The 124,000-nt window shown below is 38.6% G+C and overlaps 1 protein-coding gene and 2 pseudogenes across 3 annotated transcripts; 2 read left to right on the forward strand and 1 right to left on the reverse strand.

Annotated features, from left to right (window-relative positions):
* Window positions 1–4,922: 4,922 nt before the first annotated feature.
* Window positions 4,923–70,483, reverse strand: KLHL7 (kelch like family member 7). Of its 3 annotated transcripts, none has more exons than XM_053609537.1 (11): window positions 70,123–70,483; window positions 48,319–48,421; window positions 47,354–47,447; window positions 46,969–47,093; window positions 42,608–42,783; window positions 40,168–40,342; window positions 34,298–34,440; window positions 17,043–17,283; window positions 13,587–13,788; window positions 8,379–8,476; window positions 4,923–6,364 (listed from the first exon to the last, which is right to left on the reverse strand). In XM_053609537.1, exons 1-11 carry the CDS (start codon window positions 70,240–70,242, stop codon window positions 6,081–6,083), a joined length of 1,761 nt encoding a protein of 586 aa, XP_053465512.1. In that variant the 5' UTR covers window positions 70,243–70,483; the 3' UTR covers window positions 4,923–6,080. The 3 variants fall into 3 exon arrangements, with proteins under 3 accessions (XP_053465512.1, XP_053465514.1, XP_053465515.1); XM_053609539.1 differs by lacking the exon at window positions 70,123–70,483 and adding an exon at window positions 69,871–70,062; XM_053609540.1 differs by lacking the exon at window positions 70,123–70,483 and adding an exon at window positions 69,492–69,791.
* Window positions 60,115–60,929, forward strand: LOC128598772 (zinc finger CCHC domain-containing protein 9-like; annotated as a pseudogene).
* A 27,168-nt stretch (window positions 70,484–97,651) lies between the features above and the next one.
* Window positions 97,652–98,675, forward strand: LOC128598296 (39S ribosomal protein L1, mitochondrial-like; annotated as a pseudogene).
* The last annotated feature ends 25,325 nt before the right edge of the window (window positions 98,676–124,000 follow it).

Consider the following 124,000-nt stretch of genomic DNA (forward strand, 5'->3'; position numbering starts at 1 on the left):
GCTGTGAGCTTTGACAACGCAGCACTCTACCCAGGACGAGAGATTGAGACTCTGTCTCCAAAAATAAAATAAATAAATAAATAAAAATTCACCTAAGCACCATTCTCACCCTCCCCCAAATATGATACCTTTTATTTCAGATGGTGAGACAACCCACACTTCCTCTGGTGTGCAGTCAGTCTCCTTGGGTTGTGATGAGTCAAATCTGATTTTGTTGCATTACAGATTTGTTGTAGTTTTGGGATGATTGGGCTGGCGGTGAGCCACTGATCTGGCTCACATACTTTGGATTTTGAGAACAGCAGAATCTACAGAAGCACTGGGAACTACTGGTACAAACTGTTTTTCCTAATGCAATTCATTTTCTTTGGAACAATCAAATTTATGGAAGAATTACAAATACAGTACAAAAAACTTTTTGTCCTGAACTACTTTGAGACTATATTGTAGACTTAATGTGCCATCATCCAAATATTTAATGTGTATTTCCTACAAATATGGAATTCTCCTACATAAACACAACACAATCATCAAAATTAGGACTTTAATATGTATGATGCATTACTGTCTAATCCTTAGACTTCATGGTTTGCCATGTCCCAATAATACTCAGAATCATTGTGCCTTAATCATATTTCATGTGTCTTCTTCAATCTCGAAGATTTCTTCCATCTTTCCTTGATTTTCATGATCTTGACGTAATTATATTTTAATTGAGACAGAGTCTCACTTTGTCACCCTTGGAGAGGGCTGTGGAGTCATAGCTCACAGCAACCTCAAACTCTTGGGTTCAAGCGATTCTCTTGTCTTAGCCTCCCTTGTAGCTGGGACTACAGGCACCCATCACAATGCTCGGCTATTTTTTTTTTGTTGTTGTTGTTTAGCAGGCCTGGGCCGGGTTTGAACCCACCGGCCCCAGGGCATGTGGCTGGCACCCTAGCCACTGAGCACCCAAGATCAGGCACCGGACCGATCTTGACGTTATTGAAAATTACAGGCTAGTTGTTTTGTAGAAGCTACTCACTGCAGATCTGTTTGATGTTTTCTCTTGATTAGATTTAGATTACATAGATTTAGATTACACATTTTAGTTTTAGATTGTCTTGGAAGTAACACTGTGGTTTTCGCAATGAACAGTGTGCACAATTTCAATTTGTCCCATTACATGTGATGTTTACTATGATCACTTGATAAAGGTGGTGCTGCCAAGCTGTTCTACCATAAAGTTGCTCTTTTCCTTATTAATAAGAATTTTGTGGGGAGGGTACTTTGGAAACCGAGCTCATACCAATAATTCTGATTCCAGTCCAAGATCACAGGATTCATTTTATTTTCCTCCTATATTTGTAATTCCCTTCTTCGATAGTGAAAAGCTTGCCTTCCATTATACTTTTTAATCTACTTGTATTAAATATTAACCAGTATTTCTTTGTAGTCACTGACTTTTCAGACCTGCAAATCCTAGCATGTGTAAGAACTTTGCTTGGATCAAAGACCTAAAATAATACCAGTGGTAGCTCAAGTGAGGGCAAGCACAGTGCTCCGTGAAAGTGGAGAGGGGCAAGGTCAGAATCTTGGTTTGACGTTATCTAGGTGGAGTGCTGTGTGAGACAAATGAGAGCCTAGGACTGAGGCTGGCATAACTTGATAGTGATAATTTTGGTGAGGAGTATAGGTGGAAATGAGGAAAGTGAGATTGTAGGAGAGTAACTTTTAGTTTCAAAATGCCAGAGTAAAAAAAATACTTCTACCTCCCCTTTCTCTCGAAAATCATCTCAAAAAGAAAGACAAGCAAAAACACCATCTTAGATTATACTCATATATATTCATAATCTCATTATACTCAGATATATTCATAATCTCAATCCACAATTTATGAGCACTGCACCTGGAAGAGTAGATAGATTACTTAGAAAAATCGAAGAAGTGAAATTAAATTTCTATAAGGTGCCTCAGTCCCCAGAGAAAGCCAAAAAGCCTCAGGAATTAAGAGCCACCAAGTACCACAGAAGGGTGGATTGTTTTGAAATCTGTATGAGGTATCATTATTTAGCTCCAAATCCCCACCAAGTCAGGCAACTAACTATCCCAATCTGATAGGAGATAGATTTTTTTTTCCTTGATAAAAAGGAACAAGAGGCTTGATTCCAGAATGATGGGTATAGAGAGAGCTTATGCTTATTGAATGGTGAGTTAGAATTCCCTTTGAGCTCCAGAAATCTTGCAGGCAGGCTCATAGTCCCCCTCTTCTCATTTATCCTTCTCCTTCTAAAAAGCAGGAGATTGGAAGATTATTCTTGTGGAGAATCAAACATCCCAGAAAAATACCTATAGATCTCTCATGGATTCCCAGCAAAAAATAGATTGGCCATTTGTTCATCAATATAATGAAGTTTACCCTTATACCCCCAAATTGTCAATTTTTAAGTATATTATTTTCAGTATAAATGTACAGCCAGGGACCATATATTTGAGGACAGACCAACCCAGAAAGAATGAAGAAAACATAAAATGAAGGTAGAGGAAACAAAAGCATACCACAAAGGTATACAAAATGTCAAAGAAAATATTCTCAGAGATAGTATGAACAAGAACACCAAACTATGGACAAGAACAATCATAAAAAAGAAAATGATCCTGGAAAACATGGATAGTGGGAACAAATTAGAGGGCTGGAAGATAAACGGGGGGATCCTTTATAAGATTCTAGATCTTGAACCCCATTTAACATCTTTGTTATGAGGGCATATGTTCTGGAAAGTGAAAAGCTTTCTAGTTAGTAAGGATAATACATATATTACACAACTTTCCAACACAGAGTATTTTTTTATTTGATTTTTCCTAAAGTAGTTTAAAACATCTTGGAAAGGAGAAAAGTTAGGAAGATGAAAGTAGATTCAAGCTTTTAAAAGTCTTTTGAAGTGACTGTAGAGAAAGGAGGATATTTAAAGGAAAAATATATCAAGTATTTGGATTTTTTGAGAGCTGTTTTAGTGCCTATTGGAATAAACTGGATTTTCTAAAGTTTTGGGTATATGTTAAGAGTATTAACCTTTTTTTTTTTTTTTGAGAGAGAGAGTCTCACTTTATTGCCTTTGGTAGAGTGCAGTGGCATCACAGCTCACAGCAACCTCCAACTCCTGGACTCAAGCGATTCTCTTGCCTCAGCCTCCTGAGTAGCTGGGACTATAGGTGCCTGCTACAACTCCCAGCTATTTTTTGTTGCAGTTTGGCCGGGGTCAGGTTCAAACCCGCCACCCTCAGTATATGGGGCTGGTGTCCTACTCACTGAGCCACAGGCACTGCCCAAGAGTATCAACCTTAAAAAGCAAAATTTCTTTCAAGAATCTCCTTTACTCTGGCTGCAGCAAATTCACAATTTTACGTGGTAACAATATATATGAGACAAAAGGAATATAGGCTGCTTGCTTGAATAATTATTTACTAAATGGCTCATTTTTATTTTGTTAGTAATATAACAAAATAATTCATGACTCAAAATTTTTCATGAGACTGTCAAGTTCTTGAAAGCTAGGCCACAAAGTCACAATTGTAATTACTGTTTTTTTTATAGCAAGTTATTTTTTCCAAAGATGCTAAACTCTCATGTTCAAATTGCAGTTTTTGAAAGTACAAACCGAACTGCTGTCATCACAATAGTGTCATTGCAAAAGATATAACAATAACATATCAAATGTCTACTAAAAAGAAAGTAGAACACTTTATAAGATAGGATTTTGGGGGGAAGGCAGTAGAAAATGTACTTGTCAGTATGGTATACTTTTTCTCATTCTGGTATTAACAGAAAAGGCACTAATTAGGAATTCTAATACAGATTACTATGAGAAGAAAACTTATAACCTACATCAAACTTATCTATATACTTCTTATAGTGTGTTCTAGTTAGTTGACACAGTCTAAAAAGACTAATCTACTTAAAATATCTTAGTGTTGTATATTCTACAAGGCAGATTAATATAACCATATTATAAATATGATAATCTCAAAAAAAACCCACATATTTACAATGAAGTACAAAATTCAAATCCTATCTAAAAATGGTCAGAATAGTCAGAACTAGAGACAGAAAGTAGGTTAGTGGTTGCCTAGGGTTAAGTTGTTTGGAAGGGTTTTCTGGATTGAATACTCTCCCCACAAAATTCATTTCTACCTGGAACCTTAGAATGTAACCTCATTTGGAAATAGGGTGTTTGCAGATGTAGTTAGTCAAGGTCCTACTGAATTGAGGAGGGGATGGGTATGGTGTCCTTATGAGAACACAGTGTGAAGATACAGGGACATGAGGGAAAAAGACCACGTGAAGACAGGCAGAGAATGAAGCATTGCAGCTACAAGCCAAGGAATACGAAGGATTGCCGGGACCGGCCAGAAACTGGCAGAGAGGCACAGGCTGTCTGCCTTAATATTCTTCTGAAAGAACGAATCCTGTTGACATCTGGATGAGGACTTCTGGCCTCCTTGACAGGGAAAGAACAAATTTCTAATGTTTTAAGACACTACATTTGTGGTAATTTTTTACAGCAGCCCTAGGAAACTAATACAGGGGAAAATAGGGAGTCATTTGCTAATGAGCACAGGGTTATCTTCCTGGGGTGATGGAAATGTTCTGAAATTGTGATGACACAACTGTGTGGATATACTAAAAACCACTCCAAGGTACACTTTAAAGAACTGTATAGTATGTGAATTATATCTCAATAAAGCTGTGATATAAATTTAAAAATACCAACCTAAGTATTCCTGTATGTTTTCTAATTCCTTTTTAATTTAAACATTTTTAGGGTTTAAAACTATTATAACTCTCCAAATAAAGAAAACCATGAAAATTAAGACATTGCTTCACAAATTCTAATAACCATTACCTTGCACATTTAAAATGAAGAAGGAATAGAACCAAGCAGTCTGTTTTAAGTTAAAAAATATTTAATATTATCAGATAAAAACATTGATGGTGACAGCTTTACATGGCTCATTCCATTCATATATGAAAGGGCAAAATATTACGAGGACAGAAATGACTAGGGGGGTTTGTAAAAGATTTATTGACCACATAAAAACAATGAATAGGAAATGACATGTATTTAACTCATATTATTAGAAAACTTTAAGAGACAACTGGGTTAAATATCTCTGGTGTGTTCTAAGGAAAAAAATCATTTATCTTTTTGATCCGTAAGAAATTCAAAGTCAGCACTGATAATTGTGGTACAACAATCACTGCTTTTCTAATAATCTAGAAATTTGTTATAAATAGCTTTATCTTTTGCTAGTTAATCATTCTTATGATTGGATTTTACTTAATGGTGAGGACTGAAGAAGCAGAATCCTTTTTTACCATCAAGTAAAAGAGTAACTTAAGTTAATGATGGGTACTAAGCTGACATTTCATGTCAAAAAGATGGAATATATTTAATGGACTGAATATATTTCATGAGGAGCTAGACAGAGTAAGTCCTCAAATCTGTGTGTGAAGTTTTGTGAGAGACTGTATATACCTTGATTCACTCTGGCTTACTTTTAAAATGGAATACATTTGGCACTAAATGGAACAAATGAAGACAAGCAAAACTATGTGAGACTAAGCCATTCTCTCAGAGTTGCCCATTTTGACTTACAATTCATACTATTTCTTAGTTCTTGATTGAACAGAAACAAACAGACCTAACCACATAGCACTTCTGTGATGTATGAAAATAGAATCTAGAGCTAAGATGAGGCTGTTTCACTGATGAGCCAATCTCCTACTCTGCCAAAAACCATAGTTACAAATGTGAAATTCATTCAAGAAATTCATATTTTCACCGAATGTTTATAATTTTTCAAGTTTTCCTGCTAGCTATATTCTTGGTTACGTGGCCAGCTAAAATACAGTCTTTGAATTAAGTAAGGAAATCCACATAAAAGAAATATTTTATAGGGACCTTACTTCACTTGAAACTTTACCACAAAAACCAAACTCTGTAACCAAATTCTTGGAACAATCATACCCAAACTCTCGGAACAGAGCACTGGTGGCCATATTGTTTTGGGTCTAATGAGTCTTGAAGTCTACTCCTTTTTCATGTTTCAAGGGTTTCTTCATTTGCTCCACAAGTGTCAACAACACAAATCAAACAACTTGTGACTGGAAAAGCACGGACTTTGGAATTGGCGACCCATTTGTCTGTTTCAGTATTATATTCGAGAATGTGTCCTAATCGACCCACACCTTGAAAACCAGCCAAGACGTAAACTATAGAGCCAACTGCTGCACACTTCACTGTTACACCCTTCCATGGCATTGGGGAGACCATCTTCCATTCATTCAATTTGATATCGTAATATTCCACGCTGTCCAGACCACCTTCAAAAGAATAAAACATGAACAACATAAAAAACTATGTGAATAATTCTCTTAACATAGTAATTTTTTTTTTTTTTTGCATTTCTCCAACATTTTATTATAAAAGTTTTCAAATACACAGAAAAGCTATAAACATTTTACAATGGCCAGGCACAGTGACTCACATGTGTAAACTCAGCACTCTAGGAGGCTGGGGTGGGAGGATTGCTTGAGCTCACAAATTTGAGATCAACCTGAGCAAGAGCAAGACTCCTAAAAAATCGCTGGGTATTGTGGCAGGCACCTGTAGTCCCAGCTACTTGGGAGGCTAAGGCAAGAGGCTCGCTTGAGCCCAGAGTTTGAGGTTGCTGTGAGCTATGATGCTAGGCCACTCTACCCAGAGTGACAAAGTGAGATTCTGTCTCAAAAAACAAAAACAAAAGAAAAACAAACAAAAAATATTTTACAATGAATGCTCACATATCTACTACCTAAATTCTTATTCCTTCTTTAACACAATAGAAATTTATTTTACTTTTATTTATTTTTTAAAAAACAGTCTTGCTCTGTTGTCCATACTGGAGTGCAGTGGTATAATCACAGCTCACCACAGTCTTGGACTATGGGCCTCACGTGATCCTCCTGACTCCGGCTTCCAAAGTGCTAGGATTATGGGCATGAGCCACTTGTGCCTGGTCTAGAAATTTAATTTTTAGATATCAATATTTTTTCCCACAAAATTAAAAATATTCTATAAGTCTTTATTCTAGAAAAATCAAAAAGTAAACCAGTGATTTCCCTTTTTATTAACTTTGATTATAATTATTCAGATGCCCTTCCTTTTCCTTCTCTCTTTTATCAGTTTATGGAAAATAGCAATGGATGGGGATAGAGAAGGGACAGAAGTCATTTGTTATACTTAAGTAATGCTAAATGTACTGACTAAAATGAAGCTTGTGGATAATCTCTAGATTCAGTTCAGACTCCCTGTTATTGAACACAATTACTTAAGATTATTTTTATTTATTTTGAGACAAGAGTCTCACTTTGTCACCCTTGGTAGAGTACTCTGGTGTCATAGCTCACAGCAACCTCAAATTCTTGGGCTCCAGTGATTCTCTTGCCTCAGCCTCCGGAGTAGCTGGGACTACAGGCGTCCACCATAACGCCCACCTATTTTTAGAGACAGGGTCTCGCTCTTGCTCAGGCTGGTCTCAAACCCACCTCAGCCTCCCAGACTGCTAGGATTTCAGGTGTGAGCCACTGTGCCCAGCCATTAAGACTGTTTTTAGTACATCATTATTTAAGAAAATAAAAAGGCCAAAGTTAGTCATTTAAAAATAATATTGATGTTTTCATGCAATGTTTAAAAATGTTTAGGAAACTAGGCCATTTAGAACCTGGACACAAAGCCTAAAGCTTGTATTTAAATCATTTTTTTTTTTTTTTTTGTGGAGACAGAGTCTCACTGTACCGCCCTCGGGTAGAGTGCCGTGGCATCACATGGCTCACAGCAACCTCTAACTCTTGGGCTTACGTGATTCTCTTGCCTCAGCCTCCCGAGCAGCTGGGACTACAGGCGCCCGCCACAACGCCCGGCTATTTTTCTGTTGCAGTTTGGCCGGGGCTGGGTCCGAACCCGCCACCCTCGGCATATGGGGCCGGAGCCCTACTCACTGAGCCACAGGCGCCGCCCTGTATTTAAAACATTTTTAAAGGTTTTTAAAAGTTCAAATGTTTGTATTTCTCAATAGTTCTCAAACTGAAGTAATACCATTCCCCAGGGAGCAACCAGGAAGGGATGGGAGCCATTCGAGATTGCCACAATGACTAGTGGCCTCTACTAACATTTCATAAACAGGAATGTTTAATGTCCTGCAGTGTTTCATCAAATATGTTCCTGGAAACTATAAAAATAGGTATAATGTTATACATGGTAAATGCTTGTATCTAGATTTTAAGAAATGATTCAATAATTTAAGGAAGTATCAGCATATTCATCAGGAAAATAGGATAGTGAATTAATATTACGTACCCAAACCATTCTGACCACCCACAGCAAATATCTTGTCTTTCACAAACACTAGCCCATGATTCTTCCTGGCCTCAATCATTGGACACAGCTCAGTCCATCTGAAAAACATCAAAGAAAGGTTTTCATGTATTTGTTCACAGGAAGTAAAAGGACTTTTACAATAATAAGAAAGGGCTATTATCCTAATTAAGTACTTATTTACTACTCACATATGTGTACATACACCCAAAATGTTTGGAAGGCCAGAGAACAAAAAGTTTAATAGTGATTATGGGTAATTTATTTATAGGTTGGGTAAATAGGAATTTTATTCTTTTCACTTCTTTTTCTTTTTAAATTTTCAGATTAATATGAAGGTACAAACGATTAGGTTACAGTGTTTGTGTTTGTTAGTAATGTCTCTTTTTTAGTTGTGTCTCGTACCCAGCAGGGGTGCCACATACCCTTACATTGTGCCCATTAGGTGGAAGCACGCCAATCCCCTTCCCCCACAACTTGAATTGAGTTTTTTTCTTGTGTGGGTGTATATTTGTTCGTTTACTAGCTTCATATTAGTATTGATACACTGGATACTTTCTTTTTACTTCTGATAGGATATAAGAAATGTGGGATGTCTGGAGACTATTAACACATCTTTGGAAAAAACCCATTTCCTGTGGTTTACAGTAGCTTGTAAAATGGCAACAAAAAAGAAGGAGAAAATGATTAATAGAATATAAGGCAATAATTCCATCATGTGGTTTTAATTAATATTTACATATGTGTAAGTAAAACACACTTATAATGGGCATCGGGCAATCAGCAATTTATCTTTAAATTTATACTAAAACTTCATACAGCTCTGATAAAAAAAGAACTGTTATTCTGTCAAGTTCAATAATTTATATTATTTTTCTGCGTTCATAATCACTATTATAAATAACAAAATTGAAAATACAAATGTGGACACAAGTGTTAAAGGATATTAATCCACAGGTAGTGGCACCACAAACATATACATAGATAATGATGTAATGATGTTACTTTTTCTGAGATTAAATCTCATATCTCTTCTTCTACATATGGTCCCGTGTCTGACATTTGTGATCATGAAGGTGGTACTGGCATATAGGCTTGTGTTCTTAATGCTCATATACTACATATATATATGTAAAATTATTACTATTTTGAGACACTGTCTGACTCTGTTGCCCACAGTAGAATGCAATGGGGTCATCTTAGCTCACGGCAACCTCAAACTCCTGGGCTCAAGTGATCCTCTTGCTTCAGCCTCCCTGTTTTGTGCTCACCATAACACCTGGCTAATATTTCTATTTTTAATAGAGACAGGGTCACACTCTTGCTCAGGCTGGTCTCAACCTTTTGATCTCAAGCAATCTGCCCGCCTCGGCCACCCACAGTGCTAGGATTACAGGCATAAGCCACGGCGTCCAACCTGTATCTTTTCTTTTTTATTTATTTATTTTTTTATTAAATCATAGCTGTGTACATTAATGTGGTCATGGGGCACCATACACTAGTTTCATAGACCGTTTGACACATTTTCATCATACTGGTTAACATAGCCTTCCTGGCATTTTCTTAGTTATTGTGTTAAGACATTTACATTCCACATTTACTAATTTTCACATATGCCCTTGTACGTAACTTTATAAAACATAACTAGATCATAACGATAAACTCTGAAGTATTAACAACTCTTTTGTTGCCTTACATTTATGTATTGCTTTTAGTTTTAACAGTGGTTTGGCAGTCGCCGCTCATTTGAGTGCACTCTGCAGGGTGAGGTGGGCAGCGCAGCTCATCCAGGTGAGATGAGTAGCACAGAAGTGGGAGAGCTGGGAAGGCCAGGTCTCCACTGCTTTTCCAGGCCATAGTGAGCTCTACAGCATGAGCTGTCATCGTGCATTGATCACAGTATTTGACTTGGAAAAATTCAATTTACATACCTCTTTTCCATATACTGTCAATGACATAAAGGGAGAGCATGTTTTCATGTATCCTCACATCTACTGGAGCTTTAGAAGTTTCCCAAATTCTCCTTCCTCCTATAATTCACATGCACAGTGTGTACTGGGTTTCTGTTCTCTCCAATGTGAAATACACTTTTTTATTTTTTTCAGTGAGGCTTGTCACTTGAAAACAATCTGAGGTCTAATGTTTCGAAGTTTTTCTTAACATTCTGACTACTCAAACTATGTCGTTTTCCTAGCTTTAATTTCTTTTCCTTGCTTCAGATTTTTCCTCTAAAATGGTCCTATTATGAGTTCCTCCTGCTCCTCTCTTAAAAATTGATATTCTTTCTGACTGTACGTCTGTGCCCACTAATGTGCCTCTCCTCACCCTCCGTCTTTCCCAGCCTCTGGTAACTTCCATTCTCCTCTCTACCTCATGAGATCAGCTTTTTTAGGTGCCACGTGTGAGTGAAAATATGTGATATTTGTTTTTCTGTGGTCCATAGGCTTAATTAAACACTTTCTAGTTATAAAACACTTAAGGAAAATGTCAAAATTGGGAAGAAAATTCTCATGAAAAAACAACTATGTTATAGTGTGCTATAATCATGCCACTGCATTATGGCCTGGGCAACAGAATAAGACCCTTTCTGTAAAAAAAAGCTTAGACAGCTAAATCACATTTTATACAAGAAATCATAATAGTATAATAACTTATTTGAGAGTTGGTTAGCTCATTTCATTTATGAAAACTTTTTGAAAAGAACAGAGAATTCAAATTAAGTTCTGAACTTAACATAAGTTCAAAATATTCAAAATAAATGCTAAATCTTATAAGATTTTAAATATTCCTATAACAGAATATTCACTTAGTTCTAAAAAATACAGAGGTTGCAGAATTCCTTTATACTTTTTCTCTGCTACTATGAACAAAAAAAATATTGATTTCCAATGACACTGCCTACATCTTTAGCTTATATAGCTATAGTTTCCACTTTATGAGTTTTTTTTAGAAATGAAAAAATAATTAGGCAGCAGGATAATCAATCTACAATTTTCCAACAAGTATGCTGTAACACCTTTTGAGCATAGGGTTTAAGTAAGGTACAGGTTCATACACAAGGGAGGACCATTGGTATATACCTCTCCGTCTGTGGTTTGGGACAAGATGGGGGCAGATATATAGATGAGTTGATGTATGATAGGATGCAGACAAGGGATAGCCTCAGATTGCCCTGGCAAGTGCAAAGTACATTTTGAAAAATACTAGGAAGCAGTACATTTGATATCTCAAGAGATTTTGTAGTGTCTACACTTTAGCAAAAGATAAATTTCAAGACAAGTTGCTTTCACTTCTTTTCCTTGCATTGGCAATTAGTTGAGCAAAAAATGAGAAAATAACAATTTTTTTTTTTTTACATTTTTGAGATAGAGTCTCCATCACCCCGGGGTTGAGTGCTGTGGTGTCAGAGCTCACAGCAACCTCAAACTCTTGGACTCAAGTGATCCTCTTGCCTCAGCCTCCTGAGTAGCTGGGACTACAGACACCCACCACAATACCTGGCTAGTTTTTAGTAGAAATGGGGTCTTGCTCTTGCTCAAGAGAGGTCTTGTTCTTGCTCAAATGAGGTCTCCAGCTCCCTGAGCTCAAGAGATCTACTTGCCTTGGTCTCTTAGAGTTGCCTGACCCAGAAAAGAACAATCGTAACAGCCTTTTTGTTTGTATTATGTTTCCTTAAATCCTTTTAAAATAAGTGGCAGGTGCAAATAGATAAGTGTACATTTATATGCATAAATGATCACTTCTAATAATTAAGTGCTTATCTCAAAAAGAAAAAAAGCAGTAGCTGGAGTGGAAGACTTCTATGTTTTGTAGTCTGGCCATATTTCCTAAATATTAGAGCTTAATGCACAAGAGTTTTGGTGTAATTTTTTTGGATTAACATTCAAATTGAACATATTTATCCAATAAATTGTTCTGGTAAAGGACAAACAATAGGCAACCAGGCCATATCATCAAGTGACTTTTCTTATCAAAGTTCTTTGGATATATTTACAAATGGTATGACTGGGATATCATCTATTTTATTTTCTCATTAGCTTTAATATGCATTTAACCTCCTCCCCCCCACCCCCAATTATTCAGTGATTTGGCCTCCCTGAATGGGTTTTCCAAGGACAGAAAAACTCGTTACCCATTTATTTCTTCAGGATTTGGCTGTTTTAGAAGTAGTTGTTTCCTAGTTGTTTTAAGAGTAATTTTATTTAATAAATATGAATCCAAACATACTTCCTAAGTAGTTGGGACTACAGATACTTTAGGAGATAGAAACCTCAAAAGACTTTATACCTAGCTGCATGATTTATTAATGCCATGAACCAATATGTAATATTTCTACTTAAGGGAACATTTACTACTAGTCATAAATTCCCCCTCACCCCCACTGCCGCCCATTTGCTCACCTTGGAGACACAAATATTTCCTGACTTTGATGAATCATATCTCATTCATAGATATCTGCTGCACACGGAGGACCAGAAAGAGAGGGGCTCCCATGGGGCATAGGGTCAAGCCATTTCTTAAGGTATAAAGGAAGGGTACAGATTGTAAGTAGCCACTGACACAAACACATTCAAAAGTTTATGCACATTCTTACTCAAGAACTGCTAATATATTCTTGTTGGGCACAGTGGCTTGTCCTGTAATCCCAGTTACTCTGAAGGCTGAGGCAGAAGGATTGCTTGAGGCAAAGAGGTTGAGATTAGTACAGGCAACCTAGCAAGGCCCCCATCTCTAAAAATTAAAAAAAATTTTTTTGGCTGGGCATGGTGGCAGGTATCTGTAGTCCCAACTACTTAGGAAGCAGAGTCAAGAACTCTTGAGCTCAGGAGATGAAGATGAGAATGAGCTATGACTGTGCTACTTCTGCACTCAGCCTGGGCAACAAAACAAGACTGTCTCAAAACAGACAAACAGGCTTGATGCCTGTAGCACAGTGGTTACAGTGCCGGCCACATACTCCGAGGCTGGCGGGTTCCAACCTGGCCTGGGACAGCTAAAGCAACAATGACAAATGTCTACCGAGGGCGACACAGTGAGGCTGTCTCAAACAAACAAACGACAAACAAAAAACCCCAAACAAATAAGAACTGAATTCTTCTCATGGGCTCTTTCTGACTTTTGATGTCTTCTCTTACTGAGCTCACAGAACATAATTCATGGTGAAGTAAGAGTCTTAAAATGGATACATACGTTTCTGTGGCAGGATCATAAACTTCACAGGAATTAAGTACTCTCCCAGAAACGTTATTCCCTAAACTTCCACCACAAACATAGATCAAGCCATTGGCTTCCACCATCCCGTGGCTGCAGCGCTGAGTTAGCATGCTAGGCTTGGTGTGCCAACTTTCAGTTCTGGTATCGTAGCACTCAAATAAATACAGAGCTGAGTTTCCTGTAAAAGAAAAAGGCCCCATCATGCTTGTGTGTTTGGAGTGAACTGATTGTAGAGCTGAGTCATCAGTTATAGGAAAGAATTTAGGGTTGTAAAGACTTTTTAAAAATAGTAACAAAAGGTAGGAATAGTTTAAAAAGAAGCTAATAAATCAGTACAGACTTTGGAAAACATTCAAAAAGCAGTCTATTGGAAACACTTACTTGTTAGTAATTAAAATTTAGAAAAAGACAATGGATTCATTTCAAAAGAAAAATTAAATAAGAAACAGACTTGAGTGTCATTGCTCAGGCCTGTAATCATAGCACTCTGGGAGGCTGAAGTGAGGCAAAAGGATCCCTTGAGTTCAAGAGTTCCAGACCAGCCTGAGCAAGGGGGAGCCCTGTCTTTACTAAAAAGAGAAAAAATTAGCTGGGTATCCTGGCTGGCATCTGTAGTCCCAGCTACTCTGGAGGCTGAGGCAGGAGGATTGCTTGAACCCAGGAGCTTGAGGTTGCTATAAGCTATGCAGACTACGTGGCACTTTAACCTGGGTAACAGAGTGAGACTGCCTCGAAACAAAAACAAAAACAAACAAACAAAAGAAAAATATGTCTTTTGGCCCAGTCGTGCTTGATGGGAATCACCCAAAGTTCAAATGTTTACAGTTGGTAAATCCATATCTTAAAATATAAAAATTATCTGATAATATCCTAAGGCTTATTTAATATTCTATAATAGCTACTACACCATTAATAAAACTATACTTCCTAACTACTTTCAATGATTGTGTGGGTAAGTCCTGAAGTTATACTGGTTCATTCTTCATCAAGGTATCAACATATGTTTCTGGAGTATTTTGACTAGACATTTTTTTTTTAAACAGGGTCTCACTATGTTGCCTTTGGTAGAGTGCTGTGGTGTCATAGCTCACAGCAACCTCAAACTCTTGGGCTTAAGCGATTCTCTTTGCCTCAGCCTCCCAAGAAGCTGGGACTACAGGCTCTTGCCATAATGCCCGGCTATTTTTTGTTGTTGTTGCAGTTGTCATCGTTGTTAAGCAGCCAGCCTCGGTATATGTGGCCGGTACCCTAACCACTGAGCTATGGGCACTGAGCCTTTTGACTAGACATCTTAAAAGTAAAATATATCTATCATCCACATTGTAGGAGCTCAATAAATAATTTAGAAATGATATTACTAAAGATCAAATGCTCTTTCCCTTTCCAAGAAAGAAGAAATTAGAACTTTATCTCATCCTCATCATTCTGGGCCAAATAATTTAAATACAAAACACCACCATCTTTAAAATTCCTCACTGCTAACAAGGTCTATGAAAAGTAAAGATCAAAGAATAACAAATAGAAGCAGCAATGGTCATGACCAAAAATAACTTGTTTAACTTAAAAATATTTCCAATTTGATAGATTCAGTAGGTGGACACTAGGAAAACAACAGTATAAAGCAGACATTTAAAAAAACTGCTATTTCAATATACAACATAGTAAATGCTGAAGAAATGGAATTATCCATTGCACCAAAGAACAGTTACTTTCTGTTATCTTTAAGATTTATAGGCCCGGCACCTGTGGCTCACGTGGCTAAGCCACCAGCCACATATACCTGAGCTGGTGGGTTCAAATCCAGCCTGGGCCTGCCAAACAATGACAGCTGCAACCAAAAAATAGCCAGTTGTTGTGGCGGGCACCTGTGGTCCCGCCACCTGTGGAGGCAGAGGCAAGAGAATCACTTGAGCCCAGGAGTTTGAGGTTGCTGTGAGCTGTGATGCCACACACTCTACCCATGGCAACAGCTTAAAGTTCTATCTCAAAAAAAAAAAAAAAAAAAGAATTATAATTTGAGGCTGGGCGCCTGTAGCTCAAGTGGCTAAGGCGGCAACCACATACACCAGAGCTGGCGGGTTCGAATCTAGCCTGGGCCTGCTAAACAACGACAACTACAACCAAAAAATAGCTTGGCGTTGTGGTAGGTGCCTGTAGTCCCAGCTACTTGGGAGGCTGAGGCAAGAGAATCGCTTAAGCCCAGGAGTTGGAGGTTGCTGTGAGACATGATGCCATGGCACTCTACCCAGGGTGACAGCTTGAGGCTCTGTCTCAAAAAGAAAAAAAAAAAAAAAAACCCAAAGATTTATAATTTGAAAATATGCTGCATTCTTCACGTTCTGAAAAATTCTTTTCTTTTTCTCCCTCCCTCCCTTCATTTTTTGAGACAGAGTCTCACTTTGTCATCTTTGGTAGAGTATTGTGGCATCTTGCTTAGGTTGGCTTTGAACTCCTGAGCTCAAGCAATTCACCCACCTTAGTTCTCCACAGTGTTAGGATTGTAGGCATGAGCCATAGATGCCGGCCTGAAGAAAGCTTTTAAAGAGGGGAAAAAGTTACTTTTCTTTAAAAGTTACTTTTCTTCAATTATGATTTCCTAATCATAATTCTTCTTACATTTATTTAACACATAGAAGGGGTAAAAACTCAAAGCAGATAAATATGCTGAGCCAAAATAAAACATGTTCTGAGTTAATATTAAACTCATTAAAAAAAAAATCAAAAACACTGTTTGAATTCCATACCTTATGTTTCCTTGGTCTTCCTAGTTTTCTTTATAAGCCCTTTATTTAGCTAAACAAATTACTTCAATTAATATAAAAGCTATTGTATATCTAATCTGCACCTAGAATATTCATTTAGATAAAAGACTTCTGGACTCTTAACAAATTATTCAGTGAAAAGGTTTTTATTTTTTTTGAATAAGGTTTTTATACCTACACTGCCTACACCCTGTTTTGCTAAAATACCACTACCAGTCATTAGATTAAAAACTTAAAGAATAAAGCAAAGGAAAAAGATGATTTTTTTCTGATAAAAACAAAGATGATACAGATTTGAAAAGCTTGAATGTAGTATAGCTTTCTTAAAGGATTTATGAGTAAGCTGAACTCTGAAAATTTTAAAACAAATAATACCATGTACGCCAAACAACTAATCTAGAACTAAAATTCAGATGATGTCAACTAATGGTTCATTGTGATAAAAAAAAAAGATGGGTAATTAACATAATGTAGGAAGCTAAAGTATTTATAAGTTAGATAATGATTATAAAGGAATAAGGTAAAACTTCAGAGAGATGGGGTCTAAAATGTGACAGATGCATTTAAATTTGTCTAGACAAATAATACCAATTGTTTATTTAAATATGAAAGCCCAGACACTTTGCTTTCAAGCTCATTCCTCGAACAGAAATACTGATGAAATCCTTACCTACTTCTGAACCTCCAGAAGTATAAATTTTGCCTTCTGCAGCACAAGCAGCAAGGCTGTCTCTAGGTGTTGGAGGGCCCAGTTTGGAATACCAGCTATCCTTCACTACATTATAGCAGTCCATTCGTTTTATAGGGAAAAGCTGAGAGCCACCCAAAATGTACACTACGTTGTCCCAAAAAACACATGCTGCGTCTCTTCGCTTTTCAAAGGGGCAGCGGATGTCTGTCCAGCTATAGTCCTGTAACAGAAAAGGAAGGGAAACTTTCAGTAAGAAACAAATATAATTGAAAAGGACAAAGCAAAGATGTAATCAAGAAAATACAAAATATAAGAATGTGTTAATTTATTAGAATACACATACAAATGTTTGGCTTGAGACTTTTACCAATTTAATCTTGTGTGATTTCTTCAGGATGTTGGTTAGAGGAGGCAGATACAAAAGGAAGGCACATGACTGCTTTGAGTCTTTTCTGACTCTAAAATAAACTCCAGAACATTTGAATATATTATCACCAAGCTTTTTTCCCTTCTGTAACTGAAGATAAAAATACAAGAAAATTCTAAAATATAATGCTTTATTATTTTTAAAAAGCTTCTTTTCCATACTACCTCTCTAGATTTAACCAGGAAGAAAAAGAACTCTTCAAACATGCCAATATCAAGCACTGAAACTGCAACAACAATAAAAAACTTCCAACAATGACAACAAAAAAAAGTTCTGGATCAGACGGTTTTACACCAGAATTCTATCAAACCTTCAAAAAGCTTGGATTATATTACAGAACCTATTCTAAAATATTGAGCAGGAAGGTACTCTTCTCAACTCCTTCTATGAAGCAATTATCATCCTAATACCAAAACCAGGAAAGGAGCCAACAAAAAAAGAAAACTACAGATCGATTTTATCAATGAATATTGATGTAAATATACTCAATAAAATTCTAGCAAATAGAATATAGCTACACTTTGGAAAAAAAAAATTATATATCATGATCAGGTAGGCTTTTATCCCAGGGAAGCAAGTCTGGTTCAAAATATATAAATCCATAAATGTAATTCACCACATAAATAGAAGCAAAAATGAAGACCATGTGATCCTGTCAATAGATGCAGAAAAAGCATTTGAAAAATTCTGCATCCTTTTCTAGTGAGAACACTTAAGAAAATAGGCATAGATGGCATATTTCTTATACTGATAGAGCCATCATGACAAACCCACAGCCATTATCATAGTGACTGAATAGAGTAAAACGGAAAGCATTTCTACTTAGAACTGGAATCGGACAAGCAAGGATGTCTACTATCACCACTACTACTCAACATAATACTGAAAGTCCCAGCCAATGCAATCAGGCAAGAGACGGATATCAAAGGTATCCAAATGGAGAGAGAGGAAGTTGTACTTTCACTCTTTGCTGATGATACAATCCTATACTTCAAAAACCCCAGGGACTCAACCACAAGACTCTTGGAAGTGATGAAGAAATACAGTAACGTCTCAGGATATAAAATCAATGTTCACAAATCAGTAGCCTTCATATACACAAACAACAGTCAATCTGAGAACCAAACCAAAGACAAAATACCCCAATACCTTTTTTTTTTTGCTACTCTTTAAAGTAATCTGAAATACCTTAGAATATACTTAACAAAAGATGTCAAGGATCTCCACAAAGAGAACTACAAAACCCTGAGAAACAACCCAAGTACCCTTCTACCCATGGATAGATTAATGAACTGTCGTATTCATATACATATATATATATGTGGAATATGGTATGTATATATTATGGAATATATATATGTGTGTGTGTATCTATCTATGAATAGATATTCAGCCATAAGAAAAGATGGGATGAAGATTTTGCATCTTTTGTACTAACATGGATAGATAGAACATTCTCCTTAGTAAATATCTCAAGAATGGAAAAGCAAGCGTCCCATGTACTCAATACTAAATTGAAATTAGTAGATTAACAACTACAAGTCCTCATGAGAGAAAAACACAAATTCAAGTAGGAAGGAGGGGAGAAAAGAGAGGGGTCAATAAGCTCCCACCTCTTGGGTGAAGAACACAACTACAATGCAGACACCACCTAACAAATGGAAATAATGTAACCCAATCATAAGTACTCTTATATTAATCCCTTTTCAAATGTAAGTACCTCCATCCATTCCCTGACAAATATACAGGATGATATAAAAAAATTAATGGATAACGTACATCTTAAAATGCCAATTTCCTACTAAGCCAGAAGATATTTTGTGGAATTCTATGAGATATTTCTCTCTCATAGAAGAGATAGAAAATTCAGTGACGTCAATGTAGTCAGCTGTACTCTTAAAACTGCGATCTTATGAGATAGAGTAATCTGTTCTGAGAAGTGTGGATATTCCCCTTTTTTCCCCAATGATTAGAAACAAGCACCTATAAATACCTCACAGTAAGGGCTGTTCATAGCACCACTCTGTTCCCTATAATTAAAGAAGAGCCTGGAAAGATAATATTGAGAATAACTTTTGGTGGCATCCAAGGATGTATATATACGGGGGAATGTTCCCAATGTTATAACATCTTAGACTGTCCCTTTTTTTTGAGAAAAGGAAGCTTCCTGTTTTTGCTGCCTTCTAAAAATAGATGTAAATAATCAGTGTCACACAAGAATGCAAACAATTCTCAATATTACTGAACAAAGCTCTGTATGTTGAGTTCTCTTTGAGAAAATTAGACTGATATCTATCATACTAGCATCCAGGGTTTTATGCATTCACTGAACTAGATCAAAGCATCACTTTGCCTACTGACAAAAACATTCTACATAGGTGACCAGGAAAACAGTCTCGATTGCCTAGGACTTTATTCTTAAATTAGGATCTTTGTCCCCCTGGTTTACTCTGTGGTGTACCTATTGGTCAGCACACAAAACTGTACAAGAAACCTAACATCTCCCTGAAACTCAGTTCTACTCAATGGACACTGAAAAACTGGGGGGAAATAGTTTTACTTGCTCTCTTAGAGAAACTAAATAGCACAGAATCAAAGAAAGAGATAATTACAAATTCTATAGGGAACAATCCGTCAAAGATAAACTAAATGATTGTCTTACATATTCTGCAAGTCTACTAGTAATTCCTATTTGACCAAGTGTATTTAGCAGAGAAATAAAATTTCAGTAACTAACTCAGTGAATCTCAAAAATCCTGTATTCTTCCACCTAATTTATTTGGTATTTATTATGAGAAAGCTATATGGGAACTTCTCCATAATTTCAAAAGATATTCTCAAGAATAGCAGAGAAATAAAATTTCATTAACTAACTCAGTGAATCTCAAAAATCCTGTATTCTTCCACATAATTTATTTGGTATTTATTATGAGAAAGTTATATGGGAACTTCTCCATAATTTCAAAAGATATTCTCAAGAATATTATCTTTCTAGGCACTTCTTTAATTATAGAATGAGAAAGTTCTTTTAAATAATCTCCAAGATTTGCTACCTTTTTTTTGCTACTCTTCAAATTAAAAATAACTACCTTATGTAGGGGTCTGGTATTAAAAAGAAATACATGCACTGCTTTCTTTGAGCTAGATATGCATAAACATTTAGATACTAGGCTATAAGGTTTCAAAGAATGAAATAATTTCAAAGAGTTTAATAACAGAATAATAACTTTCTAAAACTATTCAGAGGTAAGAATAGGGAATAAGGACTTGGTTATGCTTCCTTCAGATTAAAATAAACCGCTCTCTTGGAAATATAAATGCAAAGGAAAAAAATGATAGCTTGCCTGTGAGTATGAGAGGGTAAAGAGAAAATGAAAGAGACAGAGAGGACGTGGAAAGGGAAAGACAGAGAAAGAGAACAAGGTACATACTTCTACCTACTTGCAATTTGGGCTCTAATTTCTCTAGAAATCCTCAAGTTTTTAAATATTTAATAACACTTCTAATAACTGCCAATGGTCATTGTACATGTCAGACACTAAGCTTGATAAATACTATGTACGATATTTTGCTTAATAGTTCCCTTCTAGGCCAGTGATTTTGAACTGGTGTGCCACAAAAATTTTTAAAGACCATTAATTAATTTATTTTTGAAAGAAGTTCAAAGCACAGTAAGTATGTTCTTTATTCACTCTTTTTTTTTTGATCAACATAATTTAAGTGTTCCTCAGAAGTTTAACTACAGGTTCAAGTGTGCTGTGAGATAAAAGAGGTTGAAAAATACTGTTGTAGGCAGATGGGTAAAATGGCCTTTGCAAGAATTTCTACTTAGAATGCAAAATAGACTTTTCATGGGAAAACTGGAAAGCTTGGAAAAAGTTGGGTGGAAGGATTTCTTATGTTTTGATACATCATCCATAAATGTATACACATGTACACATGCAGACACATCCATGTATAAAGACCTGTATTGCCTAGATGTAATCAGCCTTTCTTGCCTTTGCTGTGATGTGCCACATGCTATACTATTTTCAAGCTTAAGACTCCTTTCTGTAGGTTTTCCTGACTTCTTCCTTCTGAAATCCAACTGTTCTGAAGGCTAGACCTGATTCTTTATATCTTGCCCTGTATGATTTTCTAGCTGTAGTGCCAAAGTTCTTTTTTCCTTTTTTGGTTTTTGGCCGGGGCTGGGTTTGAACCCGCCACCTCCGGCATATGGGACCGGCGCCCTACTCCTTGAGCCACAGGCGCCGCCCAGTGCCAAAGTTCTTAAGGCTCTCAGGAGAGGGAAAGCTTCTTAAGGTAAGGAGTTGTAAGTATGTTTTCTTAATGCCTGTATACAAAAACATTAGCCTTTTTCCTTTAAAGTAAAGGCAAATTTTATACAATGTGGTCTGAAAACAGATGGATCCTCAAATAATAACAAACACTGTAGATATTGATTTTAAAAATCAAGGCAACTACAATCCAAAATGAAGAAATATTTTTTAAGACCTGAGAACTTTATTTCTAATCATTTTGAGAGAAAATCAAACTAAATTAGGGAAGGCAGGGTCATAGGAAAAAAGAAAGCAAAATTAACAAACCTTTACGATTCTTGAAGAAACCATGAGGGATCAATCCAACCTGAATTTAAGATGACCAAATTACAAGTACTTTCTTTTAAGCCATTTTGTGATTTACCTTATTTTCGAAGGGATGTTAAAAAAAGAATCCTGTGGCTATTAAATATAGAAGATAGGTTTATGACAGATGGCAGAACGTTCCTAGAAACGTACATAGAAACACTTCCAGATTCATTCATTTTACACGGCCACAGTAATGTAGCTTGAAGGAGCCAGGAAACTTGAGCACTAATCTAGGCTCAGTATGGAAGAGCCATGGGTCCCCATTAGGTCACTTAACTTCTCAGGGACTTTAGTTTCCTTACCTATAAAACAAAAAGACTAGATGACCTAAGCTCTCCTCCCTTTCAGCCCTAACATCTAATGATCTTAGGGCAGCGGCCCCTTTGGTGGTCAAATGACCCTTTCACAGGGGTTGCCTAAATACATTTTGCATATCAAATATTTACATTACAATTCATAACAGTAACAAAATTAGTTATGAAGTAGCATCAAAAATAATTTTATGGTTGGGGGTCACCACAACATGAGGAACTGTATTAAAGGGTCGAAGCATTAGGAAGGTTGAGAACCACTGTCTTGGGGTCTACATGATTCAGAATGTATCACTAACCCAATAGCCACTATTAACTTATTAGTTACTGAATGCTTATGTACCTTGCTAGAAACTATACTGAAATTTTTTTTTTTTTTTTGCAGTTTCTGGCTGGGGCTGGGTTTGAACCTGCCACCTCTGGCATATGGGGCCGGGGCCTTACTCTTTTGAGCCACAGGCGCCGCCCTATGCTGAAATATTTTAAAATGTTAATTTCCTCAACAAGACTGTGAGGTAATATACTCATTTACAGATAAGAAAACCAGGAGATGATAGGTTTGAACCTTATCAAAGTTCACATAGTTAGAAAAGGTGAATCCAAGATTTAAATCTACGTGGACCCCAAAGCTGTGCTGTTAAGAAACCCCTATGCTGTCCTGGTTCTCTAACAATCTTCTTACATGGTCTAATGGAGAGAACACCAGGAGCAAGAGTTCTTGGTACTGTTGTTTTTATAGCAAAGTGACTCTAGGCCCTTGAATTTACATTGCTGGACCTCAATAGCCTCATCTGTAAAATTGAGAGGTTGGCAGGATGGCCACTGAGGACCTGCACAATCTCCATGTCTTATCACTTATAAACATAATGCTTAACCACGGAAAGCACAGCTGCTGTGAAAATAGAGATTTTTTCCATGTGTTTGTATAGTGTTTGACCCAGGGCTCAGCATATTGAGGGAGTATTTTTCTTGGGTGACAGTCCACATTTGTGGAAAAATTATAAGTCATTTTATAGTTAGAGAAGCATCAATTCTAAACAAAACATTTCTAAATAATTCCACTTAATATTGAAAAGGATGATATATCACGGTCATCCAGAAAGGTAATCCAGGAATGAGAAGTTGGTTTATGGTAGAATTCATTATCTCATCCACCTGTACCACCTTCATTTTTGACCTTGCAAAGGTCAGAGGGTACAAATGCTCCCCTTTGCTCTTACTGTAGGGCAGTCCCTCCCTGAAGTATCTTTAAATTATACTGACTCTAGCTGGCGTCTTTTGCTATGGCTCCTGGTTCTGTAGTGGCTATACCACTGAGGACCAGAGGGGTCTGTAACAAACAAACCAATGGTACCTGGGGTCAGGGGCCAGGTTTTCACCTACTTCTTTGGTAAATCTAAATAGTTCCCATTTTTATCCTTTACTAGAGCAATTTTTCTTCTACGAACTTAGCTTACAGAAAAAAATGGACAGTGTGTAAAGCTGGCCTATATAAGGGAGTTTTACTGCAGGGATATTTAAAAAAAGGAAAACTGGAAATAGGCCAGATGTACATGGAGAGGAGAGGATTAAATTATGGTATATCCTTACGATAGAATACTCCTCAGCCCTTCAAAAAGATGATGTGAAAATACTTCCATAATATAATGCTGAGAGTAAAAAAGTTGTATAAAATGGCATCTATGGCATGATCTCATGTTTGTAAAATGTGAGGACTAGAATGATGTTCATTGTCTTTGGATATTGAGAACACTTTGGCTTTTTCCCTTACATTTTGAATTTTCTACAATGACCATGTTATTTTTTTTAAACAGGAAGAGTAAAATACAACAAATGGTACCAAAAGTATGGTACAGGGGGGGAAAAACTGCTTCTCACGGCAGAGGTCTATTAATAGCGACAAATGTTTTAACAGAAATGTGAAATTAAAATTAATTTAATGGCTTTAAGGATTAAAAACAAATAGCTATTAATACTATGAGGTTGGAATTCAACTACAGAATAGCTAAGAGACAGTCTTTGCCTTCTTTCCAAATAGCACTTTTTGGGGGTGGGTGGGCATTCTTCTTTTCTAGAAGTAAACACTTGATAAGGTCAAGTAATTTCACAGGCTGCACCTATGTTTTAAACTGTACCCATTTTCAACAGTCATACAGTCAAATTAACCTTCCAAAACTCTAGAAAGAGACCTAATAATCAGTCATTAGGAAAACACTCTTGTAATTTAAATTTTTCAACAATAGCATTGTAGCTAGATAAAAAGGCTTCCACAGTTGGGGAGGAACATGGTTGTGCTATTGCAGGCTAATAGATAAAATTAGGTTAATTAGCAATGAATAACATATTAATGGGCATTTCTCAGCTGTTGATGATTAGTTAAAATTAGCAAGGAGTCAGAAGTGAGGCCAGAAACCAGTTCAAAGGAAAATAGTAAATAAGAATCACTCTGTTTTATAAAGTCACAAAATGCCCTTACCCTCTCCACTCTCAAACTAAAACCACACCACCCAAAATCAAAACTCAAACCTGAACTACTTAGAAATGCACCTGGGTCTACAAGTGAAACCTGACCCGGATGTTAAGCTTATTATCAGACTTGTTCTTTGAGTAGAAAATAAAGAATTGGGGAAGTACAGTATCTGTGGGCTAGCACCCTGCCTGCTATCTCAACAGATTAGTCTTTAAGTGAACTTTAACATGTTAATTTTTGGCACAGTAAGGCATACTACACTTTAAATTTTATCTCAAATCCCAGTATGCAATCACATGCTTATTTAATAAAATGTTCTCAGCAGTGGAACAAACATCTACTCTTTGTGCTCTGATGTGCAGAATACGGTAGATAATGCTGATGCCTGAGAGTTCTGGAAGTTAGGAAGGTGAAGGGAAAAATAAGTGGGGGGATAAAGGAGGGAAAACAAATTTTCCCACTTAAATATGGGAAAATTAGAAAATCTAAGTATGGCAGGGAGTAACTGAGAGAGGAGTGAAGAAAGTTCAAAGAAATTCAAAAGGAGTCAGGTGAACATGACTGATATTCTTACCAATCCTGAGAAGATTTCAACTTTGTTTTAGTGCAGAAAACCAAAGTTTAGAAAGGCTGACTTACCTAAGGTTATATGTCTAGATTTAAAATGCTTTCTTTAAAACAGCTGCTTTCCTTTAAAGAGAAAAAAAAAATCTCACAAAAGCAAAAAAGACCAATGACCTAGTCCTTCAGCTCTTCCACCTATGTGTCTAATTTATTTTTTAAAAATATATTTTAGAGGCTGGGCGCCTGTGGCTCAAGCAGCTAAGGCACCAGCCACATACACCTGAGCTGGTGGGTTCGAATCCAGCCTGGGCCCACCAAACAATGATGGCTGCAACAAAAAATAGCTGGGCGTGTAGTGGGCACCTGTAGTCCCAGCTACCTGAGAGGGAGAGGCAGGAGAATCGCTTGTGCCCAGGAGTTGAAGGTTGCTGTGAGCTGTGATGCCATAGCACTCTACCCAGGGAGACAGCTTGAGGCTCTGTCTCAAAAAAAAAAAAAAAAAAAAAATTTTTTTTTTTTAGAGACAGGGTGTCTGTCACTCACCTGGGTTGGATGTGGTCACAGTTCACTGTTGCCTGGAACTCTTGAACTTAAGCTGTCCTCCTGCCTCAGCCTCCCAATAGCTGGGACTACAGGTGTGCACTATTTTTGGTAGAGATGGAGGTCTTGTTGTGTTGCCCAGGCTGGTCTCCAACTCCTGGCTTTTAGTGATCCTGCTAAAGTGCTGGGATTACAGGCATGAGCCTACAGCACCTGGTCTCTAATGTCTTTTTTAATACTGCAAAGTCAAGTTAAATTCCATTCAGTTAATAGTACCTTTGAGAGCTTTTATAAAAAAAATTCAACAATCACATTTGCCAAGCCAAAAAAAGATGCACTCAACTGAACATTCTTACTCAGGATTCAATATACTCTTACGTCTTCTCCCTTTTTTCCTATCCAAAGTCTACCCCAGGTCTCCCTCAAGAAAATCTCTGTGAAGCTTCCACAGAGGCTTTGTGACTGACAAGTCCAACCCAGGGAGTTCTCTTTTCATAATACCAACGCCATCGCCGTCTATCACAAATCTGGACGTTAATGGTGAAGTTCAGCTGAGGTGCTGACTCTGCCCCTGTGCTCTCTGCTACATGCTTACGTGTACACCTCTTGCACCCTGAGTGTAAGGACAGGATTGTGTTGTGTGTTTTATATGCCCTGCTGGCACCCAACCCACAAATTTCAAAATCCAAATGAACTATGATACTGGTTAATATATGCTAAATTGTTTAAGCTATACTTTTACAATCAGCTAGCCATATCGTATGCTTTGTTTGTAACAGTTAAGTATAGTTATCTTTAATATATTTGGATCACCAGTTTTCAAAGAAAATCCACAGCAAACCTAACTATATGATTCAACACTTCAGAAATGACAGATCTTGATGTGCCTCTGGGTCACCATGTTAACAATGACCAAAGGTAGCCAATAGTAATTTTCAGGCAACACAGTTCAGTAAATGGGGAAGATTTATCTCCTTCCTGCTAAGCTACCCTCAGCCTACCTCTTAGGCCTTTAGACTCGCCCTCTCTCACATGTCCCCCACCTCCAGCTATTGATACGTCCCCAGTGCCTGGAATCCCTTAAACCACCTCACAGATATTCCTATTTTTCTCATCTCTTTGCACTTACGGCAGCTCTGCTTCCATTCTCTCCAGCCCTTTTTAGGGAACTGATCTGTTAATTTAGTATAACTAAGGCTGGTGTGGCTTATGGAGAACACCTTTGATGTCATCCCTCCCAGGGTTAGTTGTATTTTCACTGGGAGGTTTCTTGCAGATACAGACTTGATACAAAGAGACAACGCTGAAGGTGGGAACTTCAGTCTACTGAGGTACAGTGGAAAAGGCTGTGAGATTGTGTTTAGAACAAAACTATAAATCAGTGTGTTATGGAGATGCTTGAAAAGAAAGAATCTCTCTATATTCCTCTTTTTGGAAGACATGCCAGGAAAGCAGATCACTCAACTGAGCATTTCTCTCAAATGTGTTCCAATCTCTCCTTTACATGGGAATGAAGGATCTGCAGTCAAACTGCCTGCAGTCAGGCATGTGGAATACCCACAATGCACCAGTACACAGCACACTGACACTGACAGCTAAGGACACTTAGGGAAACTCCTGATGGCACACACTTGCATTCCAGCAACGGCAGTTGCTGGGGTTGGCAGCCAGAGGTCCAATCCACCCGGGATGACTGCTGCTCCTTTGGATATTTTGTTCTTGTAGGTACTTCTTACATTTTAGCAGTGCTCATGAATCTACCTCTGGGTACCACTTCTTTTTAAAATTTTTTTATTTTTCAAGACAGTCTTCTCTGTTACTCTGGGTGGAGTGCCATGGCATCATCCTAGCTCACAGCACCCTCAAACTCTTGGGCTCAAACAATCCTCTTGCCTCAGACTCCCAAGTAGCTGAGACGGCAGGTGCCTGCCATGATGCCTGGCTAGTTTCCTATTTTTAGCAGAGACGAGGTCTCACTCTTGCTCAGGCTGGTCTTGAACTCCTGAGCTCAAGGGATCTACCCACATCGGACTCCCAGAGTGCTAAGATTATAGGTGTGAGCCATCATGTGTGGCCTGGGTATCACCTCTAGAACCTTCTTTTCTGGTGGCAAACACTACTGATAAACTATAATAAAAGTCTCAATTTTTTAATGTAACACCGTTTTCTTTTAAAACCTGTTTTTATGCACATGCTCTTTTAAAACTATACACAATATATAATTGCCAATTTCCACCCTGAGCACAGGGGCTATCTCCTCCTTAGAGAAGTTCTATTTAAGAGGGAAAGTGGCTATGATACTGTGCGATAAAGGCACTGAGATATCTTTAATATAAGATATTTCCAAATAGGAAAATGTGTTTGCCGTTGAAGATAACTTCTTTTTCTTCTTTTTGTGATTTAGGACCCTCTATATTTAGATTGAGTCCTTTAAAACCAACTGACATAATTTCCTGGGAAATGTTATATAAAAACATGCTGGTTCATTCCTTCTCACAAAATTGAGTACTCATCCTGGGCCAGGCACTAAGCCCAGTGATGAAGTAGTTCAGAGTTCTGAGTAAGAAAATGCACTCAGGGTAAACCTTCTGATCCTGACAGATCTATGAATATGGCTCCGTATGGTTTCCTGCTATAGCAAATTACAGGCTCTGGCCCTCACCCAGCTCGTCTTAATGACATTTGTTTTTGGCAGGGAATATACAGAGCCCCCTTTTCTCTAGGGCATAGTCTCCCATTTCTTCACCACATGAAAGTAGAGAGCCACGAACCTTACAAAGTACTAAGCGCTCAGCTCCTCATTTCACTGGCAAGAAGAGTCTGAATAAAATTGGTCAATTATGTCAACTTTTATTTAAGCTTCAATATTATAAGACATTACTAGGTATATAGTTTGAGAACATTAAGAATATGTGAATGTATATGGATATGTAATGCTTTTGGTAATTACTGAGCACTCAAAAATTTAAAAACAGGTACAGGATGAGGAAAGGTAGGCTCAGCAGACTTTATAAAAGGACCATAACAAGAAAAATATCAGTTTCAAATCAATATAGCAATCTGAGACTTCTTTTTCTGTCAATATTCATAAAAAAATGTTTCTGCTATAAATTTTTTGTCACCAATTAGTACACATATTTTTCTCCCATCACCAATGATATCCAAGACATAAGTAAAGAAACAAGCTTATAGCTTAATATTGACTTAATTCTGAATAACTGAATTAAGTAACACTGTTTAAATTGTCCCCATTGAAGGAGAACAACTCACTGAAAATGATCACCATTTTGAGTAGGACACAAACAAATAGGTCACACTTAATGACTGTCAAACCCATTTTAACATTTGTGAAAATATTTTGAAAAGTTTGAGAATTAAAAAAAACAAAAACAAAAAACCCTTTCCTGTATAGTGCTTCTTAATAAGTAGCCTACTTGAATTGGATAATGAAATAATGTTTGCTTTTGGGAGATCCAAGATTAATAATAATAATATATAATGAAATCAGCTTCCTTAATTTTATTTTAATATTAGAAATAAGGACTAGTTAAGTTACATTACAATGTTATATATAAATAACAGTTAAGTGATGAAAGTTATTCAAGATAAAGTTTTATAGCAAAAAGAAGGGAAGGGGCTGGCATTTTCAATAGAAATACTTAATAAATATTGTAATGGGATTCTAATAACTGATGGAACGAGGAAGTTTTTATTGGTAGCTCATTCCTCAATTATTTGAAATTTTCCACTGAATGTCTAAAAATTTGTAGTTGAGAACACAAAACAGCAATTAAGAATGAGCCATTTATAAGAGCAAGTAAGACATCAAATAAGAATTCTGAAGTTACAGTCTCATTTCCAGGGTCGTGTGGAACATGCATCTCTTTTCAACTGCCAATAAAAAGAAATCAAGGGAAGTGTTAGAGAACTACAGACTAAAAATAAACAAAGTGTCGTAAGCCATGCCACATTTGCCTTATTCTGAAAGCAATGCTCCTGGCCTCCTAAATGAAATCAGAATTCTTCTTTGCCCATCTGTATGTAAAAACAGCCATCTACTTTATTTTAAAATATTTTCCACCAAAACTTGGCTTAATTGCTTTATAACTGCCCAAATCAACACAACAGTTAGGCTTTGAAGGGAAACAAATTGGGTGTAATTATTGTTAACATCTGAAGGCCGTGGTTTGTAGAATTACAATGTAAATTAGTATGATTTCAATTTTTGCTTGTTTTGAAGTTTATCGTTTTCTTTTTCATTCTTTTTTTTTTTCAAGACAGGGTCTCTGTTGCCCAGGCTAGAATACAGTGGCATCATCATAGCTCACAGCAACCTTAAACTCTTGGGCTCAAGTGATCTTCCTACCTCCCAGCCTCCCAAGTAGCTGGGACTATGGACATGCACCACCACGCCAGCAACTTTTTTGTTTTTAGTAGACAAGAAGTCTCCCTTTCCTCAGGCTCATCTTGAATTCCTGAGAACAAACGATCCTTCTGTCTTGGCCTCCAGAGTGGTAGGATTACAAGCATGAGCCACTGTGCCCAGCCAGTTTTTCATTTTCTTATTCTTAACTCGAAAGGATCCTGAAAAAAACTAAAAACAGTCACTGAAATTTCAACAGGCTTACCCTTATCCGGTGTGAAACAAATATGTAGGTGTAATAATCCTTTAAGCACAGTGAGGACATTGTGCTTATTGGATTCTCATGTTATCTATCATCTTCTACTGAGAAGGAAGCTAAATATCTTTAGTAGGAAAGCAGCCTATATTCTGGAAATGGAGGAATGAATCAGAGATAGATGTTATGAGCCAAGAACAGCCCAACAGGGACAGTCCAAATACAATGGTGATTAACCAATCTAACCTGATCCTCCCTCCTTGAAGAGGTTTTTTTTTTTTTTTTTTTTTTTTAATCTGGCAGCACATCATTTGCTCTATAAATTATGGTGTCGAGTATTATGCTAAAAAAGAGAGAAGATGTAGGAGGTCTCCTTCTCTACCAAAAACAGAAGAGGAACTGCTGAGACAGGTAACTCTGGTTACTGTAGAAGGGCCAGATATGGCTCTCTTACTGGACCAGATTAATACAAGAATTAAAACGTGGCCTACAGCTAACACTGTGACTAGCGTATATCTCTCTGTTACTACCTACCCAGACCTTCAGACGGAATTTCTTTTTAGCTGATAGGGAAAATAAAATAATGTCATGGTCTGACCTCAAGGGTCTTGACCAGTGGTTCTCAAACTTCCTAATGCCACAATGTATTTTCATTGTTACAAAGGGGTCGTGACCCATAGGTTGAGAACCGCTGATCTTGACTCTAAGCTCTATGACTTTATAAGCTGTAGGCACCATGGACCACCTCACCTTCTCAAAGTTACACACTGGTCTCTCCTGTGTTGATGCCCATATCAGTTCTGAAGACCAGGAAATGGAAAGCATCCTAGACTCTTATCTAGTGTGAAACTTGCACTGGACAGGACAAGAGACAATTTAGCCTAGAATACAGTGTTGATCACGTCAAAGTCCCCAGATGTCCATCGCTTTAGGACAGAGGTTGGCAAACTATGGCCTGAAGACCAAATCTAGCCATCACCTGGTTTTGTAAATAAAGTTTTTTGGAGCATAGCCAAGACCACTTGTTTATGTATTATTTATTGCTGCTTTCCTGCTGCAGTACAGAGTTCAGCTGCAGCAGAGAATGGATGGCCTGCAAAGCTCTAAATACTTATTCTGGCCCTTTATAAAAAAAGTTTGTGAAGCCCTGATCTATAGCATGTTGGTATAACCCCTTAGAAATGAAAGACAGCTTGCTGCTCCAAGCACTGCCTACATACTGGAGATGGCACATATCCTATGTGTGGGTGTCCTTTTTTTGTACACTTTTATGAAATAAACCAAAAAAGCTGTTCATTATATTTTAATATATAATAATATATGTGTTCATTATAACTAAAATCTAGAGTTAGAGAAATCTTTCTAAGTGTGACAGGCTACAGTTGAATGGTTCAGGGTACCCTGTGATCCTGGGGCTTCAGGATGATGCAGACAGCTTGAGGTATGTCCCAATATAACCACAGAGCAAGGGCCTGGGATTTTGGAATAAGGCCAATGTTTTTTAAGCAGGTACTACTCTTCCAGCAGACAATTCCTGGCTGGTCACTAGGTTTTGATAGACAACAAATGTCCAACACCAAGGGAAACCAGGTGACCATATCATTAACCCATCTTGAGTAGTTCTACTAGACCTTCTTCACCACAAAGAAAGCATGCCATCAACCAATAATGTGCTCTGTAAATACAACACTGGGCTTATGGAGGTTCCAATGGCACAAAATAAACAAATAAGCCAATCACAACCCTTACCTTGTGGCCCTTCACCTGCTTCACTGTCCCCTCCCTCAACTAGGACTATGGCCTCAGGGAGGTGCTCTCTACATCCAGCTAACAAAATAATTTAAGAGACCTTAGCTTGGTTTGCCTTTGATAGCACTAGCCAATACTGAACTGCGAAAGCATCACAGCCCCTTTAGGAATTGTACTGATGGACAATGCAGAAAGAAGGTAATATGATTTTATTACCTTCAATTATAGGTAATACGATTTTATTACCTACGACTTATTTAATCGGCCATTATACCTATTAGGAGGGTAAGCTTAAGGCCACTTTTTATTAATTCCTGGGCAGCTGGCTAATGGTTTACCCCAGATGGATATAGACTTGAAATAAGCAAGAATGGAAAACTTCTGACAAGGCAATTTAAGAAAGGACAATGTGGGAGTGGCACCTGTGGCTCAAGGAGTAGGGCTCTTGGCCCCATATACCGGGGGATGGGTTCAAGCCTGGCCCTGGCCAAAACTACATAAAAAAAAAAAAGGACAATGTGTAGGTGGGCCTCCAGAAATGTGTGTCCCACATGAATTCTTATCAGAGTACCCCAAATGCAAAAAAGTCTCTTGTGGACAAGACTGTCTTTGTATCTTCTCTCCATAGTCACTTGTTCCATGGGCTTAAGAGTGACCACAGTGGCACTGATAGAGGATGCATAAACAGTTATAGAAATTAATGACATCCCTCCCTAAGACCAGTGTGGCTACCCACTACTGGCCATTGCCCAGTTTGTGAGCAATACTGACCAATGCTAAGCCCTTGATTTGTTACCATACTTTGAGGGAGGCAGTTAGTTACCTAATATAACAGGCAAACACATGGGTACCCTTCCATTGTTGAAGAGGCAATGTTTTGCCATCATTGAGACCGATACTTAATGTGGATTTGGTTGGATTGGCCTTTTCTGTCTTGACAACAACACCATATGTGTTTATAAATGCCTTCTATATCACTACAACATTATTACATAGGCTGCCTCCATGGAAGTTATAAGGAAGTTATCATTTCATAAGGAAGTTATCAGACATCTGAATGTCAACCATGCTCTGCTCTGGTTTCATCGAGTATCTATCATTAAACAAAAATGTGTTTACAAAATGATTAAAGAGACTATTATAAGCTTAGATTCAGCATTGGTTATGGATACTACCTTATACGTTTGGGGTACTATCTTTTAAAATTGTGGCATTTTCTCTGCCCCAGAAACACAAAGTAGTACCAGACAAATATGATTTTTTTTCTTCCCTGGCCAAAACACCTAGGTCTAAGAAACAAAGAACAGAAATATGAGTCAATTCTCTAAAGGTTTTAATTAATGAGCTACTTTTTAAAAATTTTATTCCTAGACCTATGACTCAAGCCATCCTGGTGTAGTTAGCATAATATGTAATGGAAAGCACAATGAAATTAGTGATATCCAGATGGTTGGATTAAAGATAATTTTATCTTTTTTTCTGGGTGGTTTTCTAGGTTTTCCAAATTCTCTAGAATGACTATATGTTATTTTATATTAAAACATAAATACTAATAAAAAAACCCCACATCCCCCAGAAGCAGATTTTCATTGAAAATGGTACTTAGTGGAAGCAAGGAATTGTTATAAATGCAAGAAGTTGCTAACGAAAAATGGTAAGATAGGAGAATTCATTTTCTTTTTTTTTTTTTTTGGACAGTGGTTATTATGCAGCACTGCCAAGCAATTATGGAAACATTTGAAATCTGACTAAGCCTCAATTACCTTATCTGTAAAATGAAGATAACTTATGAATCTCATAAAGTATGTGAAAGAACACCATAAGCTAACATCTCTAAAGGCATCAGTCATTAATACTGGTAGTAGGTAAGTGTCTATGTGCTCTGTGATTTGAAAAAAAAAGAATAAAAAGAACAAAAGTGGTTACCTTTGGGTTAAAATATCTGCAAGACTGTGGCTGGGAGCCTCCAAATAGGGCTATGCGGTAGTCGTGCTTCTTTCTTCTAGGCCTTGTGCCATCTACAAGTTCCTCTCGATCCTCGGGAGACAGTAGATGGTACCTCATCCCACCTGTAGAAAAATACATGGCAACTCTTCAAGAACTTCAGACACAAATGCAATGCTTTGAAAAGGAAATACCCAGACATAACAGAACATTAATTTCTATAATTTTCTTCTATCATCCTTTTATAGCATTCAAGAAAAGTGAGAAGGAAGAGGGAAGAGAAATGTGTAAGGCCTTGAGTCCTAATCAATTTATTATTCTCAGCAATCACCATTATTCTAAGACAGCCTCACCCATTTACCATGTACCAATTATCTGGCTCCTTAAGCAATAGCTGCAAAAATAATTTCTAACCCAGTGGCTCTCAATCTTAACTGCACATTAGAAGCACCTGGGGGTGGGGAACCTGCAGCCTTATGGCAACTTGTGGCTTTCCAGGTTAAGTGTAGCTTTTGGACTGAATCCAAATTTTACAGAACAAATCCTTCTATAAAAAGGGGTGCAGCAGAGAAACATGAAGCTTTTCTTGCTTCCTTTGGTGCTTAAAAAAAGAATAATCAGAAGGCAGTAAGTTTCCCACCCCTGAGTTAGACCAATTAAATTAAAACCTCTGGTGGTAGGGCCTAGGCATGGTATTTTAAAGGGCATCTTAAATCCTTACCTCTTCCAATGTAGTTCAAAGAACAGAAGCTTCAGCATCTGGGAGTTTGTTAGAAATGCTGAATCCCAGACCATACCCTAGGCCTACTGAATTAGAATCTGCATATTCAAGATACATGTACATACAACTTTGATGAACACTGTATTAGATGACTAAAATGCAATAATGATTCAGAAGTATTGTGAACATTTTCCATCCGCAATTCCTTAATTTTGTCAAGGGCCACTTAATCAAAATCAGTGTAAAAGGTAGATTGTATACTAATGTTAGACAATGAAATGGAGAAAACATTGTGACCCCACTTAATATTTTGCTCCAAATTCCAAATCAATAAAAATTTAAATATGCAAAAAAATTTCATAAATGCACTAAAATAAAAATAGAATAGCTTTAAAAAATCAGGTCCAGGCTCGGCACCCATAGCAGAGGTGGTTATGGTGCCAGCCACATACAGCGAGGGTGGTGGGTTCGAACCCAGCCTGGGCAGCTAAACAACTGGAACAACAAAAAAATAAAATAGCTAGGTGTTGTGGCGGCACCTGTAGTCCCAGCTACCTGGGAGGCCGAAGCAGGAGAGTCTCTTAAGCCCAGGAGTTTGAGGTTACTGCCACGGCACTCTACCCAGGGCGACATAGTGAGACTCTGTCTAAAAAAAAAAAAAAAAAAGAAAGAAAGAAAGAAAGAAAAAATCAGGTTCAGATAGGGAAGCCTAGCAGTAACAAAAAACAAAGGAGCAATGAAAAAATGTTCAGACATAAACACATAAAAGTTTAATTAGTGAGTGGCAAAAAGACAAAAGCAAAAGACAATGACTAGCTAGGAAAGTATTTATAAATAGTGCAAAGAAAATTATAAAAGGACATTCTATTAATTCTACTAATGACATTAAAACTAGACACTTAAGAGAAAATTAGATGAAGTATTTGAATACAGTTCATAAAAAAAGAACTACAAACAACTCAGACACATAAAAAGATGCTCAACTGCTCTCCTTAGAAAAATTCAAATTAAAATCATACTTTTTTCACATCTCAGGTTGGCCAAGAAACTATCTGGAGCACAGGGTGTGCTAAAGGTGTGCAGGTGAAACAGCATTCTTTTCCACTGCTGGTAGCATGTGGATGGTTACTATGATCTGGAGGGTGATACAGTACAATCCACAAAAATCACACATACATACCCTTTAACCCAGGAATTCTCCTTTTCTAAGAGTTTATAAAGTTCACTGCTGGGGAAGTGGTTAAAAAATTATGGTATGTCTATACAATGGAATATTACATATGGTTGCAAAGAACGAGAAAGTTTAGTCTGTATTCATGGAATGATCTCCAAGAAATTAAGTGGAATGGAAAAAAGCAAGCCATAGAACAGTACACAGAATGTAACACTCTTTGTATTAAAAATGTATATTTTATGCATATGTACACATATTTTATACATGTACACATCAGTGACTGTGTGGGCACAGTCTCAACACTACCTCTGGAAGGACATACAAGGTAATAAAAGTAACCTCCTGGGTGAGGGAATGAGTAGGTGGGGAACAGGGATATCCGAGAGCCTGACATTTCACTATGTACCCATATAATACCTTTTTGAATTATGCATGATATATAGTATTGATGTAAAGATAAAGTAATGCAAAAAAATCTTTTTTTTTTTTTTTAAGACAGAGTCTCACTATGTCACCCTTGGTAGAGTGCCGTAGTGTCACAGCTCACAGCAACCTCAAACTCCTGGGCTTAAGCGATTCTCTTGCCTCAGCCTCCCGAGTAGCTGGGACTATAGGTACCTGCCACAAAGCCTGGCTATTTTTTTGTTGCAGTTGTCATTGTTGTTTATTTAAGTGCCCCGGGCTAGGTTTGAACCCGCCAGCCTCAGCGTATGTGGCCGGCGCTCTACCCACTGAGCTACAGGCACTGCCCAATGCAAAAAATCTTTAACGTATGCAAAATATTTCTGTACTTGAGGCTGTCTTAGCCCTTTAAAATGGGAAAGAGAGGGAAGACACATCTTTGGAGAACAGTTTATTCCTGGATGAAAGTCATTATCAATATTTATTTCCTTACATTTCTGAATTTGAATAAAGCATTTTGCATTAGAACAGACAGAAACCTCAGAGGCCTAGGCTCTGGTGCATGCTCTAGGTCAGAGGGGTCCACAAACACTTTCTGTAAAGGGTTAAAGAGTAAATACTTCAGGCTTTGCAGCCGCATATGTTTTGTATGGAATATTAGTTTTTTTACAATCCTTTGCAAATGTAAAAGCTGCTTTTAGCTCAAGGCTGTATTTAGCCCATGGGTGGTGCCTAAAGTGTGAACAGTGATTAGCAGCATCAGCATCACTTGGAAATAAAAATTATTGAACACTGGCCCTGACCTTCTGAATCAGAAACTCTGGGTTCAAAAGCCACTCCCCTAGGAGGGCTCTGCACAGGCCTAAGGTAGACTGTGCAGTCTATCTACACAACACTCCCAGCAAGGCAAAGACAGTAAAGAAGAGCCGGGAGGACACTGGGGCAACTGGTCCAACTGCAATGACTTCCCTGGAGGAAACATGAGCTGTGATGCCTTCACTGACAGGCTTTTTTTCCTCCCCAAGAATAGGGCTGTATATACTTTGGCACCTTCCCCTGAGGACCTGCTTACTTCTTAGGCTTATTACTTTTGGAGTTATTCCTTCCAGAGTAAAATTTTATCAATTTTGAGTAAGAAGTTGGCCTGGCCTTTGTGGTGGCTTTCTTTTTTGTGACATATTTTCTTTTAGATGTAAATTTTTTTAGCTTAGTTTTATTCTATTTTTTGTTTGTCTTTTCTGCTTTTCTTTTACTCTGAAAAGCCAGTAAGTCAGACAGTAGGAAGACAACTGATGATGTAAAGAAGGGAGGCTGAAGGACTTCTTTCCCCAATTAGCTTTTGCCTAGACCCCAAAGCTTGGAAGTGTTTCAGCTGCTTGTGCTTAGTCAAGGAGTTATATAGAACAATCACTAATCTTCATTTTAAAGAGAGAAAAAAGAAAAACATGTGATGAATCTAGTAAGTTAAAAATAAACAGCAAAGTTTCCTGCTGAGGCAGCTAAATCTCCACACTTGAATTTCTGGAATAATCTTGCTATCCTATTTCTAAATCAATTTAGAATCCACAAAAGAACTAAATACTAGACTGCCTCAAATTGGCTAGTCTTTTCAGCTACACCATGTATGAAGAAACAGGAGTAGCTCTCTACCCAATGAACCTGTAAGGCCAGAAAAATAACACAGTTTGGGAATGAAAGCATAACAAAACCCTGATATTAACATGCATGACATCTAAAAGATGAAAGCTCTAATTGAGAAGCATTTTCTTGGTGCTGATTTTCTCTCATCTCTGCATTTAGACAGACAAAAGGCCACTGGTACTCTACCTTTTTCTTCTTCTTCCTCTTTTTTTTTTTTTTTGCAGTTTTTGGCCGGGGGTAGGTTTGAACCTGCCACCTCCGGCCTATGGGGCTGGCACCCTACTCCTTTGAACCACAGGTGCCACCCTCTCTTCTTTTTTTTTTTTTTTTTTTTTTTTGAGACAGTCTCAAGCTGTTGCCCTTGGTGGAGTGCCCTGGCATCACAACTCACAGCAATCTCAAACTCTTGGACTTAAGTGATTCTCTTGCCTCAGACTCCCAAGCAGCTGGGACCATAGGCGCCCACGACACCGCCTGGCTATTTTTTGGTTGCAGTTGTCATTGTTGCTTAGCAGGCCTGGGCTGGGTTCGAACCCGCCACCCTAGGTGTATGTGGCCAGTGCTCTGCCAACTGAGGAACAGGTGCTGCCCTACTCTACCTTCTTAACATCTTTCTCTTGGTTTTCAAGACACCAGCCTTTGCTTCAAGTAGCTCTGCACAGGAATCTGCCTTTCCTATTTGTCTTCCTCCACCCATTGAATGTTGCCATTCATAAGGACGTATCCTTGGTTCACATCTTCTTTTCTCTTTTTCCCTTAATTGGGTTCAAACACTCCTTATCTTTTTTTTTTTAATTTAACAAAAAAAATTATTATACAATGTTTAATGCTTTTGCCACTTATGAAAAATTTCCATAATAGATATTCATGAAAAAATATTTTTAGTAAGTACAATGCATTTTATTGGATGGCTATAGCATAATATTTTTTCCAAATTGGGAATAACATTGGGTCAACTTACCCAAAACTACATACTACTACTTAGTAGCTATGTGATAAGTCTAAAGGAAATTTTACATCTAAAATCAAGGAATGAGTGATTTAATAATTAGGACTCTCAAACTTACTATCACTCTTGAGAAGGAAGGCATAGGAATGAAAGTGCTCATTTCTCTTTTATCTGTTTCCTTAACTTTATGCCTGAAACCAGCTATACCTTAAATAAATCATCCAGATGAGGTACCAAAAATAACTTAAGAGTTTCAAGTAGGTTCTAGTTACCTTTTATGAGAGGCCTTCTGGCTCATCATATATAAATTGAAATCTATAATGCAACCCCCCCATCTATACATACCCATATGTATAAATATGGAGTTTGGTTTGATTAAGATCAATGGGAATTCAAGAGCCTGTGAAGAGTCTGCAGGAGTATAACTTCACTAAATCTAAACAAATGAAAAAGAAGTAGCAATTTTTAGCTCCAGTTTTTCACAAAAAAAAGAAGAAAGAAAAAAAAAAAGAAAGCTATTTAAGAAAAAAAATGTCATATTACACTACTTGGCTAAGTAAAATAAAAAAGGAAACACTAGAAAAGAAATACATGAAGGCTATTTTCTTTTTATTTATTTATTTATTTTTGCAGGGGCGGATTTGAACCCGCTACTTCCAGTATATAGGGCCGGTGCCATACTCCTTTGAGCTACAGGCACCGCCCATGAAAGCTATTTTACACAGAAATAGAAAAAGCACAAAAAATTTTTACCTCCCCTCACATACTAATATAAACCTATAAAATAAAGGCTGAGGCCAAGTCCCCTCCAGGTATGCAGTTGAGAAACTCAAGGGATTAATTATCTATAAGAGTAGATTCTTGAATGTTTCTGACTACTAAATCTGATCAATGCTAAATAGGATTTTAAGCCCAAAACAAACTGCCTACACAATCAGGTTATAAATGGTTTTAAGGCAACTTACTTATCACCATCTTAAGGCATTCAGGATTGTCTTGAATAAGTGGTTCAGCTTGTACCGTTTTACTTAAGAAATTCTTTGATATAAGAGGAAACCTGACTTTAGCAAGGATATCAACCATAAATGGCTGGCGATTAGGTTCATCATATTTCAGCCACCTGACTGCAGCATCATAAACCTAAGGGGGAAAAACAGCATAGTAGAATTCTTAGATGGAGGAAACATTTCCAATTACCCATGTTTACTCTCACACTGAAGGGAGAGAACCTCGTAAGGAAACAAACACTTATTCCAAATATTTTATTCAGATATTTGCTTTTGTCTGAACATTTGCCTATACTTTAGAACAGTTTACAGACTGCTCTAGTGAGTTTTGTAGGTAATGTTTTTTTTAGAACTACTACTACATAATTTAAATGACAGGGCAAATGCTGAATTTATAACTTTTTAAAACAAAATAACAGTTTCCTTTTCAGAATAAGATATACATTGTACCAAAAGAATCTATTGGTCAACACAAGTTTCCTACACATATATGAACATATGTAGGAGGAGAGGTTAATCTCTAAAAAGGCTTTCCATTCCAGGAGATATGAAGGTCACCTATGATTTTATTTCAGTCTTTTATTCCTGCATTACGAATGACACACTTACCTGCTTTCTAGAAACTTTAAGAACAAAAATTCTATACTTTGAAAATAAATTACAGGATATTTGTAAGAACTATTCTCCAAAATATAATACTGTAGCATTCACTTAACTGTGCCAAACAAATCCAAGTTCATTAACATTTAATTTACAAATCATTAGTTTAAATACACTGAAAACAAATGTATTATTTCAAATACACACATATCTACCACACTGACACGTTTGAGCTAAATGAGCTATTTTGGGGGTGGTGTTAATAAGGCCCAAGTTCTCATCTCCCTACAAGTTAATCTTTGTGGGAATGGGTGTTTTAAAATAGACTTTTAATTTTACAATAGTTGAAGTTTTATGGAAAAGTTGCAAACACAGTGCAGAGTCTCACATACATGGCATCCTGTTAAGGGGTTACTTTAGTCTGATACATTTGTCACAAACTAATGACGCAATACTGATACATCAACTAAAGTCTATATTCTTTTTTTTTTTTTTTAAAGTCTATATTCTTTATTGGGGGTCAGTGCGGGGGGGTGGGGGTAGGGGTGAGGGTGGGTGGGTGGAGGGCTCTTTAGTTTTTATCTAATGCTATTTTTCTATGATCCCATAAAGGATACCTGATCAGACAGTTTGTCAAATGTCCCTCAATTTGTATTTGTTTGATATCTCATTCATTAAACTGGGGTTACGGTTTTTTGGGAGGACAATCATAGATGTGAGGTGCCAGTGTCACTGTACCAAGTGTGCATGACCGCACACGACTCATCACTGACCATGACCACCTGTAGGTAAGTGTTTGTCAGGCTCTTCCAGGCTAAAGTTACTACTACTTCCTTTTCCATACAGCATATGAGTTAATTTTGATGACAGAATTGATTTTTTTTTGGTCTCACTAGGTCCTCCAGTTCTAATCTGTCAATTTGCAAACTGATACTCTTTTGGGCCACAAAGAAAGCAGGGAAAAAGAATGTGGCTTAGTTCAAATTTTTTATCTTTATAACAGAAGTAACTCAAAGTATATGATCTTATAATGCCTATATTAGTTTCCTAATACTGCTATAATAAATTACCACAAATTGAATGGCTTCAAATACAGAGAAGGATGTGGTGCTGAGGATAGAGATAGAGTGAGTCTGTATATCAAAGTATCCCCTACCCAGCTCTCAAACGCCTGCCACCCAGCCCACACCCGACAGAGTCCAAAACTGGTCACAATGAACTAAAATCAAGATGTCTGCTTGGGGGCACCATAGCCGAAACCATTTCCTTGCCTTTTCCAGCATCTAACAGCTATCTGCATTGCTTGGTTTGTGGTCTCCTTCTTTCAATGCCAGCAATGGTCGGTCAGGTCTAACATTGGATCACTGTGACCTTGCCTCCTTTTGCAACTTTCTTCCTCATTTAAGGACATTTAGGATTACATAAACTGGACCCACCTCATAATCCCATCTCCAGATCCTTAAGCATATCTGCAGAGTCCTGTTTGCCATGTAAAGGTAACATTCACAGTTTTGGGGGATTAGGACGTGGGCATCTTGGGGGTAAGCATTGTTCTGCCTACCATGGTACCCAAAAGTTTTTGCCTGTATCAAGTGGTCTTTGCCTCAAAGAACCAGCTCTTATAGGCACCCAGGACTCAACTTTTCCTATGAAACAGACTTGGGAATACTGTGTTTAGTGTAAAGAACAAATTCTCTCCAAATATGACTCTTTCCCTTATCATGTATCCAAACATGAGGTATAAGAAATCAATAAGGACATTTTTACTAAGAAAAATATGAGGCGGTAATTCAGTCACCTGATCCTCTGCTCTCACAGTCAGAGTGTCCTGGTTGAGAAGATGTGTCACTCGCTTGACATCAAGTTGTAGAAATTCATCAGTTTTGTAAACTTCAGTGAAATGCTGATGAATAAAATCATCCGCAGTTGCTTTCAACTCAGGACAGTCCAGACACTCTGCTAGCACACTTATACCTGAATACAGAAAGAAAATAATAGAAAATCATTTTGAGGAAAACCAACTATATGATGAAGAAAAAGCATGACTTCAGGAAAATTATACTGAATTTCAAAAATGTACATCCTTTCTCTGTTCCACTGATTTGCCTATTCTTGTGCCAATACTATCTTGTCTTACAAATGGCTGCATTTTATAGAAGGCTCCTTCAATGTTTTTTCAAACTTTTCTTAGTTACTGTTAAATATTTTCTCTTGCAAATAATTTTTATAAATAAGTGCATCACATAAAAAATTCTGCTGTGATTTTAGTTAGAATTGCACTCAATTTTTGGATCATTTTGAGGACAGCTGACTTCTGTAACATGGAGGAGCTCCATTTAAGAACATGACATATGGCTCGGCGCCTGTGGCTCAAGCAGATATCAGCCACGTACACCTGAGCTGGCAGGTTCGAATCCAGCCTGGGCCTGCCAAACAATGATGGCTGCAACCAAAAAAATAGCCAGGCGTTGTGGCGGGCGCCTGTAGTCCCAGCTACTTGGGAGGTGGAGGCGGGAGACTCGCTTGAGCCCAGGAGTTTGAGGCTGCTGTGAGCTGTGATGCCACAGCACTCTACCCAGGGCAACAGCTTGAGGCTCTGTCTCAAAAAAAAAAAAAAAAAAAAGAAAAAAGAACATGACATATATCAAATTTATTCAGATATACATTTATTCATGGTGTTTATTCAGATTTTTTATGATATTCAATGTAAATACACAATTTTCTTCGCACAAACTCTACACATTTCTCATCCAAGTCTCTCTTGGCTATTTTATTTTTTGTTTTAGAGAGTTTCCCAGGTGGCACCTGTGGCTCAGTGGGTAGGGTGCTGGCTCCATATACCAAGGGTGGTGGGTTCGAACCCATTCCCGGCCAGCTAAAACAGCAGTGGCAACTGCAACAAAAACATCTGGGCGTTGTGATGGGTGCCTGTAGTCCCAGCTACTCAGGAGGCTGAGGCAAGAGAATCGCTTAAGCCCAAGAGTTTGAGGTTGCTGTGAGTTGTGACGCCACAGCACTCTGACAGCTTGAGACTCTGTCTCAAAACAAAAACTAGAGGGGGTTTCCCCAATTGGTTACTTATGTTCTGTATCAGGAGTTTGCAAAGCAATGTTCATGGGCCAAATGCAGTTCACATCTGTTTTGTAGGGTCAGCAGCTAAAAATGATTTTATATTTTTCAAGGGCTATTAAAAACAAACTAACAAAATGCACAATTTAATGTGGAAAAAAGTTAAGTTGCTATGATGTCTTGAAATAGTTCTTTTTTTCTCCCTTATAACTTGCAAATCTTCTAACTTCAGATTGCAGATACAAAAGATTAATGCCATAGGGCCATGAATGGCCTTCTAAGTAACCTCTTATAATCAGTTATCTGTTGCTGCTAGGTAAGATCCCCCCCAACTTAGTGCTTCATAATAATAAAAATATATTATTTCTCATAATTCCATGGGTCAACTCGTAATTCTTCTGATCTGAGTTAGCTGGTTGTTGGGCTGGGGCTGGTCTAGACTGGGTTCATTCACACAGGTTAACACGTAGGCCAAGTTGGTCTAGGAGACCCCAGCTGAGACAGCTCATCTCTGCCCCAAATGATCTCTAGTATTCTTTTTGTGCTAGTAAAAGAGTTCCCAGCAGCAATGGAGGGCAAGTCCTAAAGTACAAGCAATTTTCCATTCACATCACATTTGATAACGCCCCACAGGCTAAAGCAAGACATATGGCCGTGCCAGATTACAAGACAGGAAAATACCTCTTGATGGGAGGAGCTACAAAGTCATCTTGCAGGAGGGTATACTTACATGGATGAAAAGACTTTATGGTCATATTTTGTAATCCACCATACTGCTTCTCTCTGAAGCAGTTCTTTCTTTGTACTGATTTTTTAATGTGGTAAAATATATGTAACATATATTTACTACCCTGACACTGTTATACCATCACCACTATCTAGTTTCAGGACACTTTCATCACCCCAAATCTAAGTTCTCACTTCATCTTTGGGGGTGAAAAAGAACATACCTAAGGGAGTAATACCTGAGATCGGTATTCAGTGTAACTTAGTCTGAAAGTTAAAGTTTTTTAAGCCCAGAGGAGTCTGTTATTATTTGGTTTTTGTTTTTCCTCCATCTGTTCCTTCTGGAGCTTCTACTTCCCCTCAGTGTTCTGTATGTTCCTCCCACCTCTTGGATCTTCTCACTCATGGCTTCTTTTTCTTTGCATCATTTTCATTTTATATTATGAGGCAGCTTGATTTTCTTTGACTTCTTTAGCTTGATTTTTAGGAGCATATATTCATTTTTTCAATTCCACTGAATGTCAAAACCTGAAAATCATCGGTTTGTTTCCCTTCAAATAAATCTTTTCTACTTTTAAGTTCTCTTCGTTTCTTACATTGAATTTGCCTTACATAAGTCATTCATTTTGGCTGTTTAGCTTGATTTTCCAGTTCTCAAACTACTGAGTTTCCTGTAACTTTATATGCTCTTTGCCCAATTCCATCAGCTGCCATGAGTTCCTTTAGCACTTATGGACATGCTGACAGGAGTTCTCCAATCAGCTAGCAGTGAGAGCCATGCTAACGGCTAAACATAAAGAAGGTGGAAGCAGTTCCCTTAGTTACTCAGCTCTCACACTTGCCTCAGCGGGTACTGTCTTTGCTCCGTGCTTAGCCAGAGACTCAGCCTCCTCACTAGGCTGAGGGATGCCCTTCCCCCCAGCTTTGTAGACAATGACAAAAGGTATCCAGAGGCAAAACTGCTAAATGGTCTTCCCAGAAGCCCAAATCCTTATGTGTGCTTAGCACAAACTCACTTTAATTTCCACAGTATGCTTTGTACCCTAACACATTTTAAAACCATTTTTTTCCTTTGTACTTGAATGTCCTACCCCAGTAGTACATTTAGAACGCTAAGGAGGAATGGAAACAAACATACTTAAACCATCATCTTTTAAAAATTTAAAGTAATTAACAGAGAAGGTAGGAAAACATTATTAAAGTTGTCCCCTCTTTATCCATGATTTCACTTTCTGTGGTCTGAAAACATTAACTGGAAAAGTCCAGAATGTTAACTTTTAAGTCTGAACTTATATGCTGTTCTGAGTAGCATGGATGAAATCCTGTATCATCCTGGTCCGTTTGGCCCAGAACATGAATCATCCCTTTGTCCAGTGTATCTACACTGGACATCCCCCCTGCCTGTTTGGCTTACCAGCCATTTTGGTTATCAGATGTACTGTCCTGTTATTGCATGCTTGTGTTCAAGTAACGCTCATTTTACTTAATCACGGCCCCAAAGTGCCAGAATAGTGATGCTGGCACATTATTACAGTTCTATTTTGTTATTGTTGCTGTTAATCTCTTATGGTACCTAATTTATAAATTAAAACTTTATCATAGACTTCTCATACATAGTATGAATAGGGTTTGGTACTATCTGAGGTTTCAGGCATCCACTGCAGGTACGAGTGGACAATTACACAAAGATCTGGATGTTTATTCACGTGCCACTAAAATTCATCCCACGGAGAAAAGCATGTTACACTTTGGAAAACTCTGATCAACTGTCTCTCTGCTTCTCCTATTATAAACTACAAAATACTTTATTAATAGCTTCGAATGGAGAGCTATAGCAGTCTCTCAGTATCCTACTTTGTAATCTAGAATTTTTATGCTTTCCAATATAAAGCAACATATTTGACAATGTCAAGAGGCAGCATGGTGCAATAGGTACGAATTAGATTACCTGAATTCCAGTCCCAGAGCCTTCATATAATAACTACGTGATCACAGGCAAGTTTCAGTTTCTTCCCCTCTGACAGACCTAAGCTATTGTAAGTGCCTAATAAAAGCAAACATTCATGATACCATATACCATACAACCACTATATGCAATCCTTATTCCTTGTCCTAGACATGAAAATTCATCATATATATCATCATTTTATAATTTTAGAAAATTTTGATATGATACTTAATTACTTATTGCTGCCTAGGTTAATATGTACCTCTCTAAGCTCCTCTTAAATTTCATTACTAGAAACTGTCCCAGAGGACAATGGCTTTACGGTTAAATGATGAAACTTATAACCACACTTTTTTTCTTTGTCAAAATACACATTGAGGATTTTTCTTAAAAAACAGAAAGCTGATATTTCTTACCTAGACAATTTGAAGCATCAACTTGTTCTTTCAAAAAATCAACACACATTTTCTTCACAGGTTCAATCTGATACTGGTTTGCTGCATCTAACAAAGACTGAACATTGTTGCTATTCACAGAAATTCTGCAAATAAGTGAATATTAATTTCTCATTATTTTTAATTTTTGAATGTTACTATAGAAAGTATCCTACTAGCCCCTGAAATTAAACAGAACATTAAACTTTCAATCCTTGAATTAGTATGGCATGGGATCCCTACACTCTTTCAAGCTTGCAGTTTTTCCTTCTGAAGAGTTACAGAGCACACCAATTGGTTACAACGATGCTCTGCCATGGCAGATCCCAACATTACTCCTTTAAAAAAATGATTCTTTCTAACTCACCTAGCAGTATAAGCAAATTCCACAAGTTGTTCAATAATGTCAGGTTCAGCGTCTTTGAGTTCTACTTCAAAGGATTTTGACTCAAGCATGTTAGCTAAAATGAAGAGAAGAAACACAAATGGCATCACTACTACAGGTTTATCTGAGGAACCAGACCATGCCAGGCCATGTTAAATATGGAGAAGAGTAAGGACAGGTCTCTCAGGAAGAAAGTAGCCTAGCAAACCCAACATTATTATAATAAATGCAAATTAGTTTTCCACACTGGAGTTCCACCCTAATCTAAGAAAATAGTGTACTTTTTTTTTTAAATAAGCCCAAATAAACAGACATAAAGCTAAACTTAATTTCCCCCTAATTCCTAGAACAATTTAGTAGCACTTTAAAATCATTACAAGCAAATCATCCCTGGTGTAGTTAAAACAAATCTATGAAAGCAATAACAATTATATACGTGTGTGTGTGCGCACGCAAAGCGCTTATTCCTCCTAAAAATCCTGGTAGGTAGCTGGAGCGCCAAAGAGAAAGGGGCAGATACACTACAGAACTTGATCAAGCTCATAAAACAGTACCAAGTACAGGAAGCAGAGCTTGGACCCAGTTCTCAACTCTAAATCTAGGGTGCTTTCATGTACAATAGCTATGTCTCTCTTTTTTTCAGTTTTAACTTACTGGATAAAATGTCATAAGATTTATCTGCTCCTTTGTCTTCCCACTTGAGGTTAAAAAGAAAACCCTGGGCACTAAGATAGAAGCTGCATCTCCATCAAAGGCATCAGCCCTTAGATCTCAGGAAAGGGTATTTTTCCTTTGCTCAATCATCGCCTGACCACTTTTCTTTCAATCTCTTCATTGTCCTATGAATGAAAGTGCTTAAAAGACTAAGAAAAATGCCATATTTACACTTAGACTCCACCTCATTTTTATAGAAAAAGTAATGACACTCTTTACCTTAAGATACTTACTTGTGAACATTAAGTTAAAAAAGTGACTGGCTGCAGCAAGGACAACACGGTGAGCAGGTATCTTTCTTTCCTGGACCATGAGGACCACATCACACAGTGTTTTCTAATCAAAAGAAAAATATATAAAATGAAAAGGGCTCACTAGGCCTAGCTTTCACATCTATGTGTATATACATAAAACATTTGGTGCTTCCAAATGCTTTAGCACTTTTTTTCAATTTAAATCCAGACTTTTTCCAGCAGAGAATTTCTTTATAAGACATATTTAGGAAAAACTTACAAAGTTGCTGCCATGTAGTTAAAAAAATTGGCACCAAGCTTCCCAACAGTCAAGAGAAAAATTCCTCGGGGAAAACAAAAATCTTTTTCTCCTACAAATTCCAAGTTATTTCTCACGGTAAGCTTTTTCTGGGACAAATTAAATTACATAATAGCAAGCATCCTGATAATTTTCAAACACAGCAATTAGTTTTTCTGGGATTTTTTCCCCCAGTTATCTATACTTGATAAAATTCAGTGCATGCAACTGCATTTCCCAAGAAATTAGCTTTCACAGATGTAATTTCAAACAGAAATAACTCAGACAGAGTGTATGAACTGACATAGGTTCCTTCAACAACCTTTTCTTACCCAACACATATCTCAAATGCACCTCCAACAGAAACTAGGTAGCAGCCGGTTTCAAACTATGATTTCTGATAAAGGCCAAAACAGTCACTTTAGGCAGTTGACAGAAAACAGCTCTAGAGTAAATATTTCATAAAAATGTGAGGAAACTCAGCAGCTTGAGACCAGCCTGAGCCAGAGAGAGACCTCGTCTCTAAAAATAGCCGGGCGTTGTAGTGGGCACCTGTAGTCCCAGTTACTTGTGAGGCTGAGACAAGAGAATTGCTTGAGCCCAAGCAATGGTTGCTGTGAGCTATGACACCACAGCACTCTACCAAGGGCTACGAAGTGAAACTCTGTCTCAAAAAAAAAAAAAATGTGGAGAAAATGGAATATTAAAGAAAAAAATTTAAGATTTACTGGAACTGGCTGGGCTAGGTGGCTCACACCTGGAATCTTAGCACTCTCAGTTGGGTGGTACTTGAGTCCGAGATCAGCCTCAGCAGGAGCAAGCAAATCAGTAAGAAAATAATAGATCAACTCAACAATTATAGAACATGAAAAGTCAGTAAGACAGCCAGACACAAATAAGATCAACATGAAGAAGCGATTAGCTATCCTATATGTAAGTAATAAGCCACAAAGGAACAGAAATGAGAAAAAAATCTCAAGTCACAGCCACAACAGAATAATTAAATATGGAGAAATAAACATAAGAAATGTGAGGGCTCTTCACTGAGTGGGAACCTGATATATGATAAAGATACATCTCAAAAATGTGGTGAAAACGGCGGATGCATGTCATTACTCATCTGTTAAAACCCATAACATGTACAACACAAAGGGGAAATGCTAATGTAAACTATGGACTTTAACAATAATGTAAAATACTGACTCATCAATGGTAACAAAAATACCACACTAATGCAGGATATTAAAATCAGGGAAAACTGTGTGGGGAAGAAAGTGAGGGAATAAATGGAAGCGTTTCTCTGTACTTGCTACTTAATTTTTCCATAAACCTAAAACTGCTCCAAAGTCTACTAATTTAAAGTAATGTGGTGAGAGATCAGCTATTTGAAGAAAATGTTATAAAGACAACTGAACCACTCAGGAATAACATTAAATTCTTCACTTACAATGTAACTCCCTCTTCCTCTAAGGAAGGAAGCTTCAGCCATGTGTGGAGGAGGGACAGAAGTGTGGTAGAAGTCACCGACCGCATACACAGCCAGGCCTCCTGACTCATTCTTCTTCCCACCATCTGTCCCCAAAGTGGAACAAAGCTCACTGGGGGCGGGGGAGGACTGTTCCTGTTAATCAGCTGTTCTGCCTCAGACCGGGTAGGTAAGTTTAATGCAGTGCAGAAGAAATAGGAAGCTCAATTTTATGCTCAGGTCAAAGTCATATCCTTCGGTCTGTCTCTTGTGTCTACTTTTCAATTGTTCAGAAACAGCAGTGAAGAGCCTCTCAAATCTGTATGCATAGAAACTCAAAGCATCACAGAAGACAGAAAGTTTGGTGCAACTTTAGTGCTTACAAGCTTGGGTGGGGGGGTTGCAGGAAGAATACTTTGGTTCTAAGAAAGGCTCACCTCAAAATAGGCAGGCACGTTAGGCATCTCTTGGTACAATGACCTTTTGCTCTTTACTGATTTTGCCAGTCTGGACTGTAAAAGGCAGCTAGGTCCACATACGCTCTCGACTAGCACTATATTAGATTTTAGATTTTAACAGTATGTGCAACCTACCATTAGTAGGATGCAATCAACACTCCCAAATTCTGTTCTTCATTGTATCCCAAGGAGGGACTGAGAAATGATTAACCTTTGGATTTACGTGGCTTGTCAACAAGGTTCTGCAATTAGTCCCTTCCTGAGTGATTTCAAATTGCCCATGGATATACATCCCTGAGCAGACTGTAGACTCTACATACTTGGGTTGTGGATTCAAATCATTGAAAAGAGAAATGGACTCTTATTATAAAGGATAAATCATCTTCTTGAATTGAAAATTCTCAACAAAGCCATAAAAACCAAAAGGTTCAGAGAAAAATTAAACATATCTCTAGGAATCATGCTTGTTCAGAAAAGCAAAGAAAAACAGGATGAACTTAAACATCAATCCATGTATCCAATCAGAATAAGGCAAGTGGGAAAGTGAAAGACAACCAAAGAAAGACACCCAGAGTAAGGAGGGGGGACTTCCTTCCTCAAGGGAAATCGTAACAAGCCTGGCCAAATAGCCTTGAAAGGGAAAGGACTTTAGTATAACCATCTTTTAAGAGATAAGATTAAGGAAAAAAGAGCTAATTTTGTTGCTATTTATTCAAGAAAGGTGTTGTGGAATAAAGAGGAATAGAGTAAGAAGTCAGGAGCAGATTAAAACTCTTTCAGAAAAGAGTCTGGATCTAAGAAAATCTTATAAAATTCCTCTTAAAGCAAAAGAAATTAAAAAAATTAGAGGACTTCCGACATGATTGCAAGAGGGACTTTACCTAACAATTGCAATCAGTGTAACCTGGCTTATTGTACCCTCAATGAATCCCCAACAATAAAAATAAATAAATAAATAAAAAGAAAAAAAATTAGAGGACTTCCTTTAAAGACTTAAACAACTAGAGTGGGTGATTATAGTAAATTCAATAGATCTGAAAAGGAAAATCAGCAACAGAATATTTCTTGCATTGTTAGGTAATTTTCAAGGTGATACTGATGGGAAGACAAGTGTGATATATGCTGTAGTGGAAGTCTGTGGAACTAAATGTCTAAGGAGAGTACTAGATCACATTAACAGAAGTCTTATAACACCGACCCCCCACCAGGCCTAAGGTAGATGCTGGACTTCCCATAATTGGAATTAACTTTCTGAGGGTGGTGAGGCTGGCAGTAACTGAATCGATCCCGAACACACAGAACGTCTTATTTTCCATGGGAAACTCTGTAAGAAAAATATTAGAGGAAGAAATGTGTCAGCAAAACATCTGGGCACAAAATCAAAGGAGAAGGAAGGAAGGTATTCTAACCTAAGAAATGTCAGTTCTCCACGATGTAGAGAGGAAAATATCCAACTTCAACAGGTTAACAAGTCAGCTGGGACTACCTGAAAGGACCGAGTATACAGCAGAGGAAAACCGGACACTAAGACAGATCCCATTTTGATACAAATAGGTAATAGAAAGGAACATCTGTGTCACTGAGTTAGCAAGTCCTAGAATATTTATATACTGAGGAAAGACAAGGTTTTACGGAGCATGCTGTAAATGCCTACCGGTCCCTATGCGACCATAAGCCTTAAAGCAGCGGTTCTCAACCTGTGGGTTGTGACCCACAGGAACTGTATTAAAGGGTTGCAGCATTAGGAAGGTTGAGAACCACTTCCTTAAAGGAATGTTACAGTCACTCTTTAGCTGCGACAAATGGAGGAGAAAGGAGAAAAGACTCTTCCTAGAGACAGGATTCATTGATGACGAGGAATTTCATAGCACAACAGGATCAAAATGGGGACACAAAGGTGCAGAACAATCAAGACCAGAACCGCAGAGAATCCAAGGCCACAAACTGTGCTCTGCAGAGCTGCCTGCTACAAATGTGGATCATCCTCTCCAAAAGAAGGGAGGGTTTGTCACAAGACAGAACTTTATCATTTCAGCACTAGGTTGCAGGAACACAACCGAGGATTCGAAAAAGAAATTAAAATTAAGCTTTAAATGTGCAGTAGGGACAAAAGGGCAAGAAGGGAAACTCTAGGAGATCTGGTGGCTGAGTCTATCACCCTGAAAAATTGCTAGCAATTACTCAAGGAAAATAATGCGGCAGAGATGCCAGAGAAGCATCATTATGCATAAAGGAAATTTCTTCTATAGATGGTAAAACAGTGCCCCTTAACAGGCTAATGTCTTGTCTTCTGACTGATGTTTCCTCCCAGCTGAGTTGAGTTTTAGAGCCTGTAGATCATAGACAGGGATCAAAGACAAGAGCTGTTTTTTTATTTTGGGAGATTTGCATGTATCCTTTTAGGTCTGTGGGGGTAGAGATGTTTTCCTAATTTTAAGAATCCCAGGGACCCTCTGACATATTGAAAAAGTGTGGCACCAATGACTTTGAAATTGGAGAATTTCAGCTTTGGAGGTGCTAAACTAAATCTATTCTAACGGAAGACAGCCCATGTTCCAGCTGCTAAAGAAGCTACCCTGATGATATCCTAACATTTAAGCAAATGTTTTCTGGCTGTGGAGTCTGAGAAGTATAAGAAACTAGGGTGAGCTGATATTTAGAATTCAACTGTCTTTAATTTTAATTCAGAGGAAGAGCATAGATCTGGGAATTTAATAATGAGAGGGCTCAAAGCAAATTTGGGGGATTTTATGTTGTTAATATGGAAATAGATAAGTGATTTTCAACTGGTGTGCTGTGACAGGATCTTAAGTGTGCTGGTAAAATTTTTAAAGATCATTAAATTATTTTTGAAAGTTCAAAGCATAGTAAGTATATATATATTTTAAATACACACACATACACACACGCATTTTAAAGTAAATTTATTTCAGGTTCATTTGAGGGTACAAACGACCAGGTCAAAATATTTGACTCTGTTAGGTAGAGTGGTTATGTCCCACACACAAAAGGTGTGCAAAACCTATATTCTTTTTTTCTTAATCTTTTTTGGATCAACATAAGTGTGCCATGGAAGTTTAACGATAGCTTCAAGTGTGCCATGAGATAAAAAAGGTTGAAAAACACTGAATTAGATAAAATGCTTTAACCTGTCCATTGGTTTGCTGCAGAATATCTGGAGAGCTATGAATGACACCTTGGCTTAGAAAAATTTAAGATGTGAAATGGAAGTAAACTTCCAGTATCTAGTGTTAACTTAATAGATATCTACCCATTTTGAAGCTTTCTAGAGGAAAAATTAAGTAACCTCCTAAGCTGGTCTTCGGAGGATATACAAAACAACCGTTACTTGTAGAGGAGACAAGGTACATAAGCACTTAAAATAGAACAAAGTAAACATTGTATCCTCATATTAATTTGAATAAAGTTTAAAAATGTTTTTAAGAAAAACAAACAAAAAAATAAAATAGAACAAAGCATTCCCTAAGCTTATAAGAAAACAGAAAACCCAAAAGATGAGGCAAACTTGTAAATAAGAACTTGGTCCAGCTAACTTGCGCTGAGACTTTAGGGTAGGGATCAGCCCTCTGAGATTCTCAACTTGGGGAGTTTATATAAGGATCAATAGTCAAATGAAACATGATAAAATCTGTTACTGACTTAAGAGCAAATACCTGCTAAATCCCATATGCAGTGCTTCTCAAGTAAAACAAAGTTGAAAATGAGATTTTGTTTGAGAAGCCAGTATAGGTAGGCCTTTTAATCACTCCCTGAATACTCCAATAATCTAAACCTTGGAATTTGCATATTCACATGTCCTCCCCAGGGGAAAAAGAGAGATGGCTGGGCCCAAACCCAGCTTAAGGAGTCCACTATAAGATCCACCTTACCTGTCCTTCTTAGCAGACGGAGTCCTTAAGTAGAAGAATATAGTTCTCAACAGAGTAACTTCACATCAATAAAACAGCAATGTTTTAAATTCTAAATTAGATTAGCAACTTCTCTCCTCTCTCCTTGGGCAAAGTTAGGAAGTGAGATGGGGGAGGGGGAAGGAAATGAGAGAGACATGAGCTCAAGATACCTCATTTCCTTTGAGTGAAAGTCAGAAATGTTTTCCTCCTCCAATACCCTCAGTCTCTTTTCCTCTTTTTTATGCAACAGAATCCTTTCTCAAATGAACTAATCTCATATAATTTTACAGAGAGAATAGTTTCTCTGTAGCTAGAATTAACAGCCTAGCAACCAAGAAATGGAAGAAATCCCCCTCAATATTATGTTTAAAGATTTACTTACAAATATTTTGTTTCTGATTTCAGCAATTAGTCTGGCTTCTGCCAGTTTAGAGATTTGGGGACCCAAAAGAAAAATGGATCAACCAAGTGATATAAAAATGTTTCCACTGTAACCTACCCATTTTGGTCTCCTTATTTTTGCCTCCTCTTCAAAATAACTTATTGCAGTTAACAAACTCTTCTGTGTTCCTACATTCTATAAGCAATTTTAATTTTTCTTCTGACCACTCAATGGCTTCACAGCTTGCCACAGTTTGCTCTGCAGTTCTAAACGCAGCATCTTAGACGGCCTAGCCATTCTGACTCCTGTGATCCTTCTTATGAAACAATTTCTTCCCTGATTTTCAAAACTCCCATTTTTCTCTTACTCTTCTGGCTTTTCCTTTTTCATCTCCTTTACAGACTTATTCTCTAGTCTTTACCCTAGGCTCTTGATCCCTACAGCTTCAATCAAGAAGTTATCCTGGCCGGGCACATGACTCACACTTGTAATCCTAGCACTCTGAGAGGCCGAGGTGGGTAGATTTTTGAGCTCAGGAGTTCGAGACCTGTCTGAACAAGAGCCAGACCCTATCTCTACTAAAAACAGAAAAACTAGCTGGGCATTGCAGTGGGTGCCTGTAGTCCCAGCTACTTGGGAAGCTGAGGCAAGAGGACAGCTTGAGCCCAACTGTTTGAGGATGCTGTGAGCTATGATGACACTAAGCCCAGTGGTGATAGAGTAAAATTCTGTCTCAAAAAAAAAAAAAAAGAAGATCTCAATAATATCTCACTAATTACAAATTTATATTTCTAATCCACAACTCTCCAGTCCTGTCAACTTGTCATATGAGTCAATGTCCCCATGGCATCATGAGCTAAACATATCTAAAATATAAATTATAGGTGTCAGAGGCCAGGGGCATGGCAGAGAGCACTGGCTCTGCAAGTCACACAGATATGAGTTCAAGTCCAAGTTTTGCCATCGTGAGTTGAGGCACCTAGATAAAGTTACTTTAACTTGGTGAAATTTATGGTTTTTGTTTTCTTTTTTTTTAGTAAAATAAAATTAGAAATACAAATTAGGAAGACTATCGTGAATATTAAAATAGATAGCGTTGAGAGGCAGAGGCAAGATGGCCGACTGGAGCCAGCTACAGAGGCTCCCATCCAGAAGGAGAATTAAAGGACAGAAGTTTAGCAACTAAGCTGATGGTTTGAGCTGAGCCAAGAGAGAAGGTTGAAGAATACACATCAACTCAGCTGAAGCAAGCTGCAACCCCAAGGAAACAAACCATAGGTACAAAATCTATCACCAAGCGAACAGGAGTCCCCTCCACCATGAGGACGGCTCGCAGTATACTTCATATAAACAAGCAGCAGAGTTCAGATCTCCTCCTATTTTATCCCATGTGAGAGACCCTCTAAAAACTGTAACTCCTTCCCCAGAGAGGACCCACTAGTGTGCCATGGCACTCTCCTGCCAGGCATAAAACTGTATGTATTCCCTACCTGCAATTCTGAATTCCCAGCACTCCCCTCCACTCTCACCCCAAGGTCTGGAAGCCTGACCCCCATGGAGTCCAGATTCTTGGGAATTTTCTCGAGAGGTGTGGATAAGGTGTGGGCTATTGCGGGTCTGTGCTGATTCTGTGGCATGGATGTGGAGAGAGGACTGTGGACTGAGGGAGCCGTATGGGAGAGGGAGAAGTGGTGCACCATGGCACAGAGCAGCAGCAGCAGCAGCCAGAACAATAGGGCCCATACCCCTGGGGATATTTTGGAGAGACACTCCCTGCCTCTCTTGCCAACCAGAGAAAGCCAGGCCACTACTCTGGTGGCAGCCCCTGGCGGAACAGATTGGGGATGGAAACACAGTGAGTGTGAGTAAAGGGTATGCCTGAGGCGGTACCTGCCCGCGGGGCATGGCAGGGACGGAGGCAAGAATACTCAGGTGCAGAGACAGCATATTCCCAGGGTGGGGCTGAGTAAGAAGTGCTGCTTTTGTGAGCCTAAGAAGCAACTGGCCCCCAGGGGAACATAGCTGAGACAAAAGCAGGCAGGGCAACAGCACTAGCCCAGGGAGAAGCAGAAACTGAGAGCAGTGTGTGAGCACCAACCCAGGGAGAGGCAGAACTGAGAGCTGAGTGTGAGCTCTAATTGCGCCAACTCCAACACAGAGTGCAGCAGAGACAGAGATGCCAGCTCCATAAGAATTGGTGCAACAGCAGTGGCACAGGGCAGCAGCAGTGGCCTGAGTCACAGTTTCTGTGAACTCAAACAGCACCTGGCCTGCAGGGAAATACAGTGGGACAGAAATGCAAATTCTGTGAGAATATAAGTGGCAGCAATATCAATCTGGGGAGGGGCTGGAAGTGAGTGAATCGCCTCAGCTTCCATTAAGCACCCAAGGTTGTCAGGCTTCAGCTCCCGCTGCCATTTGGTGGCAGAATGTGGCAGTCTGGCTGAAGAGACATAGATCTCCCTGTGACTCAGGCAGGTGCAAACCCCTAGTGCATCTGCTCATTGGAGGGAACTGGGTCACAGCCCTGCTAGGTTAGCAGTGACTGGGTGTGACAGAGGTATAAGGTGAGGAAGGAGGTATCAACCTTCCCAGACTAATTCATATACTGGGTGGTCCTTCTGACCCCATGGAGCACTGCAGTGAGTCATACTTGAGCTGCCAGCAGACCCCTGCTATCTAGTTGCTGGAGACTTTTTGAACTCTCCCACTTGAGACTGGGTACTGACTGGGACAACTGATTTGGAAATCTTGAACTCAGCCAATCACCTGAGGACTATCCAAAGTGGTAACCTGGGTGTGCGGTTGTGGGAAGGTTTGATTTTCCTTTTCCAGTTGTTGCCCGTGGGGGGTGGGGTGACTTAGTTGCTGGTATTTCAACCCAGAGTTACTGATTCACTAGGATTGGATGGAGACCAGCTAAAAACAAGACAAAGCCACTTAGCCCCACCACACCAAGCAGGTCCCCAGTGTCTCAGGCCATAGCACTGTATGGGTCCTTTGTAAAGCTCTAGAAGAAAAGGTGCAGAGCCCAGTCCAGCTCTTGGGCAAAGGACTGGTTAATCCCTACTCCAGGAACCCCCAAACCAACTTCACCTTTTCTGCTCAGCTAGCCAAATGGTGTAAAATAATCATGGGTGGATCAGTAGAAAAACTCCAGTAACATGAATCATTAGAGCAGATCAACTCCCCCAAGGAATGACATGGCGGACATACCAGAAGATCCCATTCATAAACAAATGGCTGAGATGTCAGATATCAAACTCAGAATTTGGATTGCAATAAGATTAAGAGAATGGAGGTAAAGTTGGAATTAGAAATTCAAGGAGCAATTCAAAAGTTGTCTCAAGAATTCAATGAATTCAAAGACAAAATCACCAAAGATTTTGACAATTGGACAAGAATTTACAGCCCCCAAAGATCTGAGAAACACAGTAGAATCCCTCAGTAATAGAATGGGGCAGGCAGAAGAAAGGATTTCTGACATTGAAGACAAAAGCTTTTGAACGCTCCCAAACGCTCAAAGAAGAAGAGAAGTGGAGAGCAAAAACAGATCATTCTCTCAGAGAGCTCAGTGATAATTTGAAGAAAACTAATATTCGCCTTATAGGAATTCCTGAAGGTGACGAGGTTGCTTTGAAAGGCACAGATACTCCATCAGATAATCAAGGAGAACTTCCCAGACATGCCAAGAGATTCTGAAATTCAGATAGTAGACAGTTTCAGAACCCCAGCAGAATTCAACCCGAATAAGGCATCTCCTGAACACATTATAATTAACTTTGTCAAAGTTAATATTTAGGAGAAAATTCTGCAAGCAGCCAGACATAAGAAAACCATAACCTACTAGGGGAAGAATATTAGAATGACTGCAGATCTCTCTGCTGAAACTTTTCAAGCTAGAAGAGGGTGGTTATTGACTTTTAATCTCCTAAAACAAAATAATTTTCAACTCAGGATCCTGTACCCAGCTAAACTGAGTTTCATTTATGATGGAGAAATTAAATACTTTAATGACATTCACATGTTGAAGAAATTTGCCATAACTAAACAAAGCTCTCCAGGATATTCTCAGACCGATCCTCCATAATGACCAGTGCAGTTCTCTACCATCAAAGTAACTCACTCAGAAACCTTTGATCAAATTCCAACTTCCACAGTGGCGAAAGGATTAAAAATGTCCACTGGACTTTTGAAAAACTCAATACCCAAAATACTACCAGGCATATCAATATTCTCAATTAATGTAAGTGGTTTAAATTGTCCTCTAAAGAGGCACAAGTTGGCTGACTGGATGCAAAAACTCAGGCCAGATATCTGCTGCATACAAGAATCTGATCTTACCTTAAAAGATAAATATAGACTCAGGGTGAAGGGATGGTCATCTATATTTCAGGCAAATGGAAATCAGAAAAAAGCAGGTGTTGCAATTTTATTCACAGATACAACAGGCTTTAAACCAACAAAAGAGAGGAAAGATAAGGATGGTCACTCTATATTTGTTAAGGGCAACATTCAACACGATAAGATTTCAATTATTAACATTCATGCACCCAACCAGAATTCGCCTCGATTTGTAAGAGAGACTAACAGACGTGAGAACTTGATTTCCTCCAGCACCATAAAGTAGGAGATTTAAACACTCCTTTGGCAATGTTGGATAGATCCTCCAATAAGAAACACAGCAAAGAAATTTTAGACATAAACTTAACCATTCAACTATTGGATTTAACAGACATCTATAGAATCTTTCATCCTAACAAAATTAAATACATGTTCTTCTCATCAGTCCCTGGAACATTCTCCAAAATTTATCACATCTTATGACAGCAAATTTAAAAGAATAGAAATTATTCCTTGCATCTTCTCAGACCATCATGGAATAAATATTGAACTCAGGAACAAGAGGGATCTGCATACTCACACAAAAACATGGAAACTAAATAATCTTATACTGAACAATAGCTGGGTCATAGATTAAGGAGGAAATTACCAAAATTTTGGAACAAAATGATAATGAAGACATGAATTACCAGAACCTCTGGGATACTGCAAAGGCAGTCCTAAGGGGGAATTTATAGCACCGCAAGCCTTCCTCAAGAGAACAGAAAGAGAGGAAGTTAACTCAATGGGACATCTGAAGCAACTGGAAAAGGAAGAACATTCCAATCCCAAACCCAGCAAAAGAAAAGAAATAACCAAAATTAGAGCAGAATAGGGCTCACAAACTCAGCTGCTCTGGAGGATCGATGAGCGATTGCTGGGGTACTTCTGATCAAACTATGACTCGGTGGGCACGCATTACTACCACATGTAGTAAGAGACCCTTGTCTGTAACATCATGGGAGGACATGAAGAAGCAGATCTATGAGGGAACAAGCCAAAACCTACAAAAGCATAAACAAGTTGGAACCAATAGGCTGTCCCTTAAAAATGATGCACCCCAAGCAAAACATAAAAAGAACAGAAAGAAAAAAGAATACTTAAATGAAGATGTGAATGGATTCATGGAATACCTAAGACAGAACTCACAAATGGTTCACAATGGGGAGATTATAGCTTCAGACATTCAGGAAGTAAGGGAAGAAACTGCAGTTGCTTTAAAGAAAGACAGTCGACGGGAAGGAAGACAATTAAAAAGACAAGCAACAAAGAAAAATGCAATGGTATGTTTCCATTGTAGAAAACCTGGTCATGGAATTGCAGATTGCCCAGCCAACCTTGAAAATCAAGACATGGGCACTAGAATATGTTACCAGTGTGGGTCCACAGAGCATGAAATAATCAAGTGTAAGGCTAAAGTAGACTCAGCTGTTGGTGAATTTCCTTTGCAAAATGTTTTGTTTGTAGGGAAATGGGACACCTGTCTAGATCTTGTCCTGATAATCCCAAAGGACTCTATGCTGATGGTGGTGGTTGCAAACTTTGTGGCTCTGTGAAACACTTAAAGAAAGATTGCCCTGAAAGTCAGAATTTAGATCGAATGGTCACTGTTGGTCACTGGGCAAAGGGAATGAGTACAGACTATGAAGAAATTTTGGATGCACCTAAACCACAGAAACCCAAAACAAAGATCCCTAAAATTGTTACTTTTTGATAATGGATAGTACAATTGTTAGTTACCACCTCACTGCCACTTTTTAAACGGGGTCTACTTCTAATTAGAGCCAGGCTCCTTGGAGCCAAACCTTTATTAGAGATATATGATTCTGCATTCTCTCCATCAAAGAGCACTTCTATCACTGTTTGGAGAAAATTACTGAAAAAAAGAATGAGATAATTAAATCGGATTTTCTAAAAGAATGTATTTTTAACAGATAGAACTTAGGTATCTAAGTGATTACATACCTGATTGTAACAGTCATCGTTTTTAAAAGCAAAATTATGTATAAATGTAAACCACCCCTTAATAAAGGGCATTGCTTGTTTTTGGGAAAAAAAAATTAGAGCTGAATTAAATGAAATTGAAAACAAAAGGATCAGATCAATAAATCAAAAAGTTGGTTTTTTGAAAAGGTCAATAAAATAGATAAACCTTTGGCTAACCTAACCAGGAAAAAAAAGAGTAAAATCTCTAACTTCATCTTCAGAAATGGCAAAAATAAATACCAACAGACTACTCAGAAATTCAAAAAATCCTTAATATTACAAGAAACTCTATTCTCAGAAATATGGAAATTTAAAGGAAATAGACCAATACTTGGAAGCACACCACCTTCCAAGACGTAGCCAGAATGAAGTGGAAATGTTGAACAGGCTTATATCAAGTTCTGAAATAGCATCAACTATATAAAATCTCCCTAAAAAGAAAAGCTTGGGACCAGATGCTTCACTTCAGAATTCTACCAAACCTTTAAAGAGGAACTAGTACCTATATTACTCAACCTTTTCCAAAATATAGAAAAAGAAGGAATACTACCCAACACATTCTATGAAGCAAATATCACCTTGATCCCCAAACTAGGAAAAGACCCAACAAGAAAAGAGAATTATAGACCAATATAACTAATGAAAATATTCTACAAGAGCCTAGCAAACATAATACAGCAACACATCAAATTATACCCCATGACCAAGTGGGTTTTATCCCAGGGTCTCAAGGCTGGCTCAATATATGTAAATCTATAAATATAATACATCATATAAACAAAATTAAAATCAAAGACTATATGATTCTCTCAATGCAGAAAAAGCTTTTGATAATATCCAGCATTCTTTCATGATCAGAACACTTAAGAAAATGGGCACAGAAGAAACAAATCTTAAACTGATAGAGGCCATCTACAGCAAACCCACAGCCAATATGGTATTGAATGGAGTTAAATTGAAATCATTTCCACTCAGATCAGGAACCAGGCAAGGTTGCCCATTGTCTCCATTGCTTTTAAACATTGTAATGGAAGTCTTAGCCATTGCAATTAGGCAAGAAAAGGCAATCAAGGGTATCCATATAGGGTCTGAGGAGATCAAACTTTCACTCTTTGCAGATGATATGATTGTATATCTGGACAACACCAGGGATTCTACTACAAAACTCTTACAAGTGATCAAGGAATACAGCAGTGTCTCAGGTTACAAAATCAACACTCATAAAACTGTAGCCTTTATATATACCAATAGTCATGCTGATAAAACAGTCAAGGTTTCTATTCCGTTCACAGTAGTGCCAAAGAAGATGAAATATCTGGGAATTTACCTAACAAAGGATGTGAACAATCTCTATACAGAGAACTATGAAACTCTAAGAAAAGAAATAGCTGAAGATGTTTACAAATGGAAAAACATACCATGCTCATGGCTGGGAAGAATCAACATTGTCAAAATGTCCATGTTACCCAAAGCAATACACAATTTTAATATAATCCCTATTAAAGCTCCACTGTCATACTTTAAAGATCTTGAAAAAATAATACTTTGTTTTATATGGAATCAGAGAAAACCTCGAATAGCCAAGACATTCCTTACAAATAAAAACAAAGCAGGAAGAAACATGCTACGAGACCTCAGATTGTACTATAAATTGATAGTGATCAAAACTGCATGGCACTGGCACAAAAACAGAGAGGTAGGTGTACGGAACAGAATAGAGAACCAAGAGATGAACCCAGCTACTTACCATTATTTGATCTTCGATAAGTCAGTTAAAAACATTCAGTGGGGAAACAATTCCCTATTTAACAAATGGTGCTGGGTGAACTGGCTGGCAATCTGTAGAAGACTGAAACTGGACCCACATCTTTCACCATTAACTAAGATAGACTCTCACTGGATTAAAGATTTAAACTTAAGACATGAAACTATAAAAATACTAGAGGAGAGTGCAGGGAAAACTCTTGAAGCAATCAGCCTGGGCGGATATTTTATGAGGAACCCCCCCCACCGGGCAACTGAAGCAACATCAAAAATACACTACTGGGACCTGATCAAACTAAAAAGCTTCTGCACAGCCAAGAACACAGTAAGTAAAGCAAGCAGACAGCCCTCAGAATGGGAGAAGATATTTGCAGGTTATATCTCTGACAAAGGTTTTATAACCAGATAACTCAAACATGTTAGCAAGAAAAGAACAAGTGATTCCCATCTCAGGGTGGGCAAGGGACTTGAAGAGAAACTTCTCTGAAGAGACAGGTGCGTGGCCTATAGACATATGAAAAAAATGCTCATCATCCTTAATCATCAGAGAAATGCAAATCAAAACTACTTTGAAATATCAAGTAACCCCAGTAAGATTAGCCCACGTCACAAAATCCCAAAGCCATAGATGTTGGCGTAGGTGTGGAGAAAAGGGAACAACTGCTGGTGGGAATGCAAACTAATACATTTCTTTTGGAAAGATGTTTGGAGGTAACATAGGGATCTAAAAATAAATCTGGCATTCGATCCTTGGATTCCTCTACTAGGTTTATATCCAGAAGACCAAAAATCACTTTATAACAAAGATATTTGCACCAGAATGTTTATTGAGCCCAATTCATAATTGCTAAGTCATGGAAGAAGCCCAAGTGCCCATTGACCCATGAATGGATTAATAAATTGTGGTATATGTACACCACGGAATATTATGCTGCCTTAAAAAAGATGGAGACTTTGCCTCTTTCATGTTTTCATGGATGGAGCTGGAACATATTCTTCTTAGCAAAGTATCTCAAGAATGGAAGAAAATGTATCCAATGTACTGAGCCCTACTATGTTACCATTTTATAGCTTCCATTTCTCTCATATGAAAGCTATAACCCAACTATAGCCCAAGAAGAAGGGTAAAGGGGGGGGAGGAGGAGGGATGAGTGGAGGGAGGGTAATTGGTGGGACCACACATATGGTGCATTTTACAAGGGTACATGTTAAATTTACTAAGTGTAGAATATAAATGTCTTAACACAATTACTAAGAAAATGCAGTGAAGGCTATGTTAACCAGTTTGATGTAAATATTTCAAATGGTATATAAAGCCAGCATATTGTAAAAAAAAAAAATTAGATAGCATCATTAAATGCCTGGCACATAAAATAAAATGTAAATTATAAACTGTTCCCCAATACCTTGATTTTTTTTTTTCAATAACTTCTCTCGCAGTGAATAGTGTCATCCTCCTTCTAGTTATGCATTCTAGAACTCCTGAGATAATCAGTAACAGTGTTCAATTCCTCAGCATCCAACCAATCACCAGCATCACAACAGAAACAAAAACAGCTAACATTTGAGATCATACCAAGTCATGTTTTAAGTTACCTTAATTTGGTTATCTAATTTAGTTATCACAACCACATGCGGTAGTTATCATCACCAAGTTCTGTTGATTTTGCCTCCTAAGTCTTTGAATATATCATCTTTTCTTCATCAGTATCACTGCTGCCACCATCATCACCTCAGTCCAAAGGACCACGTCTCACTGGATACTGCAACAATTGCCTCTTAGATCTGCCAGCAACCACTCAGAGTTCTCTAGTTCATTTACCATGGCAGTAAGTCATCTTTATCTAAAGAAAAGAAGGCATTACCTACCCAGCCCTACACATACACATACTTATAAGGGTTTTAGAATAAGACAAAATCCCCTAACCTGACTTATGAAGCTATGCCTGGGCAGGTTTCTAGCTGCTTCACCAGTTTCATCTTGCACCATCCTTCCCCCTTATGCTCTGTGCTCCAGTCACACTGGCCTTTAATCAGTCTGTAACAAAGCAGGCCTCCAACTTATAGCCTCTTTCCTTCTATCTAAGAGGTTCTTCCTTCTTTTTTTTACCTAGTTAACACTGATCTTATTTCAGTACTCAGTTACCACTTCCTTAGGGAAACCTTCTTGATGGTCAAATTACCATCATTGTATCATGTGTTTCTCCTTAATAATACCTACCACTGTTGCAATTTTACATTTATTTGTGTGACTACTTCACTATCTCACTTTTCTACTGGACTACAAACTGCAAGTGCATAGGGACTGTCAGGTTTTACTGACCATTACAATCCCAGAATCCAGCAAAACACTTAGGACATGGCAAGTTCTCAGTAATTATTCAGTTGAATAATTGTTGAGCTAGGAAGCCAAACTGAAATAGGGTAATAAGTAAATGATAAGTAAAGAAAAGTAGTGAATTTACCTAAAATTTTTGGTTTTAACATGGGGAGAGAGGTATTATTTAGAGGGGAATGCTGCAACTAGGAATGAGGGGATGGATTTGTTGGTTGGTTGCCTGGTTCAAAAGCTGGAGAGGTTGAACATGCTTAAATGCTAAAAGCAACAAATCAGCATAGGAGGAGAAGTTGAAGATACTCAACAAAAATGGAATAATCAATAAAATAACTTTACTGAGGCCAGTATCCAGAAACCCAAATTATAGGAAGAATTACTGGCCTTAGATAGAAAAAGAGAAACCATTCCATTTTAGCAGGATGAAAACAAAAAAGGTTTGGTCGTAGAAAGTTAAAAGACAGTTCTATACTAATGACTTATTTATCAATGATGTCAAAAGAGAGGTGATCTGCTGATAGTGAGGGTCTAGAGAAGGGATTCAGATTAGAGAGAAACACTAAAACAAATAAAAAATAGGATTACTCTCCAGTACTGACAGCCCAGTTGAAATTAATGGCCAAAGACTTATGTGGCAGAAGATTGCCCAATAATGAAATATTCCCCAGCTGTGCTTGGAAGCCTTGTAAAAAGAAAGCAAATAGTTATCAACGCTGAAGTTTCGCCAGACATTAAGGACAGATGGTCAAGAAAGCTGGAGCAATGGAAAGAGTGAAGAGAGAGGTAAGGGCTCCTAAGCTGGACAGACAAAAACAGAAGTCAGAATAAAAAATAGGAAAGTATGAATGGCTGGGGTGGTCAATGGGAGTAGGAGAATTAAATTGAAACAAAGCACATAAAAAACTTTGCAGAGTCCCTGGTACAGAGTAGGTGCTCAAGAAGTGTTACTATTATTGAGGGTTTAACACTGGTTATTCACAAGAAACCTTAAAAATAATGACATGTAGTAATTTATAGTATTGGATAAATGAGTGTGCAGAAGCAACGTCATTTTAGTTGGTAGGTGAGCCTGGTTGATTGCCCAGGATCTAACCTTCAAATCAGCCATGTGGTTCTTTCATGTAACTCTCAATAAGGACTTTAATGTAAGCTTTTAGGTTTCAAGTATGCCTTAATTAATTCAATGTGGGGAAACTGCAAATTATAACAGTACTCAGGAAGGTCTCAAAACATTCCTCAAATGTTGAGGAGCTCCTGAACTTCATTAACAGCAACAGGAGCTGCATTATGGGCAATAGTGATTACGACTCCAACCTGCCTTTTACAGTCAGTCTCTCTCTAGTATATCAGGTAATAAAATTAACCTAAACAAAAAGGTAGGAAATAAATGAAAGGTACTCAACCTAATTAAATGAGATGTCACTACTACATACTTATTGGAATGACTGAAATTATAAAGACTGACAACATCAAGTGATGACAAGGATGGAGAACAAAAGCTTCTTTTACAAAGCAGGCAGAAGTGTAACTTGATACAGTTGCTTTGGAAAACTGTATGACAGTATCTATTAAAGCTCAATGTAGTGTATCCTATGACTATCCTCATTATTTCCCAGTAGAAATGTACACTTTTTTTTGATGTTGCACCAAAAAACATGCACAAAATGTACAAAAGACTTCAAAGTAGCATTATTCTTAATAGTTTCAAATTGAAAATAACTCAAATGTCCATGATAAAATGGATACATTGTGGTATCTTCATATGGAATATTATATACCCTAAAGAACTAGTGCTACACACAACACAGATGAATCTCACAAGCATAATGTTGGATTTAAGAAATCAAAACACAGGGCGGCGCCTGTGGCTCAAGGAGTAGGGCGCCTGTCCCTTATGCCAGAGGTGGCAGGTTCAAACCTAGCCCCGGCCAAAAACCAAAAAAAAAAAAAAAGAAATCAAAACACACTCTTGGAGGCCGAGGTGGATGGATTGCTTGAGCTCAGGAGTTCCAGACCAGCCTGAGCAAGAGCGAAACTCCTTCTCTATTAAAAATACAAAAACCAGGCTTGGCACCCATAGCACAGTGGTTACAGCGCCAGCCACATACACCAAGACTGGCAGGTTTGAACCCGGACAGGGCCAGCTAGACAACTGCAACAAGCAAAATAGCTGGGTGTTGTGGCAGGCGCTGCTTGGGAGGCTGAGGCAAGAGACTCACTTGGGCCCAAGAGTTTGAGGTTGCTCTGAGCTGTGATGCCATAGCACTCTACTGAGGGTGACATAGCGAGACTATGTCTTAAAAAAAAAAAAGTACAAAAATCAGCGGGGTTGTGGCAGGCACTCATAGTCCTAGCTACTTAGGAGGCTGAGGCAAGAGGACTGCTTGAACCCAAGAGTTGGAGGTTGCTGTGAGCTATGACGCCACAGCTCTCTAGTCTGGGGCAACAGAGTGAGATTCTGTCTCAAAAGTAAAATGAAAAAAAATTTAAAAATTAAAAGAATAAAGAAACCAAAACATGAAGCTGGGCATGGTGGTTCACGCCTATAATCTTAGCACTCTGAGAGGCTGATGCAGGAGGATCTCATGAGCTCAGGATTTTGGGACCTGCCTAAGCAAAGTGACTACTAAAAATAGAAAAGGCTGGGCATGGTGGCTCACACAGGTAATCCTAGCACTCTGGGAGCCCAAGGCAGATAGATTCCTGAGCCCACAGGTTAGAGACCAGACTGAGCTAAAACAAGACCTGTCTCTAAAAATAGCTGGGTGTTGTGGTGGGCACCTGTAGTCTCAGCTATTCGGGAGGCTGAGCTAAGAGAATGGCTTGAGCCCAAGAATTGGAGGTTGCTGTGAGCTATGATGCCATAGCACTCTATGGAGGACAACAAATAAATTATATATTTATTTTATATAAATCAAATGCAAAATGAAACAGCACATCTTGCAAAAGACGTAGGATTCCATATAGTGCTATTAGAATTGCTTGAATCAATGCAAAACCCCTGACGAAAAGAGAATAGGACAGATTATTAATGTTATCCATTGTGGAAGAGATTGGTTGTTGCTAACTATCCATTTTCCTTTTTCTACTTAGAACAGAGCCCTGATTTTTCAGTAACTATATTTATCTTTTAACAGTAAATACACAGGTATCAATATAGTCCAAAGCTGAGTTTAAGAAATGTGAGTCTATTTTTGAAAGGGAAGAGCTAAAGCTACAGTCTCAGCCAATCCCCTCCTAAAGTAAACATTTGATGCTGCAACACTGTTGCACCCTATCTATTTAGAGACCAAGGCAATGCTTCACACTTTAGAGCAGGTGTCCTCGAACCTTTTAAACAGGGGGCCAATTCACTGTTCCTCAGACTGTTGGAGGGCCAGACTATACTTCAAAACAAAAAAACTATGAACAAATTCCTATGCACACTGCACATATCTTATTTTGAAGTAAAAAACAAAACGGGAACAAATACAATTCACACGGCTTCATGTGGCCCGCGGGCCACAGTTTGAGAACGCCTGCGGAGTCTATGCATGAACACACATATTTGAAGGAATAGGAGGATACCTAATGATTCCTCAACGAGTTTGAGCACTGGTAAACAGTGTTCATCTACCATTACAGAGAGACAACAGCTAAATGTACCAGCAATTTTAAGTCAGAGGCATTGAAACACAGTACATTTACATGAAAGTTACATAAACGTGGAAAATAGATACATGAAAGTAAGTTACATAAAATCATAAATTCTGGCCTTCACAGCTACTTTGGCAGGAAGGCCAGGAAAATTTAAGTCATTTCCATAGCTATCTTATGCACTGTGCCAAGAGCTGCTGAACAAAGACAAGATCCCTCCAATTCAAGGTTTGCTTAAAGAAACCATAAGTTACTATCTCATAAAAAGTCTTAAATTCCTCTACTGTAGTCCGTATTTCCAGCAGAACCACTAGATAAAAGTTTTGAGGTTATTCATATCCTGCTCTGTCCTCCTTGAAAAAAGGACCAAAGTCAACACAACCCAAACATTCCCACAAATCTCTTTGTGTAGTTTCTATAAATAAAGCTTACGGAAACAAAAAAGTTAACCGGGTAACTTTTCTATGCTTACCGGTATAGTAGACACTACAGAATTATTTTTAAACCTCTAGTCTACCTTCTTCAACGTTAAAATCTGCTTTTTTCATAGCCCACCTTTCGCCGACGTGCTGCAGACTTTCATGAAGACTGCACAAGACATCAAACCCAGAACAAAGAGCTCCTCTTAATAACAAGGGTGCACAGTGCCCTAAGATGACGTGGTGTTTACTGATGACTGTTCCTACTTTCAATTAACGCTCAGCAGGAGGATCTGTCTTCAACTATCTACCCCCGGGTAACACAGGAGGGGGCGGGAATCTTTACGGAAGATTAGCTGATTTCAGGGCACCGACTCTTTTCCCTCTGGGGCTTGGGTTTGGGCTGCGCCAATGGGCTTCTTCCCACAGGAGCTCCCGACACCTTAAAACGGCTCGCCGATGGAAGGATCCTCGCCTCACAAAGAGATAACTAGGGCAGAGCTGTTACACAATACCTGACGCCAAGTGCCAGCCCGAGTCCCCCAGGAGTCTCACTTGGGAGCCACACCAGGAGGCACTGGGGCTCCAGCACGGTTTGACCCGCCGCTCCCCTCACAGCAGACTCGCCGGCGGGCGAAAATGGGAGGGGGGCGAGGGCGGAGGAAGAGGGTCGCGATCCGCAGGGCGCAGGTTTCGGCCCGGGGAACCAGGGTCCCGGGTCCCGGACCACCTCCCCCCGTCATCGGTCACGCCCAGAGAGGCGGTACCTGTTTCCGCATGTTATTCATGACGCCCATGAAACCCGCCAACAATTTAGCTTCTTCTCGAGCAGCAAGTTTCTTCTCTGTTTTCTTCTTGTTGCTCTTCTCCACCCCGGAGGCTGCCATCCTCCCTTAGTTCGGTTTACGCCCCGGGCTGGCCGGGCCGGAGAGGGGTCTCCCTCTCTGCGCACACTCGGGATTTTGCAGAGCAAACACGGAGGTCGGGACCGCGGCTGCACAGCCCAGCTCCAGAGTGGGCGGCGGCGGCGCGGCCACTGCAGAAGGACGAGGCCTGGAGGCCACCCGAGAACCTCCCAAGCAGCCGATGCAGCCAGCTCCTAGGAGCTCTGGGCAGAACCCGAGCCCTGCTGATGAGCCTGCGCACTCAGCTCCAGAGGGTGAGGGTGGGGCTAGGGGAGAGAAGGGGGCGGGGCCCAGCGTCACAGGCGCGCGCCGCTGGGCGCTAAGAGGCTCGCTGCGCATGTGCTGCAGGTGTGTTGGTTGCAGCCGGCGCTGGGTGAATTTAACCTCGGGGCTTGTTGGCGGACGCCTGCCTTTCCGCATATGCTGGAGACAGATTTTCCAGGCGTAATTATGTGATTATGTTTTTGCTAACTGGGCGGCGAAACACACTAAAGTGTCTCCCATTAGTGCAAGCTTCGTAGGAACAGGGTTGATGTTTTCTTCCCCGCAGTTATCAGAGCCTGACATACTGTAGGCGCTCAATAAATATGTATTAAATGATTTTAAAGACTATTACATACTTCAAGTTAAAGTCTTGTTACACAGAGCACAAGATTTATTGTCTTGGGATTCATACAGCAAGACCATACAGCCCCCTCGGTGTGCAATACCTGCCTACTAAGACAGATTGTTACAGCCTAACCAGGTTCATTGCCTGCTACAGGAAGCTAATACACTGAGATGGCAGGGGTTACAGCAGAGAAAGAGTTTAATATTATAGGCGCCATGAGAGGAGATGGGAGGAGTTTCTCAAATCTATCTCCCCAAGAATTTGGGAGAAATTTGAAGACATTTTGGCGAACAAAGGGCTAGGGAATCGGCTCTGCTGATTGGCAGGGGATGAGCTCATAGGGTTGAGATGCAGAAATTATCTACTCAGTTGGGAGGGTAGGGGGTAAGAAGTTTCAGAGCTGTTGGATCTGCGCCCAAGCCTATCCACGGGTCTGGGTGTCATCAGTAGGTCTCTGCAGTGTAGAACATGAAAAACATCTCAATGACCAGTCTTAAGATTTACAACAGCAATGTCATCTATAGAATCACAAGTTTTAGTGATTTAGGACTGCAGTTTTATCTATAGAAGTAGTAGGTGGAGTCATAAATCCTGCAATGTTAACTATAAAAGGAGAAGGGAGAGTCGCAAATCTTGCTCCTGTTAGGGAGGATAATGCATTAAGTCATGAACCAACCTCTACTAGCATCAAAATTTTCTTCTGCAGCTTCCTCACCTCCCTAAGCCTTCAAAGAACTGGCTTTTACTTAAGGCATTGCACACCAAGAGGGCTGTATGTTCTTGCTGGTTTGATCTTCTATCCAGACTACTCAAACTTTGTCCACATCAGCAATAAGACAGTTTTGCTCTCTTATCCTTCACGTGTTCACTGGAGTAGCACTTTTAATTTCCTTCAAGAACTTTTCATTTGCACTCACAACTTGGTTAACTGGTGCAAGTCTAATTTTTGGCATATGTCAGCTTTCAACATGCCTTACTAAGCTTCGTCATTTCTAACTTTCTGATTTAAAGTGAGACGTGCAACTTTTCCTTTCACCTGAGCAATTTAGTAGCCACTCTGGGGTTGTTAGTTGGCTTAATTTCAATATTGTTGCTCTGGTGGAATAGGAAGGCCCCCTGGAAAGGGAGAACGGCAGAGGAATGGCCAGTAGGTGGAGCAGTCAGAACACACGCATTTATTTTTCTTTGTTTGGTTATTTATTTGTTTAGAGACAGAGTCTCATTCTGTTGATCCAGGCTAGAGTGCAGGGTGGCATAGCTCACAACAACCTCAGACTCTTGGGCTCAAGTGATCCTCTTGCTCCAGCCTCCTGAGTAGCTGGGACTACAGGCGTGCACCACCATGCCTGGCTAATTTTTCTATTTTTAGTAGAGTTGAGGTCCACTCTTGCTCAGGCTGATCAGGAACTCCTGAGCTCAAGCAATCCACATGCTTTGGCCTCTGGGTGCTAGGATTACAGGTATAAGCCACTGCACCAGGCCAAAACATACACATTTGTTGATTAAATTTGCTTTTACCGGCATGGTTCATAGCAATCCAAAACAATTACAATAATAATACCAAATATCACTGATCAGCGATCACCATAACAGATATTATAATAATAATGAAAAAGCTTGAAATATTACAAGAATTACTAAAATATGACAGACATGGAGTGAGCACAGGCTGTTGGAAAAATAGTGCTAGCAAATTTGATCAAGAGAATTGCAAACCTTCAATTTGTAAAACAAACAAACAAACAAAGAATGAAAGTGTGTCAAATGGTCTGTGAAGCTAGTGAATGATGCCCCATGATCATATCAACGTACACCGCTATGATTTAATAAAAATAAATAAATAAATAAAACAAACAAAAAACCCCAAAAGTACCCCACAATATCTGAAGCACAATAAAGCAAAGCACAGTAAAATTCTATGTGCCAGCATTATTATTTAATCTGACAATCCCCAAAATATGTTCCTCAGAATCCTAGTCTTATGATCTGCCCTGTCTCCTATATGATTCCCTAGGAATATACTTAACAGATCTTTGGCCAGTCTAGTTTCTCTATCTAGTTTCTCTTTGTTCTTCTCAGAATAAATGTAGAATGCAACATCCAGAGAAAAGGAGGTAATGCGAGGAACAATCTGGGCTGTGTCCTTGGTCCCCCTGGAGCAAGATATACTGTAATGCTTGTTCTCAGTACTCCCAGTACTGGGATAAAAACCTCAGATCAGAGTGCTTCCAGAGGCTGTCAGCTACAGGGGGACATTGGGTTTCACCTGAGACTTTCAAAGCAGCAGTTATCAACCTGTGGGTCATGACCCCTTTGGGAACAACCCTTTCCCCTTTCACAGGGGTCACCTAAGACCATCGGAAAACACATATTTCTAATGGTTTTAGGAAGCGAGACACTGATCTTCATGTGTGGGGGTCACCACAACAGGAAGAACTGTATTAAAGGGTCGTGGCATTAGGAAGGTTGCGAACCACTGCCTCCTTAGCATCTTTCCTAAGCTTTGGAGGACTGGCTTGCTATGTATACTAGGGTTCTGTTTATTCCTGATACCTGTTTGTGAGTAATAAATCTGCTTTGCCCAACTTGTAAAAATGTTATGTCTCACTGGACTCAAGCAAGTGGTAGAAAACCTTTGTAACAACATTGGTAGATATGTAAAATATGTCCTCCTTAGAGAAAGTCCTAAAATATATTTGTGTATTAATTGTTTAGAAAAGATTTGCTGTACCTCTGGCTTGAAACTGGTCTACTTTGCTGCAGTATAGTGCCTTTTGAAATGTCAACTTAGTCCATCTTCATTTTCTGTGAATTATTCCCTCTTCTATCCATTCATAGTATGGATCTCTGTACTCATTCTATGGAACTTTACGTCTACCTGGTTTCAGCATATTGGATCAAGGTTGAACACCTGAAGCAAAGAAAGCCAATTAATAAGCTAGGATAAAGTACATCACATTCTCTAGGATGAGGCTGGACGTATAGATGTTGGTGGGCAGGAGTGTAGCAGTTCTTCCGGTAGTATGCATAAGAGACTCAGCCAGCCATCTTTGAAACATGTAGATAGTTAAGTAGAGAAAGGCAGTCTGCAGAGGTACAGCATAAATAAATAAATAAATTAGAAACCCAAAGAGAAGTGAGAGAAAAGATCAGGCAGTATGTGTTGGGTTAGGGGTGGTGATGGTGGAGTTTACTATGAGCTTAAAATTCAAGGTCTCTAACTTGGAACAGGCTGCCTTCAAGGCTGGGGGCCTAGCAATGTGATCACACAGTCATTTGATTTTGTTAAATTTATAAAAATATTTTAGCCATAACAAGTTGTGTCTATTGTCTTATTGTACTCCAATTTTCCCTCTATAATACCGTTTTTACTATCGAGTGGTATTAACATCATCATGAATACTTTTGGAAACTAAGCACAAATTGAGGCTTGGCCCCTGTAGCACAGTGGTTATGGTGCCAGCCACACACACCGAGGCTGGTGATTTTGAACCCTGCCTGGGCCAGCTAAACAACAGTGACAACTGCAACAAAAAATAGCTGGGCATTGTGGCAGGCACCTATAGTCCCAGCTACTTGGGAGGCTGAGGCAAGAGAATCATGTAAGCCTGAGTTTGAGGTTGCTGTGAGCTGTGATGCCATAGCACTCTACTGAGGGTGGCATAGACTCTGTCTCAAAAAAAAAAAAAAGAAAAAAACGAAAAGAACCAAATTGAATTGGGTATATACAGCAGAAGCTCTGTAAGTTGACCACCCAAGGGACTGTAACTAATTGGTCAACATACAGAGGTGGTCAAAAGGTACTAGGCTTGCTATACTGTTATGTACATATGGTGCATGTCCAGTCTATGAAAATTAGATCAACTTAAGGAGGTGGTCAATGAAGGGAAGAGGTCAACTATGAAGGTTCTACTGTATTTTGTTGTTATTTAATGGTATATTATTTACAGATCACAGTTACTTTCACATAGTTAAACTATCTTCAGCTTTTCTAATGTAGAAATGGCTTCCAGGAATCAGCCCTATGCCCACTATGCCAATCCTCTCTTGTGATGCAAAGATACAGGGCCAGAGAACTTACCACAATGTATTTGACAGCGTCTAGCACTGGAAGTATACGAGTAATGAAAGAGAAACAAATTTTAAGCAAATTTGGTCAGTCAAGAGAAGCTTTTTTTGTGAAGAGCTTTTTTTTTCTTTCAATTATCAGATATGTAAAATTGTAAGCAGAAGATTTGTTACTTACTATCCTCTAGTCAAAAGTGGAAGGAATATATTTGTCATGAATATATTTTATATACAGTATATGAATTATAAATGTGGTCCCAACTTCCAGAATGGCAGAATAAGGACTTGAGAAAAAAATATTTTTTCATAAAAGCAACAAGAGCACTGAAAAAGTGTCAAAATTAACTTTTTCAGAATGCTAAAAATTAAGGTCTTGTGACAATCCAAGGATTATTTATTTAAGAAAAATGGCTGAGTATCAGAAAAGGCACTGAGACTCATGGTGTTTTAACTTTTTTGAATCCCTTCTGCTCTCCAGCTTTGGAGTAGCCTTAACTGCCAATAGCCTTACAACTATGGTAACTGTGAAAACCACTAGCCTAGCAGCCACTGGAGGAAAAAGAACAGGTTAAGAGATTCCCCACAGCTCCAGTCGCAGGGAATTTTCAGTATTTGACATGTTTGGAAAAGCTCTGTTCTCAGGGCTCGTATTTATTGGACCTGACTCAGAGCTTGCTTTGTGCAAACAGCTCTGACAGCAGGGCATTAGATAAAAACAATAAATGGCAATTGTTTAATATTATAGCTGCCTAAGGCAGTGTTACCAGTTGGGGCTAGCAAAAGGCTGACCTAAACACTTAAAAGGAAAAACTGGGTGTATTATTCAGAGTTCTCCAGAAAAACAGAACCAATATAGATAGATAAATAGATAGATAGATACACACTGCGTAATAATTTATTGTGGGAATTGGCAATTATGGAAGTTGAGAAATATCATGATATATTGTCTACAACCTGAAAAACCATGGAAGCTGGTGCTATAATTAAGTCCAAATCCAGAAGTCTAAGAACCATGGGGAACTGATGGTTTAATTCTCATTCTAAGACTGAAGGTCTGAGAAACTGGGAGGCAGGTTCTGGTATAAGTCTTAGGGTCCAAAGGCCTAAGAATCTGGAGTTCTGATGTCTGAAGGTAGGAGAAGGTGGGTATCCCAACTACAGAAGAGAGAAAATCCACTCTTCTGAGTTTTTTGTTCAATAAATTGTGTTGGGAGAACTGGATATCCACACGTAAAAGACTGAAACTGGACCCACACCTTTCCCCACTCACAAAAATTAATTCAAGATGGATAAAGGACTTAAATTTAAGGCATGAAATGATAAAAATTCTCAAAGAAAGCAGAGGAAAAATGCTGGAATATATCAGCTTGGGGAAAGACTTTATGAAGAAGACTGCCATGGCAATTGCAACAACAACAAAAATAAACAAATGGGACTTAATGAAACTGAAAAGCTTCTGTACAGCTAAGGACACAACAACCAAAGCAAATAGACAACCTACACAATGGGAAAGGATATCTGTGTATTTTGAATCAGAGAAAAGCTTGATAACTAGGATCTCTAAAGAAATAAATCCACATGAAAAAAGCCAAGAGTCCCAAATATCAATGGGGAAGAGAAATGAATAGAACCTTCTCTAAAGATGACAGATGAATGGCTAGCAAACATATAAAACAAATTCTCATTGTCCCTAATTGTTAGAGTAATGCAAATCAAAACCACCCTGAGATACCATCTAACCCCAGTGAGAATGACCCACATCACAAAATCTCAAAACTGCAGATGCTGGCGTGGATGTGGAGAGAAAGGAACACTTTTACACTTCTGGTGGGACTGCAAACTAATACAACCTTTTTGGAAGGAAGTATAGAGAAACCTCAAAGAACTCAAGCTAGACCATCCATTTGATCCTGCAATCCCATTACTGGGCATCTACCCAGAAGGAAAAAAAATCCTTTTATCATAAGGACACTTGCACTAAACTATTTATCACAGCTCAATTTACAATTGCCAAAATGTGGAAACAGCCTAATTGCCCCCTAACCCAGGAATGGATTAACAAGCTGTGGTGTATGTATACCATGGAATACTATTCAGCCATTTAAAAAAATGGAGACTTTACAGCCTTTGTATTACCTGGATGGAAGTGGGACACATTATTCTTAGTAAAGCATCACAAGAATGGAGAAGCATGAATCCTATGTATTCAGTTTTGATATGAGGACAATTAATGAGAATTAATGACATGATGGGGGGTGTGGGGAGGGGAGAGCAGAGAGAGAGAAGGAGGGAGGGGTGGGGGAAAGGAAGAGCAGAGAGAGGGAAGGGGGGTGGGTTCTCAGTGTGTGACACACCTTTGGGGGCAAGGCACAATTGTAAGAGGGACTTTACCTAATAAATGCAATCAGTGTAACCTGGTTTCTTGTACCCTCAATGAATCCCCAACAATAAAAACAAATAATAATTTTAAAAAGACCATGTATTGTATGTTTTCCTTCATATAAAATATCCAGAATAGATAAATCTAAAAAGACAGAAAGTAGAATAATGTTTGTCGAGGACTAAAGAGTGAGAGGAAGGCAAAGGTATGCTAATAGGTATGAGGTTTCTTTTAGGAGTGATAAAAATAATCAGATGGCAGTGATCAATGCATAACTTTGTGAACGTTCTAAACCTCTGAATCATACATTCTAAAAGGATAAATTTTCTCATGTGAGTATTTTATTCACTAAATATTTTTAAAGTATAAATGGGGAGTGTTTTTCATTTTCAAGGAGAAGTGCATGAAACAGAATTTAACAGAATTACTGTGTTTTTGTACCAGTATTACCAATAGTGACTTTGCATACAATGCCTCATAATTTAGACATTTTAGCGTATTGGATCACATTTGAGTACACATAATGGATCATATTCTGATAAAGTCTTGTGGTCCCAGACTAACATGCAAATGCTATCTCTGTAGGAAAAAACAGACTGAATTAAAGTGTTCTAGTAACAAAATACACACATTTGCCAACAACTCAATATATGTGGAGTGTCTACCTTTCGCTGTGTAATAAATCACCTCCAAACTTAGTAGCTTAAAACCACAATCAGCATTTTATTATATTCTCACATAGTTGTAGGAGTGGTAAGGGCTCAGCTACATGGTTTCAACTCAGGGTCTCCCATGCAATTGCAGTTACATATTGGCTAGAACTGGAGTCACCTTGAAAGTTTTCTTACAATTCTTGTGGTCGATACTGGCTGTTGATTGGGACACACACATGGCTGTCATCCAGAATACCTACCCATGTCCTACCTATGTTGCCTGGGCTTTCTCACAGTATGGTAGCTGGGTTTTAAGAGCAACAGTCCCAAGAAGATAAGACAGAACTAGATGACATTTTTATGATCTAGTTGAAGAAGTCCCATAGCATCATTTCCACTATCTCCTATTGATGGAGACAGTCCTGAGGGTCCACCTTGGTTCAAAAGACAAGATAACATATCTAAACACTTGATGGGAGTGGTAGGACATCACATGGTCAGAAGAACATGTGTGGTGAGTCATATCATGGTGGCTGCATTTGGAAAATGCAATCTGCCAATCTGCACAGTGTGCTCTCTAGCCATAACAACTCCTACACCTCTCACATATAAAATACACTCCTGCCCTGTAAGACTTAAGGACTTACTATAAAGATAAAATAATTAAGACAGAAATAGAAAGACAGACTAGTGTAACAGAGTGGAGAAGGCATAAACAGTTCTGCTTATGTATGGAAAACTAGTATAGGACAGATTTGGCCTTGCTGATTAGTAGGAAAGGACAGGTAATTTAATAAGCAGTGCTGAGATAATTGCTTATGCAAATGGAAAATAAAATAAAATTAGATTCCTTTCTCACACTATATATGAAATCATTTGCAAGTGGATTAAAGATCCAAATGCTAAAGACAAAATTATTTATCTGTCAGAAAGAAACTGAGAATATCTTCACATCCTCATGGTGAAGGATTTATTAAACAAGATTGAAAAAGCAAAGGAAGACAAAGACCGAATGAAAATCTTTGAAGAGGGCGGCACCTGTGGCTCAAGGAGTAGGGTGCCAGCCCCATATACCGGAGGTGGTGAGTTCAAACCTGGCCCTGTCCCCACTCCAAAAAAAAAAAAAAAAAAAAACTGAAAAAAAGAAAAGAAAAGAAAATATTTGAAGAACACATAACTGAGAATAAATTAGTATTTAGGATATATAACAAATGCATACAAATCAATAAGAAAACTATTTTTTTAAAATAAAAATGTACAAAATATAAATAGGAAATGTACTCAAAAGGTAATTGGAAACACAAATAAACATATAAAAATGTGTTCGACATCACAACTCTGGGAAATGCATATTAAATATAAAGTGAGATCAATTTTTTATGCTCATCTATCAATCTTATTGACAAAAATTCTAAAGGCTTATCAGTACCAAATATTGCTAAGGATGTTTAGCACTTATCCATTGCTGGCAAGAATATAATTTGGTATACTCACTTTGGAGAAAAATTTTATAAAATCCAGTAAAGTGGACAATATACACTCTTTACTTAAATGATTCCACACCAGATGGTTTCATACATATACGAAAGGAGACATACATCGGATCAGCATGTTCATAGCAGTATTTTTTGGTGAAAGAAAAAAGTGAAATCAACATAAATGTCCACTCACAGGAAGACGAACAAAGAATGGATAATGGTATAAAAATAAACTATAGTGCAGTAAGAAAATGAGTAAATTAGAGGCACAAGATTCAACATAGATGAAATTCACTAACATGATCTTGAGGGAAAAAAAGCAATGCACAAAAAGGCACACATTATCAAAAAGATTCAAATAGCCTTTAAGTGTAAGAAACAGTAAACCAATGTATTGTTTAGAGATTGACGCATAAGTATTGTTTTTTAAAAATGTGAATGGACAGGTGTGGTGGCTCACACCTGTAATCCCCACAATTGGGAGGCCGAGGTGTGTGGATTGCCTGAGCTCACGAGTTTGAGACCAGCCTGAGCAAGAGTGAGACCCCATCTCTAAAAAATAGCCATGGGTTGTGGCGGACACCTGTAGTCCCAGCTACATGGGAGGCTGAGGCAAGAGGATCACTTGAAACCAAGAGTTTGAGGTTGCTGTGAGGTAAGACACCATGGCACTCTACTGAGGGTGACCAAGTGAGACTCTGTCTCAAATGAATAAATAAATAATAAATAAAATAAAAAATGTGAATGATAAACATCAAATTAGGATGATAGCCATTGAGGGAGGGAGAGGGTGAATTTTGGGATGAGTTCACTTGACGCTTCAACACTTTTGATAATATGTATATTATTTTTCTTTTGTTTTCTTAAGCAGGATGCTAGGTACATGGTAATTTATTATGCATTTTTGCATGTCTAAAACTTATAATTATATAATATTAATTTTAATTTAAATGTATTTAATTTTGACAGAAAAAGTCCAAAACAAATAGCAAAAGAAGGATAATAAACATAGAAACTAGGAAGATTAATCTCAGTCCTCACACTATAAAACAAACATCACTGCTCTTTTTTAAAAATTATAATACTAGCAAGACATGATTGCAAGAGGGACTTTACCTAACAATTGCAATCAGTGTACCTGGCTTATTGTACCCTCAATGAATCCCCAACAATAAAAAAAAAGAAAAGAAGAAAAAATAAATAAAAATTATAATACTATGGGGCACAAACAATTTTGTGTTTTTTTTTTTTTTTGTAGAGACAGTCTCACTGTACTGCCCTCGGGTAGAGTGCCGTGGCGTCACACGGCTCACAGCAACCTCTAACTCTTGGGCTTACGCGATTCTCTTGCCTCAGCCTCCCGAGCAGCTGGGACTACAGGCGCCTGCCACAATGCCCGGCTATTTTTCTGTTGCAGTTTGGCGGGGGCTGGGTTTGAACCCGCCACCCTTGGCATATGGGGCCAGTGCCCTACTCACTGAGCCACAGGCGCTGCCCCAGTTTTGTGTTTTTATGATGTACATATGATGTTTAATACAGGCATACAAGGCAAATTAATCAAATCAGGGTAATCAGGGTATCCATCACCTCAGTCATTTATCATTTTTTTGTGTGAGGGACATCCCAATTCTACTCTTTCAGTTATTTTAAAATATATTCTCACTTATAGTTGATTATAGTCACTTTGTTGTGCTATCAAATATTGTTCATTCTATATGACTATCCCATGTATAACTGCATTTTTGCACCCATTAATCATCCCCACGTTATCCCCTCTCCCTGCTACATTTCCCAGCCTGTCATAACCATCATTTTACACTCTATCGCCATGTTTTTAATATTTAGCTTCCACATATGAGTGAGAACATGCAAGATTTGTCTGTTTGGCTTATTTTGTTTAACATAATGTTCTATAGTTCCATCCATGTTGTTGCAAATGGCACAATTTCATCCTTTTTGTTGCTATATAATATTTCATTGTGTATATGTATCATAATTTCTCTATGCATTCATCCATTGATGGACACTTAGGTTTATTTCAAATCTTGGCTATAGTGAATGAACATTGCTGCAATAAATGTGGTAGTGCAGATATGTTTTTGGTATGCTAAATTCCCCTACTTTGGCTATGTATACCCAACAGTGGGATTGCTGGGTCCTACAGTAGCTCTATTTTTATTTATTTATTTTTTTTTAGGAAACTCCATACTATTCTCCATAATGGTTGCACTAATTTACATTCCTACCAGCAATGTACAAAGCTTCCCTTTTCTCCACATTCTTGCCAGCATTCATTATTGCCTTTCTGATAAAGGCTGCTTAAACTGGGGTGAGATGATATCTCATTGTTGTTTTGATTTACATTTTTCTGATGACTACTGATGAGCATTTTTTCATATAGCTGCTGACCATTTATAGGTCTTCTTTCGAGAGATGCCTATTCAACCCTTGGCTCATTTTTTAGTCGGGTTATTTTTTGCCTGTTGAGTTGTTGGAGCTCCTTATACAGGCTAGTTATCAATCCCTTGCAAGATGGGTAGTTTGAAAATATTTTCTCTCATTTTGTGGGTTGTCTTTTCCCTTTGTCCATTGTTTCCTTTGCCATGCAGAAGGTTTTTAGTTTGCTCAATACTGTTTGTGCAATTTTACTTCAGTTGCCTGTGTTTGGGAGGTATTACTCAAGAAGTCTTTGCCCAGATCAATGTCCTGAAGCATTTCCCCAACATTTTTTTTCATTAATTTCATCATTTCAGGTCTTAGAATTAAGTCTTTAATCTATTTTGATTTGATTTTTGTATAGGGCTAGAGATAAGGGTCCAGTTTCATTCTTCTGCATATGGATATCCAGTCTTTCAAGCACCATTTGCTGAAGGGACTGTCCTTTCACTATTGTATGTTCTTGGCAACTTTATCAAAGGTAATTTCACTGTGGATGTAAGTTTATTTCTGGGTTCTTTATTCTGTTCCATTGATACCTGTTTTTATGCCAATACTATGCTGTTTTGGTTACGATCGCTCTATAGTTTAATTTGAAGTCAACTAATGTGATTCCTCCAGTTTTGTTCTTTTTGCTCGGAATGGCTGTGGCTTTGGATCTTTTGTGGTTCCATATAAATTTTAGGATTTTTTTTATTGAATAATGCCATTGGTATTTTGGTGAGAATTACATTGACTCTGTAGATTGCCTTGGGTAGTATGGACATTGTAACAATATTGATTCTTCTAAACTATGAACATGAAATATCTATTCATTTTTTTGTGTCCTCTTCAATTTCTTTCTTTCTTTTTCCTTTTTTTTTTTTTTTGAGAAAGAGTCTCACTATGTCTCTCTCAATAGAGAGGCATGGTGCCACAGCTCACAGCAACCTCAAACTCTCGGGCTTAAGCAATTCGCTTCCCTCAGCCTCCCAAGTATCTGGGACTACAGGCGACTGCCACAATGCCCAGCTATTTTTTCATTGTTCTTGTTGTTTTTTGGTCATTGGTGTTTTAGCAGTCCTGGGCCAGGTTCAAACACACCAGCATGGTGTATGTGGCTGGTGCCTTTACCGTTGAGCTACGGGCACTGAGCCCTCTTCAGTTTCTTTCATCAGCATTTGATAGTTTTCAGTATGGAAATCTTTCTCTTCTTTGGTTAAGTTTATTCCTAGGTATTTTATTTTATTTGTAGCTATTGTAAATGGAATACTTAATGGGTCTTGATAAATATAATTGTGATTTCTCTTCCAGGAAGAATTCATTTACATTCATTATAAAATCCAATGATGGCAAACAGCAGTTTGGTCTGCTTTTTAATCTCAGTATCATTTAGATTAATGTTAAATTGCTATCAAGGTTTATAGGTTATATCTCTTAAGGTAAAATTCTTTGAAATTATTCAGTCTATGTATCTACTGATCAGAGTTTTACCATTGTCAACAAAACAGAATTACCCCTGGCTCTGAATGTTCATATGTAGAAGGAAGCCCAGAAAATCGTCTTGATCCTCAATTTCTGTCTACAATGCTCATGATCATATAAAGTAAGGAAATGAGGGATTTAAAGTGGTATCTGGTCTTAAGTAGTTAAACCATATTTTTCATCAATAAAATCACCAAAAACTTAACATTTTATGAGCAATTACCATGTGCCAGTCACTGGGTTACATGTTTTCTCCATATGATCTCTCTTTGTCTTTATGTGACCCTCTGAGCTAACTAAGCACTGCTCATTTTGGCTTTGTGAAAATTAAGGACTTTTGCACTTCAAAAGGCACTGTTAAGAGAATAAAAGGACAAACTGCAATGTGGGAATATTTGCAAATCATTTGATAAAAAACTTGTTTCCAGAATATATAAAGAATTCTCAATAGGAAGAAAACAAACAAATCATTTGGGGGTGGGGGATAAAATTTTTTAGTAGACATTTCCCCAAAGAATGTATATAGATAGGAAACAAACAAACAAACATATGAGAAGATGCTCAAGGGAGTGAAGCAAGGTGGCAGACCAGAAGGACAGTTCAGCTGAGCTCCCCTAGAATGACTGGGGGGAAAAGAGAGAACCCAGCCATATCTGGCATGGGGACCTTACCCAGAGTCATAGTTCAGAGAGCACAGTGAGGAAGGAGGTGGTGAGCTGGATGCAGTGTATCACCCCCAGTGGTAGAAATCTGATGAATTAGGCAAGTGATTGCTACTGGTTGAGATTGCCCCGCCCCCCAGGTCTAGGATGGGAGGAAGACTTTCTGGAGTTTTCAGTTATTGGAGGAAGCTCCACATTCAGTGGAAAGCTTGGAAGAGTGGGTGGACTCAAACAGTATACAACAACCAGATTTGAATGCCAGTTGGAGTGGATTTGCCATAAGTTTAGTTGCTGGTGAGGCAGCCATACTGAGATGGTCTTGGCAGCCAGAGGCTGCCATTGCGGGAAGGTGGTGAGAAGGTCTTAGCCGGGACCTATAGCATGGCTATCTTAATAATGCCTGCCAGGATCATAACTCCACTTGGGACAGGCTGAGGGACTCCTGCACCCCATAGGAAGTGGAGTCAGGGGGCACTGTGAGATCTTCCCCTGAAGGATTCTTGTGAGCTTTTAGATCCCAACCCAGCAGGGTCTGAATTTTGAGGAAACAATCAGGTGATCACTGAAGGCAACTAAGTTTGGAATAAGGACAACAAAGGTTGCTGGCTGTGCTCTTTGTCTCCTAAAAAACCACAGTGCCACCTGGTGTCCCAGCAACATATCGCAACATACTGTCATCAGGCGCAAGAACTTCTGTTTGAAACAAAGGTTGCAGTGAGAAGGGAAAAGAATGAGGAACAAGAGGAAAGGAACACATGAGGAGGAACCAGAAGAAAAATTCAAGCAACATGAAAAACCAAAACAGAGGAACTCCATGGGACAACAAGGGACCATGAGACAGCTACTGTAAAAGACTCCACCATTAAGCATTAATAGACTTGACAGAAGGGAATTTAAAATATAAATGATAAAGACAATAAAAGGAATGGATGAGAAAAAGGAAAGACAAAATTAAAAGTCAAACAAGATATATGTAGAATACAGAAAGGATATGGCAGAGCTTAAGGAAATGAAAGAGACAATCAGAGAATGTAAAGGTGCAATAGAAAGTATTAAAAATAGGTTAGATCATGGAGAAGAAAGAATATCAGCACTAGAGGATGAAGTAGTTAAAGAGGCAGAAAAGAAGAGAGAGAAAGAAAGCAGGAGCTTAGAGAACTACAAGACTTCATGAAGCATTCAAATATACAAATAATAGGGATTCCTGAAGGGGAAGAAGATTGTCCCAAAGGAATGGAAGCCCTACGGGAGACTATCACAAATGAAAACTTCCCAAGTTTTACTAAAGACCCCAACACACTCTTTTCAGATGGATAGCGAACCCTAGGTTATCTCAGCTCAAACAGAGCCTCTCTAAGACACATTGTAATGAACCCACGCAAAGTCAAGATGAAAGAAAAAATTCTTCAAGCAGTGAGGAGTAAGCACCAACTGACCTACAAAGGCAGAGCCATGAGGATGATAGCAGACTTTTCAACTGAAACCTTCCAAGCCATAACAGCATAGTCATCCACCTTCAACATTCTTAAACAAAACAAATTTCAGCCCAGAATTTCTGTATCCTGTGGACTATGGGGAAATCAAATCTTTTGCAGATATACAAGCACTGAGTAAATTTGCCACAAGACCACTTCTACAGGAAATACTTAGACCTATTCTCAACACTGACCACCACATTGGACAACTAGCAAAGTAAACACCCAGAAGCTAAAGGTCAAAACTTAGCTTCCACAATGGGGCAAAGGATAAAACTACACAACAGACTTTCACAAAATAAAATTAATAGAACTCCACCACACTTAGCAATTCTCTCAATAAATGTCAATGAACTGAATTCACCACTGAAAAGGCAGACTGGCTGATTGGATAAAAAAGCACAAGCAATCCATACACTGCCTTCAGGAGACACACCTAGCCTTGAAGGACAAATCAAGACTCAGGGTTAAGGGATGGAAAACAGTATTTCAAGCAAATAGAACTCAGAAGAAGGAAGGGGTTGTAATCTTATTTTCAGATACAAGTGTATTTAAAGCAACTAAAATTAAGAAAGACAAAGATGGACACTTGATACTGGTTAAAGGAACAATACCACGATAAGACATTTCAATTTTAAATATTTATGCACCCAACTTAAATGCTCCCAGATTTAGGAAACAGACCTTGATGGGTCTGAGCAATATGATATCCCGTGACACCATAATAATCAAGGATTTTAACACCCCTCTGACAGAATTGGACTGATTCTCTAAACAGAAACTAAACGAAGATACAAAGGACTTAAACGTGACCCCAGAACAAATGGGATTAATAGACATATACAGAACACACCATCCCAAAGCTAAGGAATATGCATTTGTCTTGTCAGACCATGGTATGTACTCCAAAATTGATCACATCCTAGTATATAATCAAACCTCAGCAAACTTAAAAGAATAGAAATTATACCTTGTATCTTCTCAGACCACAAAGCGATAAAGGTGGAACTCAACTTCAACAAAAACATTCATCCACACACAAAGATTTGGAAATTAAACAACCTTATGCTGAATTATGGGTTCAGGAAAAGATAAAAGAGGAAATCATTAAATTCCTCAAACATAACAACAATGAAGATACAAGGTACCAAAACTTGTGGGATACAGCAAAAACAGTCGTAAGAGGGAAATTTGTCTCACTGGATACCTACTTTTGAAAAACAGAGAGAGAGTGCATCAACAAACTCATGAACCATCTTATGGAATTGGAAAAAGAAGAACAATCTAATCTCAAACCCAGCAGAAGAAAAGAAATAACCAAAGTTAAATCAAACATTAATGAAATTGAGAACAAATGAATCATTAAAAAAATTAATAGAACAGGGCGGCGCCTGTGGCTCAGTCGGTGAGGCGCCAGCCCCATATACTGAGGGTGGTGGGTTCAAACCTGGCCCCAGCCAAACTGCAACCAAAAAATAGCCGGGCGAGGTGGCGGGTGCCTGTAGTCCCAGCTACTCCGGAGGCTGAGGCAAAAGAATTGCTTAAGCCCAGGAGTTGGAGGTTGCTGTGAGCTGTGTGAGGCCACGGCATTCTACCGAGGGCCATAAAGTGAGACTCTGTCTCTACAAAAAAAAAAAAAGAAAAAGAAAATAACCATGCTGGGTTGAAGAATACACATAAAAAGTACATATTATATCACTTCATTTATATAACATGAAAATGCAAAATAATCTTTAGTGACAGAAAGCAAATCTGACTGGGACATGGGTGGGAGACGGGGAGAAGCAAGAAGGAAGGGTTAAAAAGAGGCACGAGGAAGCATTTTGGGTGATGGATGTGTTCGTTATCTTGATTGTGGTGATGGTCTGGGTGCAAAAATGATCAAATTGTACATTTTAAATTAGTGCAATTTTATTTTATGTCTATTATACCTCAATAAATCTATTTTGAAAAAACCTAGTAAGTCATGGAGGATTTTGTACATATCAGGAATAAGTCCTCGTTATTTGAACTACCTTAGTACTTTTTAAAAAGCGTGTGAAAATTTAGCAGATTTAAGCTAGTAGTAATTAACAGATTTAAGCTGGTAGTAAGCTTGAAGACATTAGAGAACTTTTTAAAAAGAGTTTTAGGTTTTGATTACCACAGTAGAATCCTGAGCTTTGGAAATCTTTATCCATATGACAGGCAAAAATGATTTTTCCGTGTTATTTTAAAAATTCTTAATGAGACTGAGCATCTTTTCACTTGTTTATTGGCCATATGTATTTTTTCTTTTGTGAATTGCTTGTTTATGTCTTTGTTCATTTCTTTGGATTTCTTTCTTTCTTTTTTTTTGAGACAGTCTCAAGCTGTCACCCTGGGTAGAGTGCTGTGGTTGCACAGCTCACTGCAACCTCAAACTCTTGGGCTTAAGTGATTCTCTTGCCTCAGCCTCCCAAGTGGTCATCTAGCAAAATAGTTCATTACTTTTATTACTGCATACCATAATAAAATGGTAGGTACAGGCACCCGCCACAATACCCAGCTATTTTTTGTTTGTAGTTGTCATTGCTGTTTAGCAGGCCTGGGCTGGATTTGAACCCGCCAGCTCTGGTGTATGTGGCTGGTGCCCTAGCTGCTGAGCCACAGGCACCAAGCCTGGATTTCTTTTTCTTATTGATTTGTAAGCATTCTCTGTTGAAACAAATTTTAGGCAAATTTCATGTAAGATAATATATATGTAAAAATGTTCAGTAAGTCTTTGAAGGTGCAGGATGAGGTGTCCAAGGAAAAGAAAACAAATGAGTAAATGCAGATTAGTGAATCATTGCTCAAGGAAGCAAAGAAGTGTTGAGGGTGACCTGGAAAAACATGTCCTCATTTGACCCTCACTAGCCACACTTCCTTTTACCATCCAATTTAACATGTTGTGCTTGACTGCAGGAAATCCAATCTTTTTCGCGTTTTTCTTTCCAAGTATATTCAATTAGCTCCAAGGGTACTGATTCATGTCCAAGTGTCTGTCCTTCTAGCTATTATTTTCTTTCTTAGCAAATCCAAAACTCAGTGTGTCCTCTTGAGGCTAAAGGACTCCACAGAGCTGCTCTGATGCTGTCACTTCAGAATGTGCTGCTGATTCAGTGTTGACCTAGATGCCTGGTACACTGAGCAGTCTGAAGACATGCCCTGATCAGGCCACGCTCCTGTTGCCCAGTGACCATTCACGCTGTGTCTACTATTGCTGAAGCTGGAGCTCAGGGTTGCTGTTAAATAGGGCAAGCCAAATAGCTCTGGCTCAGGCTGGGCCATATGCTCTAATTATTGCCATTAGGATGTTGCAAATCTGAGCATAGACTATGGTCATTCTTCATTGTGTGAAAGAGGGACATACAATTGTAGTCCAATGTGATCACCAAAAATGGCCCACCCTTACCACCTTCAAACCCTTATGATTCACACAGGCACTTCCCTGGGCACTCAGCCTGCCTTTAGGATAGCTGTGTTGAGTGCATTACCTCTTTATTATTTGAACTACTTTAGTACAAAGCATCTAAAGATTTAGCAGGTGCACCAATGGATCCAGATTTGAGGTTCACTTTTCTTAGCTTTTCTCTTAGCCTATCTTTTCTCATCTTCATAGTAAATGATCTCCCAGGGATCTTGTTGCACTTTCTTGTTGCCTAATTTGGGTTAGGCCACCTAAGTCCATCAAACGAATTTTATTCATTTGAACTTGACAGAGAAAGAGACAAATTATCACTTCTATTCCCCACTAAGAGTATCTTCATGTGTTGAAGGCTCTAACATAACTTAAGGCCTAGAAGCATCTAAGTTTCCAATGACAGTGGATAGATATGTTTGGGTGTGGAAGAAATTGTCTGGTGCTATTAAAATATTCTGTTGGCTTGGTGCCTGTGGCTCAGGCAGCTAGGGCGCCAGCCACATACACTGGAGGTGGCAGGTTTGAGTCCAGCCCAGGCCTGCCAAACAGCAATGTCAACTACAGCCAAAAAATAGCTGGGCGTTGTGGCGGGTACCTATAGTCTCACCTACTTGGGAGGCTGAGGCAGGAGAATTGCTTAAGCCCAAAGAGTTTAAAGTTGCTGTGAGCTATGATGTCACGGCACTCTACCGAGGGCGACATAGTGAGACTCTGTCTCAAAAAAAAAAAAAAAAAAAAGTAAAATAAAATATTCTGTTGCATCACAAAAGCACCTGCTCTCACTCTCTTCACCAGGCAGAGGTAACCTAAGTGTGGAATCTCCAGCAGAGATGGATTTTCTGTGACATTAGTGAAGTTATTTCTTGCCCCAACTCAGTGATAGGAGAGGGCCCTTACAATGTGTTCATGAGCTCACATATTTTTGTAAAATTTGCAAAAGCAAGATATTTTATATTCTTTGCATTAAAGACGTTCTCTCCCCTAAATTATATAAACTTTAGACTCCACAAACCTGGATCCATCCCTGATTCCTAGAAAAATGTTATGAAAAGTTTTTTTGTTTGTTTGTTTTAACTACAAGGCAAGGTGGCATAAAAAAAATCCAGCCAACCTGATTCCATCCCTGCTCCCACTTCTTACTAGCTGTGTAATGCAAGGCATGTCATTTAACCTATCTGAACCTGAGGTTCCCCAGCTGGAAACTGAAGATAATAATGTATATTGTGGGAATCTAGTACCTAGTATGCTGCTTGGTACATAGTATTATAAAAAAAATTGCGTTTCTGTTAAGTGTAAAACATCTCTCTTGGTGGGATGGAAACTTATTTCCCAAGTTTCTTATGTATGTATCTATTTATTCTCACACTCTACCTAGACCTGATCAAGCAGAACCTTGAACATGAAGGAAGAAGAAGCCGGAAGATCTGGGCTCGGTTCTGAACTCTTTACTGAGTAATTCACTTCCCATGCACTATTTTCTTCTTGTTCATCTCAAATATGAGGTTTTTCTAGGTGATTAGATTACCTGGCCTTTCCTAACATTACATTTAAAACAATTCATATGTAGGCAAGAAGGCTAGAAAATGTCTTTCACAATCATGCACTTTTGATCTGAATCTCAAAGAGAAAGTCTGACATTTGAAAGTACGATAGGAGGGGTCAACATTCTTTCTGAGGTCTTTGCAAAGGGCCAACGTGTGTGTCTTCAACCCATGTGCCTGTATGTCAATTCAAGTGGGCATAACCAGGAATGTGATGGTTCTTTATCTTTCTAATTAAAGTGCCAAACATTTTTCTTCCAAATTATTCTCATTCTTAAGTTGAAAACAAAGTATAATTCAGTCACATCCTCAGTTTAAAAGATGTGAATTATATACATAGGTGCCTTAATGAAGACAACTTGGGAATGAAGGGTAATACTGTATTTCAAGTACACTCGGGAATTATTTGGAACAGAGAGGAAACTCAAGGAAGTTAATATATTCCTTATAATTGCTTAATTGGTTGTTTGCTGGTGGGCCACACACTAATTCACTATAACCATAACTTATAATTGACATGCTATTTTAGTTAAAGAAGACAGCATGACTGTGAATCCTTCTATGAAAGGATTTCAGTCCAAGTGTTCAGCTCTGCCCAAGATTTGCTAGACTGTAAGTGTTGACTCTGGATCTCCCAAGTACTTAAAATAGGTACAGAATATCTTGCAGCCATTTTGATTCAAGCATATAAATATTTATGCAAAGCTCTAAGCTAGGCGAGGTGCTGTAATTGATTACAAATGAAATATTTTCTTATTATGCAAGTTAGCAAACTATTTTGCTTCCTTCTATTAACTTTGCTGTTCAAAGTCATTTGTTACTATCTTAATAAAAAGAATTAGTATCTATTGCCATCAACTACCTGACAAAGCAGGCATTTAAATGTTGATTATATCAAATAGCTAAGTGAGAGGGAATTTGGATGCAGAAGATACAATTCCTACTCTGGAGTAGTTTCCAAAATTGGTGCCAGAAACCCAGTTGAGTGAATCGGGCAGTGCTTATTCTCTAAGAGGGAAACGGCACCTAAGGCAGACCAAAAATAGTGTCCAGAGTAATAAAACAGATACCAGAGGGCAAGTGCACACGGTGCACTAAGTACTGCAATAAACAGTACATATTAGTTATCTCATTTAATGAGAATGATGAAATATGATGTAGAGAATACTACCATCCTCATTTTACTGACAATGAAACTGAGGTTTTGACAGATTAAGAGATTTGCCTTAGAGTACAGAAATACGAAGTGCAAGCAGTCTGACCCCAGAATCTCACACTAGTACCCCATCGCACTGACCCTGAATAGAGGGGTTGGTATGTCTCCAATATTATCAGGCACCATCCACCGAGCAAGTCTGGGTCCCTCAGTGTAATTGGGTCTTATGTGACCACCCTATTATGTGACTTCTCTGGTCCCCCTACACCCGTCCCTCCCTGCCTATGCTCCCAGCACTGACTTGAGACCACAGTGTAACTTCTTTTGCCTGCCCCTGGTTGAGAACTCAGGACCCCAGCTTAGCTTTCAGCTCCTGCCTATTTTGTTGCTACCCATGCCTGCTTAATCCGTGTTGATCCAGGACATTCAGTCAACAGTCTTATTTATTTATTTAGTCTTACTCTGCTGCCCAGGCTAAAGTGGTGTGGCATCAGCCTAGCTCCCAGCAACCTCAAACTCCTGGGTTCAAGCAAGCCTCCTGCCTCAGTCTCTGGGACTACAGGTGTGCACTGTGATGCCTGGATAATTTTTCTATTTTTTTAGTAGAGACAGGGTCTCCCTCTTGCTCAGGCTGGTCTCAAACTCCTGAACTCAAGCAATCCTCCTGCCATGGCCTCCCAGAGTGCTAGGATTATAGGTGTGAGCCTCATGCCTACCCAACAATTATTATATAATATCTACTATGTACTGAGTGATAAGCAAGATATTTGGAATGGGTGGGGGAGTGTGGGGAAAATATCATATAAATAAAAATACGATAAGAGCTTTAGTCTGGGTATATCCAAAGCATTGAGGAACCTGAAGCCCTGGGGCCTTGGAGAAAGTCTTTGCTAAAAGATCATGGTTTCAAAGGATGAATAGCAGTTTTCCTGGAAGAAACCATAGTCTATATCCCGGGGTGCATGCCTCCCATTCTCCAGGCCAACTCAAGCAGTTAAAGATGTGAAACATAAAAATATTAGACCCTTCAATCTCTCACAAGCCTTCTTGGCAAGTTCTCTCACTTGAGGACCCAGGTCACGGAAGGGCTAAGTAAGAGTGAGAGACCTTGAGCTTCTCCCCATGTAAGACAGAGCTTTCAGAGTGTTAATTTATAAGTTGAAGGGGGGTTGGGTGACTGGCATTAACCACAGGAGTCACGCTAGTAGGCCCCATTAACCTTAATTTTATTAGAGACAGGATCTCACTCTGTCACTCAGGCTAGAAGGCAGTAATGTGATAGCTCACTGCAGCCTCTAACTCGTGGGCTCAGTTGCTCAAGTGCTCCAGCCTTCTGAGTAACTAAGACGACAGGCATGTATGTGTGTATGGCTATGCCCAGCTAATCCTTTTAGAAAATACTTGTAGGAAGAGATTTTGCCATGTTGCCCAGGCTGGTCTTGAACTCTTGGCCTCAAGGGATCCTCCTGCCTCAGCCTCCCATAGTGTTGGGATTATAGGTGTGAATCACCATGCTCATAATTTATATGTCCCACCACCCACTTTTCCACCTACTCTTCCTTCCCTTTCCATCTCCCTTTCCCTGTGTCAAGGAGATGATGACTCTGAGGGACTTAAGACCAACCCAGTTCTTTGGTAAGTCACAGCCTTGATCAAGAGAAATCTGTCTCTAGTCTCTGCATCAACTTCTGCCTTTCCATGCCTAGGGGTGTTTAGAACAGAAAGTGAGGTTCCCATCTACCAACTTCCCCCCACACACACACATGCTTAGAGAACAAGACTGTGTGAGTCTTTTAGCTTGCTTTTCAAGTGATGAATAAGTGAGCTGTATGTACAGTTTACAATTAGCCTTAACATTAGCCCTTCTTTTTTTTTTTTTTGTGCGTGATGTAATTTCTTTTTTTTTTTTTTTTTTTTTTTATTGTTGGGGATTCATTGAGGGTACAATAAGCCAGTTACACTGATTGCAATTGTTAGGTAAAGTCCCTCTTGCAATCATGTCTTGCCCCCATAAAATGTGACACACACTAAGGCCCCACCCTCCTCCCTCCATCCCTCTTTCTGCTTCCCCCCCATAACCTTAATTGTCATTAATTATCCTCATATCAAGATTGAGTACATAGGATTCATGCTGTTTATTGCAGCTCAATTTACCATTGCCAAAATGTGGAAACAGCCTAAATGCCCACCAACCCAGGAATGGATTAACAAGCATCACAAAAATGGAGAAACATTAGCCCTTCTATTAGCTAAAGGCAAATGTACTTGACATACATATATATAACCTGCTTTCTCCTTCTTCCTTATCTTTCACCACTTTCTGGTCTCTGGCTTTTCCTGTCAATGCTCCAGCCAGTTGAGCTATCATCATCAAGCCTCCTAACCCACAGTGCTATTTTGACTTCTGGGTCTTGGAATCTGCTGTTTGCTTGGCCAGCTAGCTCTACTTGTTCATCAGGTCTAATCTCAGATGTTTCTTCTTTCAGGAAGTCTTCCTTGGTTTTACCTCCAACAAACTCTGAGTGCTTCCCTATCTGAACACTTAACTAGTGTTTTCCTTGTCTGTTCACTCATCAGTCTTTCCCCTTGGGATAGCTGTAATTTTAACACCTAGTACAGTGCCTGGCACAGACTAGATGCTTGAAAAACATATGTTGAAGGAGTGAATTAATTTGTTAATCTTGTTTTACTTTTTTTTTTTATTAAATCATAGCTGTGTACATTGATATGATCATGGGGCATTATTCACTAGCTAATCTTGTTTTACTTCATAGGTCAAATTGGCTGGAGGAGCATGTAGTTTTTCTAGATTTATTTCCAATGAGCGTTAATATCCTTGTTCAACTCTTCTGAAGCATCCATTTGCCATCCCTCTGCCCCTCCCCACCATTTTAAGGACAATTGAGTTCTCCTGAATTTATCCAGAATTTATTGTTATCCCTCCTCATTGTTCTCCCTTTCTCCTGCAAACACACACATCAGAATGCGCTGGTTTAGTCCTGGAAATTCTGCTTACCCCCTCTCCTTTCTCACTAGGTACGTGCAGACCAGACAGTCTAGGTAATTCCTTACAGCTTTTCTAGACATACCTTCTACCCTCTTCCCCTCCACATTTCCACCTACCTTCCGCAATCTCCAGACTCCATAAATGTTTCCAACAGTAGATAAAACAATGAGTTTCTGAATTTCCAAATAGGTTCAGCACAATTCCCAAGTATTTCATTGCTGTACCAACATTCGAGATTTGTTGGGAAAGAGCTCATAATTATGAGAAATGGTTCAAAAAGACATCCTTTGCACATGGAAAGATGGCCAAACATAATGAAAATACACAGAAAAACTGGAAACCAAAGTATAAACCAAATTGCTAACATTAGTTATATTTAGGGATAAGAAATAATTGAACATAAATAAAAAGGCAAAAATATTTCTATAACCTCTCAACACGGGCTCTTCTTATGTTAAGTTTTACCATCTAATTCTAGGAAAACAAGGCGTAGCAAAAAAAGGAAGTACAAGTATTGCAAAGTTCTTTGGGAAAAGCCCCTTGGCCCATTTTTGTTGGCACAGAGCTTTGGGATTTTTTTATGTGAAGATTTTGGTATTTTATTTTATTTTATTTTTTTGAGGCAGAGTCTCACTATGTCGCCCTTGGTAGAGTGCAGTGGCATCACAGCTCACAGAAACCTCAAACTCCTGGACTTAAGCGATTCCCTTGCCTCAGACTCCCAAGTAGCTGGGACTACAGGTGCCTACCACAATGCCCAGCTATTTTTTTGTTGTTGTTGCAGTTGTCATTGTTGTTTTAGCTGGCCCAGGCCAGGTTCGAAACCGCCAGCCTGGGTGTATATGGCTGGCGCCCTACCCACTGAGCTATGGGCACTGCCAAGATAATGGTATTTTATTATAGTAAGATTGATTAGACTGATGTCCCTAAAAGGGCCAATCAAGGTCATTTGTTGCGTCTATTTGCTGTGTCTGTCCTTTATGGTGCCAGACAGCTGATGAAGGTCAAAAAGGAAGGCCCAGGTAACTGCTGTGAACAAAAATCTCTCTTGGCCCCAACCATGAAAGCACCAAAATGATCAAGAAAGCAGTTTTCTGGGGGTAAATGTTAGGGTGGCTCCCTCCTTTCTGCAGACAGGCTAGGAGGTAAGAAGGAAGAGCTATGAGTCGAGTACATGTGAACTTGATAGTCTTTATGGACCTAAGGGCAAGTAGGTATCTCCAACAATGCCTGGCACAGTACAGAGCTTTAAAAGCAAAATCCTTGAACAAAGTTACCTGTTACAATGTGTTATGGTTTTATATAAATCATTAAGAGAGGGAACTGGGAGTTAGACAAAAGAATTGGTTTTCTCCAGTGCTTACATACCTATGTATACAAATGTGTGCAGTTAGCAAAAGAAAGCATTGTTATTGAGATACAGACCTGGCTAACATCCTCCACAGCAAAAAAAATAACATCTTTGTGTTTAATGTCTTTAAAGGCTATAAAGCATACCACCTGATCAAATCCTTCAGGGTAACCCGTGGCACCACTGCCCCCTTTATCAGCTGTGGGTTGTTAGTCCATGCAAATATGCTTTGGAAACAAAGTATCACTGTCCATTAGAATAAGATGGGGGGTAAACAGGGACTGTATGGCTCAACTCTGTTTGCCGTCTGGGGAGCCTCCCAGTACTAACCTTGGAAGTTTTCCAAATTTATCTTTGCAAGGGAGCTAGTATTTTCTTATATCTCAATTGCTAGTATTGTGTATAAAGTACGAATAAATAGGCTCTAGGAGTTATGTCTAAGGATTCAACCATGACTTTTAGTATTTGGAATGTGTGATATCTGTTTCTGGCTGCTCAGAAGGAACCTCTTCTGCTTACCAGCTTGCCCCCACTCAGTTCTATGTAGGCAGAATGACCATTCTTTTTCTAGTTGCCTTCACATCTGATGCTGCTTTTCTTAAATGCAAGAATCAAAGAATTTTGTAAAGCCAGGACCGAGAGAAATTTTGTCAGCAGAGATTTTCCCCTCTACTTACCTTTGTGTCCCTTGTTCTAACATAGAGCCTGGCACATAGTAGGCATTCAGTAAATGAAATGAGCACATACAAACTAGACTATAAACGCTGCTTGCAGATGAAGTTTACCTAGTGCTGAAATGTGATAATATTAGATAAGGAAGCTTGTGAATTGCTTATTCAGATTTCAGTATCCTTTTGAAAAGTAGCGTAAGGGAGTACTGTGTAACTTCACCTTTATATTTTTCACTATGCTTCATCTTTTCTAAATTTCTCCATCCTCCTGAATTTGTGTGGATAAATTCCCAAAATTTGTCTCTTGTAGATACTTTGAAAGAGGTGGTACTTTAAATGTGTTGCCAAATTGGGGTGGTTTGTGATTTTTAAAAGGTGATTTCTCTTCTTTGTGGCAATATTAACTTTTCAGTTACCAGAAATGAATGTAGCACTTCATTACTTCGCATTCATTGCTACCTACTTGCTTCAGACCGCGGGGAAGAAGCCATTAAACTGATATACATGTACAATAATCTTAGTTGATGGACACTTTAGTGTTCTCTCAAAATGTGTAAAAGCATTGAAGTTGGGCCAGGTGTGCTGGCTCACACCTGTAATCCTAGCACTCTGGGAGGCCAGGAGGAGGATTACTTCAGGTCAAGAGTTCAAGACCAGCCACAGGTGGCTCAGCCCCTGTAGCTCAGTGGCTAGGGCACCAGCCACATACACCGAAGCTAGTGGATTCCAACCCAGCTTGGGCCTGCCAGACAACCACAACTATAACCAAAAAATAGCTGGGCATTGTGGTGGGCACCTATACTTCCAGCTACTTGGGAGGCTGAGGCAAGAGATTCACTTAAGCCCAAGAGTTGGAGGTTGCTGTGAGCTGTGATGGCATGGAACTCTACCGAGGGGAACAGTGAGACTCTGTCTTAAATAAATAAATAAATAAATAGACCATCCTGAGGAAGAGTGAGACCCTGTCTCTACTAAAAAATAATTTTCAAAAAGCATTTAGGGTCAAGATGCCATAAGGTGCCTCTGTAGGGTTTTGATACATCATCAAAGGCATCGTTTTTCCAAAATGGTTTGTCAGATATCTCTTTATCTTTGTTCTGTAAACATGCTGTGGCCCAACAGACATTTTGCTGCTGCTACAAAGCCCACAAAGAAAACAAAAAAAGGTGCTAAAGACAAAGCATAAGATGAAAAGAAAGATTATGTAGAAAAAATAAAGTCATACTCTTTCGTGGAAGGTGAACCTGAGGATGATGTCTATTTAAAACGTTTATACCCAAGGGAGATATATGAGGTGGAGAAAGCTATTCCCTTCCTTAAGAAATTTAAATTTCTTGACTTTACTAATCAAAGGCAAGGTGTTTATCTTGACAGAAAAAAGTGGAACCATTTGCCAGTGTTGTCAGGTTACCATACCCATTCTTGTCAGAAATCAGGAAAGTTGCCGTATTTACAGAAGAAGTTAAAATAGCAGAAGAAAGTGGAGCTGCTTTTGCAGGAGGAAGTGATCTGTTTCAGAAGATTTTGGATGATGAAATTTATGTAGACTTTTATGTAGCTTCACCCATTAAAGAAGAAACTGAAAAAAAAAGATTTCCAAAGCTTAGTTGAAATTCTGTTGGTTGTGATATCCCCAAAATGCTCGAACTATTTCAATATGGATTTGACTTAAGGTAGATGAAGAAAGGGAGAACTTTCTGAAGACCAAAATAGCAGCATTGAATATGCCAAGTGACCAGATAATTGCCAATCTGCAAGCAGTTATTAATGAAGTTTATAAGCATAGACCACTGAGTTTGGGTCCCTTTGTGATACGTGCTTTCCTTCCTTCTTCAACAAGTGAAGGTTTGTTACTAAAGTTGGATCCATGTTTGCCTAAAGAAGTAAAAAACCAAAGAAAGTAACAAAGAAGCTGCCTAGATGTGTTGAATTTTGAAATTATTTTTAGTGGAAAAGAAGCAACAGAGAAAATTATAAAACTGCATAATTTCAATGTTTGGTTTCTTATTGTCTTATTATTTCTTGACCATCATACCTGAAAGTGAATTTTAACACTGAAAAGTCTTAACAACAATTTCAAGAATAAGAAAATAAAATTTTCCCTATATCTGAAAAAAAAAGGTATACTTTTTACCTGATAATTTGTGATGTAGTTTTAGGAAGAATCTTATTGTCATACAGTGGCATTTAACTATTTTGTGTGTGCATGTGTGTGTGTGACAGAGAGAGAGAGAGAGAGAGAGAGAGAGATTTTAAGCATTTGATTGTCTTTGAGAAACGATCTGATTGGTAGAGAGAAATTAATCCCAGGTCACAGGAGCTCTGTGCTGAGGCACAACCAGTCTGCCACTCTGCTCCCTGGCACCTTAGAAGAAGGCTAAGAGGATGCCTGAGTCCTCTAACTCGGATTTGGCTATATTCAATGCTGACAGGCAGCTTTTAGATCTGAAACTCTGGCGTTAGTCATCATTCCATTATTCTGGGTGGGGCAGGATGCAATTTAGTTCTCACAAAAACTGCAACTAAGGAGAGTCTAATAAAGCAAAGTCTTTAAAATCATGTGACACTTGATTCCCATAAATAAAGAGAAAATTCCTACAGTGGAAGTAGTTGTTTTTCCTAAGTTAGAGAAAGCTCCAGGGGATCATAAGCCACAGTTCCACTGTCCTTGGAGACCATGAATTTCTCTGTCCCTGCCAGATGGGAAGTTGAAATAAATATTTTACTTCTCCCCACAAACTGGGAATTCAGTTGGAAGCCAGAGGAATGGAATCTGTTAGACAGAATGCTTGATTTTTGTTGTTCTTGGGTCTATGTCTTGTTATTGTGTCTCTAAAGAGATTTCCCCAAATCCTTGGGGTTTCCTACCTTCTCTTCTTCTCTGGTTACAGGTAAGTAAGTACACATGCAAGATTTGAGTAAGAAAACAACTTAGAGCTAATGTACAAGTCTTTTGTTTTATAGCCCTCCCCTAAACCCTTCTTTGGATTTAAAAAATCTTTGTGTTTTTGTTTTTGTTTTTTAAAAATAAGTCTAGCAGACACAGAGTAAAAAGGCTTAGAAGCCAGTGAAATTTCAGATTGTAAGAAAAGCAGGGCATAGCAACTTAATATGCTTGGGAAAATCAACAGGAACTCAAGACTTTTAGGCATATTTTCTGGCTCTGTGACTTCTGTGATGGCCCAGCAGCAGAGGCACTTATGCTGTGGCACTTAGCACCAACTCTCATGCATACTTGTAATGCCCTAATTTAGGTCTTTGATATTTTTCTCCACTAGAAGGAGCCTGAACTCCATGGACCATAGTAGTTTCTAATACTTAAAACAGAGAAGAAAAAAAGAAAACTCAAATGGGGTCAAGACATATTTTTCTATTGCCAGAGAGTAAGGATTCCTCAAAAAATACAGTGAGTGCTGAAAGAATAGAGGAAACACATTTTAAAAAGTTCTCATTGGCTAAGTTTTCAAAAATTAAGAAGTGAAAGGGTGGCCTTCGACTGGCAGAGATCCCACAAACCACCAAGGCTTGTACGAAAGGTCTTTATTGGCGAGGGATGCTGCAGAGCAGCACCAAGGAGGAGAGAAGAGAGAGAGACACCAAAAGAAAAGCGCACCTTTATATAGGTTCAGTTAGGGGAAGTCTCAGAATGGTGATGGGTGGTATAATAGCCAATAAGGAGTTACTGCTCTGGCGGGAAGAGCCGTTAGGGGCAAGGCCATAAGTTTGAAATTTTCAGTGGGTAATTGGGATTACCCCAAGATGAGGTAGGTTTTGTGACTGGGAAATAAAGAGATGTCTAGTAGGCAATTCCCTGTGCTTGGAAAGGAGCTGTAATTTTAAGAGTGAGACAGCTAGTCTTGGTCTGTTGAGAGCAGGAAGGGGCTTTCTGGAGAAGGGCCTTTTCTGGGGCAATTACCTAACAAGAAGCAAATGGTTATTTGCATTATTTTAAGTTCATAAAGATACTCAAAAAAGTTTAAAATAAAATACAAGAAAAAAGATAGATAATAAGACAAAAGAATGGTGAAGACAAATAGATTCAATTTTTTACTTATTAATGAAAGTAATTAGCAAGTTAGACAGTGGGTAGTTTTAAAAAGTTAATTATACCTTAAGAGTATCATAGTCTATATGACTCTCACGCAGGTATAAAATGAATTCATCTGACAGATTTTATGTAACTTTTTAATTACTAGCACTATGTTACTACTTTGTCAAAGGAGAATTTAAAGAACCACATATACAGACAATAATGAATGCTGAGATAAATTTACAAATAAATACAAAATGAATCTATCCCTAAGAAACCATCCAGTGCTTTGCACTGTTATTCTGCATTTCTATGGACAGGAATCCTTTGCCTTGTTATTACCATGACAAAGTTGTAAAATTGTTCAAAATAATGAAGGCTGGAAAGGGGTGCTGAACAGGACACCCAATAAACTTTTTTTCTTTTTTGCCTATTTCAAAATCTTTTCTCACTTTTCCTGACAGTCTTTCTTGTATAGGAAAGAATAAATGCAGGAAACATCAGAAGACATAGGAAACATCTTCTGTTCCAAGAAAGAAAAAGTGATCAATACCTGCAGTCAAATAAAAGAGCCAGGAGATTGGAGGTCTGATAGTTAATCAGCAGATATAATAACCATGCAGGAAGATAATGTGTTCCAAGAAAACAAAGGAGCCAGATGTCCCAAAGATAACTGACTAACAGCCTTACCACCTGGAGGAGAAATCCCGGCATCCTTGCTGTGCAAAGCACCTGTATGGTTCAATGAGCAGTAGCATTGGTATCCCTTAATCTCAGGCCCTGCTCCAGTTCTACCAAATGAAATTATGTTTTAATAAGATTCTCAAGTGATTTTATGTATCTTAAAGTTTTCAAAATCCTGATCTAGATACTCTATTAATTATAACAAGAGGAACAGAAGTCGCCAATTATACCTCAGGCCAGACCATTATATCAGAGTGGTAAGACTATTGGTTAGATACTGACAGACACAGAAAATATGGTGGAATGTATGTGTATAGAAACCATATATCAAAAAAATAAAATCTATAGGAAAGAATTAATTGAAAACAAAAGTGAGTTTAAATTATAATAGGGGTTTAATTTAATAACTATAGTTCGGAGTTGAATCATTTTGTTCTGTTTGTGATGAGGTTCCAAATCCAACTGAGAAACAATCATTTAACCACCCAAATTTGCAGTGCTGGTAATCAAATAATATTGGATGTGTGCTTTGTCTCTATTATAAGTTGTTTAAAACATTTACAAGAACCTCATATATTAACTCTATGATTTTTGAGTATTTAGAGAGTATAAGTAAGTTTATAATCAATGTTTATATCTGGGAAAATTATAAATATGTGATTTGGTTTATCAGTTGCTTGTATAAGTGTATGAATGTTTAGAATAATTGATTGTTTAATAGTTAAAGAAATGGTAATTGTTTAACGTATCAGCCAAGTTTTTGCTGCAGTGTTGATATATGAAAAGCAACTCTCAAATCACTTAGAGCGTATTCATGGGCCTGCAGGTGGGCTGGGGAGGCTCTGCTTCAGGATGTGAGTTGGGTTTAGGTGCATCTGTTCTAGGACCAGTGACTACCCAGGGCTTTTCTCATGGCAGAAGTGCAAGAGAGAAGAATGGACATGTGGTGTCTCTTAATCCTTGGCTCAAAACTGACACACTCTCCTTTCTGTCCACATTGTCTAAAGCAAGTCACATGGTTCAGCCCAACATCAAAGGGGTAAGGAAGAATGCTCTGCTAACAGTGATCCATGTAAAGGTGGAGAAGGGAGGAAGAATTGCACTATTAATAAAATAAACCCATGAGATTGAAATACAGCAGAACCTCTGTAAGTTGACTACCCAAGGGACTGTAACAAACTCATCAACATAGGGAGGTGGTCAACTAATCCTACTGTACATTCAATACATGCAGTACATGTCCAGTCTATGAAAATTAGGTCAATTTATGGAAGTGGTCAGTGTAGGGAACTGGTCAACTATGGAGGTTCTACTGTATTGGGTATTAAAGCACAAATAGTGATCATTCTTCAAGCACAAAAGCCTCTCATAAATACAAGACTTTATAGCAAATTTCCAAGTAGTGAAAGAATCTATTTTATTTCTATGGGATTAGACGCAATGTGATGTAAACTTATTTATCTGAGTGTTTTGGTAGCAGGATTGCAAAATTACTCATAATACGGAAATTTAGAAGAGATTAGTTCTTTGCTTTGTCTATAGCTGATTTTGTCTTGTGATCTGGTAGGTAGGAGGAAAGAAAAACGAAACCCAAGTCAATTTAATCTGGTTTAAAAGGTATTCTAATCCAGTCATTTAAACCACCCATTATGGTAATTCTTAGGTTCTCAGACTTCTTACATTTTCCCTCATCACTGTCCTCTTACCTGGAAGTATGTGGGGTAGGGGTATATTGCATTCTTATGATATAGGGTGGGGAGAGGGGCCTCTGTGGTCTTATCTTGGTTTTGGAGTATACAGTGGTTGATGCCTATTGAGTTTTATCCAAGTTTTGGCTATAGACTTCAGTGACTACTAAAGTTGTCTATTTTTTTTACCTGGTTTAGTCCAGGCCTCGTCACCCTTCCTTGTTTGCTTGGCCCACCTTCAGCTATCTCTGGCTATAGATCCTTCCAGATCCCTCCTCTACCCAGTCCCCAGTAGGGCTGTTCCTCCAGAATACTTGTGCTGTGGGATTTTCTCCCCAAATTCCACAACAGGTCACACAGCAGGCTTGTGACTCTCAACTCTTTGTCCATGTTACATGTAGGTTTTAGAGAGCAAATTATCCTAGCACTCTGGGAGGTTGAGGTGGGAAGAGTGCTTGAAGTTCAACAGCAGCCTGAGCAAGAGCGAGACCCTGTCTCTACAAAAAATAGGAAAACTAACCAGATGTAGTGATGCATGACTATACTCCCAGTTACTGGGGAGGCTGAGGCGGGATAACTACTTGATCCCAGGAATTTGAGGTTGCTGTGAGCTATGATGATGCCACTGCACTCTAGCTCAGGCAACAGAGTGAGGCTCTGGCTCAAAAAAAAAAAAAGTGCAAATTAGGGTTGCCTGTCGCGGCAGCCGGTCGAATGAGTCTCAGTCCGAGGGCTTTTCAGGGCGAACGTTACAGGTTGATTGGAAGGTCGACGCAGGATGATTTGACAGACTACTAGACACCACAAGTGATGATGAAAGTAGCTGCAACTTTACTGAATTTTAAGAGTGTCTTTTATACATTTTTGACAAAGCATTACAAATCACAAAAGACATTTTTATGACTTGCAGGTGGTCACAAGTTCTTATCTTGTCTTACAAATGTAAGCATTCAACCATCTATCTTACACAGTGTTTTGCCCGCAAGGGGGAACAAAGGCAGCTGTGAGGTAGCTGATAAGCAGCAGTTACTTTTCAGCTTCCTTTATCTAAAGTTGAATGTGTTTTTTAACATACAACACTACTTTCTTTCATAGTTTTATTTTCATGATTATATATAGTTGTTATGATTAGAGGTGTATTGTGAATCATATAAGTGATTAGAGTGTGAAGGAAACATGAGAAATAAAAGGATATTGTATGAAAACTAAACTATATTGAAAGTGAGGTTAGGAAAGACAAGGTTAGAGATAGGGGGAAAGGGTGGGTGGATATCAGGTTGGAAACATCTTGTTTGTGGTATTTACATTCTTTTGATGCACTGTATATTTTCAAGGTTTTGCTCTTTGGAGGGAGGTGGTTTATTTTTTCAAGGTTTTTGTTCTAAGGAAGTGGTTTTATTAGTAACACCTGGTTGCTTTCCCTTATCTAGGAATGTCAAGGCTTGTAACTTCTCTTAGTTCTGTAATTGTTTTCAGTTTCTTATGATCTCTTTTAAAAACAGCTGAACATATTCTTTTATGTATAATACTTGACTACTACTATATATTTTTACTCTAATTAGTAACTATATTTTGATTCATAGTTAATTGTTTATTAAACATTAAACTACTCTATTGATTTGTGTTACATATGAAAATTAGTGAAGTAAGACATTTTTCTAAGTAAAGTTTTACTAATTAGTGAAGTCAGATGTTTTTCTAAGTAAAGTTTTACTGCAGGAGGTGTCATGTTGGAACATCTTGTTTGCCGTGCCTGCATTCTCTCGATGTACTATTTCAATTCACTGACATTTATGGTGGGGACGTGCTGTTGTACAGGCTCTCTTGGAGCCACTGAGTCCGGCACAGCCATACTTGCTGTGTTTAATTGTGGATCAGTAAGTCACTGTGTTTATTCTTAGTTTCTCAAAACAATCAGGCAATAATCAGTCATTCAACTGAACAGACAGGTTTCAGGGTAAAGGTTTCTTAGGCTTTTATGCCGCACCTCATGACTTCCTACGTTCACTAAAAGGCATGCTAGGCAACTTATGCGCTGCTGTCGCAAGCCAGGGGGACTGGGGGCAACGCTCCGGGGAGCACTCACCGCCTTACCACAGTTTTTACAACGCGGACAGAGCCATCCCGCCACGGCTTGATGCCGGGGGTGCGGCATTTGCCCTCTCCCTCTCTCTCTCACCTTAGCACTCCAGTCTCCTAATTATGCCAGGAAATTTCATGTTGCAGTGAAACCATTTGGCATAGCTTCCTGGACTTCCATATGAGCAAAATGAGCACCTTGGAGCATGAATTTCTCATCATCCACCTTTCCCTTCCTCTTTCCTCTTTGCCTCCATGTCATTTCCCAGACCACAAGCTGTTACCCTGGGTAGAGTGCCATGGCATCACAACTCACAGCAACCTTGAACTCCTGGGCTTAAGCAATTCTCTTGCCTCAGTCTCCCAAGTAGCTGGGACTACAGGCACCTGCCACAACACCTGGCTATGTTGTTGTTGCAGTTGCCATTGTTGTTTGAGCTGACCCAGCTGGGTTCAAACCCGCCAACCTCAGGATATGTGGCCGGCACCCTACCCACTGAGCTACGGGCACCACTCAGGACATCTTTTACCTTGAAGTTGTCTCATTGCCAAATCCTAGTTTACATGTCAAAAACTACTACCTCTTTCATTCCTAATCACTTCTCTTCCTGCAAAACACCTCAATGGATGCTTTGATCTCTTTGAAGAGAAAGTCATGACTAAGAAAAAATGGAAAAGAAAAGCATGTGAATTTTTCCAAATACTGCTCCTATTATACTGAAACTTTATCGGGCTTAAGTTCAATAATAGTTTAGAAAATCATATTTGTTTTTATCTTTGGATCAATAACCTTCTTAGGCAACAAGGTGAAGAGCAATCTGGTACATTCATGGCAGCTATGAACTTTGTAATTTTTTGTGTATTTGGGGAGTTGTGGGGCAGCCAGGGATGATTATCCAAGAATAGGAAAGAGAAATAAATTTGTCATCTCCCAATTATTTAACATTACAGGCAATAGAAATCCTTACCATGTTTATCACCTTCCCTTAATCTCTGATCAAAAGAAGTCTCATTTTTATTGTCATACTTCCCTGCCCTTTCTCTGTGGGGAGGCCTTCAGATATACAACTGTAGGACAATACACTGCTACTTTGTGGCATTCAGCTCTTCAGAAGGAAATAGCACCACTTTTCTTGGTTGACAATCATATGGAAAGATAGGAAATTAAGAGCCCTATTCTAATGCGAGCCATACTTCACAATATTAATGCTTCTCTTGCTCCTCAGAGCTTTCAAGAAATGCAAACCACTTTATATACTTGTATAGTCCATTCAGCTTGTAAAACCCTCTCCAGAGTAGAGTTCTGTAGAATTTCCTGTAAGAGAGTTCAAACCAGTCTCCAACCCCATCGAACTTTAAAGAAAATCTGGGAGATGAGCTGATTCTCCAATTAGGGGGAAGGTTATACCTATTGCTTCTATTGTCTTACTGTGCTGGCACCGGGGCTGGCAGAGATACTTTGATTAACAAACACTTTGATAGCATCACGCTTTGTGCAGTGATACTCTGAGAGTTACAATACTTTTGGTAAGAAGATATTATCTCCCTGGACCTTTAAGGCTTACAATCATATTGATATAAACTTTGTGGGAAAATCCAGACTCTTAGATTCATTATCTAGTCAAGAGGAGAGCTGCAGAAATTTTAGAACCATTCTGGGCAAAGGGAGAAACAGCATTCTAGGGATTGCTAATGCATTACTCAGTTCTCTTTGCAATATTAGCTCAACTGAGAACAAGGCCAGTGAGACTAACAAGATGCATCCAGACCTCCAGAAGGCAGTCATCTTGACTCCATTGGATGACCACTTACGAGTATCCCAACTCCACCGAGCTACTCTCGGTCACAAGGAGAGCAAATAAGTGGCAGGAGGATGTCTCACGGCTCAGGCCTTATTGATCTCTTAGACCCTTCTGGTCCTATGAATCTGGGAGAACCTAATTGTATCATTCTCTAAGGGTGTCAGCATTTTCAGTTTTTTTTCTGCAAACCTTGTCAAATTCAATCACCACTTGTAGCTCACCAAAGTTAAATATTTTGTTGTATCTAAGTAGTGGTCCCTATTGGTCTTTGATCCTAGGCACCAAAATTTAGATTTGATTCAAAGATGCCTAGGGCCCCAAAAAATGCCTCACGAAAATTTACTATTTTTAATAAACGATCTTCTTAAACTTAGATCAGGAGGATGGGTACAATTCCTGGAAAATCCATTTAGAAAATCTCTGAGAGAAGACATAATTTTAATTTTATTCCAAAATACTTCATGAACAAAGTATTTTTAATTTTATTTTTATTCCAAAATACTTCAGATACTTCCTACTATCTCAGAGTTTTTGCAGAGGCTACAAAGGGCAAAAATAAAACAATAGGTATCAAGTATTCTCATATCCTAAGGAGAAGACTAGGCTACCTTGGGGCTGCCCTATTCTGCAGGCATAGACCGCTCCCTCCGCCCCCAGCCTGGCTATCTCAGAGGATGAGAATCATCCAAGTCTCAAGCATTTCCCCTCTATCCCTCTGGGAAAGGGGGATGCAGAGGGAGAGACTTCACCTACTTAAAATTCAGCTGAAGCCAGTGAAATAGGCTTTCTTAGAGCCATTTGGAGAACTTGATGTATGTTCCTGGGGTTGGAGGGACATGAAAACTGATATTTGACTCATACCTAGAAAGTTTGAAGTTGAGAGGTTGCACCTGGCTCTGAAAGTAGACAGCACTTCAGGAGGTCAAGAACACAGGCATATTTCCTTTGGGCTAAAGGTAGACCTGCAAATTAAACCTGGGCTTGGGTTTTGCTTTTGTCTTAAAATGGGCCATGCTGCATAAGGGGGCCTCCTGACAAAAGTGAGGTGATCACGGCAGGAGGAAGCTGTAGATGTACCTTCAGCTGCAGCCTTAGGAGGCAGAGGCAGGGAATTGTGGGGTGGTGAGGGGTGGAGCTTCACCCAAGGTCCTAAAAGGAAAGAACACAATTTGGAAACCAGCACTCTCAGGTCATAACTGCTCTGGCCAAGCAGGACTGTTCCTGCTCTTACACTTCTCCTTCACCCTTGCTCCAAACCCATAAGGGGCTCTGATTGCAGCCAGAGAGAAGGTATGTCCTACTGAGAGCTTAGGTCTTGGATATGATTAAGGTTTGGGGGATGGAGGTAAACAGCATTGTACTAGGAAAAGGAAAAGGAAAGAGAGTGAGTGAGTAAGGAAAGACAGGGAGATAGGAAACAGCAAGTTAAAGAGAGGCCAGAATTATGAAAGCCCAGTGAAAGTCCACAGTCTCAGCGTGACCAAAGGGTCTTTTGAGAATTATGATGCTTACTGTTACCTGAGTATGAACCCTTCCTGTTTGTCCCAAAATCTTTAGTAACGTCTACTACCTGCAGGATTGTTAGGCATGAGTGATTTTGTTTTTAGTGCTGCAAAAACTGAAGAAGTTCTGATGTTTGACATGACAGGTAATGAAGGGTGGGCGAGAGGTAGCTCAAGAGGGCACAGGAGACTCACGCTGAAGGGACCCTGTGGTCTAAATTCACTAGAATTCTGGAGAGGCCTTCAAATTTCCATTTGCCATGGAAGCAGCAGCAGATCAGAGGGCCTGGGAACTCCTCCAGCCATAACCGGGGTTGCATGTGAAATGAGGGGTTTAAGCAAGATTGTCTCTAAATTAGTAAGGGAGGGAGCAAGTGAAGGAATGAGAGAAAGAAAGGACGGAGGAGAGAAAGAAAGTGTCTGGAGAAGGGGCAGGGGAGGGAACTCATTTATTAAACCTGGGTTGACAATATTTCTTGGTTGCCTGGGTCAGTCTTAGTTTAGACAGTAAATATAGTCACTGAATTAAGCCCCTCCTCTGTGCCAGGATGTTCATAGTCAAAGGAGAGGTCAAGTGAGAGAAAGTTTTTTTGTGTATTTAATCCTTACCACAAATGCTACCAGGTAAGTATTGTTTTTCTCTATTTGACAAATTTCAAAGGGAAGCTCAGAGATATTAAATTTGCTTAAGGTCACACTGAAGCAACAGTTAGGAGAAGAATCCAGATTGAAGTCTATACCTGTCTCCACCGAAAGCTCATCTTCTTTTCCTTTTTCATACTAATGTATGAGTGAAGTTTTGGATATAGGACAACTTGTTAATGCAAGCCCACTTAAATTATGTACTGCTTATTTCTCTATAAATACCCCTTTCAGAGAAAACTTCAAGAACTCTCCTAACTTTGAACATGAATAATTGTAGTTTAAAATCTAATGGATTGTGTTTGAATTAATTAGGATGATTTTGATTACAAGTAACAGAATACCTGATTAAATGTGTCTTATACTTAAAAAAATCGAATGAATTATGACCACAGGGTCCCTCCAACGTGAGTCTTCTGTGCCCTCCATTATATTACATAAAAAGCAAATGTAGTGATGCTCTTAAGCTGTCGGTCAACTAGGATGAAACTGTCTTGGCTTTCTTCTCATGGGCACAAGATAGCTGCCACCATTCCAAACATTATAGCATCAGCAATAATCTGATTATTCTGACAGCGGAATCTGACAGCAGCAGACATTAAACCCTCAATCTGACAGCACCAGCTAAAGGAAAGGTCTTTCGTTTCTAATGACTCTTTTATCAGGGAAAAGAAAATTTTTTTGTAACCTTCAGTAGATTTTGCCTTATAATTAACTCACCCTCCATTGAATCACACTTTCTGAGATCAATTCACTAGTAAAGGAAAATGAGAACACATGATTGGCTTAGCCTTAGGCCAATGATGATCCCTTCCCAGAGGCAGAATCCACCTTCCCTGAGCGTATTGCTGCCCGATCCTTGAACAAATTGGGCATTCTAATAGCAATGGGGAAGGAAAGAATGACAGTTGCAGTCTCTGTGTCTGCTGCAGGAGTCTGTGCCAAAGGCACACAGCAGTGGAAGTGCGTGGGCTGGGCGGCGATGCTGAGTCACTGTGCTGTGTTGGAGAAAATCCTCCTGGGTAACTAATCCCTCCGTCACCCCTGCCTTAAGGCTTCATGTGAAAGTTGAATTAAGGTTTTTGACTTTTAACTTTTGAGAAATAACTGCTATGCTTTGGTACATGTTTTAACATAAAACATACTATTGTTCCAGATTCTTCCTACTTTGCTTCAAATGTTTTTTTTTTTTAATTTTTTTATTAAATCATAACTGTATACAATGATACGATTATGAGGCATCATACACTCACTTCATAAACCATTTGACACATTTTTTATCACAGTGGTTAACATAGCCTTTCCGGCGTTATCTCAGTTACTGTGCCAAAACATTTACATTCTACATTTACCAAGTTTCGCAAATACCCCTGTAATATGCACCACAGGTGTGATCCCACTGATTCCCCTCCCTCTACCCACCCCCCCCCTTTCCCACTTCCCCCTATTGTTAAGTTGTAGCTGGGTTATAGCTTTCATGTGAGAGTCCCAAATTAGTTTCATAGTAGGGCTGTGTACATTGGGTACTTTTTCTTCCATTCTTGGGATACTTTACTAAGAAGAATATGTTCCAGCTCCATCCATGTAAACATGAAAGAGGTAAAGTAAAGAGGTAAAGTCTCCATCTTTCTTTAAGGCTGCATAGTATTCCATGGTATACATATACCACAATTTATTAATCCATTCGTGGATCGATGGGCACTTGGGCTTTTTCCATGACTTAGCTATTATGAATTGGGCTGCAATAAACATTCTGGTACAAATATCTTTGTTATGTTGTGATTTTTGGTCTTCTGGGTATATGCCCGGCAGAGGAATTACAGGATTGAATGGCAGATCTATTTTTAGATCTCTGAGTGTTCTCCATATATCTTTCCAAAAGGAATGTATTAATTTGCATTCCCACCAGCAGTGCAGAAGTGTTCCCTTTTCTCCGCATCCACGCCAACATCTCTGGTCTTGAGATTTTGTGATATAGGCTAGTCTCATTGGAGTTAGATGATATCTCAAAGTAGTTTTGATTTGCATTTCTCTGATGATTAAAGATGATGAGCATTTTTTCATATGTCTGAAGGCCGTGCGCCTGTCTTCTTCAGAGAAGTTTCTCTTCAAATCCCTTGCCCAGCCTGCGATGGGATCCCTTGTTTTTTTCTTGCTGATGAGTTTGAGTTCTCTGTGGATTCTGGTTATTAAACCTTTGTCAGAGTTATACCCTGCAAATATCTTCTCCCATTCTGAGGGCTGTCTGCTTGCTCTGCTTACTGTGTTCTTAGCTGTGCAGAAGCATTTTAGTTTGATCAAGTCCCAGTAGTGTATTTTTGAAGCTGCTTCAATTGCCCGGGGGGTTCTCCTCATGAAATACTCACCCAGACCAATTTCTTCAAGGGTTTTCCCTGCATTCTCCTCTAGTATTTTTATAGTTTCATGTCTTAAGTTTAAATCTTTAATCCAATGAGAGTCTATCTTAGTTAATGGTGAAAGGTGTGGGTCCAATTTCAGTCTTCTGCAGGTTGCCAGCCAGTTCACCCAGCACCATTTGTTAAATAGGGAATCTTTTCCCCACTGAATGTTTTTAATTGGCTTGTCAAAAATCAAATAGCGGTAAGTAGCTGGATTCATCTCTTGGTTCTCTATTCTATTCCAGATATCTACTTCTCTGTTTTTGTGCCAATACCATGCTGTTTTGATCACTATCGATTTGTAGTAAAGTCTGAGGTCTGGTAGTGTGATTCCTCCTGTTTTGTTTTTATTTCTGAGTAATGTCTTGGCTATTCGAGGTTTTTTCTGATTCCATATAAAACGAAGTAATGTTTTTTCAAGATCTTTAAAATATGACAGTGGAGCTTTAATAGGGAGTGCGTTGAAATTATATATTGCTTTGGGTAGTATGGACATTTTGATAATGTTGATTCTTCCTAGCCATGAGCATGGTATGTTTTTCCATTTGTTAACATTTTCAGCTATTTCTTTTCTTAGAGTTTCATAGTTCTCTTTATAGAGATCTTTCACGTCTTTTGTTAGGTAAATTCCCAAATATTTCATCTTCTTTGGCACTACTGTGAATGGGATAGAGTCCTTAACTGCTTTTTCAATTTGACTGTTGTTGGTGTATATAAAGGCTACCGATTTATGAATTTTGATTTTGTAACCTGAGACGCTGCTGTATTCCTTGATCACTTCTAGGAGTTTTGTAGTAGAGTCCCTAGTGTTTTCCAGATACACAATCATATCATCTGCGAAGAGCGAGAGTTTGATCTCTTCTGACCCTATATGGATACCCTTGATCGCCTTTTCTTCCCTAATTGCGGTGGCTAAAACTTCCATTACAATGTTGAAAAGCAATGGAGACAATGGGCAGCCTTGTCTGGTTCCTGATCTGAGTGGAAATGATTCCAATTTAACTCCATTCAATATGATATTGGCTGTGGGTTTGCTGTAGATAGCCTCTATCAGTTTAAGAAAAGTCCCTTCTAGACCAATTTTCTTGAGTGTTCTGATCATGAAGGGATGCTGGATATTATCAAAAGCTTTTTCTGCATCAATTGAGAGAATCATATGGTCTTTGTTTTTTAATTTGTTTATGTGCTGAATTACATTTATAGATTTACGTATATTGAACCAGCCTTGAGACCCTGGGATAAAACCAACTTGGTCATGATGTATAATTTGTTTGATGTGTTGTTGGATTCTGTTTGTTAGGATCTTGTTGAATATTTTTGCATCTATATTCATTAGTGATATTGGTCTATAATTTTCTTTTCTTGTTGGGTCTTTTCCTGGTTTGGGGATCAGGGTGATATTTGCTTCATAGAATGTGTTGGGTAGTCTTCCTTCTTTTTCTGCATTTTGGAACAGGTTGAGTAATATAGGTACTAATTCCTCTTTAAAGGTTTGGTAGAATTCTGACGTGAAGCCGTCTGGTCCCGGGCTTTTCTTTTTAGGGAGGTTTTGTATAGTTGATGCTATTTCTCAACTTGATATGGGTCTGTTCAACATTTCCACTTGATTCTGGTTAAGTCTTGGAAGGTGGCGTGCTTCCAAGTATCGGTCTATTTCCTTCAGATTTTCATATTTCTGAGAATAAAGTTTCTTGTAATATTCATTAAGGATTTTTTGGATTTCTGATGAGTCTGTGGTTATTTCGTCTTTGTTGTTTCTGATTGATGATATTAGAGATTTTACTCTTTTTTTCCTGATTAGGTTGGCCAGAGGTTTATCTATTTTATTGACCTTTTCAAAAAACCAGCTTTTTGATTTATTGATCTGTTGTATTATTCTTTTGTTTTCAATTTCATTTAATTCTGCTCTAATTTTGGTTATTTCTTTTCTTCTACTGGGTTTGGGGTTGGAATGTTCTTCCTTTTCCAGTTGCGTGAGATGTCCCATTAAGTTGTTAACTTCCTCTCTTTCCGTTCTCTTGAGGAAGGCTTGCAGTGCTATAAATTTCCCTCTTAGAACTGCCTTTGCAGTGTCCCAGAGGTTCTGATAGCTTGTGTCTTCATTGTCATTTTGTTCCAAAAAATTGGTGATTTCTTTCTTAATCTCATCTCTGACCCAGCTATCATTCAGCATAAGGTTATTTAACTTCCATGTTTTTGTATGAGTATGCAGATTCCTGTTGTTACTCAATTCAAGTTTTATTCATGATGGTCCGAGAAGATGCATGGAATAATTTCTATTCCTTTAAATTTACTGAGGTTAGACTTGTGACCTAAAATGTGATCAATTTTGGAGTAAGTTCCGTGGGCTGATGAGAAGTATGTGTATTCAGTTTTGTTGGGATGAAATGTTCTGTAGATGTCTGCTAAATCTAAATATTGGATGGTTAGGTTTAAATCTAAGATTTCTTTGCTCAGCTTCTTTCTGGAGGATCGATCCAACACTGCCAAGGGAGTGTTGAAATCTCCGACGATTATGGAGCTGGAGGAAATCAAGTTACTCATGTCTGTTAGAGTTTCTCTTATAAATTGAGGTGCATTCTGGTTGGGTGCATAGATATTAATAATTGAGATCTCGTCATATTGAGTATTACCCTTAACAAATATGAAGTGACCATTCTTGTCCTTCCTTACTTTTGATGGTTTAAAGCCTACTGTATCTGCAAATAAAATTGCAACACCTGCTTTTTTCGGATTACCATTTGCCTGAAATATGGATGACCATCCTTTCACCCTGAGTCTGTATTTGTCTTTTAAGTTGAGATGTGACTCTTGTATGCAACAAATATCTGGCTTGAGTTTTTGTATCCAGTCAGCTAACCTATGCCTCTTTAGAGGACAGTTTAAGCCATTCACATTGATGGAGAGTATTGATAAGTCTGGTGGAATTTTGGGTATCGAGTTTTTCAAAGGTCCAGTGGACATTTTTAATCCTTTCGCCAGTGTGGAAGTTGGAGTTTGATCCGAAGTTTCTGAGTGAGTTTACTTTTGTGGTATAGGATTGGGTTGGTCATTGTGGAGGATAGGTCTGAGAACATCCTGAAGAGCTGGTTTACTTATGGCAAATTTTTTCAACATATGAATGTCATTGAAGTATTTAATTTCTCCATCATAGATGAAACTCAGTTTAGCTGGATACAAGATCCTGGGTTGAAAGTTTTTTTGCTTTAGGAGATTAAAAGTTGATGACCAGCCTCTTCTTGCTTGAAAAGTTTCAGCAGAGAGATCTGCAGTTATTCTAATATTCTTACCTTTGTACGTTATAGTTTTCTTTCGCCGGGCTGCTTTGAGAATCTTCTCTTTCATGTTAACTTTAGTGAAGCTAATTATGATATGTCTGGGAGATGGCTTATTGGGGTTGAATCGTGCTGGGGTTCTGAAGCTGTCTGCTATCTGAATTTCAGATTCTCTAGGCATGTCTGGAAAATTTTCTTTCATAATTTCATGTAGAAGGGCCTCTGTGTCCTTGGCAGCCACTTCATCATTCTCCGAAATTCCTATAACCCTTATGTTGTTTTTTTTCGAATTATCTGAGAGCTCTCTGAGTGAGTGATCCGTTTTTGCTCTCCATTTCTCTTCCTCTTTGAGAGATTGGGAGTGTTCGAAGACTTTATCTTCAATGTCAGAAATCCTTTCTTCTGCTTGCTCCATTCTGTGACTGAGGGATTCTACTGTATTTTTCATATCTTTGAGTGCTGTAAGTTCTTGTTTCAGTGTGTCTAAGTCTTTGGTGGTTTTGTCTTTAAATTCGTTAAATTCTTGAGACAATTTTTGAATTTCTCCTCGAATTCCTAATTCCATTTTATTAATCTTGTCTGCAAACCAAATTCTGAATTCGACTTCTGACATCTCAGCCAGTTGTTTATGAATGGGATCTTCAATCACATCTGCCGTATCTTTTCTTGGGGGATTCATCTATTCTGGTTATTCATGTTACCAGAGTTTTTCCGCTGATTCCGCCCCATGGTTTACTCCCTTTGGTTTTTCCCCTGGGGTTTTATCGAGGGCCCGTACAGTGTTGTGGCCTGAGAAACTGGGGCCCTGTCTGGTGTGGTGGAGCAAAGTGGTTCTGTCTTGTTTTCAGCTGGTTTCTGTTCGATCCTATTGCAACTTCTACTCTGGCTTGAAGTCTCAGCTGTGTGGAAAAATCAGCAATTAAGTCACCCCGCCTGCCCACCTCTGGCCCCAGTTGGAAAAGGAGAATCAAACCTTCCTACAATCGCACACCCAGGGCACCGCCTGAAGAGTTCTCAGTCTATTAGCCCAGTTCAAAAGGTCCGAATCAACTGTCTCAATCGGCACTTGTCTCGGGTGGAAGGGTTCAAGAGGTCTCTGGGAACTGGATCACAGGGGCCTGGTGACTCCTCTGACACAGCTCACCCCAGTGCAGCGTGGAGTGAGGAGGAGCCACCCAGCAAACAGAGCAGTCTGGGAAGGTTGACGTCTCCTTCCCCACTTTGCCCCTCCGTCGGACCCAGTCACTGGTATCTCTGCAGATGGCTAACCCAGTTGCCTGCAGTGAACAGACACTCCAGGGGTTTGCACCTGCCTGAATCGCAAGGAAGTCTGCCAGGCCCCCGCAGACTGCCGCTATCTAGCAGGAGGAGATGGGGCCTGACATCTTTGAGTGTTTGATGCAGGTGATGGGAAGGAGGTGTTCACTCAGGCTTAGCCCCGTCCCTGATGCATGCTTTTGTTTGCGTCCTTGTGATCACAACTTGCCTCAGCGGTGTTGATGTGCGTTCTTCAGCCTTCTCTCTTGGTGAGGCTCAAGTCCACCAGGATACTTACTAAATTCCTGTCCCTTAACTCTCCTTCTGGACGGGAGCCTTTGTTGAAAGCTGGCTTCAGTCCGCCATCTTGTCTCCCACCTCCTGCTTCAAATGTTTTTTGAAGAAAGAATAAAATATGTCATCTTTCACAGTACTGGAAATGTGAGTGCCTCTTTTTGCAAACAGCATACAAATACATAACCAAAAAATGGTAAGCACTCTCATCATCTTGTTTTATGTTCCTGGTGTAAGAGTAACACAGTTATATAATAATAATTGTAATGATAATAATAATGGCTGTCACTTATTGATTGATGCTAGCCACTGGGCTGAGAATATTTACACATATATATACTTTTAATCCTCTTAATTATGTGAGATAGAGTATTCTCATATTTTTGGATGAGAAAACTAAGAGGACTTGCTCCATTTACACCTCTGGGAACTGGACTGGAATCCTGGGGATGCAGAGAGAGCTGAATGATATGGTTGTCTGCTGCCATTAGTCTCCTGACCTCACCTGGTACAGATGAAGAACCCAATGAAGAAGCAAATGGGAAGAGAGATATTTCCTTATGGTTGAAGTAAATCGCCATAGGGGAGGAATTCGAAATTCATTTCTCAAAAGACAAATCTTGAGTTACAGTTTTAGAGAAGGATGATTGTATTGCCAAGGCAGCCTGGGATCGCATCTAGAGCACTTGCTAGCTGCGTGACCTTGAGCAAGTTACTTCAGTTGTTCCTGCATCAGTATGCTCATGTGGAAAATGGAAATAACAATAGCACCTGCTTTACAGAGGTACTGTGCAGATTAACTGAGTTAATGGATCTTCAAGTCAGATGGGCTTTGTTTTGAATCCTGACTCTGCTATTCACCAGCTGTGTGACCTGGGCCAAAATGCCAAGCTCTCTGTGCCTAATACATAGCTTGTGTTAATAAGTGGGTTTTAAAAAAAATATGGCCTGTTTTAATATTATGTCTGCAGCACCATCACTCCCCTATCATCACTTCCTCCTATTTTGGAAGGTCTGATTGATTCCAAGAGCCTTACTGAATTCAGATTGATGCTGCTTTGAGTTTAACAACTAAGACTCCTCTACTTCAAGGATTACTAGACCTCAATATAAGGTCTCAATATTTGGCCAAGGGATTGTCAAAAGTAGAACATTTAGATGATAAATAGGGGGGAACATACTAGAAAAAATGATAGCAAGTGTCCACCAGGTATTTTATCCTCTGAATTTCTCAGCAAAGGAATCTAGATACGTAATTAGTAGGCCAATTGTGTGACTAGTTAATGTTTCTGCTGCTGCTTATGGTAACTTGAAGCAAAGGCCCTGCTGTTGTGGAGCATTTAGGCAATCCCCCAGAGTTCTGATTTTCTTCTTCCAAAATAATCCCTCCTCCTGTCTTCAATAGGAATATGAGAGTCTATGATTTCTTTGGGGCTCTGTTCGCCAGATGCTATAGAAGACAGAAATCTGATCAACAAATTCACCCAATGGTATTAGTGGCCTCTATACCTGCAATTTATAGTGACTTACCAAAAGAACCACAGTTTATAAAATAAGATAAAGAAATGCATTTCTAAGAAGAGTTTAGGCTGGTAGAGGCTTTAGGGTAGGACATACACCCAAGGTCCCTTACAGCTCACATTGTCCCTTTTCTTACTCAGAAGGTCCCACAGGCCCTGGTGGGTTAGGCTTTAGTGTATACACTGAGTTACACCCTGAGCAGGGTAAGTGCATAATGGAACTCTAATGGGGATGCAAAGTTTGACTTCATTTGTTTTTGTTATCTTCATTTCGGACAAAGTCTTTTCCTTAGGTGTATTTAATTGCATCAGGCTCAAATGATATATTTTAACCTGAATAATACAAATAGTTATGCCTATAACTTTTTCTTAGAATTACTTGTTTTTGGCCAAGGTTAAGCCTGTTCAGTAGTGTTCACTAGGGAAAGAAGAAAGTTGTCATTTTGAGAAATTTTTTTGTTATTACAGACCCAAACGCCAAACAACTCAGGCCGTAAGAAGAATTGCTGCCCTGAAAATGTTCCTTCCCCGTCCCAGCGTCCACTTCCCTTTGAGCTTTATAGAAAGGGCCATTGTTAGGCAGCAGGAGGTTCAGATGAGGCCTTATACAGGAATCATGATTTGCTCGGCTGCCATTCTGTTTTCTGGGATGAAGTGGCAATCAACTTTAAAGCATAAGACTTTTTACAACTTAACTAACAAACCAAAAGCAATTTTTGTTTTTTTCACAAAGAATGAGAGGCCAGAACTCCTTACCAGGCTGTTATTTCTTGGCAGCAGCTTGCCGGATGTGCCTGACAGCTCTTGACAGAAGCTGTAATAGAATCGTCCTTCTTCTCGCTACCATCCTAGCAATCCACAGTCAATTTATAGTACTTTCTGGGAAAGGCAATTCTCAGTCCTAAGTGATATCAAAATGAAAAGCACACCAACTGAAGTGTTTAATTTCATCAACCCAAGGATTAAATAAAAAAGTCTTGTTCTCCTTTGGGCTCATAATAGCAAAATAGCCTTCTGTTAGAGAGAATTGTTTTCATGAGAACTTAGAAAATAAACTTGAGTCACAGATAATGTGTCACTTAAAATTGTACCAGAGGAGAATATTTGAATGTAAACTTTTCTAATTCATTCCTCATAGGCCAATGTGCATTTAAACAAAATGTAACAAATTCCAAAATATATCTCAATACCATAAAAGTTTATTTCTTGTTTTCCTTTCTGAATGAATAGACTACTTTTTTGTTTGTTTGTTTGTGTTTTGAGACAGAGTTTCACACTATTGCCCAAGCCTAGAGTGCTATGGACTCAGCCTAGCTCACAGCAACCTCAAACTCTGGGCTCAAGTGATCCTTCTGCTTCAGCCTCCTGGGTAGCTGGGACTACAGGCACCTGCCACAATGCCCAGCTAATTTTTTTTTTTTTTTAGTAGAGACTGTGATGGGGGTGGGAGGAGGTGTCTTGCTCTTCCTCAGGCTGATCTCCAACTCCTGAGCTCAAACGATCCTCTTACCTTGGCCTCCCAAAAGTGCTAGGATTACAGGTACGAGCCACTGAGCCCGGGCAATAGACTGCTTTTTGGAGCAGTTTTGGGTTTACAGAAAATTGAGTGGAAAGTGTAGTTCCCATATACCCCTGCTTCTCCACCCTCCCTCCCTGCTTTCCATGATTTCTCTACTTTAAACATCTTTAGTGGAGCATTAGTGGAGCGCATTTGTTACAATTGATCAGCCAGTGTGGATACATTATTAGTAACTTAAGTCTGTACATTAAAATTCACTCTTTGTGTTATACATTCTATGGGTTTTAATAACTGTCTCATGACACGCACCCACTATTACTGTATCATACAGAACAGTTTCACTGCCCTAAACAACCCTCAGATGCCATCTATTCATCCTTCTCTTTCCTCAGAACCCTGGAAACTACTGAACTGTTTCTGTCTTTATAGTTTAATCTTTTCAAGAATGTCATATAGTTGGAATTACACAGCTGTAGCCATTAGAGCCTGGAGTCTTTCACTTAACAATATGCACTGAAGATTTATCCAAGTTTTTAAGTGATTTGATAGCTTTTTTTTTTAGATTGATGAGTAATATTTCAGTGTACAGATATACCACACTTTGTATATTCAGTCACCTATTGAAGGGCATTTTGGTTTCTTCCAAATGTTGGCAATTTTGAATAAAGCTGATATAAACATTTGTGTGCAGATTTTTGTGTGGATATCAGGTTTCAATTTGTTTGAGTAAATACCAAAAAGCATGATTGCTCAATCATATGGTAAGATACGCTTAACTTTGTAAGAAATTGTCAAACTCTCTTCCAAAATGGCTGTACCATTTTATATTCCCACAGGAGTGAATGAGAGTTCCTTTTGTTCCATAGTCTCATCAGCATTTGGTGTCAATGTTTTGAAATTTAACCATTGTAATAGGTATGGAGTGGTTTTGCAATGTTTTAATTTGCCCACATTTCAGTGTCTTAACACTTATTTCTACCCTGAACCTTGAGTTGAGAGATAGGATTCAGGACCTTCATGAAATTGTATATAAAATTATGGGCGATTTTCTGGATATGGAGCTCATTTTTATTATTAGAATTTAAAATAGATTTATTAAGCGCAAAGATAAAGAACCTCTGCTCTAGACCATTTTATGATTTTTTTAGTGTTGGGGATTTATTGAGGGTACAGAGAACCATTTTATGATTTTTCAAAATTTAAATTACTCTTAACAATATTGTTCCAATGTACAGACCATGTTTTTTAAAAAGTTAAACTGTGGACAAATACACTCATGATCAGATATTTAATTTTGGAGCATCTTGAATGAGACAATCACAATATTAGGCACTGGAGATACAGAGCTCAACAGGACATAATCTCTTGTCTTGAAAAATTCAGTCTCATGTAACTCATGTTATTAGCGAGTAATCAAAAAAGATCAAAGGCTGCCCTGCCATTTTAAAGATTATTTCTGCATGTTCAGTTCCAGTTCTTCCAGTAGATGTCATTGTAGTGACGGACAACTAACCTGAACAGTTAACTTGAAGGCATGGAATTCACAAATCAACCAGAAACCTCTCTCTCCCACCATGATGTACATTTTAAAAAAAGAATCATGTAGACTTTTTCCTACGGATGCTTCTGTGAACATAATATTGTAGTCATTTTAAAAGTTAAAGGAGATTTTTGAAGGCTGACAAAAAATATTTCTGCAAAAAGAATGTGCACACACAATAATATTATACATAACGTAGCTGGCAACTTGAAACTTCTAAGCGTTCAGCATGATTTTGAAGTTCATTGGAGACCCAACATTAAACAAAAATAATAACAAAAAACCAAAAACCATGACTTATATTTAATAAGATCTGGCATTTTTCTTGTAAAACCCAAAGACAAATCGAATACTTCTAGTAATAGTGAAAGATTTAAATTTTAGCCTTTCTGACATATATATCATTTCAGAAAATATTCTATTCTGAAATAAGAAGAATTTGGTAAAAATAAAAGCTGAACTGAAAGTCAAATTTTAACTTTTTAAACTGCTCATTCGTTTATTAAATAAATCACACTAATTCCCACAATTGTCTAAACCTTGTACTAATATTGAGCGTATAAAGGTAAATATGTTATATGTCCTACCTATAAAGATACTATACTTTAGAGGGAGTATTTCTTGAAACAAAAATTAAAGCAGCAATTACATTGACTCAGACAGTTGAATTTGGCATGTGTTTTTCACTAGACCAATAAGATCTGCTAATATACATCACACTGACGCTTAGAACGTTTTCTTCATGCTAAGGACCTGGTGCTCTGGATCCCATCCCTCAATCAATGAGAATGTCTACCTCACTGCTTGGCATTCATGTCCCAAAGAGACTTGATCAAAGCAAACTCCTTTTCATACAGGAAGTCACTCTCAAGAGGTCTTTTGCTTTTAGGTTCTTTAAAAATTGTTTAATTTGTATTGGGAAGGCTAGCATAGAAAATTCATTTTTGGAGGCCAGCACTACCTTAATATTGAAACAGACATAATCATTACAAGAAAAGAAAACTATAGCCTAATATTCTACATAAACATAAACCCCCAAATTCTCAACAAAATATTAGCAAATAAGAGGCAGTAATATATAAAAAGGATAAGTCATCATGACTAAGTGGAATTAGTTCTAGAAAGTGAAGACAACTCAATATTTGAATCTAAATCAGTGTAATTCACCATATTGAAAGACTAAAGAAGAAAAATTACGTGATCATCTCAATAGATTCAGGAAAAGCATTTGACAAAATTTAATATTCATTTGTGATAAAAACTACAAGCATATGTCCTCAACTTAATAAAGGATATCTATGAAAAACTTACAGGTAACATCATTCTTAGCAGTTGTCTTAGTCAGTTGGTCTTCAATAATAGAATACTATAGACTGAATGACTTAAGCAATAGACATTTATTTCTCATAGTTCTGGAGTTTGGGAAGTCCAAGACCAAGGTGCCAGCAGATCTTGTCTGGTGGAGCACGCTTCCTGGCTTGCAGTTGGCTGTCTTCTTACTGTATCCTCATATGGCCAGGAGAATCGTGACGAGAACATGATATTTGAAGAGAATGACAGGTGTTCAGTATGGCTAGAGAGCAAGGGACTAGGTGAATATGCATGCACAAAGAGGAGATGTGGTTGGAAAAGCAGATAAAGGAAAATCACGTGGTCTTTATGTGCCTTGTGAAGGAATTTGAACTTCTGTAGACTGTTGGGAACTATTGAAATATTTTACTCAGAGTAACGACATGACTAGAATTGTATATGAAAAAGGCTATTTTGCCAACTGGAATGTGATTTGAAGAAGGATGACATAGGGAATAGGTTTGATGATTGCTGCAGAAATTGAAGTATGGGATACTGGGCACCTGACGTCAGGTGGTGACCATGAAGTATCGTTTAAGGGACATTCTCAATTGAAAATACATGGGCAGAGAACTGGGGCAGATAAAGGAATTGAATACATCTATTAGAGTTCTGGTTTTAGTAACCAAATGCTCAAGTGTAGGAGAAAGAACAGATATGAAACAGCTGTCTAACGGGGATCCGTAAGCAATCTAAAAACAGCACAAATTTTAATTAGAGAAAGATGTCTATATATATAATATAAAAAAATACATATATATATTTTAAAGTCTAGATCCTATTTTCCTCTTCCCCAGCCAAAGACATACTTCTTTGCTACTTCTTACTCAAATATGAAAAAGAATAGAACCTGAGACCTGGCAGACCATGTCCAATTTATGCCTGAACTGTTTCACTAGTGATAAAATGGTTCCCTTAGAAATGCAATAAATAGAAAGTTATTTCCCTTTGTGTTCGAATAATTGTCTTGTTGCCTAGGAAGATAAGTTGTAACCTCAGGCTCTCTGTGAAAGGGTTCCACCTCTTCCTCTTTGTTAGTTTACTTCACTCTGGTTCAGATTTCCATTGAAATCCCAAGACATGCTGTTCCAAGTTTGTTTGAAATGCCTACATGCTCAATATCTTCTACAGTTTAAATAATAGTTATTGTCTACTATGCATCAGGCCCTGGGTGATTCTTTTAACTTTCAGTATCTCTGGGACATACAAGTTAGTCTCATCATTTTGAAAATGAAAGAGCAGAAGCTCTGTAACTAGATAGTGAAAAAATTAGCATTTTTATTTCTGTCTTTCTGATTCCAAAGTCCTTGAAACTTTCATGTCACACTGATTAGAGTAACTCATAGAAAAACAAAACTTTTTGATACAAAATTTTAAACATATATAAAATTTTAAACATGGTATAATAAACTTGCACATATCCTTTACTCAGCTTCTCCAATTATTAATTCAGAGTCAATTTTTCCATCTTTGCCCACCTCTCTACTCCCTCCCTCAACTATTAAATTATTTTGTAGCAAATCTCAGAGAACATATTATTTTATTTGTTAATATTTCTATTTGTAACTTTAAAAGGTAAATGATAGTATTGGGGGGAGAATACTATTCAACTATTCTCCCCCAAATACTATTATTATTCCAAAAAAAGCAGGCAATAAGTTCCTTAATGGCGTCTGATACATAGTGTTTATATTTTCCTGATTGTCCTATACATTTTTGTTCCAGATGGTTATTTGAATTAGGATGATTAGAACTAAATTTTACTTCAGGTATATTGTTTAAA

This window comes from Nycticebus coucang, chromosome 11, assembly GCF_027406575.1.
Source record: "Nycticebus coucang isolate mNycCou1 chromosome 11, mNycCou1.pri, whole genome shotgun sequence".
Classification (NCBI taxonomy): domain Eukaryota; kingdom Metazoa; phylum Chordata; class Mammalia; order Primates; family Lorisidae; genus Nycticebus; species Nycticebus coucang.

Coding starts and splice junctions, on each gene's coding strand:
- KLHL7 (XM_053609537.1), bottom strand. CDS start 70,242: ATGGCAGCCTCCGGGGTGGAGAAGAGCAACAAGAAGAAAACAGAGAAG. Junction 17,284..34,297: donor GCAGATATTTTAACCCAAAG/GTAACCACTTTT, acceptor TTTCTGTTACAG/GACTATAGCTGGACAGACAT. Junction 6,365..8,378: donor GGGTGGTCAGAATGGTTTGG/GTACGTAATATT, acceptor ATTCTTTTGAAG/GTGGTCTGGACAGCGTGGAA.